Consider the following 122,392-nt stretch of genomic DNA (forward strand, 5'->3'; position numbering starts at 1 on the left):
CAAATGGGGTCTGACCAGAGCCTTATGTAGCCTCAGACGTACATCCCTGCTCTTGTATTCTAGCCCTCGCGACGTGAATGCTAACATTGCATTTGCCTTCCTTTTTTGTTATAAACATTTTATTGAGGTATTTATGGTTTTATAACAATAACAGAAGAGACAGTATAAATACAGTTATAAACATAGTGCAAAAGCCATCTTCCTCCCTCACAGGTCCCACCTTTTCTAGCCTCCTACTTTACACTAAACTACCCACCCCCCCTCTCCCCCCCCCCTCCCGCTTCTGCTGATGGTTAATTTTCCCTAAAGAAGTTGACAAACGGCTGCCACCTCCGGGGGAACCCTAACATTGACCCTCTCAAGGCGAACTTGATTTTCTCCAGACAGAGAAAGTTAGCCATGTCCGATAGCCAAGTCTCCGGCTCCGGGCTACCAGAGAGGCAAAGGCCAGAACGTCTGCCTCCTTCTCCTCCAGGGTTCCCGGATCTTCCGACACCCCGAAAATCACCACCTCTGGACTCGGCGCCACCCTTGTCTTCAATACTTTGGACATGGCATCCGCAAACCCCTGCCAGAATCTCCTAAGCTTCGGGCATGTCCAGAACATGTGAACATGGTTCGCTGATCCTCCCACACACCTTGCGCACCTGTCTTCCACCCCAAAGAACCTGCTCATCCGGGCCACTGTCATGTGAGCCCGGTGAACGACATTGAAGTGTATCAGGCTGAGCCTGGCACATGTTGTGGACGCATTGACCCTACTCAATGCATCCGTCCATAGACCATCCTCTAACTCTCCTCCTTACTCCTCTTCCCATTTGCGTTTCAGCTTCTCGGTCTGTGTTTCCTCTGACCCCATAAGCTCCTTATAAATGGCTGAAATCCTCCCTTCTCCCACCCACACTCTGGAAACTACCCTATCCTGTATCCCCCTTGGTGGTAGGAGCGGGAAGGTTGAGACCTACTTGCGTAGGAAGTCCCGCGCCTGCAGGTACCTAAACTCGTTCCCTCCCGTCAGTTCAAATTTCACCTCCAGTTCCCTCAAGCTGGGAAAGCTCCCTCTATGTACATATCGCCCATCCTCTCGATCCCTGCTCTCTGCCACCTCCGGAACCCTCCATCTAACCTCCCTGGGGCAAACCGGTGATTATTACAGATTGGAGACCACACCGATGCTCCCTCCGCTCCCACATGTCTCTTCCATTGCCCCCAGACTCTCAGGGCCGCAACCACCCCCCCCCCTATCTACTTCCTAATCTTGGCTATATTCGCGGCCCAGTAATAATTACTAAAGTTCGGGAGTGCCAGCCCATCCTCTTCCCCCGGCTGCGCTCCAACATCCCCATTTTAACTCGCAGGGTCTTACCCGCCCATACAAAGCCTGAGATCACCTTGTTGACCCGTTTAAAAAACGACCAAGGAATAAAGATGGGGAGGCACTGAAACACAAACTGGAATCTCGGGAGAACCGTCATTTTCACTGCCTGTACCCTCCCAGCCAGTGACAGCGGGAACACATCCCACCTCCGAAAATCCTCCTTCATTTGGTCTACGCGTCGGGCCAGATTAAGCTTGTGCAGCCGTTCCCATTCCCGCGCCACCTGGATGTCTCGGTCCCGAAAGCTTCCCCCTACCACTCTAAACGGCAGCTCCCACAATCGCCTCTCCTGTCCCCTTGCCTGGATCGCGAGCATCTCGCTTTTCCCCATATTCAATTTATAACCCAAAACCCGACCCAAATCCTCCAGAATCCCCATGATTTCTTCCATCCCTTCCAATGGGTCCGGCACATATAAAAGCAGATTGTCCGCGTATAGCGAGACTCTGTGTTCCACCCATCAGTAAAGCCCTGTTCATGATAAAAAGTCAATCCGGGAGTACACTTTATGCACGTGCGAGTAGAAGGAAACCTCCGTCACTATCGGCCGCCCAAATCTCCATGGGTCCACCCCCCCATCTGCTCCATAAACCCCTTTAGCTCCTTTGCCATTGCTGGCACCCTGCCTGTCCTTGAGCTAGATCGGTGTAGCCCTGGGTAAATAACTGTGTTGAAGTCCCCCCCCCATAACCAGCTTATGCAAATCCAGGTCCGGGATCTTCCCCAACATCCTCCTTATGAACTCCACATCATCCCAATTCGGCGCGTACACATTTACGAGTACCACCGGCTGCCCCTCCAGCTTTCCACTGACCATTATGGACCGACCCCGCACGTCCGCAACTATTATTCCCACTTCGAATGACACCCGCTTATTAATCAGGATCGCAACCCCTCTCGTCTCAGAGTCCAGCCCCGAGTGGAAAACCTGTCCGACACATCCCTTCCTTAGTCTGACCTGGTCAGTTACTCTAAGGTGCGTCTCCTGCAACATTGCCACGTCCGCCTTCAGTCCCCTCAAATGCATGAATACGCATGCCCTCTTGTCCGGCCCATTTAGCCCTCTTACATTCCATGTGATCAACCTGGTTGGGGGGATTCTCGCCCACCCCCCCTTTCCCCCCCCCCCTCCCCCCACCGATCAGCCATCACTTTTCTTGGTCCAGTCTCCAGCCCACGCCCCACGCCCCACGCATCTGCAGGCCCGTCCCCAGGCAGCCTCCGTCCCCGACCTCCTTATTGTTCCACAGCAAAAATCCCTCCCCGTCAGCAGAACATTTCCCCCCCTAGTGACAGCTCTATACACACAGCCCCGTCAAACAAGCATACCATCTGCTCACCCCTCACTGCGCTTCCATGAGCTAGCCCGCCCAGCTAGCTTGGTGGCCCCTGCCCATGGCGCTAGACATTTTCCCACCTATTGTTCCCTCCCCCGCCTCCTCCCCGCTCGGACACACATATGCAAATGTAAACAATCCCAACCCAATTGCCCAAAAGAAACACACAAAGAAAATCAAGAAGAGGATCAAGCATCTAACATTCACACCTCCATCCCTCATCAGTGCAAATGCAAATTTTAACTCAAGCAGCTCGTCCGCAGACCCCAACTCAATACAAAAGGCATTACAAGTAACATCCATAAACAAAAACTTTTCTTTTTTTTAAAAACAACAACTGAAGAGAAGAGAAAAAAAAAACGATACATGAGCACTGTAGCAAAGTTCAGTCCAAACACCTCAGTCCGCTACCAGCCCTTTCCTTATCGCGAAGTCCATCGCTTCCTCGGGCGACTCGAAGTAGAAATGTTGCTCTTCGTGCGTAACCCAAAGACGGGCCGGGTACAGTAGTCCAAACTTTACCTTCTTCCTAAAAAGGGTCGATTTTATCTGGTTGAACCCTGCTCTTCTCCTGGCCACATCCTCGTTCAGGTCCTGATATATACGCAGGACGCTGTTCTCCCATTTGCAGCTCCGTGTCTGCCTGGCCCATCGTAGAATACACTCCTTATCCAGGTATCTGTGGAATCTCACCATCATTGCTCTCGGGGGTCACCTACACCTGGCTTCCTCGCTAGCACTCTGTGGGCCCTATCCACCTCCAAGGGTTGGGAGAACATCCCCTCCCCCAGTAGTTTCTCAAACATAGCCACTATGTATGCCCCTGCGTCCGTTCCTTCAGATCCCTCCAGGAGACCCACCATTCTCAGGTTCTGCCGGCAGGACCTGTTCCCTAGATCCTCCACCTTCACCTGGAGCCTTTTCTGTTGGCCTCTCAGCATTCCCACCTCCAACTCCACTGCAGCCTGGTGCTCCTCCTGCTCAGTCAGTGCCTTCTCCACTTTCTGGATCGCCCGATCTTGAGCATCCAGTCTGAGTTCCAATCGTGCAATTGACTCCTTAATCGGGTCTAAGTAGTCCTTTTCTGCTTGGCGAAGCCCTCCTGTATAAACTGCATCAACTGCTCCATTCATCGCTGGGTCGTCGAGCCAGAACTCTGGTCCTCCGCCTGCTTTCTCCCATTATAGCCTCAGCCCAGCCTTCTCCGTTTGACTATTTCTTCCTTTGCGAGCACTCCTGGTCCACTTTTCCATGCACTGATGTAGGATTCCTTGTCACAGTTGTATCCAACATCAATTTTCCACTTCAGGTCCAACAAAAAAATCGGGGGAAAAGGTCCAAAGTTCCGATCCGAGCGGGAGCCACCAAATGTGCGACCTACTTCATAGCCACCACCGGAAGTCTACATTTGCCTTCCTAACTGACAACTGAACCTGCATGTTAACTTTAAGAGAATCCTGAAGTAGGACTCTGAAATCCCTTTGTGCTTCAGATTTCAAAAACCTTTCCCCATTTAGAAAATAGTCTATGCCTCTATTCTTCCTCATCTCTTTTTAAATCTCCGCTCTGACTCTCAGCTCCCAGTTTTTTTAAATCCCCACTCTGACTCTCAGCTTGCGCTCTTTTTAAATCTCTGCTCTGATTCTCACCTCCCACTCTTTTTAAATCTCCGCTCTGACTCTCAGCTTGCGCTCTTTTTAAACCTCCGCTCTGACTCTCACCTCCCACTCTTTTTAAATCTCCGCTCTGACTCTCACCTCCCACTCTTTTTAAATCTCCGCTCTGACTCTCAGCTTGCGCTCTTTTTAAACCTCCGCTCTGACTCTCACCTCCCACTCTTTTTAAATCTCCGCTCTGACTCTCACCTTCCGCTCTTTTTAAATCTCCGCTCTGACTCTCAGCTTGCGCTCTTTTTAAATCTCCGCTCTGACTCTCACCTCCCACTCTTTTTAAATCTCCGCTCTGACTCTCACCTTCCGCTCTTTTTAAATCTTAGCTCTGACTCTCAGCTTGCGCTCTTTTTAAATCTCCGCTCTGACTCTCACCTCCCACTCTTTTTAAATCTCCGCTCTGACTCTCACCTTCCGCTCTTTTTAAATCCCCGCTCTGACTCTCACCTCCCGCTCTTTTTAAATCTCCGCTCTGATTCTCACCTCCCACTCTTTTTAAATCTCCGCTCTGACTCTCAGCTCCCGCTCTTTTTAAATCTCCGCTCTGACTCTCACCTCCCGCTCTTTTTAAATCTCCGCTCTGACTCTCAGCTTCGCTCTTTTTAAATCTCCGCTCTGACTCTCACCTCCCGCTCTTTTTAAATCTACGCTCTGACTCTCAGCTTCCGCTCTTTTTAAATCTCCGCTCTGACTCTCACCTCCTGCTCTTTTTAAATCTCCGCTCTAACTCTCACCTCCCGCTCTTTTTAAATCTCCGCTCTGACTCTCAGCTCCCGCTCTTTTTAAACTTCCACTCTGACTCTCAGCTTCCACTCTTTTTAAATCTCCGCTCTGACTCTCAGCTCCCGCTCTTTTTAAATCTCCGCTCTAACTCTCACCTCCAGCTCTTTTTAAATCTCCGCTCTGACTCTCAGCTCCCGCTCTTTTTAAACCTCCACTCTGACTCTCAGCTTCCACTCTTTTTAAATCTCCGCTCTGACTCTCACCTCCCGCTCTTTTTAAATCTCCAAATGATAAAAGTAGCAAAGACTTACCATCCTTACCCACTACTTACCAATCTCCTTTCTCCCTTGTAGCCTCAACTTCTGCAGCAGGGCATTGAAGATTTAAAAAGTAACAAAGCAAGGAGAAAAAAACAAAAAGCGCCTTTTCGCACTCTGCACTGAGTTCCACTTTGTTTCGAGCTCCCGATAACCCCACTCATTCTGTGGTGTCTCACACCAAATGTGGTCTCTCCCACTGCTCGTGCACAAAGCTCAAGGCATTATATCATTGTAATAACACAACATGTGGGATAAAGGAGGTTTTGTTGGATGAGCTGACAGATGGGACTTCCGGTGGCGGCCAGAAGTGGAAGAGGCGGAGGTTGAGCACGTGGACCAGCTAACCGCGATGGCGGCGGAGATGAACTGATGGAGGATCACCAGAAAAGGCTGCAAGAGAAACTGGAGGATCTGGAGAACAGGTCGTGCAGCCAGAACCTGAGGATTGTTGGTCTCCCGGAGGGCAGCGAGTGATCGGACGCAGGGGCATATGTGCCGCGTATGTTTGAGAAGCTGCTGGGGGAAGGTGCGTTTACTCGGCCCTTGGAGGTGGACATGGTGCACGGAGTGCTTATGAGGAAGCCGCGGATGAATGAGCCGCTGAGGGCGATGGTGGTACGAATGCACCGGTTCCTGGACAAGGAACAGATCTTGAGGTGGGCCAGGCAGATGTGGAGCTGCAAGTGGGAAGATAACGAGCTGCACATTTACCAGGCCTTGGGTGCGGAACTGGCCAAAAGAAGGGCGAGCTTCAATAAAGTTAAATTGGCCCTGTTCAAGAAGAGGGTGAAGTTCGGCATGTTGTATCCAGCTCGTTTGTGGGTCGCTTACGAGGGCCAAGAACTTTATTTTGGATCGCTGGATGAGGCGATGAACTTCGTTAAGGACAGGGGACTGGCAGGTGATGGAGGACTTTGAATTTCGGGGCAAGTAATTCTATACCTATACTGCTAAATTTCTTTTCTCTTTGGGTTCTGTGTGTATTGTTTTTGTACCAATTTTTGGGCCGTTGCTCAGTTTTGTATATGGGTGACCTTTGTTCTGAATGGGGGATGGTGGGTGGAATTTTCTTCTTTGTGTTTGTTGGGGATTCTTATGTTTGCCATATGTATGTTCGAGCAGCGGGGAGGGAGGGCAGTGGGGGGTAGGCTGCTTGGCGCCATGGGCGGGGGCTACCAGGGTAACTGGGCGGGCTAGCTCATGGAAGCGCAGTGGGGGGCGAGCAGGTGATAAGTTTGTTGTGGGGGGTTGGGATTATTATTTTGTTATGGCGGGGGGGGGAGGGGGGAATTGTTCTGCCGACAGGGTAGGGACTGGCGCTTGGAGACAAATTAGGGGTCAATGGCGGTGTGCCCGAGGGTGGGCCTGAGGAGGCGCGGGACACGAGCTGGAGGCTGGCCTAAGAAGGGTGATGGGTGATCGGCCGGGGGGTTAAGCACGGGGTGCCCCCTGACCAGGCTGATCACATGGAACTCACGTGTTTGCGCATTTGAAGAGTTTGAAGGCAGACGTAGCAATGCTACAGGAGACACATCTGAGGGTATGGGTCAGACTAGGCTGAGGAAGGGGTGGGTTGGGCAGGTATTTCATTCAGGGCTAGACTCTAAAACTAGGGGGTAGTGACTTTGATCAATAAGCGGGTGTCATTTAAGGTAAGGAGTATAGTGGCGGATTTCGGGGGTAGATACGTGATGGTGAGTGAAAAGCTGGAGGGGATGCCGGTGGTATTAGTGAATATTTGCGCACCAAACTGGGATGATGCGGTGTTTATGAGGTGGGTGTTAGGGAAGATTCCGAACCTGGAATCGCATAGGTCGATCATGGGGGGGTCATTGATCCGCGGTTGGATCGGTCGAGTTCAAAGACAGGGAGGGTGCTAGCTGCGGCGAAGGAACTAAAAGGGTTTCATAGAATTTACAGTGCAGAAGGAGGGCATTTGGCCCATCAAGTTTGCACTGGCCCTAACAAAGAGCACCCTACTCAAGCCCACGTATCTACCCGATCCCCGTGACCCAATAACCCCCACTTAACCTTTTTGGACACTAAGGGTGATTTAGCATGGCCAATCCACCTAACCCGCACATCTTTGGACTGTGGGAGGAAACCGGAGCACCCGGTGGAAACCAACGCAGACACGGGGAGAACATGCAGACTCTGCACAGACAGTGACCCAGCCGGGAATCGAACCTGGGACCCTGGAGCTGTGAAGCAACTGTGTTAACCACTATGCTACCGTGCTGCCCATTTATCGAGCAGATGGGAGGGGTAGAACTGTGGAGGTTTGGACGGCCAAGAGCGAAGAAGTTTATTTTTTGCCCCATGTTCACAAAATGTACTCCCGGATCGATGTTTTCATTTTGAACAGGGCTTTGCTGGCGTGGGTGGAGATGCCGAGTATTGGCCGATTGTTGTGTTGGACCATGCTCCACACTGGGTGGATTTACGGGTGAGCAAGGAGGGGGGTCAGCGCCCGAAATGGAGATTGGATGCAGGACTGTTAGCGGATGAGGGGGGGTGCGGGTGGGTGAGGCAGGTCATCCAGAATTATTTGGAGATAAATGTCACAGGGAGGTTTCGGCAGCAATGGTATGGGAGGCACTGAAGGCAGTTGTTAGGGGGGAGCTGATTTTGACACGGGCTCATGGGGAGAAGGTGGAGCGAGCAGAGATGGATAGACTGGTTAGGGAGATACTCCAGGTGGACAGAAGGTATTCGGAAGCCCCGGAAGCGGTGGCTGTTGAAGGAACGGCAGAAGCTGCAGGTGGAGTTTGGTCTGATATCAACTGGAAAGGCAGTGGGACAGTTGAGGTAGGCGAGAGGGGCGATATATGAGTCTGGTGAGAAGGCCAGTAGGATGCTAGCACACCTGCTCAGGAAAAGGGAGGTGGCCAGGGAGATAGGAAGAGTGAAGTACAGAGGGGGAAACACAGTCTTGGCTGTATGAGTCGGAACCCTCAGCTGGTGTGGAGGGGATGAGGCAGGAGGAAGGGTTGGTGGAGGTGTTGGGAGCCCTGATCGGGATTGTAGAAGTAGTAGAGGGATTGGAGGCCATGCAATCGGGCAAGGCCCTGGGACAGGATGGCTACCCAGTGGAATTTTACAAGAAGGTCTCTGGGATGTTGGGCCCACTGCTGGTGAGGGCTTTTAATGAGGCAAGTGAGCTGGGTGTTCTTCCCCCAACAATGTCACAGGCTTCGATCTTTTTGATCCTGAAGCAGGAGAAGGACCCAGAGCAACACGGGTCATACAGACCAATCTCCCTACTGAATGTTGACTCCAAATTGCTGGCCAAAATTCTGGCCTCGAGGATAAAGGACTGTGTTCCGGGGATGATAGGGGAAATCCTGACGGGGTTTGTCAAAGGCAGGCAGTTAACGGCCAATGTTAGAAGGCTCTTGAATGTAATCATGGTGCCTTCCGAGGGGAGGGAGGCTGAGGTGGTGGTTGCTATGGACACGGAGAAGGCCTTTGACTGGGTGGTGTGGAATTACCTGTGGGAGGTGTTGGGACAGTTGGGGTTTGGGCAGGGCTTTATTGACAGGGTTCGGTTGCTGTACCAGGCAGCAGTGGCGGACGAACCGGGTGAGTTCAGACTACTTTAGACTGCACTGGGGAACAAGGCAGGGATGTTCCCTCTCCCCACTGTTGTTTGCTTTGGCTACAGAGCCATTGGCGTTGGCGCTGAGAGCGTCAAAGGACTGGAAGGGGCTAGTCCGAGGGGGGGGGCGGGGGGGGTGGAACACAAGGTCTCGATATGGAGACGACCTACTCCTGTATATTTCTGACCCGTTAGGGGGGTGGGGGAGATTATGCGGATCTAGAGAAATTTGCCCGGTTCTCGGGGCACAAATTGAATATGGGTAAGAGCGAGGTTTTTGTGATCCAGGCGAGGGGGCAGGAGAGGAGACTGGGGGAGTTGCTACTCGGGTATTCAGGTGGCATGGGTTGGGAGTAGCTACATAAATTAAATCTTGCTTGATTATTTGAGCAAATGAAGAAGGACTTCCGGAGGTGGGACATGCTCCCGTTGTCACAGGCAGGAAGGGTACAGACCGTAAAAATGACGGTTCTCACCAGATTTTTGTTTGTTTTCCAGTGCCTCTCTATTTTTATACCAACGGCCTTTTTTAAGCAGGTTAATGCGGTGATCTCTAGGTTTGCGTGGGCGGGTAAAACCCGCCCACACGTAAGGAAAGTGCTGTTGGAGCGGAGTCTGGGGGGGGGGGGGGGGGGGGGCGGGGGAGGGTTGGCCCTGGCGAACCTTAGGAATTACTACTGGGTGACAAATATAGCCATGATCAGGAAGTGGGTAGTGGGGAAGGTGTCGGTGTGGGAGCGGGTAGTGGTGACCCCATGTAAGGGCACAAGTTTAGGGGCATTGGTAACAGCTCCTCTGCCATTCTCGCCAGCCCAATACTCCACAAGCCCAGTGGTAGTGGCGGCCCAGAGAGTTTGGGGGCAGTGGCGGAAGCATATGGGAGTGGAGGGAGATCGGTGTGGGCTCCAATTTGTGGTAATCACCGGTTTGTCCCGGGGAGGATGGATGGGGGGTTTCAGAGGTGGCTAAAAGCAGGGATTGAGACACCGGCAGATCTGTTTATTGATGGGAGCTTTCCCTGTTTGGAGGATCTGGAAGAGGAGTTTGAATTGCCGGGTGGGAATGAATTTTGTTGGCTGCAGGTGAGGGATTTTGTGCGAAGGAAGATTTTGACCTTTCCGCTTCTACTGCCACAGGGGATACAGGACAAGGTAGTCTCTAGAACAGGAGTGGGGGAGGGGAAGGTATTGGAAATCTATAAAGAACTTATGGAGTGGGAGGAAACCGAGATAGGCGTGCTAAAGCTTAAATGGGAAGATGAGTTGGGAAAGGAGTTCGAGGCGGGTCTGTGGGAGGCTGCCCTGAGCAGAGTCAACGCGACCTCATCATGTGCCAGGCTCAGCCTGATGCAAGTCAAGGTGGTTCACCGGGCACACATGATGGTGGCCCGGATGAGCTGGTTATTTGGGGTGGAGGACGGGTGTGTGAGGTGTGCAGGAGGGCCCGCAAATCATGTCCACGTGTTTTGGGCATGCCCGAAGCTCAGGGGATTCTGGCAGGGATTTGCGGATGTCATGTCCACGGTACTAAAAACAAGGGTGGTGTCGAGTCCAGAGGTGGCGATTTTTGGAGTGTCGGAAGACCAGTGAGTCCAGGGGGCGAGAGAGGCCGACGTTTTGGCCTTTGCCTCCTTGGTAGCCCAGAGACGGATCTTGTTAGCACGGAGGGACCCCGGAGCCCCCAAAATCAGGGGTATGAGTCAGCGACATGGCTGGGTTTCTCAGGCTTGAGAAAATTCAGTTCGCCCTGAGAGGATCAATGTTAGAGTTTGTTCGGAGGTGGCAGCTGTTTATTGACTTCTTCGGGGAAAATTAAACTGTTAGCAGATTCAATTGGAGGGGGGGGGGGGGGGGGGGGGTGCGGTTAGGGAGTAAGGGGGGCAGGGGAAGTTAGATTATTTTTGTTTGGCTTCGGCGGGAACAGTGAGAGACGGAGGGGGGGCGTCATGCACTGAATTATGTTTACATTTGTATCCTTTGTTGTTATAAAACCATAAATGTCTTATCAAAATGTTTGTTCAAAAAAATTACAGATCAGCCATGATCTGATTGGATGTTGGATTGTGCTCAAAGGACAAAGTGGCCTATTCCTGTCCCTATGCTCCTAAACTATCCATTTCTGTTCACTTCCCAGTTATGGGCCACCATTTGTTTACCCAACTGCTCTCGTTTGGTTCCTTCATCACATCAGTCATCTGTGATTTTGAAAGATTATCAAATAAATCCAAGTCCCAAAACAAAATCATGGATGATCTTTCTCAATTTTGCATGCAAAGTTACTGTTGGCAGCTGAAATGAAGTGCGTCATGGTAACCATAGTTACTGTAGCAACTATGTTATTCTGCGTGATGTTGTTTTAAGATCTTTGGTTAAAAGAGATGGAGCCAAAGATAAATTGTTTTGTATTCCAAAATACAAGCGTCCCATCTGCATTAACATTCTATTTAACTCAATCAAGCCTACCTCATTTTTTGTTTTATATATTCTTTTCTAAATGGTGCAGACCAAAATACTTTGCAAGAAACTTAATGTCACAGTTGACTACATTGCTGACATTCAGTGTCATGGTTCACCAATAAAGAAAGAACTCTTGGTAGCAATACATGAAGATTGACATGTACCAGGTAAGAATCACTGTCTTCAAGAGATAAAGAGGAAAAAATGCTCCTTATTTGAAATTTATGCTTCGAATTTTTGTAGTTTAAAATGAGTGATATATCACATGGAAAATAAATTTAATTTTCATCATTTCTTTCTTTTCCCAATATATCTGCAACAGTGCTGAAAGTTACTTACTGTTAGCAAACACTCTATTATCAAAGCTAACAGAACGTCCTCATTTATTGCAAGGGAAATTGAATAGAAGACTACGGAGGTTATGCTTCAGATATACAGGGAATGGGGAGAGAAGTTCAGGTGATGCAAGCGTGGGAATTGCTGTGTTTCCATGAACTTTGGCACTATTCAGCCTATTATCCTCTCATTTATCATGCTCACACAGCTCGTGCTTAACTAATCTGGGAAGGAGAACTCCATACTATGCCCCTGGAAGATTTCTGGCTAAACGTTGGTGACAAAATGCTGAGAAATATTAAGAAACTTATCGACAAAAAAGAACAGTCAGAAGTAACTGGCGTGCAGCCGGCTCTCCAACATGGCGACTGAGTGAGCAAGCAGGCTCTCGATCCGACATTCTCAAAGGCATTACAACTGATGACTGCTAATATTATTGAGGTCATTGACGAGAAGCTCAGTCTGTTAGCACAAAATATCAGTGCTCATGCTATTGAGATCAGATTGTGGGTGAAAGGCAAAGCGGAGGAGAGAACAGTACTGTTAAAAATGCAACTTCCTTAGTAGAGGTCCACTTACAATCCTTGGAAAAGCAGGTGCGTGTTATGTCAGACTTTATTGATGACCTGGAAAACCGAGGCTGGAGGAAGAATGTCTGGATTGTCAGTGTGCTGAGGGTAAGCTCCCAGTTAAATTCTTTGAGAGCTGGTTACGACATCTTTATTTAGAAATGAAAGGTGGGCACATTAAATTAGAAAGGGCATATCGTATCCTGTCTCTGGGGCCTAGGGACAACCAATGACCCCGGTGCATAATTATCCATTTTCGCAACTTCAAGGATCACCAAAGGGTATTGGAGGCAGCTAGACATAATGGGGTCTTGCTCTATGAGACCCTTTTTTTTCAAGATTTCTCAGTGGTGATACATGTGAGAAGTTTAGGATTTGGTGAAGTTGGGAGATGCCTGAAGGCCTTTGGCGTGTAATATTCCCTATTATATTCTCCTACACTGAGGGTGACATCCAACAACTCTATAAAGACTTTCACCAATCCAGCTAAAGCCTTGGATTTTGTGAACTCCATGGAAGGCAATAATTTGGAGTAACAGACTGAAGATCACTGTTTAATCTAGTCTCTATCTCTTGTCATTATAATTCCTTCCTGATTTTGTGCCAGTATTTTTCATTCTGACAGGAGTGAATTACCAATTGAGCACAGCAATTGGCTTTTATCCTTCAGAGTGGCAGGGACATCCGTTTGTTTTTAATGAAAATTATTCCTCAGCAAGCTCCTTCGAGTTAAGAAATATGCTGTACTGGCTGTACAACACTAGGGCTATTAGAAGAATGTCCTTCTTCCTTTCTTTCATCCATATGCTTATTCAGGAGATATATGTTTTATTGTCTCCTTTTCCCTGATGATGATGGATATGAATAGTGCCACTGCTGGGAGGTGGCTGTGTGGATCAAGTCTGAACAACAAGGGTTAGAATGCAGAAAGGACATTCTGTATTTGTCCTTTCCGTGACATAGTCTATCTCCTCTCTTTTGAGGAGAAAGCCACCTTGGTGTGATTGTGGAAGGTTTGTCCGTATAGCCCGTATAGGTGTGGATAATCTCCTGGGAGATATTGGCTTTGGGTGTTTTCTTTTAACATTTGAGGGTTAAAGAATCATTAATTGGTTCCTGTCAGGGTACAGAAAGTCTCAAAGTCTTAGAAAAATACTTTGTAATGTGCCACTGGCGTTTCCAGTATGGTCGGAGATAGGGCGGGACTATGTTTTAGTTCACCCCCGAGCGGGGTGGGAAAATCTTTGGTTGGTCAGCATTTTTCTTTGTGTCAATAAGCTATACTGCTTTGACTGAATAAGCAATGATAGTAGCTACTTTGAAACTCTGCTCCTAGAATGTACGGGGGAAACATCATCCCAAATGTTATGTATTCGAGTAACACTATTTGCTCGGGAAATGTCATGTGATACTCAGTGACATCAGCGGAGCATTTCACAGGCTTTTGGGGTGGTTCATCACTGTACCCTGTAGCAGCAACATATCTTAATAAACCCTGTGTTTTGTTATGCTCTTGACGTAGCATAAGTTGCTTCCTTGATGTGCACTCTGACAAAGGAAGGTTCGGACATGGAGATAGCTTTAACACGTTTATTAAACTATTAACAATTCTCCTACTTGGATTCGTCTCTACTGTTAATCCTTCTATAGCTACTCAGACTGACTAACCAATCTGCTACAATCCACGTGGTGGGTATGATGCTCAATCAACCCTATGTCTGTACTCGCTGAGTGTCTCCACTGGAAAGAGACTGAGCATGTGTGATGTGTCCTTTTATATGGGTTGGTGTAATGCTCTCCTGTGGTAGTGTCACCTCTGTGTGTATCGTGACTGCCCATTGGTCGTGTCCTATCTTACTGACCTATTGGTTGACTGTCTGTGTGTCATGTCTCTGGTGTTCCCTCTAGTGTCTAGCTCGGTGTAGTGTATGTACATTAACCCTTTGTGTACTTACAGTGACTATATATCACCACACCCTGCACTATGTTTTTCGAACCTAAAGCGTGGCACCTCTACTTATTTTTCTCTTTGCAGCAACAACAAAAATAGGTAGCATTGTGGATAGCACAATTGCTTCACAGCTCCAGGGTCCCAGGTTCAATTCTGGCTTGGGTCACTGTCTGTGCGGAGTCTGCATGTTCTCCCCGTGTGAGCGTGGGTTTCCTCCGGGTGCTCCAGTTTCCTCCCACAGTCCAAAGATGTGCAGGTTAAGTGGATTGGCCATGATAAATTAGTGTCCAAAATTGCCCTTAGTGTTGGGTGGGATTACTGGGTTATGAGGATAGGGTGGATGTGTTGACGTTGGGTAGGGTGCTCTTTCCAAGAGCCGGTGCAGACTCGATGGGCCGAATGGCCTCCTTCTGCACTGTAAATTCTATGATAATCTATGATAACAGAAGAGAAAACTGGCAAAGAGGATTTGGGCCATAAACTGTTGTGTTCGGTGTTCATTGTCTCGCAAGGAATCCACAGAATTGCTGGTGACTTTTATTAAAGCACACATGGTAAGGTAACGATCAGATACAAAATTAGCCAAGTACTGTAAATGTGGTCAAACACTTGTTGATACACTTTGCATCAAATTGGTCCGTGGTCTTAGAAATGAAGCCAGCCAAAGGAAACTGTTGACTGAAGGTGCATTCACCCAGAAAACTGCTCTGGAAATCACTACATCTTTGGAACTTGCAGCAAAAGAGCTTTGTTGATTGGAGTCTGAGCATAAATTCATAAGATGGAGGCTGCGAGAAGCAGATCTGCACCATATTAAATCTGTTCTTATCACCCAACAACCAGCGGGTTGGTCGAACACTTTGTGCACCCACATAAACACATAGTAAAGGCATCAAGAGATCAAGGCTCTTTACCCATATGTGCTAACAACTTTTTAATATACAGAAATTCCGCACATTCAACAACGCAAAGCTCACTGATGCCTGGAAATTGAGGACACAATTTGACCTTTTGACACCACCTACAACTTTGGAAATTGTCAGGTGACAGCATCAAACACAAATTGTTAGAAGAGAGCAAAATTTGAAGAGTAGAGTCTATAACCATGGGTGTTAAAGCCCGAAATTATACCACGCGTGAAAAATGGATTCCAGCCGTCATGTGAGTCAGGACAGGTCCGATATCTTACACAGTTCAAGCAGCCAATGAATAGCGTCGGCATGCTGACTGTTTAGCACTGGGCTAAATCACTGGCTTTGAAAGCAGACCAAGGCAGGCCAGCAGCACGGTTCAATTCCCGTAACAGCCTCCCCGAACAGGTGCTGGAATGTGGCGACTAGGGGCTTTTCACAGTAACTTCACTTGAAGCCTACTTGTGACAATAAGTGATTTTCATTTCATTATTATCTTCAAAAAGTGGATATACGGAGGCTGCACCAGAAATGTTCACATCGGAGTGTATGGACCAGGGCTGAGGTCTACTGCAGAAATGACCGAGTCTGTCGCTACATCTCTTAATAAACCCTGCACTATGTTTTTACAAGCTTAACGCGTGGCACCTCTACTTATTTTTCTCTTTGCGGCAACACAAGTATATAACACTATAAAAAGAAAAAATATTTTGGCCTCAATTTAAAGGCCTCTCCGCACCCGGATTGGTGACATGACAAGGACGTTAAATCTCGTGAGAGGACTCTCGCAAGATTCGCGACACTTGAACATCACGCAAAATTTAATTTACACTATTTTATTCCAAATTTTCAACATTTTTACAATTTACAACAAACACAAAAGCACTCCCAACACATTGAGCCCTCCACACCCCTACCTCCCCCTCCCTTTCTCCCCCTCCCCCACCCCTCCCTCTGCAGTTAATGGTAACCATCTCTCCAAAATGCAAAATTAACAAACTCCAGCCATCACTCGTCCCCCTTAGAGCAAATTTCACTTTCTCCAGGGCCAAAACCTTCAGCCGCTCCACCCGCCACGCTGAGGCACGTGATGGGTGTAGCACAATCAATCACTCATGAGGCGAGAAGAGATTAAGTCAATCGATGGCTTTATTACGCAGACTTGTTCCCCAGCAGCTCGGTAACAGAATGCGGCTGCTGGGAAAACCCAGGTTCTTATACACCGCCTTACTGGGTGGAGCCAGCAGGCGGCAGATCCAATCAGGACCCAGTGTCTGTCGACCAATAACCTCTCGGCATCACTGGATACCATAATACCCCGAATACATACCACCACATTCACCCCTAGTTAAAAAAGAACCCGGCGGGGTGGTGGGTCGCATGGTGGTAGGGGTTTACAAGGTTGGTACTGGGATTTCATTAACACAGTGGCTCTGCATCGATATCAACTGTTAACCATTTACAATGCCGCTTTTACTAGGCTACTGAATTATTTGCAGATCTTGCTTTGTTACGCAGATTCAATGAGTCGAGTGGGTGCCCTGGTCATCCTTGCCGATCATCTCAGCTCCGGTGGTGGGTGCAGGCGCTGGCTCGAGCACTGTCGTCTCTGGAAGCAACGCAATGTTTGTTCCTGCTTCACTAATCCTGGGCGGGCACAGGAGGAGGACCGATCCACCCGGGAAGGGAGCGGCTGTGGGGTGCGCCGGCGGGAGGGAGGGGGTGATTGGTGTTGGGGGGGTGTGGGGAGCTCCGGAGGGTGCCAGGTCCCGCAGGGAGACCGTGTCCTGTCGGCCTTCGGGATATGCCACGTAGGCGTATTGAGGATTCGCATGGAGAAGATGAACCCTCTCGACCAACAGGTCCTGGAGCTGCCAGCCAGGTCGGAAGTGACGTTCCGGAGGAGGACTTCCACGGGAAGACAAGGAGGCGCTCGTGAGGTGTTTGATTAGTTGTGATACACAGCAGCGACTGGATGGAGTGGAGGGCATCTGGGAGGACTTCCTGCCAGCGGGAAACTGGGAGACTTCTGGACCGTAGGTCTTCCAGACTGTTCCGTTCTCCCTCTCTACCTGACCGTTCACCCATGGGTTGTAACTGGTCGTCCTGTTCGAGGCGATGCCCATGCTGAGCAGGAATTGACACAGTTCGTCGCTCATGAAGGAGGACCCCCTATCGCTATGGATGTAGGCGGGGAAACCGAACAGTGTAAAGATGGTGCAGAGGGCTTTAATGACTGTGGCCGCGGTCATGTCGGGGCAGGGGATGTCGAAAGGGAAACGGGAGTATTCGTCAACCAGGAAGTACGTGTTGTGATCGGTGGAGGGGAGGGGGCCTTTGAAGTCCAGACTGAGGCGCTCAAAGGGACGGTAAGCCTTTATCAGGTGCGCTCTATCTGGCCTGAAAAAGTGCGGCTTGCACTCAGCGCAGATTAGGCAGTTCCTGGTGGCTGTTCGGACCTCCTTGATGGAGTAGGGGAGGTTGCGGGTCTTCACGAAGTGGTAGAACCGGGTGGCAGAGGTCCTCGTGGAGGGCTTGGAGACGGTCCACTTGTGCGTTGGCACATGTGCCGCGGGATAGGGCATCGGATGCCTCGTTCAGTTTTCCGGGACGATACAAGATCTCATAATTATATGTGGAGAGTTCGATCCTCCACCGCAAGATCTTGTCGTTCTTGACCTTGCCCCGCTGCGCATTATCGAACATGAAGGCTACCGCCCGTTGGTCCGTGAGGAGAGTGAATCTCCTGCCGGCCAGGTAATGCCTCCAATGCCGCACAGCTTCTACTATGGCCTGGGCTTCCTTTTCCACTGAGGAGTGGCGGATCTCTGAAGCTTGGAGGGTACGGGAGAAAAAGGCCACGGGTCTGCCCGCTTGGTTGAGAGTGGCCGCCAGAGCTACGTCGGACGCGTCGCTCTCGACTTGGAAGGGGAGGGACTCGTCAATTGCGTGCATCGTGGCCTTTGCGATATCCGCTTTGATGCGGCTGAAGGCCTGGCGGGCCTCTGTCGACAGGGGAAAGACGGTGGACTGAATTAGCGGGTGGGCCTTGTCCGTGTAGTTGGGGACCCACTGGGCGTAATAAGAGAAAAAGCCCAGGCAGCGTTTCAGGGCTTTGGAACAGTGAGGGAGGGGGAACTAATCAGGGGGCGCATGCGTTCAGGGTCGGGACCTATCACTCCATTACACATTACGTAGCCAAGGATGGCTAGACGGTCGGTGCTAAACACGCATTTTTCCCTGATGTAGGTGAGGTTCAGGGCGTTAGCGGTCTGGAGAAATTTGCGGAGGTTGGCATCATGGTCCTGCTGGTTATGGCCGCAGATGGTGACGTTGTTGAGGTACGGGAACGTGGCCCGTAAACTGTGCTGGTCAACCATTAGGTCCATCTCCCATTGGAAGACTGAGACGCCGTTAGTGACGCCGAATGGAACCCTTAAAAAGTGGTAGAGCCGCCCGTCTGCTTCGAAGGCAGTGTACTTGCGGTCGCTCGGGCGGATGGGGAGCTGATGATATGCAGACTTAAGGTCCACGGTGGAAAAGACCTTGTACTGTGCAATCCGATTGACCATGTCGGATATGAGGGGGAGAGGGTACGCATCCAGCTGCATGTACCTATTGATGGTTTGACTATAGTCTACGACCATCCTCTGCTTCTGCCCGGTCTTTACAACTACCACCTGAGCTCGGTTACAGAATGCGGCTGCTGGGAGAACCCGGGTTCTTATACTCCGCCTTACTGGGTGGAGCCAGCAGGTGGCAGATCCAATCAGGACCCAGTGTCTGTCCACCAATAGCCTCTCGGCATCACTGGGTACCGTACTACCCCTAATACATACCACCACAGTGGGGAAGCTGACCTCCACCCTAACAAGACCCAACTCCGGGCAATCAGTGAGACGAAGGCTAAAACATCTTCCCCCTCACTGGCCTGCAGGTCTGGCTGATCCGACACCCTGAATATGGGCTCCAGGGGACCGGGCTCTGCGTCCACATGTAGAACTCCCGAAATAGTGATGAAAACACTCCTCCAAACCTTTCAGGCAGGTCCAAAACATGTGCACTTGATTCGCAGGGCCCCTCCCACATCGCTCACAGACATCCTCCAACCCTTCGCACAGTCGGCTCATCCTGGACTTTGTAATGTACTTTGTAGTGAGATCAGCCCATCCTCGTGCACAAAGTCGAGGTGTTTATGCTCCGCAGCACCTCACACTACAATCCCTCCTCCACCCCCAGCTCTTCCTCACACTTCGCATTAACCCCCTCCATGGACACCCTACCCTCTTCAAAATTCTGAAAATCGCTGAAGTGATCCCTGTAATGTGAGAGTACCTTTAAGACATGGGTGTTTAAGCAATGTACTTTTCAGAAAACAGTGATGTCAGAGAGTGGGTGGAGCTGAGCAGTTCAGCCATTTTGAAGTATCAGTTTGGAGGAAAAGAGCTTGGGGAGCGTCTGTGTTTGCAGTGAGCTGGATTTGCTGCGATCTCTGCCATGAAAGACTATCTCTGGATCATTTGGCTGAGTTAAACTCATAATAGTAAAGCCTTTAACCTGATGTGATTCTGTTTAAAGGTGTTAAGTCTCTTGGAAGTTTGAAAGAACATTTTGAGGAATTATTTACTGTTGCAAAATTTTCGGAGATATCTTTGAAGTAAGGGCTGTTAAGAGATCCAATGTTTATTTAAGATGTTAAGTTGAGTTCATGGAATAAACCTTGTTTTGTGTTTAAAAACCCACGTGTCCATAATTGTAATATCACACCCAAGGAACAGGACGTGTGCCAGGAAAAGCAACAAATACATTAAAGGGGGAGGTTGGTTGAACTCCATGATACATTTTGGGGTTCTGAAAATGCCTCGCCCATAACAATTGGGGGCTCAAGGGGGATAAAAGTCTATCTATTGGATTGGCTTTTGTGAACTTAAAGACAGTGAAGGATTGTTGCTTTTCCGGTGTGGTATTTTAGTTTAAGTGGGTAGTGTGTTGTGGACAATGGCTCTTTCAGAGGCTCACAGGTTTTTGGCGGTGGAGACTGTCACACGCAGTACTTTATGGACAGAGACGAAAAGCAGACTGTTGAGTTTGGCAAAAAACATTGCAGTTAACATTACCTGACAAAATGAGAAAAGATAAGGTAATTCTGGTGGTGGTTAAGCATTTAAAGTTGGCTGAGATAGAATTTGACTCATGGGAAATGGCAGAAATTCAGTTGCAAATTAAACAAATGGAACATGAGAAAGATTTAAAGCGGCTTGAATACAAACGAATGAATGGACATCGCGCGACAATCACCAGGCAGGAATGTTCCCTTCCAGTCGGGGAACACTTCAGCAGTCAAGGGCATTCAGCCTCTGATCTCCGGGTAAGCGTTCTCCAAGGCGGCCTTCAGGACGCGCGACAACGCAGAATCGCCGAGCAGAAACTTATAGCCAAGTTCCGCACACATGAGTGCGGCCTCAACCGGGACCTGGGATTCATGTCGCATTACATTCATCCCCCACCATCTGGCCTGCAAAATCCTACCAACTGTCCTGGCTTGACACAATTCACACCTCTTTAACCTGGGGTTACCCCATCTCTGGATCTGTAAAGATTTAATCACCTGCTAATGGTCGCATTCCAAGCATTGTTTGGCATCTTTGAATTTGTCTATATATATGTTTCTGGAACATACCTCTTCATTCACCTGAGGAAGGAGCAGCGCTCCGAAAGCTAGTGACATCGAAACAAACCTGTTGGACTTTAACCTGGTGTTGTAAGACTTCGTACTGTGCTCACCCCAGTCCAACGCCGGCATCTCCACATCTTGAATACAAAAGAGAGAGAGCGGAAAAAGAAAGAGAAAGAGAGAGAGAGGAAAAAGAAAAGGAGAGAGAAGAAAGAAACAAAGAAAGAGATAGAGAGGAAAGGGAAAAAGAGAGAGAGTTTGAACTTCGGAAAATGGCTCTGAAACATGAAAATCAGTTAAAATTGGCAGACGCAAAGGGACACGTACAGTTGGAGGAGATGGATGAGGATAATGAGACAGAGCGTCATAGTCGAAGACGTGGTGGGGAACTATTTAAATATGTCCAAGCATTGCCAAGGTTTGACAAGAAGGTGGTAAAAGCCTTTTTCATTTCATTTGAGAAGGTAGCTAAACAAATGAAATGGCCACAGGACATGTGGGTATTACTGATTCAAACAAAGCTAGTAGGTAGGGCTAGTGAAGTGTTTGCATCACTACCGGAGGAGGTATCTGGAACGTATGAGGAGGTGAAGAAATCCATCTTAAGTGCAGATAAGCTAGTGCCTGAAGCTTACAGACAAAGGTTTAGAAATTTAAGGAAAGAATTTGGTCAAACATACATGGAATTTGAAAGGCTCAAACAGAGTAATTTTGATAGGTGGATAAGGGCTTTGAAAATAGACCAAACGTTTGAAGCTCTCAGAGAAATTATGCTTTTGGAGGAGTTTAAAAATTCAATTCCTGATGTTGTGAGAACATTAAAGACAATGTTGAGGGCGTATTGTCAAGATTATTCAGAGGATTGGGATAAAGGAATTCCATTCGTATTGTTTGCAATTAGGGATGCACCTAATGAGTCTACCAAATGTAGTCCTTTTGAACTAATTTTTGGTCATGAGGTAAGAGGACCACTTAAATCGATTAAGGAAAAATTGGTGGGTGAGAAATCGGAAATTACACTATTGGATTACATGTCAAATTTTAGGGAATGATTAAATAGACCAGGTGAATTGGCTAGACAACATTTGAAAGTTGCACAAAATGTGATAAAACGGGTAGCGGACAAGAAATCCAAAGTTCGTAGTTTTGCCAGTGGGGATAAAGTTTTAGTGTTGTTACCAGTGGTAGGTGAGCCTTTAAAAGCTAGGTTTTGTGGACCGTATCAGATTGAAAGGAAATTAAGTGAGGTGAATTATGTGGTAAAAACACCAGATAGAAGGAAGACTCACCAAGTGTGTCATGTGAATATGCTTAAAAGGTACTTTGAAAGGGAAGGAGAGAAAAAGGAGGAGGTTTTAATGATTCTAACTCAAAGTGATGAACCAAATCCAGATGACTGTGAATTTGACACACTTCAAATTAAATTGGAAAATGAGGATGTTCTTATAAATTGGGATGAATTGTTAAGTTCCTTCCAGAGGAAAAATGAACTGACCTGAAAGAGTTATTAATATCACATGGGCAAGTTTGTAGAGATAAATTGGTAAGTACTAAAATGGCGATACATGACATAGATGTGGGAAATGCTGTTCCTTTCAAACAACATCCATATAGACTTAATCCTTTAAAATTGGCACAGGTTAACAGAGAGATTGAGAGTATGCTTAAAAATGGCATAATTGAAGTGGGTTGCAGCCAATGGAGCTCACCCATAGTGATGGTACCTAAACCAGACGGCACCCAACGGTTGTGTGTGGACTATCGAAAAGTGAATGCAGTTACAAGAACGAACTCTTATCCTATCCCACGTTTGAAGGATTGCATTGAGAAAGTGGGACAATCTGCTTTTATTTCCAACTTCCAGACATGGAAAGAACATTTAAAACATCGTATGGAGTTCTTCGATCGACTTCAGGAGGCGGGCTTGGTGATGAACCTAGCCGAAAGCGAATTTGGGGAAGCCCGAATCACTTTCCTTGCGGAGTTTCCGATACCCTCAAGACAAAGGGAAATAATGCGATTTCTTAGCATGAGTGGATTTGATCGAACAGCTGTGCAAATGTTTTGTGGCGTGATTACTCCACTGATGGAATTGCTGAAGAAACTTTTAAAAATTCAATGGACAGCGGACTTTCAACAGGTATTTGACTGTCTGAAAGCTGTGATCAGCAATGTTCCTGTATTGGAGAATTGCAAGGGTCTCTGTGGTCAGATTGAACTAAAGTGTCTGATTCTAAAGAGAATTGCTGAGGAGTAGAGGAATGGATGGACCGTGCAGAGACTTTGTTCAAAGAGACTGTCAATCGAGAAGGATTTCAGTTGGAGGAAGAAGAACGAAGAAAAATGGACTATATTATTATCCCTGTTTGAGTGTGTTATTTTCTTTAAATGAAAATGTATATTTACTGTGTGCATTTCTTAGTGGATGGTGCAAAAGTGAAAAATGAAACCATCTTGAAGTTGATGGGTTTTTTTTTCTTGGGGGGGGAGGTGTCATGTGAGAGTACCTTTACGACATGGATGTTTAAGCAATGTACCTTTAAGAAAACAGTGATGTCAGAGAGAGGGTGGAGCTGAGCAGTTCAGCCATTTTGAAGTTTCAGTTTGGAGGAAAAGAGTTTGGGGAGTGTCTGTGTTTGCAGTGAGCTGGATTTGCTGTGATCTCTGCCATGAAAGACTATCTCTGGATCATTTGGGTGATTTAAACGCATAATAGTAAAGCCTTTAACCTGATGTGATTCTGTTTAAAGGTGTTAAATCTCTTGGAAGTTTGAAGGAACAGTTTAAGGAGTTATTTACTGTTGTAAAATTTTCGGAGATATCTTTGAAGTAAGGGGTGTTAAGAGATCCAATGTTTATTTAAGATGTTAAGTTGAGTTCATGGAATAAACCTTGTTTTGTGTTTAAAAACTCACGTGTCCATAATTGTAATATCACACCTAGGGAACAAGCCGTGTGCTAGGAAAAGCAACAAATACATTAAAGGGGGAGGTTGGTTGAACTCCATGATACATTTTGGGGTTCTGAAAACGCCTCGCCCATAACATCCCCCTTTCCAACCCTCCTGCTGACAGCACCACCTCCAACAACGAGGAGGCAGGTGCTTTTGGGAAGGTCGGGAAGATCTTCCTCGCTAAACCCCGCACCTGCATATACCTGAAATTATCATTCTGCGCCAACCCAAACGTCTCACTCATCTCTTCCAAACTCGCAAACCGCCCTCCCAGAAACAGATTTATCATCTCCATAATCCCTTCTCTTCCGATCCCCAGAACATTCCATCCATCCTCCCCGGCTCAAACACATGATTCCCCTAATCGGCATTCTCCCGATCCTGCTCCCAACCTTAAATGCTACCAAAACTGCCTCCAAATCTACAGCATGGCCATTACCACTGGACTCACCGAGTACATCTCTGGGACCATTGGGAGTGGCGCTGTTGTTATCCACTGCGGTCGTGGCTGACAAACCGCTACAATGACGCCCATGCAGCAACCAGGGTGTGAACAAGCAATCCTTCAGCCTCCTGAAGATGCAGTTCAGGTGCCTACACCTCTATGGAAGGGAACTCCAGTATGACATTGGGAGGGTCACCTGCACTGTGGCGGCCTGCTGCATCCTCCACAACATCGCACAGCAGAGGGGCAATGTGCTGGAGGAGGAGGATGGACACCAGTCCTGGTTCGATGAGCAGGATGTGGGAGAGGGCAAGGATGGGCAGGCATGGGGCCCAGACAGGCACAGGAGGCTGCATGACGTGTGCGCCAGGACCAACGCGCATGGGAGGCTCTGATCGCCACCAGGTTCACCAAGCTGGAGGAGGGGGGGGAAGGACTGGCCAGGGACACACAGGGGCATGGATACAGCACCCCACCACCACCGACCCACCTCCCTCCAGCGGGACCACCAATACGTGCCTCCAACCCACTCCGTAAATCAACCTGCCGTGCTATGGGGGTGGATGCCCTGGGTTGGCAGTCACAGCGGTCTGCCCCATGGGATGAAGGATGATGACAACCCGCTCTGTGATGATCTCTGGTGCTCCGCATCGTTTGACAACTCTGATCACTTCCAGGTTCACCAAATGGGGGGGGGGGTAGTGACTGGCCAAGTGCACAGTCACAGCATCCCATACGCGCATCCTCTGACTCTCCCCCCCCCTCCCCCGCCAGTGTCCACCCCCACCCGCCTGCAACCCCCTCCGTGATACATACTTGACGCACAACGGGATGGGGGCCCTGGGTTGACAGCAGCAGCGGGTATGGTCCATGGGATGGAGGATGATGACAACCCACTCTGTGATGAGCTCTGATGCTTCACATTGTACGCCAATGTCTGACTCCTGCCCATGGTAGCACTTTCTACCCTCCACCTTGGTGACCCTTGCATGCGAGCTGGCCATTCCATCACATGGTCCCACCGAATCCCTGCCGTGGCAGAGGTGGAGATGGTGGTGGGGCTGCGGGTGGGGAGGGGGGTGGGGGGGTTGGGGGGGGGGGATGGAGCCGTGACACCGGAGGGGTGCGCGCTGGCTGAAGTGTGATCCCGGAGCCAAGTCCACCCCCGACGTCTGCCCATTGCCCACAAACCCCCCCACCCCCCCACCCTCTCTGCCCACCAGATATGCCATGGACAGAAGGGGGGTGTTCGAGGTGCTCGATGTTTTGGCACCTCCCCTGCGGGAGCCACCGGCACAGGCCCCATCACCTCCTCATCTCTCAGGGCGCCCGATGGCCCCCGGGCTACTCCATGGGACGTGGATGTGGGTGGCGCCAAACCCTGAGGCTCCCCAACGCCTAGTGCTGCCAGTCCCGGAGGCCCCCTGCATTCTTGCGCCCATGGAGCACAGGGAGTGGACCACCTCCATCTGGGACAGCCCCACTTCACCCATTGACTGAGCCACCTCCATCTGGGTCTGTGACACATCAGACAGTGACTGGGCAATGCCGCTGACATTCTCAGCCATGGCACGCTGTGACTGGGCCACGCTCAGGAGCGCCGCTGCAAAACGGCCAGGTGGTTCTGTCACATGGCTGCCTGTGAGGGGGCAGCCCTTCCTGGGCTTTGGCCACCGCCTGCATAGAATGCCCCAGGCCTTGGACATGCTGATCCATAGCCGCAACCCTCGCCCCCAAGGCCTCCACTGCAGATGCCACCTGTCCGGTGTTGGCCAGGGTGACACACATGACCGTTACCACCTGATGTACCAGAGCAAGTGTGCGGTGAGCACCAGAGACTGTCCCAGGAGCCTCTTCACTAAAGTGCCCAACTGAGGTGTTTGTCTCCGGGATGGTGGAAGGTGTTGGAGACAGCTGTGATGGGAAATCAGTGTCAACATTGGACTTGAGCTCTGGGGTGTCCAGGGTTTCAGGTATATGTGTCAACTCCGTGTCAGTGCCGTCGTCACTGCTGAGCTCCCAGGGCTCTGACTCTGGAAGTGGCTGGGGGTGGGGGATACCAGAGTGGCCCTCCTCATCACCAGCATATCCTGCAAGACACAAGACAAGACGCATTATTAGACCGCAGGCCGGGGCTAGTGGGGGTAGTGGGGGTGTGGTGTGGTGTGGAGGTGGTGCAACGGTGGTGTGGGGGTGAAGGTGGTGGGGGCGAGGGTGGTGTGGGTGAGGGTGGTGTTGGGGGGTGTTGGGACAAGGGTGGTGTGGGGCTGAGGGTGGTGTTGGGGGGTGTTGACATAATGGCATGGGAACCGCAACTCTGCAGAGTCTCACCTCTTCGCCCGACGCCGATCTCCATCCCGGCAACTGCCCTTTCCTCAAGCCCGCTGACCACGTCCAGGCCCACTAGTCTGCCACGGTGAGAGGCCCCAAGTCCGGCGGTCCCCATCCAGTCTTCTCCTGCTCCCTGCGGATATGAACTGCCTTCTCCTGGTGGTGATGGTGGTGGGGAGGGGGTCCTGGTGGCAGCCGGGGGAGGGGGGAGACACAAAATTCACAGTGTTAGACTGGTAGGCGGTCCGACGCCACGCAGCCCAGGGGGTAGGTAGTTGGTGGCTTCAGTGGCCAGGGCACCGGCCAGGGTGGCCAGTATGGGTGCCGGAATGTGGTGCGGGGTGGGGGTGGGGGGGTGGGGGGGGGGGTTGTAGGGGTTACGGGTGTGTGGGACGGAGTTTGTGTCAGGGGCACAGTGCTTCCTCCTCACTCTGGCAGCCCTGAGGAGGTTGTGCAGTTTTGTATAACATTACAGGCCAGTCCGGATGGTGTTGCCCATGGCCTCTGCCACCTGCGCCCAGGCACAGGGAACAGCAGCGACTGCCAGCATTTTTCCCAGGCCGATGTACAAGACGGCTCGCCTCTCCTCCACGGCTTCCAGGAGGGTCTCAATCTCGGTATCGGTGAATCGTGGGACCGCGCTTCTTCTGCCATCTTGTTGACTGGGATGGTGTGTGTGTGGAGAGTGAAGTGTGTATATGTGGCTGCAGCTTATCAGCCTCCTGAATGTCAATTGTGAATCCGGCACCGTTTCTCATTGTAATCGATTGTGTTCCACTTGGCGCGGTGACAGCCCCTTAACAGTCGCTGAATTGGTCCAGGTGTGGTGCCAGTTTTGCTGTTGTGGCAGTCCCCGAATCCTGCCCCGGCGGCAACACTTAGTCTCAGGAACAGAGAATCCCGCCACTTGATAATCTGTTCTTGTCTCGAACCCAAACTATCCCCCTCTCCGCGGCCTCCCTACGGAGCTCACCTGCCAACATTCTCCCTGCCTTCTCCCCATACTCATAGACAGACCCCTCACTCTTCTCAACTGACGCATCGCTTGTCCGTGGACAATCAGTCGAATCTCGCCTACAACTCTTTTCTCTTTGTCAGAAGCCGCGGATCCGGGTCCCCCTCATACCTCCCATCCATCTCCAAAATCTCTTCTACCATCTGTTGCCGTTCCCCCCTCTCCTCCGTATCCACCTTGGCCTTAAACGAGATCACCTCACCATCGCCTCTGAGCCTCCCAGATCACCGACAGTGAGACCTTCCCCGTTCAATTGAACCCCACATACTCCTCAATCACCTTCCCTATCTTAGTAAGAAGTATTACAACAACAGGTTTATTTGGAATCACTAGCTTTTGGAGTGTAGCTCCTTCATCAGATGAGTCATTCGCTTTAGGCTTCAGCCTGGGCGACCGATGTGTCCTGTCCAACTTGTAGTGGAAGGGTTCTTTCCCCTCCCCCATCAACTCTTCAAACATCTTTGCAAAATACTCAGTCAGCCTTGGGCCCTTCACTCACTCGGGCAGACCCACGATCCTCAGATTGTGCCTCCTCAACCTGTTCTCCAGGTCCCCCACCTTGTTTCAAAGCCCTTTGTTGACCTCCGCCACCCTCTGCAGCTCCTCACCAATCGAGGTGAACTGGTCGCTGTGACAGAGCCTCCTCCATCCCCTTCAACTTCTCTCCTTGATCCCGCACCTTGACCATCGTCTTCATCTCTGCCACCTTTATCGGGGCAAGCGCCTCCTCCATCCGTTCTTTAAGCGAAGCCATCATCTCCCTCCGAAGCACCTCCAAATGTTTGGCAAACAGCCTTTCAAACTCCACCAGCATCGTCTCGGTGAGAGTTTCAACCGTGAGGGGAGCAGCCTCACTGGCCGACCCAACACCCGCCATCTTTCTTCCTTCGGGACTCACAGCAGCACTCGACGGTGGACGTTCGCTCACCCCCTTCTTCCCAGGACCTTTCTTTTGGGACTTCGACATTCCCCAAACTCCTTATGACTTCCCATACCAGCTCATCCAAAAAGTGCCCCTGAGACTGGGCAAAAAACAGATACTGTAGCAGGGGCCACCTAATGAGGCTGGTTAGCACAGGGCTAAATCGCTGGCTTTGAAAGCAGACCAAGGCAGGCCAGCAGCACGGTTCGATTCCCGTAACAGCCTCCCCGAACAGGTGCCGGAATGTGGCGACTAGGGGCTTTTCACAGTAACTTCATTTGAAGCCTACTTGTGACAATAAACGATTTTCATTTTTCATTTCATGTGCGACCTCCACCTATATGCTGCCACCGGAAGTCACATCCCATGGGATTTAACAGAACCTTGCGATACTTCGCGAACTGGATCTTTCCGTCGCTGGGCAAGATCCAGATTAGCATATTTAAGTGAGCCATTAGGAATCTCCCGGCATCCAGGAACAAATGGCCGCACCTGGGAGACCTCGCCAGAGCACCGTTTCGCACTGGTTTCCACAAACGTGGACAACGCGTATCGGCACTTGGGGGGTCTCCTCGGCCATTAAGTACCCCTGGGTGGTTGGGCTCTGGGCAGGGTGGTACCCTGCCTCTCCCTCTGGCACCTGTGCACCTTGGCACTGCCAGTCTGCCACCCTTGCATTATCTGGATACGAGGTTGGCAGTGCCAAGGTGCCTGGGTGCCTAGTTGCCAATGCAAAGAATTGGGCCCCAGGGGTGCCTTGCCCTTAAAAGGTGGGATGAGGTGCGGCTCGAAGACCCCAGAAGAGGTAAGTTGGGAGCAGTGGAGGGAGTCTGGAGGCCGCAGTGGAGTGGCTGAGGGGGTTTGAACGATTGGGCGGCATTTAGAAATGGCATCCCGATCCACAAATACTGAGCTTGTCAGTGCAGGAAATGATGTAAGTGCAGCCTCAACACTGGGGGGAGGTTTCCCCACCAAGGGCAAAAACACGACACTGTGCAGTTAAATATCAGTGTCGTTGTCGCCATTGATTCAAGAAAAAATCCTCCCCATGATTATCTGGAATGATCAGACTGGGTTCAGAAAGGGCCGAAATTCATGTAACAATGTTAGAGTATTTAATATTATTCGGGTCTTTCAAAAGCTGGCAACAGCTTAGTGGTCCCATTAGATTCAGGGAAAGCTTTTGACTGGCTGGCGTGGAATTATTTGTTCTACACACTGCAGAACGTTGGGCTGCAGGGGAATTTGTTAAGTGGATACAAGCGTTTTACAAAAATCCTCTGGTGGCATTTCTTACTAACAGTTACAGATCTGTTCATTTCAGTCTTCAACGAGGGACTAGGTAGGGTTGCCCATTATTCCTGTTATTGTTTGCAATAGCTATTAAGCCCCAAGCGGAGGCAATTAGACAAAATCCTTTAGTGTTTGGGTTGTCCAGTGGTGGGAAGCAAATAAGATCACATTATACGTGGATGATGTGTTGCTATTTGTGTCGAAGCCAGATATCTCTGTTCTGCTATTATTAATATTGTGGGTAGGTTTGGCTCCTTCTCGGGTTATAAAATTAACTTTGCAAAATCTGATGCTATGCCTCTGAGAAGAATTAGGGGGAGGCCTCTTCCCCTTGCTCACTTCCCCTTTAAATAGCCCTCTTTGGGGTTTAAACTCCATCTGCCATTTCTGCGCCCAAGACTCCAACCAGTTTATATCCTGCTGTACCCTCTGACAATCCTCTTCACTGTCCGCAACTCCACCAATTTTTGTGGCTTCTGCGGACTTACTAATCAGACCAGCTATATTTTCTTCCAAATCATTTATATACACCATGAACAACAAAGGCCCCAGAACTGATCTCTGTGGAACGACGCTAGTCACATCCTTCCATTCAGAAAAGCACCCTTCTACTGCTACTCTCTGTCTTCTGTGCCCAAGCCAGTTCTGTATCCAACTTGCCAGCTCTCCTCTGATCCCATATGACTTCACCTTTTGTATCAGTCTACCATGAGGTACCTTGTCAAAGGCTTTACTGAAGTCCAAGTATACAACATCTACTGCCTTTCCCTCATTTATCATCTTTGTCACTTCCTCGAAAAACCCGATCAAATTAGTGAGGCATGACCTCCTCTTCACAAAACCATGTTGTCCATCATGAATAAGTCCATTTGTTTCCAAATGTGAGTAAATCCTATCTCTAAGAATCTTTTCCAGTAATTTCCCTACCACTGACGCATGGCTCACTGGCCTATAATTTCCTGGATTATCCCTGCTGCCCTTCTTAAACAATGGAACAACAATGACTACTCTCCAGTCCTCTGGAACTTCACCTGTAGCCAATGAGGATACAAAGATTACTGTCAAGGCCCCAGAAATGTCCTCCCTTGCCTCCCTCAGTATTCTGGGGTAGATCCCATCAGGCTCTGGAGACTTATCTACTTTATTACTTTTTAAGATGCCCAACACCTCCTCTTTATTAATATCAACATGACTCAGAATATCTACACACTCTACACTCATACTCCTCATCCACCAAGTCCTTCTCTTTGGTGAATACTGAGGCAAAGTATTCATTTAGTATCTCTCCCATTTCCTCTGGTTCCATACGTAGATTCCCTCCAATATCCTTCAATGGACCAACCCTTTCTCTGGCTACCCTCTTGCTCTTTACATATAGGATAGCATTGATTAAAATGAATATGTTGCCCAGGTTATTATATACTTTACAGGTGGTACCAATTTTTCTTTCTGCTAAGGTCTTAAAGGAAATTCCTTTTTATGGAATAGAAAGAGACCTCACGTAAAATTAGCCAAATTGCAGATTCATACTTCAAAGAGAGGTCTAGGGATGCCAAATATTAAGGTGGAACATAAAATATAGAATATGAAAATAGAATACCTACAGTGCAGAAGGAGGCCCTTCAGCCTGTCGAGTCTGCACCGACCCTCTAGAATACTCTCCCTAGGCCCACTCACCCACGCTATCACCGCAACTCCATCTAACCTGCACATCTTTAGGCACTCAGTGACAACTTTAGCATGGCCAATCCACCTAATCTACACATCTTTGGGCTGTGGAAGGAAACCGGAGCACCCGGAGGAAACCCACGCAGACACGGGGGAAAGTATGAACTCCAGACAGACAGTCACCCAAGGCTGGAATGGAACCCAGATCCCTGGTGCTGTGAAGCAGCAGTGCTAACCAATGTGCTACCATGCCGCCCATGTGTCGACTAGTCTCACATCTCAGATTTATACAAGAATGGGTAAGGGGGGACGACAGTTCCATTTGGCTTGATATTGAAGTAAGCAAGCCTGAATACTCCTTACAAACTCTGTCGTTTCTTAGGGATTTAGGACTGTGCAAAACAAGTGTGAGAATCCACTAATCATCTACACTCTGAGAGGGTGGAGGATGGACCGTGAGTTGGAAGGTAGATTTAGTTTAACTTCAGCTCTCTCTCCCATTCAGGAGAACCCTGATTTCCTACCAAGCCTTATCAACCAAGGTTTTGAGATTTGGCAGGTTAGGGGACTTATTAGGCTTGGGGACATGTTTCCTTGTTGTACTTGAGCAACTGTGTCAACCATATGATGTTCAAGGATGTTCCTCTTTCAAATATCTACAACTTTGAGATTTTATTCTTAATAGTACGTCTCTCCAACCTGATGCAAGTGCCTCCCCGGATGGAGAAAATCCTGTTAACTACAGAACCAAAGCAATTAATCAGCAGGTTTTATGATATATTATGTTCCAGATCTTGCATGAATGTGCTAGAGTCTTGGGGGAAAGATCTTGCAGTGAATATTTATGTGGAGACCTAGGACACTATCTGGGAAAATGTCAGTAGAACCTTAGCCTGCAATAGAACAAAGGAGAGCCAACTTAAAACATTGTATCATCTGCAGGTTACACCAAGCTTAAGACATACATGATAGACCCCGCTATATCCTCGCTGTGCCAAAAATGCAAACTAATGAGAAGAGACTATTGATCTGCTAATGCCAGTGGGATCATCCAGTCCTGCCGATGGCACAACCTTGCCAAGGGTTCCCTGGCGACATGGGGTGGATTCAATGTGAAACCCCATTGACAGTAGTGGGGCCAGAAAATCCTGCCATTGGCCAATGGCGGGCCACTTCCGGCGACCAAGAAACATGTCGCGGGGGGCCAGAGGATCTCTCGCCCTTTGTGTCTGGTCCTGTATCAAAATTAAATCCTCTATTCAAAATTGGCATGAAATTATTATGGAGTGCATCCCAATGGAATTTCTAACCTGTACACTCTGATCTAAATCGGATGCATTCAAAAATGTAAAGGGCTGCTATCTCAAATACTCAGGTTCCATAGTGTCTGAGTTACAGGTGTTTCTGTAGATTATGTAGTTCTGTCTCTATTATACCAGACGCAAGGGTGTGCACAATTTGCCATGTTTTCATGGCTTTAACCGTTTCCCCCCACACTATTATTTGTCTTCTCTACTTTTTTTGTTGTGGAAACGCCATGTTTGCTGAACCAACTGATATTGATCACGCTGTACTGTACCAGTTTTGAGGATGTGTTGTATCATTTGTAAAATTGAAAAAACTCTAATAAAAATGTATATTTTAATGAGATGTACAGGGCATTGGTGAAAATATCTAGAGTACACGCATTGGTCTCCTTATTTAACAAAATATGTAAATACAATAGAAACAATTCAAAGAAGGTTTACTTGACTAATACCAGGAATGGGCGGGTTGTCTTGTGAAGAGAGGTTGGACAGGCTAGGCTCATATTCGCTGGAGTTTAGAAGAGTAAGAGGTGACTTGATTAAGGAATATAAGGGGACCTGACAGGGTGGATGTGGAGAGGATGTTTCCTCTTGTGAGAGAATCTAGAACTCGGGGTCAGTGTTTAAAAATAATAGGTCGCCCATTTAAGGCAGAGATGAGGAAATTCTTTTTCTCTCAGGGGATTGAGACTTAGGAAGTCTCTTCCTCAAAAGGTGGTTGAGGCAGTCTTTGAACATCTTTAAGGCAGAAGTGGATCGATTCTTGATAAGCACGGGGTGAAAGGTTATCGGGGGTAGGCAGGAATGTGGAGTTAAGGTTAAAATCTGATCAGCCATGATCTTATTGAATGGTGGATCAGGCTCAGAGGACTGAGTGTCTTACTCCTGCTATTTATTCAGATGTTCATGGTTAAAAATGCACATTCTACTTAAATAAATATATCGGGCGCAATCCAACGGCCATGCACCACCAGAAAAGCAGCTCCCCGTGGCGCAGCATGGCTGATGAAAGCTGAGAGACCCCACTCCCGGGATCTACCCGGCTCACAATACCTCACGAGATCCAACGCGACCTCGCAGGACCGTGGGCGGCACGGTAGCATTGTGGATAGCACAAATGCTTCACAGCTCCAGGGTCCCAGGTTCGATTCCAGCTTGGGTCACTGTCTGTGCGGAGTCTGCACATCCTCCCCGTGTGTGCGTGGGTTTCCTCCGGGTACTCCGGTTTCCTCCCACAGTCCAAAGATGTGCAGGTTAGGTGGATTGGCCATGCTAAATTGCCCATAGTGTCCAAAAATTGCCCTTAGTGTTGGGTGGGGTTACTGGGTTACTGGGTTATGGGGTTAGGGTGGAGGTGTTGACCTTGGGTAGGGTGCTCTTTCCAAGAGCCGGTGCAGACTCGATGGGCCGAATGGCCTCCTTCTGCACTGTAAATTCTATGATTCTATGACATTGCGATGTAAATCCTATCCATTGTGGGCAGCGTCACTTTTTGGCAAATTTGCATATTCGAGCGAGACAGCTAGTCTGACTCTAATGTGGGCTATGGGCTCGGGATGGACGGGCACAGAACACCATTACCGCAGCCTGCAAGGCAGCCATGTGGCTGTTCATGCCGCTCACTGCCCACTGTGAACATAGGGCCACAGGTCATATGGGTGTCCCCCATGGGTACTCCAGCACCACCAGTGCCATAACATTGGCTGGGATGAATGTGTGTGGGGAGTGAAGTGTGTATATAAGGCTGCAGCTTGTCAGCCTCCTGTGTGTCAGTCATGGACCTTCCAATTCCTGCACCGGTTCTCATTGGAATCAATTGTGTTCCACATGGCATCGGGCTAGCCCCCAAACGGTCGCTGAATTGGCCTAGGTGGGGCATCAGTTTTGCTGTTGTGGAAGTCCGCCAATCCTGCCCCAGCGTCAACTTTTAGCCTCAGGAAGGGAGAATTCCCTGAATGTCTTTCAATCACATAGATTAATAATTTTCTCCATGCACTTCCCAACGCTACAGGAATGTATGGCATCCAGTTATGATCATACACTGTTGAGATAAGTTTAAGACTTGGTTTAAGTATTGCATAATATTTCAATGCAGGTTGAAGGCGCAGCTGGGATACTCTAGAAGTGTTGCAAAATCCAATCTGTAATTCTTCGGTTAAATTTTTCCCCAGATCCCTCCATTCAAGAAAGGAATGAGACTTGCCGAAGGAAATTGGAGCCCTGTTAATCTAAGGGTGCTAACAATGAAATGAAATTCAATTATTGTCACAAGTAGGCTTCAAATGAAGTTACTGTGAAAAGCCCTAGTCGCCACATTCCGGTGCCTGTTCGGGGAGGCTGGTACGGGAATTGAACCGTGCTGCTGGCCTGCCTTGGTAGCCAGCGATTTAGCCCTGTGCTAAACCAGCCCCTGACAGAGTAAATGCTTTTACCGTTCACCCAAAGAACGTAGAGGCCATAAGTTGTTAGCACAGATTAGAAACAATTCATCATTTCTGACAAATTGGCTGGAATTGTTTGAAGAGGTAACCTAAATGAGAGAGCAAAGGCCATCTGATGGATATCATTTATTTGAACTTTCAGCAGACATTTGATAGAGGTCTGCACTGCAAGATTAAGGTTTTACGGAGTTAATTGTAAATTTGTCAGCTGCGTTTCAAATTGATTTTTGGAGCAGGAAGCAGAAGTTGAGGATAAATGGAAAAGGTTCCATTTTGGGAACAGTAATTAGATATTATTAAGAAGAAAAAGCATAGAAACAGGCCATTTGAACTAACTGTTTTTTGCTGATGTTTAAGCTTCACACAACATTCTTTCCGTCCCCTAACCCTACCATCCTATCCTTTTGTTCTTTTCTTCATCATCCATTCATCTAAGTTCCCCTTAAATGCATCTACACTATTTGCCTCAACTATTCTTCTTGGGAGCAACTTTCAACCCCAAACACTTTCCGCAAACCCCTTTACAATTAGGGTATTTATGAGCAGATATTTTGCGTGCGTCTGTCTGTAACCTAGCTAGTTGCCAGTAATATAAAGAAGGGTATTTTTTACAATGAAAACAAAGTTGTTTATCATGTTTGCCAGGTCACCAGCGTAGAGCAGATAATATGAAATAGTTAAAATAACAAGATTAAATTCATGCAATATGATCAAGGAAATCACTTCTTTGCATTCAGAAGTTGGTTATTCTCTGACGAGCAACTCAACTCATGTCTCCCCAGAGCCTGTCAATCATTTACAAGCCACTAGTGGGAGGAGTGGAATACTCACCATGTGTCTAGATGAACACAGCTCCAACAACACTCAAAACACTTGACACACTCCAAGGCAAAGCAGTTTGCTTGATTGACACCCCATCCACAATCATAAACCTTCGCTCCTTCCACTACCGGGTCACCATGGCAGCAGAGGGTACGATAGAAAAGATGCATTGCGCAACTTCCAAATGGTTGATCTCTGTCACCTAAATGGACAAGGGCAGCAGGCTCTTGGGAACACCCCCACCTGTAAGTTCCTCTTACAGTCACCATTCTGAATTGGAAATATGTTGGTATTCCTTCACTGCCACTGGGTCAATATCCTGGACAACCAGACCATCAAGTCCTGGAATGCCCCTCAGAGGTATTTAATAAGAAACCCTGTGTCGTGTTGGGTGTTCCGATACACAAACGAACCAACACGGTTGTAGATGGTACAACTCTGTTTTATTATTCTGTACAATAACAACTGTTAACTTCTGGCTGTGGTTCGTACTTCACCAGTTAACCTGTGGACCCAGCCCTAGCACTATCTTAGAGAGGCACTCAGCACATGGTGTATGTCTGAGTGGCACGCTGTGAGCTCTGTGCTCTGAGCTATCTCCTGGTAGAATGAGCGGGAACTGTGATGTTCCCTGTTTTATAGTGCGTGTGCTCTCACTGGTGATTGGCTGTGATGTTGTGTGTGTGTTGATTGGTCCGTCTACCTGTCCATCAGTATGTGTGTGTGATTGCACCATGATATATTAATATGGATATCATGACACCATGTTCTATTCCATGGCAGCCCACTTATTTTAATAACAATAGTAGGTCAATAAATCCACCACTGTGTGGAAATGGGATTATGTTACATTGGGGATATGTTTCAAGGAAGGCTTCTCAATTCAGTCCAGCATAGTCCAACTCAAGCTGCTCACAAAAAATGCTGACAAATTATTGCACCTTACAGGGGCACTAAAACACCATTTCTACAATGTTTGTAAATCCATCAGATTCCTCAGAACTTGACAGTTTTATCCAACTAGAAATCAGCAAACTATACTTTACATTCAAAGCCGAACAGATGTTACATAGAACATAGAACAGTACAGCACAGTTCAGGCCCTTCGGCCCACGATGTTGTGCCGACCACTTTTCCTAATCTAAGATCAACTTATCCTACACCCCTTCAATTTCCTGCTGTCCATGTGTCTGTCCAAGAGTCGCTTAACTGTCCCTAATGACTCTGACTCCACCACCTCTGCTGGCAGTGCATCCCACCCACCCACCACTCTCATCCACAAGAGAAGACAAATTTGAAAAGGCCAAAGGCATTGAGAGAAGGATTCAAAGCATTTTTATTAATTTTACCAGATAAAAGAGAGAATTTGGACGGGATTTTCTGGTTGTTCACACTGGCGGGATCTTACACCCCCCCCGCGCCCCCCCCCCCCCCCGCCCACCGATGACACACGCCTGCCGTGGGTTTCCCAGTGGCAAGGGGTGGGTTCAGTGGGAATTCCCATTGACTATGGTGGGACCAGAGGATCCTGTGCCAGGCACTGACGACCCATCCTCCGATGTAACAAAAAATGCTGCGGAGGGGGAGGAAAGTCTCGTCTGTAATGAGAGAACATACTTACATTGATATAGTGGCGGAATCGTACCAGAATTTGGGAAAGTGTCAGGCTCAGACTTAAAGCTGACCTGTAGCTCTCCAGTTGCACGGATCAGTTTTCTCTCCAGATCTTGAGCCTCTTCAAAGAAAAAAAAAGTGGGCATGGTTTACGCTGTCACGCTGATGGGACGGGGCCTGATAGAGCTGGTATCCAGCTCTACAAAGATCGGGCACCATCTATAGAGGGTTGCCCGATCAGAACTGGCTCCCAGCCTGCACCACGGAGAGATCGGGGGTTCCCCATACCCCACAGACCTGAGAATCGTCCCAGTCCCCACTTCCTCTTCCCATGCCAGCAGGTCCCCCCCCCCCAGAACCTGTTACTCCCATCCACCGCACATTAATGGAAACCCCACGGGGTTCCCACAAGGCCCTACCACTAACACTGCCCCTTGGCAATGTCAACTGCCAGGTTGACATTACCAAGTTGTCACTGTGCCAACCTGTGCTGGGGGAAGTGCCAGGGCATTGCCTGGGCATATCTCTCTCCACTCGGGGGCTAATTTACCTTCGCACCCTGAAAGGATCCCTTCAATATCACATCGGTGAGGTATGAATATCTAGTGAGGGTGAATCATGTGGCAGGCAGGAACATTAATAATATTAAAATGTATTAAAATACATTTAAATGAGGTGTCCGGCCTCATGACATCATGACATCGCTGGCAGGAGCGGAGAAAATCAGGAAAGCCGCTCTCTCCGGAGAGAATCGTGTTTCCCAATTGTCTCCGGATTTTCTGCTCATGTCGCCGTTCTCTCTGACGCCGATCACGGGCTGAACATTTCCCCCAATATCTTCTACCTTTTCAGAATACCATCAAAGTGCTTTACAGCCAATGAAGGTTCTAAGGATTGAATTCACATGTGGGGGCCAGGATTGTACAGTCCCCATCCCCTTCCAGCCCCGAGGCAGGATGGCAGACGGAGAAGCCATAAAATTGGGCACCATGTCAGTAGCGCTGTTCCAATAGTCTACCTGCTCTCACCCACCTCTGCTGTGATTTTATCAGTGGCGGAGGGGGAATCAGGCAAGTCACCTGTCCATCAGCCAACTGAAGCCCTCATGTCACCAGTCAAGGGTCACTTAAGGACCTCTTACCACTGCCAGAGGGATTTTAGTCACAGCGGGAGTGGCAAATGCCTGCACCAGGTCACTAGGTAAAACATTATGCTGGGCGGGGGGATCACTCCTTGATAGGCATTATGTGTCCAGCAGAAGCCTCCCTCAAAGTGCGATCCACCCTCTAGGTTTCCCCTTTCCAACCATACCCCCACCCTCCTCACTGGAGCCTGCCACGAGTTCCAGCGAGACCCAGGCCCATCTTACGTCCTTGCATCCCAACTCCAACGTTGGACGCCTTTCTCTAGGCCTCACCGCATTCTCAGAACTGGGCACCACTCCCAGTTGTGCTGACGGGACATGAGAGCTGGCAGCCCTCCAAATAATCTCTGAGAGGAGACTTCCTCTTGATGAGGGGCACACATACCGCATGAAGCTAATTCAAAAGCTTTCGGCCATTTAATGGCTTCAGGGCAAACCAGCCAAGGGGAGGCTGACTTGCCCTGAATGTTTTACAAGGCAGCAATGGTAGGGGTGTTTGGGGAGTGGGGGGGAGGGGGGAGGGGGGGAGGAGAGTTGTGGAGGGGGGCTTGGGGGAAGGACCCTTCCTTGATAGTAAAATTCAACACACAATGTCCAGCAGTAGTTTGATCTGATACGTACGTGGAATGGGTTTCCAAATCTGGGGCGTCATTCTCTGACCCCCCGCCGGGTCGGAGAATCGCCGGGGGCTGGCGTGAATCCCGCCCCCGCCGGTTGCCGAAGTCTCCGGCACCGGAGATTCGGCGGGGGCGGGAATCGCGCCGCGCCGGTTGGCGGGCCCCCCCGCTCGATTCTCCGGCCCGGATGGGCCGAAGTCCCGCCGATAAATTGCCTGTCCCGCCGGCGTGGATTAAACCACCTTTTGAACGGCGGGACAAGGCGGCGTGGGCAGGCTCCGGGGTCCTGGGGGGGGGCGCGGGGCAATCTGGCCCCGGGGGGTGCCCCCACGGTGGCCTGGCCCACGATCGGGGCCCACCGATCCGGGGCGGGCCTGTGCCATGGGGGCACTCTTTCCCTTCCGCCTCCGCCACGGTCTCCACCATGGCGGAGGCGGAAGAGACTCCCTCCACTGCGCATGCGTGGGAAACTGTCAGCGGCCGCTGACGCTCCCGCGCATGCGCCGCCCGGGGATGTCATTTCCGCGCCAGCTGGCGGGGCACCAAAGGCCTTTTCCGCCAGCTGGCGGGGCGGAAATTCCTCCGGCGCCGACCTAGCCCCTCAATGTTGGGGCTCGGCCCCCAAAGATGCGGAGCATTCCGCACCTTTGGGGCGGCGCGATGCCCGTCTGATTAGCGCCGTTTTGGGCGCCAGTCGGCGGACATCGCGCCGTTTTGGGAGAATTTCGCCCCTGATTTTGATTGGACGAGATCCTGGAGATTTCTCACATAACCTCTCACCTCCTACTATCCTGCCCAGTCAAACAGCCCTTCTATCCCCATCGGCAATACTTTTATAATTGATTTTAAAAATCGTTCAAAGGAAAGAAGTAAAATAAAATAAATTTAATGTTGCCGCAATTTCACTCTCAATTTGGGCACAACATTGTCCAGTTGATGAATTTTTCATCTCTGCGGACTCCTGGCCAATCGTGGATGGTTGGCAACATAGAGAAGTAGCGGGATGTTCAACTAATGGCCTTCCAAATATTCTTTTGGATCTAGCATATAGAGATTCAATTGGGCTACTTTTAAATGAATGCTTGTCTCGTTAATCCCTGCATTATATATGAAGCTAGACTCTGTTTTCAAATGCATCTAAAATACTCTACTCATAAATATGAGCAATACATCTGGACTTACCCTATAAGGTCTGATAAAAGTTGGCTGCTTCAGAAATCTGCAATGCATTATTTATTTCCTGTCTACGCACATACTTCTACAGTAATTTTTTTCCAAGATGTTTCAGTCACATCACAAGTTCTAAAATGATTGGGATGTGCATAACGGAACATGTTTCCCGGAATCAATATGTTCCAATGCTGGTACAACAGAACTTTACTGGAAAACAAGAGATTTTGCATTATTACATTATTCCGAGCCACATTTCCCATCTTTTCCATATTCTTGTCGGAGATGTTAGACCTTTGAGAGTCTCATCAGCACAAAATGTTGCGCAGTCTGAAGCCTGGTCTCCTTGGGGTTTATTACACTTTCCACAGTTGGATTTTATGCTGTTGGCATTGTTTAGACTTAAAAGGTTGGATGAAAAGGGAAGTGTTTATTAGCACCCAGTTTTCAAAGATCTCAATTGCATACAACAGTAACAACTTGCATCTGTATCATGTCTTTAACATAGTAAGATGACCCAAGGCACTTCATCGGAGTATGAATGATGATTGACATTGAGTCACATAAGGAATTAGTTAGTCAAAGGTTTTAAGGAGTTACTTTTAATTCATTCATAGGATGTTGGCATCATTGGCAAGGCCAACATCCCTGACTTACCCACCCCTTTGAGAAGGTGGTGATTGGCTGCCTCCCTGAACTCCATGTGGTGGAGGTGCACCCCAGGGACTGTTAGGGAGGGAGTTCCAGGATTTTGACCCAGTCACAAAGAAGGAACAGCAATATATTTCCAAGTTAGGATGGTGAGTGACTTGGAGGAGAACTTTCCGGTGGTGGTATTCCCAAACATCCCCTTGTCCTTCTAGGTGGTAGAGGTCGTGGGTTTGTAAAGTGCTGTCGAAGGAGGCTCTGTGAGTTGCTACAATGCATCTTGTAGATGGTACACACTACTGCCACCATGTCGGTGAATAAGGGAGTGAATGGTTAACCTGGTGGATTGGTTGTCGATCTACTAGGCTGCTTCATCCTTGATGCTGTCAAATTTCTTGAGTGTTGTTGGAGATGCACTCACCCAAGCAAGAGGAGACTCCTGACTTGTGCCTGGTAGATGGTGGACAGGCTTTGGGGAGACAGAAGGTGAGTTACCTGCTGTAAAATTCCGGGCCTAGGATCTGCTCTTGTAGCCACAGTATTAATATGGCAGGTCTAGTTGAGTTTTTGATCAATGGTATCCCTTGGGATGTTGATAGTGGGGGATTCAGTGATGGTAATGCCACTGAATGTTAAGGGGAGATGGTTAGATTCTGTCTTAGAGATGGCCGTTGCCTGCCACCTGTGTTACTTGCCACTTATCAAAGCAAGCCTGAATGTTGTACAGGTCTTGCTGCCTATGGACATGGACTGGTGAGTGGTGAATGGTGCTGAACATTGTGCGGTCATCAACGAACATAACCACTTCTGACATTATGATGGAAGGAAGTCATTGATGAAGCAGCTGAAGATTGTTGGGCCTAGAACACTACCCTGAGGAACTCCTGCAGTGATGTCTTGAGGTTGAGATAGGTGTTCACCTATAACCACAACCATCTTTACTGTGCTAGTTATGACTCCAACCAATGGAATGTTCCCCCGAATCCCATTGAATTTAATTTTCGTGGGGCTTCTTGAAGCCACACTTGGTTAAATGCTGCCTTGTTGTCAAGGGCAGTCACTCTCACCTCACCTCTGGCATTGAGCTCTTTTGAACCAAGTTTGAACCAAGGTCGTAATGAGGTCAGGAGCTGAGTGACCTTGGCGGAACCCAAACTGAGCGTCCATGAGCAGATTATTTCTGAGTAACTTTCACTTGATAGCACTGTTGATGACTCCTTCCATCACTTTGCTGATGATCATAGAATCATAGAATTTACAGTGCAGAAGGAGGCCATTTGGCCCATTGAGTCTGCACTTGGCCCTTGGAAAGAGCAAACTACTTAAGCCCACGCCTCCACCCTTTCTCCGTAACCCAGTAACCCCACCTAGCCTTTTGGATACAAAGGGGCAATTTAGCATGGCCAATCCACCTAACCTGTACATCTTTGGACTGTTGGAGGAAACCGGAGCACCCGGAGGAAACTCACGCAGACACATGGAGAACGTGCAAACTCCACACAGTCACCCGAGGCCGGAATTGAACCCAGGTCCCTGTAGCTGTGAAGCAGCAGTGCCAACCACTGTGCCACTTTGCCATCCGTGCAGCAGGATGAGGCCGAGATAGATCACTCACTTGACACTTGTGACTGAAGACAGTTGAAAATTGCCTTGTCTTTTGCACTGATGTGTTCGGTTTCCCTGTCATTGACGATGGGGATGTATGTGGATCCTCCAGTTAGTTGTTTATTTGTCCACCCCCATTCATGACTGGATATGGCAGGATGGTGGAGCATTGATTATGAGATTACTTCTTTCCAATCGCATGCTGCTTCCGCTGTTGGGCATGCAAGGAGACCTGTTTCAAGTTGGATGGTGTACAATTTGTGTCCCATTCTATTCTTTTGTCTTATGTGGCAGTTTTGTTTTTAAATGGAAGAGCAGTGAGGACTGGACACGGTGATTTAGCCATGGAATTCCTTCCTGCAGTATATTCTCTTGCCGTTATGGCAATTTTTGTAATCTGCATGAGCCTAATATTTTAATTTGGACTGCCTTATGCATGGAACTTCACTAACATTCCTTACACCAGTAATTTTTGCCTTTATCTGTAACAACTCTAACTTCCCTTCTTATCTATAATGTGTAAGGGGCAATTTAGCATGGCCAATCCACTTAACTCGCACATCTTTGAACATCCTCAATACACTTGACAGAGTTAATTCTTAAGGGACAGTTTCCCCATTTGGTACCTCCTTGGTTGGATTTGAAGCCTGCCTTTATTATCAAAGAAGCTGGGAATGATTCATTCGAGAGGTTAACGTTTTTGTCTGGACACCAAGTTAGACTTCCTAAGTTTTCCTTAAGCAATGGGCGGGATTTTCTAACCACGCCTGCCTGGTGACCGGAAATTCCCGCCCGAGGTCAATGGACCGTTACATGGTCTGCGCCCCGCCCATGGCAATCTTGCGGCGAGTGGGGCGGAAGAACCGGCCCAATGTGTCCAAATAATGTCACTCTGGTGATACTAACAGTCCAACAGTAAGGCTCCTCTGACTGCCTAAGTGGTCAGGGAACAGTAATCAATGTAGAATCAGTGCAGAAGGAGGCCCTGCAGCCCATCGAGTCTGCACTAAACCTCCAAAACAGCACCCTCCCCTGCCCTATCCCCATAACCCCACCTAACCTTTTGAACACTAAGGGGCAATTTAGCATGGCCAATCCACCTAACCTGTACATATTTGGACTGTGGGAGGAAACCGGAGCACCCGGAGGAAACCCACGAAGACACGGGGAGAGCGTGCGAACTCCACACAGACAGTGACCCAAGGTTGAAGTCAAACCTGGGACCTTGGTATTATTGCAGGTGGATTATTTTCACATTCATGCCAATGAAGTTGCTTTCTTAAGAATACTTCAGTGTTAGGCGGGACGGTGGCATAGTGGTTAGCACTGCTGCCTCACGGTGCCGAGGACCCGGGTTCGGCCCCGGCCTCGGATCACAGTCTATGTGGAATTTAAACCCTATGTCTGCGTGGATCTCACCCCCACAACCCAAAAAGATGTGCAAGGGAGGTGGATTGCCTACGCTAAATTGCCCCTGAATTGGGAACATTTTTTAAAGTAAAAATAAGAATGATTCACCACTTTGCAATCTCGCAGATTTATTAAACAAGGGGGGATGATATAGCTCCTTGCTTTGCTGAAAAGACATCACACGATCCAGAATAGATTTGAATCCTGATCATTTTGGTTACAAGCATTGGCAAAAGTAATACGTTTCGAACTTTTTGTTTTTCATTTCCCCAGTCTCCCCTGCAGACAATGTTACTCACAACTCAGTCCCACAAATATCAAGGCAATAATAACCAGATCATCTGTTTTCTATTGCTGTTGATTAAGTGATAAATATTGGGTGAGGTTCAACTCTGTCTCTCCTCTTTGAATGTCAGGGCCTTAGGTTTGAGGCTGGCACAGGCGAGTGCATATTCCAAGCAGGCAACGGTTGGCAGGCGATGTACTGCCAGTCAGATAGGTGCCTCATTCCTGCGCAAAAACGACTAAATGTTGGATGATCTCTGACAGCCCTGGGACACCTCTCTTCATGTCTTGCAAATGCCACAACATTTCAGGTATCTTCCTCATATTCTGGTCTTCATCTTTATCTGAGGAGGAGAGCAGCTCCTCTATGTTCTCTCCCGGTCGCAAGGCCGCATTGTGCCAGGTACAGAAGGCCACAACAACCGGGATACCCTCTGTGGCATGAACAATTACGCTACACTGTACCAATCAAGGCAGCGAAAGCACATTTTCAGCAAGCCAATGGTCTGCTCCATGATTGCCTTTCCATGTGCTGAATGTTAATGCTCCTCTGTGGGATTATAGGGTTGCCAGTCTGGTGTCATAAGCCAGATTCTGAGGGAATAGCCCTGGTTACCCAGGATCCAACCTTGCACTTGTGCAGGGGCATTAAATTACTCTGGGAACTGAGAGTGGCATGAGACGTAAGAATCATGATAACCCCCAGGGAAACGAGCAGACATTTCTTCACTTAGAGTTTGATGAAACTATGGAATTCTCTACCACAGAAGGCGGTGGAGGCCAAATCACTGAATATATTTAAGAAGCAACTTGCTTCTAAAGGTATCAAGGGGTGTGGAGAGCACTGGAATATAGCGTTGAGATAAAGGATCAGCCATATTCATGTTGAATGGTGGTGCAGGTTCAACAGGCCGAATGATGGCCTACTTGTATTCCTAGTTTCTATGTACATTAAAGAAGTGAAACCTCTTGTGATTCATATATGCAACTGGTTATTCCCAGGGAGCTCTGATGCCACACGAATGGAGTTAATTATGCCTTGTGTTTCAATTGTGTAATGCACGATCAATTAAACTCAAAGACGAGGTTGTAACATAACTGAAGGCTTTAATAGACTAGATCTGTTCCCCAGCAGCTTCAGTACAGAATGAGGGCTGCTGGGATGGCACCGGTTCTTATACCCCACCTGTCAGGACGGAGCTACATACCAAACAGCCAAAGGTAAACTCCTAGGTTTACCCAATGGTCTACAGCCTCTCGGGTACTGCAATATCTGATAATACCACATTCACCCACTGTTAAAAAAGAGTCCAGCGGGGGTGGTGGCCAGTGGTTACAATTGCATTTAACATGGTATGATCAGATATGGAGGTACCGTGATACCTCCTTACAGGGTTGTCGAGAATATTTACAAGCGTGGAAGATATATACAGTCAGTGTTCATTTACAGTTACAGTTACAGTGAAGCAATCAGTCGGCCGGGTGGCCTGGTCGTCCTCCTGGATCGTCTGAGCCTCGGTGGTAATTCTGGTGGGGGTCCGGGTGTCTGCGACTCCGGGGGGGTGGCCTCGGCCTCCATGGCGGCTTCGTCACCCCTAGACGCCGTTGGTGGGGCAAACGGTTGACATGAGAGGGGGGCGCCTGTAGGGGGCGTCGGTGGGTGGGATGGCCTAGGTAGGAGCGGCAAGAGGACCGACCCTCGAGTGAGGTGCTGTGGCGGGGGGGTTAATGGTTCGGGTGCGCGTGGGGTTCCGGCGGGTGCCAGGTCCCGGAGGGAGACTGTATCTTGCCAGCCGTCAGGGAATGCCACGTAGGCGTACTGGGGGTTAGCGTGCAGCAGGTGGACGATCTCGACCAACGGGTCCGACTTGTGCGCCCGCACGTGCTTCCGAAGCAGGATGGGTCCGGGTATCGCTAGCCAGGTTGTGAGCGAGTTCCCGGAGGAGGACTTCCTGGGGAAGACAAGGAGACGTTCATGAGGTATCTGATTGGTAGTTGTACAGAGCAGCGACCGGATGGCGTGGAGGGTCTCCGGGAGGACTTCCTGCCAGCAGGAGACGGGGAGAGTCCTGGACCGTAGGGCCAGTAGAACAGTCTTCCAGACCGTTCCATTCTCCCTCTCTACCTACCCGTTTCCCCGGGGGTTGTAACTGGTCGTTCTCTCTGGCCGGTAGAAGTGGGTTGCACTCCGCGCAGATTTGGCAGTCCCTGGTGACTGTTCTGACCTCCTCGATGGAGTAGGGCAGGTTGCGGGTCTTAATGAAGTGGAAAAAACGAGTGACCTCCGGGTGGCAGAGGTCCTCGTGGAGGGCTCCGAGGCGGTCCACTTGTGCGGTAGCACACGTGCCGCGGGACAGGGCATCGGAAGGCTCGTTTAGCTTCCCAGGACGGTACAAGATCTCGTAGTTGTAGGTGGAGAGTTCTATCCTCCACCGTAAGATCTTGTTGTTTTTTATCTTGCCCCGCTGTGCATTATCAAACATGAACGCCACCGACCGTTGGTCCGTGAGGAGAGTGAATGTCCTGCCGGCCAGTTAATGCCGCCAATGTCGCACAGCTTCTACTATGGCTTGCGCCTCTTTTTCGACCGAGGAATGGCAAATTTCTGAAGCATGGAGGATGCGGGAGAAGAAGGCCACGGGTCTGCCCGCTTGGTTGAGGGTGGCGGCCAGTGCTACGTCGGATGCATCGCTCTCGACCTGGAAGGAGAGGGACTCGTCGATGCGCGCATCGTGGCCTTTGCAATGTCTGCTTTGATGCGGCAGAAGGCCTGGCGGGCCTCTGTCGACAGGGGGAAGGTTGCGGACTGGATTAGGAGTCGGGCTTTGTCTGCGTAGTTGGGGACCCACTGTGCGTAATAACTGAAAAACCCGAGGTCGATTTTGGTCCAGCGTCACCGAGGCCAGATGGAGCAGTTGCGGGTTGTGATTGGGCAGCGTGTAGTCGGCCGTGCTGGGGGCCTGGGGCCCCATCCCAGATGGCGTCTCCCATGGATCACACATGGTGGTCGGGGATGGACAAAATGGTGGCGGGGATGGACAAAATGGCGGCGCCCATCCGTCCAGCGTGGTGTCCGAGGGGCAAGGTGGCCACGCCCTTGGGTCGGACGTGGCCCTAGGATAGGGGGGTGGCGGTGAGTGCTGGCCGCCTGGGGCCCGAGGGAAAGGTTGCCGCGGCGTTCCGGAGTCACTGGAGATCGCGGCCACGGCTCGTGTCTGGTAGACCCCCACAAATGGCCCTTCTTGCTGCACCCTTTGCAGGTGGAGGTGCGGGCCGGGCAGAGCGTGCGGGGATGCTTCGCCTGCCCACAGAAGAAACAGCAGGGCTGGATGGACTTAGTGGGCCGTCTTACAGTGCAGGCCTGCGGGAACACGGGGAAGGTCAGTGGGGCTGCCGCTGCGGGATGCCACGCAGCCCAGGGGACCGCTGCGCAGTCGGAGGCAACATCCATGGACCCTGCCAGGGCCCCGTGCCTCTCTCAGTCCTAGGGTGTCCTTTTCTAAGAGTCTTTGGCGGATCTCTGAGGAGCTCATACCTGCTACAAAGGCATCCCGGATTAGAAGTTACGTGTGCTCACTGCCCGAAACTTGCGGGCAGCCACAGTTTCTGCCCAGCACCAGTAGCGCACGGTAGAAGTCCTCCAGCGATTTCCCGGGGTTTTACCATCTAGTTGCAAGCAGGTGACGTGCGTAGACCTGGTTTACAGGGCGTATATAATATCCTTTTAACAGTTTGATCGCAGCATCGTAGTCCTCCGCCTCCTCGATGAGGGTGAAGATTACAGGGCTTACTCTCGAGTACAGGAGATGCAGTTTCTGTTCTCCTGAGGGGGTGCCTCCGGCCGTCTCGAGGTAGCCTTTAAAACAGGCCAGCCAGTGCTTAAATATCGCCGCCGAGTTCTCCGCATGGGGGCTGAGTTGTAGACACTCCGGTTTGATTCGGAGATCCATTCTTTCAGCTTAAGAGTAGTCTATTAAATTGATGCACGATCAATTAAACTCAAAGACGAGGTTGTAACATAACTGAAGGCTTTAATAGACTAGATCTGTTCCCCAGCAGCTTCGGTACAGAATGAGGGCTGCTGGGACGGCACTGGTTCTTATACCCCGCCTGTCAGGGTGGAGCTACATACCAAACAGCCAATGGTAAACTCCTAGGTTTACCCAATGGTCTAACAGCCTCTCGGGTACTGCAATACCTGATAATACCACATTGTGTTAGAGCCCTGACATCTAATTTGCAATTATGAAATCATTGGCCCTTCAGAACAGGGTGGTGGTCACCTCCCTGCTGTATCTATGTGTCGCAGCTGCACATGTTCCCCCATGGGATCAGTAGGTAGCATAGAAATTCAGTGCTGTAGTTACATTAGATCAATTAGCGTAGGGTTTTCCTCTAAATCTACAAGGTCTTGTTGAAGTATCACATACAGATGAGTGACTGTCTCTCGTGAGTGCCTCACTTGTCTATAACATTACCTTTTAGACAACTGAAGTTAGTTGACGCACGTTCTGACATTTGTTGACGATAATGACAGTCCTAGTTGTCTTCCTTCTGACCAGCCTCCCCCTCTTTTCTGTTGATGATCTTGTGGCATGTGTTGTTGTTCAACCGTGGCCCTTCTCTGGGGAATTCTCCCCTCTTCCACCTGAGGTTGCAAGAAAACTGGATCTATGAGATCCATTGGCAGTTATCAAAATAAACTGTATGAAGAAGGTAGTGTTAGATATGAGCACTTCTGTACACATGACTTTCATTCCTAAAGCCAGTACAGTTCACCAATGGACATACCTGGCCCTCCCTTGGGCCACACCCAGAACTCAACCTATCCACAGAGGCCTTCTCCCACAAGAACCTGGGGCGAAATTCTCCGTTATCGGCGGAAACTCCGCCGATCGGCGCAAAAAACGGCGCAAATCCCACTTGCGTCACGTCATAAAAATGGGCCGATAGTCTGCGGCCCGAAATGGGCTAGCAGCGACGTAACGGGATCCGCGCTTGCGCAGTGGTTCACGCCGTGCAGCGTCATACGCGCTGCACGGCGTGACGGCTCATAAGGCCGCGCAGCTCCCCCCCACCCGACCGGAACAGCCGACCGCAACACCCGACTTGATGGCTGGCCGTCGCTCAGCCCCGAGGTTCGAGTCACGCGATGTGGAGGCGCTCCTGGATGCGGTGGAGCAGAGGAGGGACGCCCTGTATCCCGGGCACGGCCGCAGAGTTGCCCCACGCCACAGCCGGCGTCTGTGGAGGGAGGTGGCAGAGGCCGTCACCGCTGTGGCCCTAACACCACGGACAGGCACCCAGTGCCACAAGAAGGTGAACGACCTCGTCAGAGCAGGCAGGGTGAGCGTCCCCCATATCCCCCATATCCCCTCTCCCCCAAATCCCCCCCTCCCCCATATCCCCCCTCCCCCATATCCCCCCTCCCCCATATCCCCCATATCCCCCCTCCCCCATATCCCCCCCTCCCCCATATCCCCCATATCCCCCCCTCCCCCATATCCCCCTCCCCCATATCCCCCATATCCCCCCTCCCCCATATCCCCCTCCCCCATATCCCACCTCCCCCATATCCCCCCTCCCCCATATCCCCCCTCCCCCATATCCCCCATATCCCCCATATCCCCTCTCCCCCAAATCCCCCCCTCCCCCATATCCCACCCTCCCCCATATCCCCCCTCCCCCATATCCCCCATATCCCCCCTCCCCCATATCCCCCATATCCCCCCTCCCCCATATCCCACCCTCCCCCATATCCCCCCCTCCCCCATATCCCCCATATCCCCCTCCCCCATATCCCCCCTCCCCCATATCCCCCCTCCCCCATATCCCCCCTCCCCCATATCCCCCTCCCCCATATCCCCCATAACCCCCTCCCCCATATCCCCCTCCCCCATATCCCCCATATCCCCCATATCCCCCCTCCCCCATATCCCCCATATTCCCCCTCCCCCATATCCCCCCTCCCCCATATCCCCCCTCCCCCATATCCCCCATCTCCCCCATATCCCCCATATCCCCCCTCCCCCATATCCCCCATATTCCCCCTCCCCCATATCCCCCCTCCCCCATATCCCCCATATCCCCCCTCCCCCATATCCCCCATATCCCCCCTCCCCCATATCCCCCATATCCCCCATATCCCCCCTCCCCCATATCCCCCCTCCCCCATATCCCCCATATCCCCCCTCCCCCAAATCCCCCCCTCCCCCATATCCCACCCTCCCCCATATCCCCCCCTCCCCCATATCCCCCATATCCCCCCTCCCCCATATCCCCCATATCCCCCCTCCCCCATATCCCCCCTCCCCCATATCCCCCCCTCCCCCATATCCCCCTCCCCCATATCCCCCCTCCCCCATATCCCCCCTCCCCCATATCCCCCATATCCCCCATATCCCCCCTCCCCCATATCCCCCATATTCCCCCTCCCCCATATCCCCCCTCCCCCATATCCCCCATATCCCCCCCTCCCCCATATCCCCCATATCCCCCCTCCCCCAAATCCCCCCTCCACCATATCCCCCATATTCCCCCCTCCCCCATATCCCCCATATCCCCCCTCCCCCATATCCCCCATATCCCCCATATCCCCTCTCCCCCAAATCCCCCCTCCCCATATCCCACCCTCCCCCATATCCCCCCCTCCCCCATATCCCCCATATCCCCCATATCCCCCCTCCCCCATATCCCCCATATCCCCCCTCCCCCATATCCCCCCCTCCCCCATATCCCCCCCTCCCCCATATCCCCCTCCCCATATCCCCCCTCCCCCATATCCCCCCTCCCCCATATCCCCCTCCCCCATATCCCCCATAACCCCCTCCCCCATATCCCCCTCCCCCATATCCCCCCTCCCCCATATCCCCCATATCCCCCCTCCCCCATATCCCCCATATCCCCAAGTGAATCCAGCCCTAACCTTAACCTCTGCAATGCACGCGCAACCGATGGCGTGCATTCATATACCTGCCTAACACTGTTGCCTTTTACCCCTGCCACCCCCCCCCCCCCAGGAGAAGCGCGCACACAACAATAGGGAGCATGTGAGGACTGGAGGAGGGCCCGCTGATGAGAGGCCACTGACCGTACACGAGGAAAGGGCCCTGGAACTGGCTGGCGGACCTGAGGACCGGGAGGTTGCTGATGCAGAGGTCGGGGCCCCACGAGCAAGTGAGCCACCAACAGCCCGTCCCCATATCCCCCCTCCCCTATATCCCCCTCTCCCGTATCACCTGATCACTGCCTGATGTCTAACCATGCATGCTTCATTGTGTATCGCAGGACCAAACGTCCAGGCACCCATCCCCGCAGATGCAGACCGCCCGCAGGATGCCCCTCGGAGACCACGGGAGACGGAGAGACCCGCACCCTCCAGCATGCGACGCCCGCAGGATGCCCCTCGGAGACCACGGGAGACGGAGAGACCCGAACCCTCCAGCATGCGACGCCCGCAGGATGCCCCTCGGAGACCACGGGAGACGGAGAGACCCGAACCCTCCAGCATGCGACGCCCGCAGGATGCCCCTCGGAGACCACGGGAGACGGAGAGACCCGAACCCTCCAGCATGCGACGCCCGCAGGATGCCCCTCGGAGACCACGGGAGACGGAGAGACCCGAACCCTCCAGCATGCGACGCCCGCAGGATGCCCCTCGGAGACCACGGGAGACGGAGAGACCTGGAGCAACAGGGAGACGACACCCCCGTCACGTGCGGGAGCGACCACCCAGCGATGAGGGGGGCAGCCACAGGCCCCCGTCACATCCGAGCCAGGACACCACTACCCAGGACACCACTATCCAGGACACCCCTACCCGGGACACCACTACCCGGGACACCCCTACCCGGGACACCACTACCCGGGACACCACTACCCGGGACACCCCTACCCGGGAAGACGAAATACCGGACAGTGACTCAGAGTGGATGGGTGGAGACGAACCCCCACCCCAAAGTGCCATGGACTCAGAGTGGGACGAAGAGCACGACACAACGCCACTGCTGTCACCAACACCCTCCACCATCGCAGAAACACTCACCACGGTTGGGCACTTTAGTGATGAGGCGTCTGGTACACTCACTGGTGCGCACAACACAGCCGTCCCGGTACAGCAGGTGGAGGTAGGAGCAGCAGAGGGACCGGGCGGTCGGAGGGCAGCCCAGGCCAAGCGAACATCTGCCGCCCAGATGGATCCCGGGTTCCTGCAGTTACCACACCCACACATAGATCCGATGCAACCACCGACACGGAGACGAGCGAATAGGGTGACGGGTGGCTTGCGGCGGCTGCGGTCGCAGGTGGAGGAGTCCACCCGCGTCCAGGAGCTGGGAGTGGTCCCGGTCATGCGTGCCACCCAGGCTGACACCGCACGGGTGGCGTCCGCGGTGGAGGCAATGGGTGCGACGGTGTCAGACATGGGGAACGGTTTGCGAGGCCTGGGGCCTTCCGTGCAGGCGGCGTCTGTGGCCCAGGAAATGGCTGCCCTCTCACAGGAGGCCATGAGCCAGTGCCAGCGCCAGATGGCAGAGGCGCTCAACGCCATAGCCCAGTCTCAGCAGGCCATGGCCCAGTCTCAGCAGGCCATAGCCCAGTCTCAGCAGGCCATAGCCCAGTCTCTGCAGGCCATGGCCCAGTCTCTGCAGGCCATGGCCCAGTCTCAGCAGGCCATCGCTGAGGGCATCGGCGCCAGTGGCCATGTGCGAGCTGGCGTCGCACTGTCGCAGACAGGGTTCGACAACCCCCTGGGCTCCATGGCTGCAAACCTGCAGACCCCTGTCGATACCAGCACGGGCCTCCAGGACTGGCAGCGCCAGATGTCGGGGGCGCGTCGGATGGCCAGTCCGTTCGCATCCCCCACCCATGTAGAGGCCTGGGGGCCATCGGGCACCCCGAGGGAGGAGGAGGTGGTGTGGTCCGTCCCGGCTCCCTCTGTAGGGGAGGTCCCGGTACACCGCGACACCTCGGACTCCCCCCCTTCCGTCCCAGGTGCATCGGGTGGGCAACGGGCAGGACAGGCTGGCAGCTCGCCATCCCAGTCGCCCGGGCCGCAGCCTGGCCCATCTAGGTCAGGACGCCCCAGGAAACGGCCGCCAAAGGGATCCAGTGTCAGAGGGCAGGAATCACAGGAGTCCACCTCCAGTTCTGCTGTACCGTCTGGGGAACCACGTAGACGTAGTCAAAGGGCCCGTAAGGCCAAACAATTAGACACTGAGTAAGTTGGCACGGGTGCAGGGCACAGATGAGTTTTAGGCGCTAGGGCACGTGCATGAACTCCTTTGGTTATTAAAGTCAATGTTACACCTACCGAAGCTGCCTTTGTGCTCTGTCCAAAGTGTGCGGGGGTGTCATGTACGTTGAGCGCAAGTGTGTGTGTGAGGGGTGGTCTTACCTCAGCCCCAGGTGAGTCTGCCCCCTTCCCCCTGGGCCGCCATCAACATCCCCCGGGCAGAGGACGGGACCGTGCGCTGCAGTGTCATAGCCGCATGCAGGGATGGTCCGGGTGGATGGTGGTACTGTGGCCATGGGTCAGACATAGTCCAACGATGTAGAGCCAGGAGCTCATCGGAGGCGGGTTGTCATCATTCTCCATGGCCTGCGATAGACACGCGTCCACCCGCAACTGGGTGAGCCCGGCCCGTTGTGCCGCCGGTGGATCGGCAATTGGGAGTGGGGGGGTGGTGTGCATGCGGGTGGGGTGTGTGGGGTTGGGGAGGGGGGTGAGGGTGCTGGGTGGGTGGATGGGTGGGGGGTGTGGGTGGTCGGCTGTTGTCATGGTGTGCGGTCTGTGGCCATACTACCCGATTCCCACGCCCATCTAGTCAGTGAAGCGGGCGTCTATCAGTCTGTCCCGTGCCCGCTGGGCCAGCCGGTAACGGTGGACAGCCACCCGTCTGTGTCTACCCCGTCTGCCCTGACCATTGCCCCCATCCCCCTCATCTGGGGAGGACTGGGCCTCTTCCTGCTGCTCCTCCACTCCGCCCTCCTCTGCCTGCGGCACATCGCCCCTCTGCTGGGCTATGTTGTGCAGGACGCAGCACACCACAATGATGCGGCCGACCCTATCTGACCGATACTGGAGGGCGCCCCCAGAGAGGTCCAGGCACCTGAAACGCATCTTCAGCACGCCAAAGCACCTCTCGATCACTCCCCTTGTCGCTACATGGGCATCATTGTAGCGGTTCTCCGCCTCATTGCGTGGCCTCCGTATAGGCGTCATCAGCCACGATCGCAATGGGTAGCCCCTGTCGCCCAGCAACCAGCCCCTCAGCCGGGGATGGCGTCCCTCGTACATGCCGGGGATGGATGACCGCGACAACACGAATGAGTCGTGTACACTGCCTGGGTGACGGGCGCAGACGTGCAGGATCATCATGCGGTGGTCGCAGACCACCTGTACGTTCATCGAATAGGTCCCTTTCCTATTAGTGAACACGGCCCTGTTATCTGCAGGTGGCCGCACGGCGACGTGCATCCCATCGATCGCGCCCTGGACCATGGGGAACCCGGCAACGGCAGAGAAGCCCACGGCCCGGGCATCTTGGCTGGCCCGGTCCACGGGGAAGCGGATGTAGCGGTGCGCCATGGCATAAAGGGCATCTGTCACTGCCCGGATGCACCGATGCACCGATGTCTGCGATATGCCGGACAGGTCCCCACTCGGTGCCTGGAATGACCCCGTTGCATAAAAGTTCAGGGCCACCGTAACCTTGACGGACACGGGGAGAGGGTGTCCCCCGCCAGTGCCACGCGGTGACAGGTGTGCCAGCAGGTGGCAGATGTGTGCCACGGTTTCCCGGCTCATCCGGAGTCTCCTCCTGCATTCCCGGTCCGTGAGGTCCTGGTATGACTGCCGGGGCCGGTACACACGGGGCGCCCTCGGGTGCCTCCGTTGCCGTGGGGCCGCGACGTCCTCCTCCCCCTCCTCGTCCTGTCGGTCAGGTGTCCCTGCAGCCTGGGCGGCTGCCGCCTGCCCCTCTGCGGCAGCCTGCGCCGCCTCTCTGGCACGCTCCTCCTCCTCCTCCTCCTCATCCAGGGCAACATAGACATGAGCGGCTGCCACCACGGCGGCCAACATCGCTGGATGGTCTGAAAACATGACGGCCTGGTGGGGGGGAGGGGAACGACGACATGTCATCATTGCCCATATCCCCTCCTCCCCCCAGCCAGGTGGCATGGACCGCATGGGTCCAACTGTTGGAGGCTGGCACCTGGCCAGGTGGACCAACTCATTTGCCCTCCCATCACCCACCCCGGCACGGACCCCCCCCCCCCCCCCCCCAACCTCCACCCCGGCACGGACCCCCTCCCCAACCCCCAACCTCCACCCCAGCACGGACCCCCCCCCCAACCTCCACCCCGGCACGGACCCCCCCCCAACCTCCACCCCGGCACGGACCCCCTCCACAACCCCCAACCTCCACCCCAGCACGGACCCCCCCCCAACCCCCAACCTCCACCCCGGCACGGACCCCCTCCCCAACCCCCAACCTCCACCCCAGCACGGACCCCGCCCCCAACCTCCACCCCGGCACGGACCCCCTCCACAACCCCCAACCTCCACCCCGGCACGGACCCCCCCCCCCAACCTCCACCCCGGCACGGACCCCCTCCACAACCCCCAACCTCCACCCCAGCACGGACCCCCCCCCAACCCCCAACCTCCACCCCGGCACGGACCCCCTCCCCAACCCCCAACCTCCACCCCGGCACGGACCCCCTCCCCAACACCCACCCCAGCACGGACCCCCCCCCCAACCCCCAACCTCCACCCCGGCACGGACCCCCTCCACAACCCCCAACCTCCACCCCGGCACGGACCCCCTCCCCAACACCCACCCCAGCACGGACCCCCCCCAACCTCCACCCCGGCACGGACCCCCCCCCCAACCCCCAACCTCCACCCCGGCACGGACCCCCCCCCAACCTCCACCCCGGCACGGACCCCCTCCACAACCCCCAACCTCCACCCCGGCACGGACCCCCCCCCAACCTCCACCCCGGCACGGACCCCCTCCACAACCCCCAACCTCCACCCCAGCACGGACCCCCCCCCCAACCCCCAACCTCCACCCCGGCACGGACCCCCTCCCCAACCCCCAACCTCCACCCCAGCACGGACCCCCCCCCCAACCTCCACCCCGGCACGGACCCCCTCCACAACCCCCAACCTCCACCCCAGCACGGACCCCCCCCCAACCCCCAACCTCCACCCCGGCACGGACCCCCTCCCCAACCCCCAACCTCCACCCCGGCACGGACCCCCTCCCCAACACCCACCCCAGCACGGACCCCCCCCAACCTCCACCCCGGCACGGACCCCCCCCCCAACCCCCAACCTCCACCCCGGCACGGACCCCCCCCCAACCTCCACCCCGGCACGGACCCCCTCCACAACCCCCAACCTCCACCCCAGCACGGACCCCCCCCCCAACCTCCACCCCGGCACGGACCCCCTCCACAACCCCCAACCTCCACCCCGGCACGGACCCCCTCCCCAACACCCACCCCAGCACGGACCCCCCCCAACCTCCACCCCGGCACGGACCCCCCCCCCCCCAACCCCCAACCTCCACCCCGGCACGGACCCCCTCCACAACCCCCAACCTCCACCCCGGCACGGACCCCCTCCCGGCACTCCCCCGGAGCCCAGCCTACTCTAACCACCCCCCCCCCCCCCCCGCCGCACACACACACAAGCCGAGACACACCTCTCCTCAGGCAATCAGTCTGCGGCCACGCCATTTCCTGCCCAGAGCCAACCCCCCAGGCCGTCACTCACCTCCTCGCTGGTCGGCGTGAGCCTGGAGCACCGGGTCACGCCGATGAAAAGGAGGTTTGATTCACGTCGACGTGAACGGTCATCACGTCGACGGGACTTCGGCCCATCCGGAAGGGAGAATATCGGCAGGCCGAAAATCGGCTGCCTTGCGCAGACCCGTGACATTCTCCGCGGCAGCGGCGCCATTAACGCCCCGCCGACTTTTCTTCCTTCGGAGACTTCGGCGGGGGCGGGATTCACGGCGGCCAACGGCCATTCTCCGACCCGGCGGGGGGTCGGAGAATGACGCCCCTGGCCTTCTGATAGCTCAACCTGGGGATGTCCATGAACCTGTTCAGTGTGGCCCTGGGCATCCACCTCCACCTTCACTCCTTGGGTTTCTGCGAATTGCCTTTGACCTTCCCAACATCACCCAGCACCTTCTCTCAATCATCCTCTAACCTCCCACCATCACCCTTGACCCAATGTCATTGACCCTCGACCTGCCATCGTTAACCTCACCCCTCTGTTCCCTCAGCCCTGACCTGTCTGCTGTGAGCTTGGAGTCTCCCTCCATCTCCTTGAACTGCCCTGGGTGGCCCCCGACTCACCCACCGACACCCCTGACCTCCTCTCCCACATGTTTGATATCCCCGCTGTGAATGTGGACTTTCTTTGTGTGCCTCCGTTCGACCCAATCTCAGGAAGAACAGACCCAACCCCATAGGCAAGGGCTGTGCTGTAGTCAAACAATTACCCACCACGCCCCCGTCATCCCCCAACATGCCAGAGTCTTCCTGTACTACCGTAAATGTGCAACCACTGACCTCACCCTAACCCCCATTACAAGATAGTTGCTCCGTTTTCTGCCTCAACACCCCCACCTCCTTACATACCTGACAGGGGTGCCGTTTGATGGCTGAGCATCCCAACCACCCACCTCTTCACCCTTGCCACAACCAGACTTTGCGGCTACGAGAAGCTTCTCCTGCTTCGTTCCCCTGTGCCGGCTGAGTTTAGTCAACAGTTCACATGAAACGGTCAACTTGGCCTGGTGCACATCAGCTTTATACAGTCGTGGAACTAGAGAAGCAAGTTTCCCATGCCCAGCAGACTTCAGCTTGAAGAATTATAGAATCCCTTCAGTGCAGAAGGAGGCCATTCGGTCCGTCGCGTCTGCACCAACCCTTTTGAATGACCACACTACCTAGGCCCAATCCCTCATCCTATTCCTGAAACCCCACACTAAGGGGCAATTTAACATGGCCAATCCACCTAAGCTGCACATCTTTGGACTGTGGGAGGAAACCGGAGCACCCGAAGGAAATCCATGCAGACACGGGGAGAATGTACAAACTCCACACAGACAGTCAACCGAGGTTGGGATCAAACCCTGGTCCCTGGCGCTGTGAGGTAGCAGTGCTAACCACAGTGCCACCGTGCCGCCTCCAAGATCGGACTTAACTTGGAAGCATTTTGATTTGCTGAGTGTTCAAAAGCAAAATACTGTGGGGGTGCTGGAAATCGGAAACATTGTTTGTTTTTATATGGAAAAGAGGCTCCCGCCATCAGATGCCATGAGGCCCGGTCTGCCACTGAAACACCACCAACTTCATTTCAAAACCTCAACCAAAAACCTAACATTCGGCTCCCCCCGAATCGAGTCCCCCCACATCTTGAGCCTCTTTACCCACTCGAAGAAGACCCCATTAAATTCTACCCCCTTAGTCAGAAGGTTGTGCGTTCCAATGCCACTTTTGTGACTCGGGCACCTAATTTAGAGTGATGCTCCGGTGCAGGACTGAGGGAGCGATGAGCTGTGCTTTGGGAGAGAGGTTAAACTGAGACCCAAATGCCATCTTAGTTTAACCTAGAAGATGTCACAGCACAGTCGGCACTTCAGGGAAGTCCCCAGTGCTCTGGCCAACGTTTATTACTCAGCCGACAGCTCAAACAGATGATCTGGTCATTCACTTACTTGCTGTTTGTGGGAGCTTGTTATGCAGGGAATTGTCTGCCATGTTTTTTGCATTACAACAGTGACAATGTTTCCATTGGGTGTAAAGTGATTTGGGACAACCAGAGGTCATCGAAGAAATTCAGCTTCTTACTTCCTTCATGCTGTTTGATTCATTGTCTGGATGATACATAAAAGATTTTTCTTTGTTTCCTCATGACATGGGGAAAAATTGAATCACAAATGCTTTCCATCTCCATACAAGTTGTGCTGTGATGGTTTGGCATATCTAACCTTTGACTAGCTGTGAACAACTGGAACAGATGTTCAGTTGCACTGGGACATGTTTACTCAGCGTTTCTGAGAACATATAAATTGGGACTTTGTAGAGGAGCTGGAGTGGTGATAAAGAGCATTGAAAATATATAATATAATTTACATATACAAGGTTGAAGACACACTTGCACCAAGCAAAACTCACAAAGAACCCACAGATTGAATGAAGCGGTTTATTAAAGATTCCTGGCTTCGCTGCTGACAAACAAACAAATATCCTACACATGGTTAGCAAAAGAAACCCAAAGTTAATATTGACAGGATGTGGTAGAATATACCAACACCTCATTCCTTGTGTCAATGGTTTAGAACAGTTTTCCTAAACAAACTGAGCTTCCAGTAAACTGAGAGATGGCTATTCATCCTCTACTAGCTTCAAGGAGCATAACCCAGCTCCAGCATTGGAGTTAATGTGGTGCTCACTGACCCAGATCTTCTAATCCCCAGAGGTACCCTGCCCCCCAAAAGGCACGCTGGATGGCCCCTCAGTGGTGCCAACGCTCAGACTACATGGGAATTGCCCGGGAAGTTTGAACTACCAATAAGAAATTCCCTCCATCTGGAATCCTTAAAAATTCTAAGATAGAATCTGAGACTCCAGATGGTTCGAACTTACCTGCCAAAATAGTTACCCAGGAAAAATTAGAAGGATTAAAACCAGTTCTAACTCCTGAGTAACCAAACTACTGACAATTCTGTGATGGTATGTGAACTATCATCGATGTATATAATATAATAACCAAACCATATGTAAACATTAGTGCCTGTCTGTATAGGTTAGTATTCTAGCATCCGACCACAGGTGGCATGGATGACAGGAGAAGGTTACTGGAAGATGGCTGCATGGTGAGACAGGATGCATTCTAGCATCCGGCCACTGGTGGTGAAGCGACAGGAGAAGGTCACTGGAAGACTGAAGCACGATCAATTGCACAAAGACTAAAGTTGGGTACAACTGTAGCTTTATTACAGTCAGATGCGAGGCCTCCTGCTGCAGCTGGCGAAATGGCAGGGCACTGGAGGTCATGCATATTTATACAGTTCTCCCTGGGCGGAGCCAGCCGGCAGGCGCTACCGGCGAACCTGTAGTGCAGGTCCTACCTTACATCTCCTATTACAGTGGATCACCACATTCACCCCCTGTTAAAAATGAGTCCGGCGGGGGTGGCGTGAAACTATCTACAATTAGTGCAATTATGTACAGTGGTAGGGAAAGAACAGTCCATGTTGACGGTCCGGAGTCCGTCAAAGGTTCAGCCGGTCCGGTGCTTTGGTGCTTCGTTGGGATTGGCGTAACGGTGGTGGCGAAGTCGGTGCTGGCGGTGGTGGAGGTGGCGCCGATGGCGGTGGTGGCGGTGCTGATGCTGGCCAATCATCGGGGAACTCCGGGAGCGTGCAGAAGTCCTCTTCGTCCTCTTGTGCGGAAAAGGGGAGTGGGGGTGGTCTGGTGGGGTCAATATTGGCGGAGCGGTGGGAGGTGGGGGGGGCGTATTGGAGGAGGCGGGGGGGTGGGTGTTGAGGTGGAACCTGACGATGCCAGGTCCCTGAGTGAGACAGTATCTTGGCGGCCGTCGGGGAACTCAACGTAGGCATATTGAGGGTTGGCATGGAGCAGGTGAACCCTGTCCACCAAGGTGTCCGCCTTGTGGAATCGGACATGCCTACGGAGAAGGACCGGTCCTGGAGCAGCGAGCCAAGTCGGGAGCGACACACCGGATGTGGACTTCCTGGGGAAGGTAAAAACACGATCATGGGGTGTGTTATTAGTGCCGGTGCACAATAGTGACTGGATGGAGTGCAGAGCGTCAGGGAGGACCTCCTGCCAGTGAGAGGCTGGGAGGTTCCTGGACCGTAGGGCCAGCTGGACGGCTCTCCAAACCGTCCCATTCTCCCATTCTACTTGCCCGTTTCCCCGGGGGTTGTAGCTGGTTGTCCTGCTGGAGGCTATACCACTGCTGAGCAGGAACTGACACAGCTCATCGCTCATGAATGAGGATCCCGTCACTGCGGATGGAGGCGGGGAAACCGAACAGAGCGAAGATGGTGCTGAGGGCCTTGATGACGGTGGCAGACGTCTTATCGGGGCATGGGATGGCGAAGGGGAATCTGCAGTACTCACAACCACACTGAGAATATATGTGTTACAGTCGGTGGAGGGGAGGGGCCCTTTGAAATCCACGCTGAGGCGTTCAAAGGAGTGGTAAGCCTTCACCAGGCGCGCACGGTCTGGCCGGTAGAAGTGCGGCTTACACTCCGCACAGACCTGGCAGTCCCTGGTGACTGTCCTTAGTTCCTCGACGGAGTAGGGCAGATTGCGAGCTTTGACCAGATGGTGACCCCCAGGTGACAAAGGCTGTCGTGTAGGGTCCGGAGTTGGTCCACTTGTGCGCTCGCACATGTATCTCAGGAGAGGGCGTCTGGGGGCTCGTTGAGTTTACCGGGGCGATACAAGATCTCGTAATTATAGGTGGAGAGTTCAATTCTCCACCGCAAGATTTTATCACTTTTGATCTTGCCCCGCTTTGTGTTATTGAACATGAAGGCTACCGACCGTTGGTCCGTAAGGAGAGTGAATCTCTTACCGGCCAGGTAATGCCTCCAATGCCGCACAGCTTCAACGATAGCTTGGGCCTCCTTCTCGACGGATGAGTGTCGAATTTCAGAGGCATGAAGGGTCCGGGAAAAGAATGCCACGGGTCTGCCTGCCTGGTTTAGAGTGGCGGCAAGGGCAACGTCTGAAGCGTCGCTTTCTACTTGGAAAGGCAGTGACTCGTCCACTGCGGCATCCCGACCTTGGCGATGTCTGTTCTGATGCGGGCGAAAGCGTGTTGCGCCTCGGCCGCGAGGGGGAATTGGGTGGACTGAATGAGTGGGCGGACCTTGTCCGCATAGTTTGGGGCCCACTGAGCGTAGTAGGAAAAGAACCCCAGGCAGCGTTTGAGGGCCTTGGGGCAGTGGGGGAGGGGATGTTCCATGAGGGGGCACATGCGCTCGGGGTCGGGCCCGAGAAGACCATTTTGGACTACATAGCCGAGAATGGCTAACCGGGTCATGCTGAACACACACTTCTCTTTGTTGTAGGTCAGGTTGAGAAGGGTGGCAGTGCGGAGGAATTTATCGAGGTTGGCATCGTGGTCCTGCTGGTCATGGCCGCAGATGGTGACATTATCTAAGTACGGAAAGGTGGTCCGCAAACCGTACTGGTCGACCATTCGGTCCATCTCTCTTTGGAAGACCAAGACCCCATTTGTGACACCAAAAGGGACCCTAAGGAAGTGGTAGAGGCGACCGTCCGCCTCGAAGGCAGTGTATGGCCGGTCCACTTCCGGATGGGGAGCTGGTGGTAGGCGGATTTCAGGTCAATTGTTGAGAAGACCCGGTACTGCGCAATCTGATTGACCATATCAGATATGCGTGGGTGGGGGTACGCGTCGAGCTGCGTGTACCGATTGATGATCTGGCTGTAGTCCACGACCATCCTGTGTTTCTCCCCAGTTTTAACCACTACCACTTGGGCTCTCCAGGGGCTGTTGCTGGCCTCGATAATACCCTCCTTAAGCAACTGCTGGTCTTCGGACCTGATGAAGGTCTTGTCCTGGGTGCTGTACCGTCTGCTCCTAGTGGCAATGGGCTTGCAATCTGCAGTTAGATTTGCAAAAAGGGAGGGGGGATCGACCTTGAGGGTCGCGAGGCCGCAAACGGTAAGGGGGGGTGTAAGGGCCCGCCGAATTTGAGGGTGAGGCTCTGGAGGTTGCACTGGAAGTCCAGGCCCAACAGGAGTGCAGCGCAGAGATTAGGAAGGACATAGAGGCGGAAGTTACTAAATTCTACGCCCTGGACCATGAGGGTGACTGTACAAAAGCCTCGGATCGGGACGGAATGGGATCCGGAGGCTGGGAGAGCCTTTGATTGGTCGGGTGGACCGCGAGGGAGCAGCGCCTTACCATATCTGGATGAACGAAGCTTTCGGTGCTCCTGGAGTCCAGCAGGCACAAGGTCGCGTGGCCGTTGATTTTAACCGTCGTCGATGCGGTGGCCAGGTTGTGCGGGCGAGATTGGTCCAGCGTCATCGAAGCGAGCTGCAGGTAGCCATCGGATGCTTCGGGTGGTGAGCGGGTGCGGTTCCGATGTCGAGATGTCCGGGGACCCTGTGGGGAACAAGATGGCGGCGCCCATGGTGCGCACATTGCGGGGTCGGGAGAAGATGGCGGCGCCCATGGTGCGTACATTGTGTGGTCGGGACAGGATGGCCGTGCCCATTGGTCGCACATGGACCCGGGAGGAGAAGATGGCGGCGCCCATGGTGCGCACATTGCGGGGTCGGGACAGGATGGCGGTGCCCATTGGTCGCACATGGACCCGGGAGGAGAAGATGGCGGCTCCCATTGTGCATCTGGCGTTGGGGAGGGGACGATATTGGGCGCGATCGCAGCGACTGCGCGGGCCTGGCACACAGCCGTGAAGTGGCCCTTTTTACTGCAGGCTTTAAAAACTGCAGTGCGGGCTGGGTAGTGTTGGCGGGGGTACTTCTGCTGACCGCAGAAGTAGCAGCGGGGACCCCGGGATGCGCGGATCGGCGTGCGGCGCAGGCGTAATGCACAGGCAGGGCCCCAGCTGAGGAGGTCGGTGGCGGGGTCCAGGAGGGGTAGGAAGGGGTAGAAGGGTGGGCAGCGCAGCGGGAGAGGTACGATTGTACGTTACGGGATGTGACCGTCATGGAGAGCGCCAAGGTTTTCGTCTCCGCCAGTTCGAGCGTGGCCCCTTCCAGCAATCGTTCTCGGATGCGGTCCGACGCAATCACGAAGGCATCGCGCACGAGGAGATTTGTGTGTTCGGCGGCCGTGACGGCCTGACAGTCACAGTCCCGGACGAGGGGAATTAGGGCCCGCCAGAAGTCTTCGATGGACTCACCAGGTTGTTGCGAGCGGGTGACAAGTACATGCCTGGCGAAGAGCGTGTTCGCCTTCTGTGTGTAGTGTTCTTTGAGGAGTTCCATCGCTTTTGTGTAAGTCGTGGCGTCTTGGATCAATGGGAATACACTAGAGCTCAGTCTGGAGTACAGGACGTTTATCTTCTGAGCCTCCGTTAGCGCGGGGTCCGCCGCGTTGATGTAAGCCTCAAAACATGCTAGCCAGTGAGTAAAGTCTTTCCTGGCGTCGGGCGAGTGAGGATCCAGCTGCAGGCGATCTGTCTTAATTAGAATATCAATTCTGTGGAAAATCTGACTGTAATAAATTGAAGCACGATCAATTGCACAAAGACTAACGTTGGGTACAACTGTGGCTTTATTACAGTCAGATACGTGGCCTCCTGCTGCAGCTGGCGAAATGGCAGGGCACTGGAGGTCATGCACATTTATACAGTTCTCCGTGTAGCGGAGCCAGCCGGCAGGAGCTACCGGCGAACCTGTAGTGCAGGTCCTACCTTACATCTCCTATTACAGTGGTTCACCACAAAGACACCTACATGGGGGAGACAGAACCTGGACAGCACAGAGACAAGCTGGACAGCAAGCACAGACTGCAGTCACAGATCGAGCAACTCCTGAGTCAACAATAGTTAATTGTATTTAGCCGTCGTATCCAACTGTAATCTTAATAGACATCATAGAAACCCTTTAGTATTTTAGTTAATTAATAAACAGTTTTGTTCATTTACAAAGCCGTATGTTCTCTGATCACTTCAACTACAAAGACCTCGCCAGCCGTGCATACAGGGAACATTACAAATCCCATGACCCTTCCCCCCCTAATTCCCTACTGGACCTCTGGACTATCCCCACTGACAACCCGACTATCCCAACTCTACCATCTAACCCTGACCCCGTAAGTAATCCCTGATGCCTTCCTGGCTACCCTCTCGACCCCCTGACTAATCCTCGACTACCTGACTACACCCCCAACCACCGAACGTTCCCAACCCCATCACGCCCCCCCCCCCACCCTATACCTCATCCACCCACCTGCCACCTGACACCCTCACCCACATAGCTTCCACCTGACTTCCTAATCCACCCATCTGCCACTCCACCCCTTCACCCACTTAACTCTCACCCTAACCCCTCGCCTACCTACCTGGACCCTACCCACCTATCTGTCAGCCTATCCCCTTGCCTACTTACCTGCACTCTACCACCTCACCAACTTACCTGCTACCCCCTTCATACACTTAGCTGCTACCCTACCCCCCAACCATTCACTTGTCACTCTACCCCCATCCCCACTTACCTGTCACTCTACCCCCTTGCCTACCTACCTGCACCATACCCCCTCACCCACTTACCAGTCACCCTCTTCACCCATTTACCTGTCACCCTCTTCACCCATTTACCTGTCACCCTATGTGTTGATACACCACTGTACTTCCCTACCATTGTACATAGTATATAATAGTTGTGTGTAACGTGGCCCTGTAATACTGTGTATTGTACTGTAGCTCTGTAGAGGTTCGGTCACCGGTAGGTAACCCGACCTGGCCACGGAGAGCTCCGCCTTAGCCACTCCCCCGGGAGTTACGTATAAGAACCCTCTTCTGGGACCGGCCCCATTCTGTCTGGTGTCGTCTGTGTCAGGTAAGCCTCCCATGTAGTATATTAAAGCCTTAGTTAAAGTCTCACATGTCTTTGTGGTTCTTGACGCTTAGTGCATCAATTTAATATACTACATGGGAGGCTTACCCGACACAGACGACCCCAGACAGAATGGGGCCGGTCCCAGAAGAGGGTTCTTATACGTAACTGCCGGGGGAGTGGCTAAGGCGGAGCTCTCCGTGGCCAGGTCGGGTTACCTACCAGTGACCGAACGTCTGCAGAGCTACAGTACAGTACACAGTATTACAGGGCCACGTTACGCACAACTATTATATACTATGTACAATGGTAGGGAAGTACAGTGGTGTATCACCACACCCTACCTCCTCACCTACTTCTCTTTCACACTCACCTTCCCTCCATAGTTTCTGAAAATGGCTTTGGGTCCTTTAAACCTACTGAAAATGACAGCTGGTGCCGTAAAAAGGAGGCGTGGCTTGGGTTCTGTGTTACAAAGAAGGACTCCAAGAACAAGCATTCTCTACATTTCTGAGGGGGCCTGGGTCGTAATTCCAAGCAAGCAACATGGAACTCCAGTGTAAGGTAGGAAAACAGGATCTAAGTGCCAATCCAATGGTGATTGGATTCATTATGTTTTGCTTGATGTTCACTTCTTGTAATAACAATAGACACAAAGGGGTCGGAAAAACAATAAAGGAAAATGGAAAATGTGATGGGTGTGTTGGATAGGAGGGAAAAGAGCAAATGTAGTCACAATCACAATAATGAGCATGAAATAGATCCACCCATTACTTGTCTAGAGTGTACTTTCACTATAATTATAGAGATATTTAGTATAACTTCCAACAAGAGCTCTAGTGAGGCCTTTTGGCTAAATACAGTACTACAACTGTTTACATGTTGTTTGTGTCAATAAATAATCAGACTCCTAGCAACCATCCCCTAGAAAAAGGGAAAAAAGATAAATTTGGCAACTGCTTGAGAAATCTCATTGAAGCACCCTTAAGCTCTGGACCCCATTGGTTACTTACTGGAGGCAACCACTGGTATTTATCAGCAGATGTTCCTATGCCTTGAATAAGTGCCTCTTTGCGGAGAGCCAGGGATATATCGTATGGAAAAATAACACATCAAGTTATAAATATTGGAGACGAGTGCCAGTTCCTGTTCAAGTACAGCTGGTCACTTTCAAAGCCATTGTTCAACTTGCATGTTCATCCTGTCCTTGAACAGCAAGTTAAACGACAGACATTTCACAGATGATGTGTGACAATTGTGAAGACTAGAGGAATAATTTTAAAAACAAAAATGTTTGATCTCCAGAGTTAAAGGAATGCAGAGCTTTAGGCTGTATTGAAGGACTGAAGGAGCTTAACAGGGAAAGGAGGGGCGAGTCTCTGGAGAGATTTGATTGCAAAGGTGAACATATTCTACTTCTATGACTGAATTAATAGCAGATTTTACATTCCTGTTTATTGTTGCCCTCTTGGACTAGGGTCACAACTGACACATCATACAAACCACTCTCACCGGTATTCTTGAATCAAGTTTACTTTATTCGGAGCAAATGTGTTACACAGACTCTTATGCAGTTAATTATCTGTGTCACACAGATAATACTTAACCTTTAATAAAACCACCACACAGATTTTAACTCAATAACTGATAACTGTTACTCAACAAATGAATCGAACTCAAACCTCACCCTAATCAGAACAGCTGGTCAAGCTTTTTCGAAGGATGTGTTACTGTTCACAAAGCCTTTGATTCGGGTTAATCTTCTGTGATGGTTGGTTCCAAGGTTTTCACTGATGAACCTTCTAACCCCTGCTTCTTTATGCAATTTTTTCCCAGCTTTTCGAAGGAGTGAAGATGTCAGTTTTACTACCCTTCGGCTGCTGAGATTGTGTTTCACAGATCCAATAAACAAGACCCATTTGTTCAGACAGATTCCAGCAAATATGGATGTTTGGTCAAACCATAGCAACTTCTAATGTTTTACGGCCTGCAATTCTTCACACTTGTTTATCTCTCATCCTGCCTCTGCCTTTTTCCCAGACCTTATTCTTCTAGTTCCTTGAGCAGATAATGATTTTCTTTTGAGGCTAGGGGCCTCTTGCTATCCTGCATCCTGCCGTTGAAACTGCATTTTCAGAAAACCTCTGTGATTTCTTTAGTATCATTGATACTTGGCCACATTTCCCATCAGGTTTCAGTGTCTTGTAACTTGGCCATATATCCCAGTAAGCTTATGGCCAGGGCTACATTATTCAGACAGAAGGACAAAGAACCTCTGCAAGGCCCGAAGCCTGGTTGCACTTGTGGTTTGCGGTCAATTCTAGAAATGTGTGGATCGTTTACATAAGGTTGGATTTGCCGCCCACTGCCGGTGCCGTGGAGAATTCAGTGTTGGAGAAAAAAACGGGATCGCGCCTATCCTATTTTGATGCTCTGGTCCCCCATTGGCGGCGGCATCGAAGTACAGGCCCCGCACGAGGGGGAGAAGGCAAATGGATCAAATTAACAGGCTGGGCACGGGATTTTCCAAGCCATCGAAGGGTCACCTTCCCCCCCCCCACACCCCCACAATGCAAATCCTGCCTGCCCCCCCCCCAGAAACCCCCACAAAAGAGACCCCACATCAGAAACCACCACTTCAGAGAACCCCCCCCCCAGAGACCTCCAACAATGATACTCCGACCAGAAAACCCCCATTACAGAGACCCCTGCCAGAGACTCCCCCAGAATCAGACTATTGCATTGTGAAGAAATCACCTGCTTTCAGCAGCCTTCCATTTTTTAAAAGAGCAGCAATAGGGAACTGCAGCAATGCACTGCAGACTCCTGGACCATCAACTGGAAAATAGGGGCACTAAGGGAGAAGAAGGATAGAACAGCTGGCAAAGGAAAGGACTCCTTGCTTTAGTGAAGACACCTTGGATGCACTCGGCAGCGAGCTGGAAGCCAGGAAGGAGACCATGTATCCGTTGGCGGTGGTGGGGAAGGTGGTTTTCAAGGTTGAACTTCCGCAGGGAGAGCATGTAGCCAGGCTGATTAATGCCTGGAGTATGGCTGCCAGGACATGGCAGCCATGCTGGGAAAGGATTAGTGACCACACTCAGGTTGCTGAGTGAATGCATCTGCACCAGTATATTTCACACCACCATCTCTCCTAGTGCTCAATACATCACACCCCCCATCGCTCATTCAGCTGCCCACCCCGACACACAGGACTTGCTCCTAACATCCTTATATGTCACCTCACAAATACACACCTTCCAATCATACCAAGGAAGAGGAGTAATATATTTCAAAGAGAATGGTGGTTGATTTTGTTTTAGGTTTCTGACTCAGGACTTGTGCTCCCCCGCGGTCCACGGCTCACCACTCGTCTGAGGTACCATGCAACATAGGAAGGTGCTGCCGCAGCACCCTTCCTGAACCCCACACATCAGTGCTGCATTGGAAGCTCATGATGGAGGTCGTGCAGTCCCTTTCTCATGTCTGCCAGACAGAGACAGCTGCCAGCTGTCTCATTGCTCCAGAGGTCATGCAAGCGCTGCCACCACTGGAGTAACACTGCGCAGGAGCACTGGTACAGGCAGGGGCACCAGCAAGACTAGCATTTTTCCAACAAACTCACCACAGTGTATCCACAAACGCTGCCAGAGCACAAGCAAGTCAAAAGTACCTCAGCTGCAACTTCTTGAGAGGCCCTTTAAATAAATCTAGCTTACTTCATCATGCTTGTTGTTTCCAGAGTGAATAAGGAAGACACTGCCTGCTCATTCATTGGTATCCTGAAATTGCATTTGCCCATTCATTTGAATGACTTTCGCCATCTTTGAGTGTACACACCTGAGTGTTCCATCGAGTGTAAACACCTGAGTGTTCCATCGAGTGTACACACCTGAGTGTTCCATCGAGTGTAAACACCTGAGTGTTCCATCGAGTGTACACACCTGAGTGTACCATCAAGTTTACACATCTGAGTGTACCATCATGTGCACATGCCTGAGAGTACTATCAAGTGTACACACCTGAGTGTACCATTGAGTGTACACACCTGAGTGTACCATCGAGTGTAAACACCTGAGTATACCATCGAGTGTACACACTTGAGTGTACACACCTGAGTGTTCCATCGAGTGTAAACAACTGAGTGTACCATCGAGTGTACACACCTGAGTGTACCATCAAGTTTACACATCTGAGTGTACCATCATGTGGACATGCCTGAGAGTACTATCAAGTGTACACACCTGAGTGTACCATTGAGTGTACACACCTGAGTGTACCATCGAATGTAAACACCTGAGTATACCATCAAGTGTACACACTTGAGTGTACACACCTGAGTGTTCCATCGAGTGTACACACCTGAGTGTACCATCGAGTGTACACACCTGAGTGTACACACCTGAGTGTACCATCGAGTACCATCGAGTGTACACACCTGAGTGTACCTTCGAGTGTAAACACCTGAGTATACCATCGAGTGTACACACTTGAGTGTACACACCTGAGTGTACCATTGAGTGTACACACCTGAGTGTTCCATCGAGTGTAAACACCTGAGCGTACCATCGAGTGTACACACCTGAGTGTACACACCTGAGTGTACCATCGAGTACCATCGAGTGTACACACCTGAGTGTACCATCGAGTGTAAACACCTGAGTATACCATCGAGTGTACACACTTGAGTGTACACACCTGAATGTACCATTGAGTGTACACACCTGAGTGTTCCATCGAGTGTAAACACCTGAGCGTACCATCGAGTGTACACACTTGGGTGTACCATCAAGTTTACACATCTGAGTGTACCATCATGTGCACATGCCTGAGAGTACTATCAAGTGTACACACCTGAGTGTACCATTGAGTGTACACACCTGAGTGTACCATCGAGTGTAAACATCTGAGTATACCATCGAGTGTACACACTTGAGTGTACACACCTGAGTGTTCCATCGAGTGTAAACAACTGAGTGTACCATCGAGTGTACACACCTGAGTGTACCATCAAGTTTACACATCTGAGTGTACCATCATGTGGACATGCCTGAGAGTACTATCAAGTGTACACACCTGAGTGTACCATTGAGTGTACACACCTGAGTGTACCATCGAATGTAAACACCTGAGTATACCATCGAGTGTACACACTTGAGTGTACACACCTGAGTGTTCCATCGAGTGTACACACCTGAGTGTACCATCGAGTGTACACACCTGAGTGTACACACCTGAGTGTACCATCGAGTACCATCGAGTGTACACACCTGAGTGTACCATCGAGTGTAAACACCTGAGTATACCATCGAGTGTACACACTTGAGTGTACACACCTGAGTGTACCATTGAGTGTACACACCTGAGTGTTCCATCGAGTGTAAACACCTGAGCGTACCATCGAGTGTACACACCTGGGTGTACCATCAAGTTTACACATCTGAGTGTACCATCATGTGCACATGCCTGAGAGGACTATCAAGTGTACACACCTGAGTGTACCATCATGTGTGCCCGCCTGAGGGTACACACCTGAATGTACCATCGAGTGTACACGCCTACGTCTGAGTGTACCATTGGAGTGTACACACCTGAGTGTACCATCACGTTTACACACCTGAGTGTACCATCGGGTGTACACGCCCGAGTGTACCAATCAGTGTACACACTCTTATGTTCTTGTACAGAGACTATTACTGAATTGGCATACTAAAGAACATCTCGTTCAAGACTAGTTAATTTTATTATAGTATAATAAACTGTGGGTAGGAAAGTAATGCTGTAAAACTGGAACTAATACAAACACGACTGACCACGATGGTTTCTCCTCAAGACTCCCCCCAGGCTACAGTGTCATGTACTACTACTTGCCTGACACCTACTGGTCGGAGGCTATACATATTTACACGTATACTTGTTAATGCATATCACTACATATCATTTCCTTGAGATTTTGAAGAAAACATATAACTTATTATTTCAGTAAATATTACATATGATATGTAATATTTACTGTATCAATGTAATGGGAACCGGGAATAGAACCTGGGACCCTGGCCGGTGAAGCAACTGTGCTAACCACTGTGCTACCGTGCTGCCTGAGTTACATTGATACAATATAGGACCTTGGACCTGTTTTCTACAATACTTTAGCATGTTTTGACCAGCCATCAGGATCCTCCACTCTCACCATGCCATTTGGTTTCAAATGTTTCAGACTCCTGGTAGACTTGTCATAATATTCCTTTTGTTTCTTTTTCAGAGATTCCATTTGACTTCTTATCTTCTCATTCAGCCTTTGCTTGGTATGGCATGGCAGAGTTGTTCGTAGTTTCCGATTCATCAACATTGCTGCTGGTGATAAACCACAACTTAATGGAGATGTTCGATAACTTAACAGTGCTAAATATGGATCACCTTTACTGTCCATCACCTGTCATGATATTCAGGTAAACATCATGGTACAAACATACATAATACTGATTGACAGATCAACGGACCAATCAACACACACACAACACCACAGTCAATCACAGGCAAGAGCATACACAGTACAAAACAGGGAACACAACACTTCCCGGGCATTCCAGCAGGAGACAGCTCAGGACACAGAGCTCATAGCAAGCCACTCAGACATCCACCATGTGCTGAGTGCCACTCCAAGACAGTATTAGGAATAGGTCCACAGATTCTGGGGTTATGATCGAACCTCAGGAACCAGTTTACCACTGTAAATAAATGTTAGTAATAAAACTGAGTTGTACCATTCGCAACCGTGTTGGTTCATCTGTGTAGCAGAGTACCCAACACATCATCACCTTCTTCAGTAACTGCTTGACTATCTGAACTCCTTTTTCTGCTTTGTCATTTGATTGGGGGTATAATGGACTTGACATTACATGCTTACAATCATATTGCTGTGCAAATACCTGCTATTTTTTTTACTATTAAAGCATGGTCCATTATCACTCATTACTAACTCAGTTATTCCGTGTCGTGCAAACGTTGCTTTTGTGTGCATGATTATACAATTTGCTGATGAGCTAGATAATTGTGTTATCTCTGGATAATTTGGGTAATAATCTACCACTACCAAATATTCTTGACCACCAAGGTAGAATAAGTCTATCCCAACCTTTTTCCAAGTGACTGGCACAAGTTCACACCCTGAATGCCTCCAACAATATGTCCCATCGCTCTGTGGAATATTTCTGACGTTGAGATTATAATAATAATGATAATCTTTTATTGTCACAAGTAAGAAGTTACTGTGCAAAGCCCCTAGTCGCCACATTCCGGCGCCTGTTCGGGTAAGCTGAACCCGCGCTGCTGGCCTTGTTCTGAATCACAAGCCAACTGTCTAGCCCACTGAGCTAAACCAGCCCCGATTTTGCCAAAGGGCCTACAAAGAAAGCAATATCTGCCAAATGGAGTATTGAATGTACAGCGCTTGGCACTTTCCTCATCTAGCTTGAGGTGCCAGAATCCTTGCGAAGCATTATGTTTGCTGAAATATTTTGCGCCAGACATCTAACTTGTGATCTTTTAGGTATCGGATAGTGTTCCTTTTTATATTCGCATTTAAATCTTTGGAATCCATACATTTTCAAAGATTATTGTTTCCTTTTTTTTACACATACCTTAGAATTGACCCAATCTGTCGGCTCTTTAATCTTTTTTATAATGCCAAGAAGTGTCATCCTGCCAAATTCTGCCTTTAGACGGTCATGTAATGGTGCTGGAATTCATTTCAGAGCATGTATCACCGGCTGAGCATCCTTTTTTAATTGTATCTTGTAAGTGAAAGGTAAAACATCAAAACCCTGGAATATTTCTGAAAAAGCCTACACAATGGACTCCACTCATCCACCGTGTGTGCCCAGTGTATAGTGAGTGCTATGTGCTCTTCACACCAGCTCCAGTGCTTCACATCGCTCAAAAATGTCATTCTTTTTCGGCGTGCAATGCTCATCAAATTTTCTAATGATGGCATCAAAGCTTTTACTATCGTCCTCTTGTTCATATACGAGTTTTAAAACTCAATCGCTTGTGGGCCTGCTACCGTTAGCAACAACACCATCTTTCTTTCATCTGGCTGCGCCTGCAATCCTAAATCTGCTACATACATTGTAAACTGTTGATTAAATACCCGCCAATTGCCATCAACATTACTGATTACTAGAAGTTGTTCTGGAGTCTTTAAACTATCCATCTTCTTCTTGCACTGGTGTTGTGTTTTCAGAGATTTTCTTTCGACGAAATTGTTATTATAGCACTGTTTCACCAAATTTGAAGACTGTGTCCTTCAAATCTTCACACTTCAGATCTTTTAGTTTTTGATCACCGCTCCTGGTACCATGTTATGTTCTTGTACAGAGACAATTACTGAGTCGGCGTACGAAAGAACATCTTGTTCAAGACTAGTTAATTTTATTATAGTATAATAAACTGGGGGTAGGAAAATAATGCTATAAAACTGGAACTAATACAAACTAATACAAACACGACTGACCACGATGGTTTCTCCTCAAGACTCCCCCCAGACTACAGTGTCACATGCTACTATTTGCCTGGCACTTACTGGTCGGAGGTTATACATTTTTAATGTATATCACTACACACACCTGAGTGTACCATTGAGTCTACATGCCTGAGTGTACCATCGAACATACACACCTGACTGTACAATCGAGTGTACACGCCTGACTGTACCATTGAGTGTACATGTCTGACTGTACCATTCAGTGTACATGCCTGAGTGTATCATCAAGTGTATACACCTCAGTGTACCATCAAGTACACACTTGAGTGTACCAATCCAGTTCATTAACATCACATGGAGTTTGGCAAGCAGCATTTCATTTGCTTGAAAACAACAATCAGCCCTTTGTAGTGCCACACAAGTGAATTTCACATCCCTAATGTCTATATTAAAATTAAAAAGAGCCTTTCAGCTAGAAATTTAATTAAGAACATGATGATTTATTAGATCTGGAACATCTCGACTGTCGCCTTGTAAAAACTGAATTTGCTGCTAGGTTGTTCCCAGTACATTCAACAGGGCATGAGTTCAAATTAGGCAACCATTTTGAATAGAGTCAGGACTATCTTTTTGAAAGATCCGGACTAATTGGCATCAAGCAGAATTGGTCCTGTGATGGACTGTAATGTCTTGCTGCAATGCTCACATGAGTGGGCTCCTCATCAGGGTTTTCTGTGCAGACAGAATAAAGATGCCTGGCAAAGCATTTATCCAAACCTCATTGGATCTCCCCAAATTAAAGGAGAGTCTACCTTGAGAGACAAATACCAAGACCTCAAGTGAAGGAAATTGTTACCCCCATGTGGAAAACAAAGTGCTCAAGGCTACAGACAATGGCTTGGAAAGAAATTAATTAATTTTCAATGGTGGCAGTAACTCCTCTCAGGAACATTCCTGTTGTTTTCTAGGAAAGTAAACAACAAGATAATCAATATTGGAGGTGATGGATCAACAAATTACTACAATGAATCAACAAGATATTGGGTAGGTTCATAAGGGACAGAAAGTTCAAACAGAACTCAACCAGAAATCAATGGTAGATATTTAAGATGGAGGGTCTTTTAGTGCATCTCTCCCACAAAAAGCAGTTGATTCTAGTTTAATTAATTACTTTAAATCTAAAATTAATAGATTTTTGCGAGCCAAATGTATCAAGAGATATAAAGCCAAGACATGTGGATGGAGTTAGAAAATAAATTAGAGGTGATTTCATTGAATGGTGGAACAAACTCGAGGGGCTGACTAGGCGTATTTCTGTTCCCAGGCTCCTATGTCTGAGAAATAAAACTGAAGTTAAGAAATCAGAGATAACAATTGTCAGAAAGAAAGACTTGCATTTATTACCATTCACAACCACCTAAAGTGTTTCACAGAAGTACTTTTTTGAAGTGTTATAGTGCAGGAAATATGGCAGCCAATTTGGACAAGGTCATACAAAGAACACAGAACAAAGAAAATTACAGCAAAGGAACAGGCCCTTCGGCCCTCCCAGCCTGCGCCGATCCAGATCCTTTATCTAAATCGGTCACCTATTTTCCAAGGATCCCTCTGTTCCCCGCCCGTTCATATATCTGTCTTGATGCATCTTAATTGATGCTATTGTGCCCGCCGCTACCACCTCCGCTGGCAAAGCGTTCCAGGCACCCACCGCCCTCTGCGTAAAAAACTTTCCACGCACATCTCTCTTAAACATTCCCCCTCTCACCTTGAAATCGTGACCTCTTGTAATTGATACCCTCACTCTTGGAAAAAGCTTGTTGCTAGCCACCCTGTCCATACCTCTCATAATTTTGTAGACCTCAATCAGGTCCCCGCTCAACCTCCGTCTTTCCAACGAAAACAATCCTAATCTACTCATCCTTTCTTCATAGCTAGCACCCTCCATACCAGGCAACATCCTGGTGAACCTCCTCTGCACCCTCGCTAAAGCATCCACATCCTTCTGGTAATGTGGCGACCAGAACTGCACACAGTATTCCAAATGTGGCCTCACCAAAGTCCTATGCAACTGTAACATGACCTGCCGACTCTTGTACTCAATACCCTGTCCGATGAAGGCAAGCATGCTGTATGCCTTCTTGACCACTCTATCGACCTGCATTGCCACCTTCAGGGTACAATGGACCTGAACTCCCAGATCTTTCTGTGCATCAAATTTCTCCAGGACTCTTCCATTGACCGTATAATCAGCTCTTGAATTAGATCTTCCAAAATGCATCACCTCGCATTTGCCTGGATTGAACTGCATCTGCCATTTCTCTGCCCAACCCTCCAATCTATTTATATTTTGCTGTATTCTCTGACAGTCCTCCTCGCTATCTGCAACTCCACCAATCTTAGTATCATCTGCAAACTTGCTAATCAGACCACCTATACCTTCGTCCAGATCATTTATGTCTATCACAAACAACAGTGGTCCGAGCACGGATCCCTGTGGAACACCACTAGTCACCTTTCTCCATTTTGAGACACTCCCTTCCACCACTACTCTCTGTCTCCTGTTGCCCAGCCAGTTCATTATCCATCTAGCTAGTACACCCTGAAGCTCATACGACTTCACTTTTTCCACCAACCTGCCATGGGAAACTTTATCAAACGCAAATGGTCATGTGTTAATGATCAAATTTATTTCAAACAATGTTGGTTAAAGGATAAATATTGACCAGGAGAATGAGGGGTGGCCCGGTGGCACAACTGATGCCTCACAGCAGCAGAGACCCAGGTTCAGTTCCGGCCTCAGGTGACTGTCTGTGTGGAGTTTGCACTTTCTCCCCGTGTGCGCGTGGGGTTCCTCCGGGTGCTTCGGTTTCTTCCCACAGTCCAAAGATGTGCAGGTTAGGTGGATTGGCCATGATAAATTGCCCCTTAGTATCTAGGAATGTGCTGGTTAGGTTAAGGGGTTATTGGGTTACAGTGGGGAAGTGCGTTGGGGTGGAGTGCTCTGACAGAGGTTCAGTACTCGATGGGTCGAATGGCCTCCTGCACTAGAGATTCTAGGATTCTATGATTCTAACTCCCCTGCTCGTCTCCGAATAATGCCACAGGATCTTATATCCAGCTGAGAGTGCAGTTGGGACCTTACTTTAGTATCCCATCTGAAAGATGACACCTCTGACAATACTCTGTTGGAATGTCAACATGGACTTTGTGTTCATTTTGTATTTGGGGAATCTGCAATCTTCCAACTTAGAGAAGAGAGTGTTAGTGACTGAGTCATTGTCGACAATCCAGTAGCCGAAAAGGTAATAGCAAACCAAAGAAAAACAGATTAGAGCAGCAAAATATTGATGATGCTGGAAATGTGAAATAAAAACAGAAAATGCTGAAAAACCAAGCTGGTGTGACAGCATTTGTGAAGGGGAGCAGGAGATGCACGAGAACCTGGTGATCTGGTAGCAACAAGGAGAAGAGGGGAATGGAGGTAGATTTTATTGGTGGCTGGGTCCTCAATTAATGGTTGGGCTGGCAAGAGGATGGTGGTGGTTGGGTCCTCAGACTGTAGTGCAACTAACTATTGTCCTGTGTGGGGAAAGGTGAGGGGGAGGAGATGTCAAAAAGGTGCCAGGCTCTGACCTATAGGGCAGCATCCATCATTGCAGCTGTCTGGTCCTGTGCCCAAGGAGGTCAGCTGTACCGCATGATGCGCAATCAATTACTCTCGAGACAACGCAAGTCACAACTAATAGGCTTTAATCAGCTAGAACTGTTCCAAGCAGCTTCGATACAGAAAGTGCAGGCTGCTGTGATGGCATTGGTTCTTAGCTCCGCCCTGAGAGGCGGAGTATATGTACATTAGCCAATGGTAGACTCCTGGGTCTAGCCAATGGTCATCCACCTCTCAGGTACTGCAATACCTGGTATTACCACATTCACCCCCTGTTAAAAAGAACCCGGCGGGGTGATGGCCAGCGTTAATGTCGCCTTTCGCATGGTAGGACCAGGTATGGAGGTACCGTGATGTCGAGGGTAACAGAAAAGTGTTCATGGTGCAGCAATCAGTCGATCGGGTGGCCTGGTCGTCCTTCTGGAGTGTCTGAGCTTCGGCGATGATCCTGGTGGGGGCCCTGGCGGTTGCGACTCCAGGAACGTGGTGTCTTCCTCCCAGGCAGCTTCGTCACCACTAGGCGGCGCTGTTGGGGCGAAAAGTGGGCAGGGGGGAGGGGCGCCTGTAGTGGGCAGGGGGGAGGGGCGTTGGTGCTTGTTCGGCGCTGGGTAGGGGCGACGGCAGTACTGACCCTCCGGTCGGTTGCTGCGGGGAGGGTGGGGGTGGGGGCAATGGTGCGGGTGCGCGTGGGGCTCCGGTGGGCGCCAGGTCCCGAAGGGAGACCGTGTCTTGGCGGCCGTCGGGGAACGCTGCGTAGGCGTACTGGGGGTTGGCATGCAGCAGGTGGACCCTCTCGATCAATGGGTCCGACTTGTGCGCCCTCACATGTCTCCGAAGCAGGACGGGTCCGGGTGTCGCTAGCCAGGTTGGGAGCGAGGTCCCAGAGGAGGATTTCCTAGGGAAAACAAGGAGACGTTCGTGAGGTGTCTGGTTTGTGGTAGTACAGAGCAGCGACCAGATGGAGTGAAGGGCCACCGGGAGGACTTCTTGCCAGCGGGAGACTGGGAGATTCCTGGACCGTAGGGCCAGCAGGACAGTCTTCCAGACCGTTCCGTTCTCCCTTTCTACCTGCCCGTTTCCCCGGGGGTTGTAACTGGCCGCCCTGCTGGAGGCGATGCCTTTGCTGAGCAGGAATTGACGCAGTTCGTCGCTCATAAAGGAGGACCCCCTATCACTGTGAATGTATGCGGGGAAACCGAACAGTGTAAAGATCCCCTGGAGGGCCTTGATGACGGTGGTTGTGGTCATGTCTGGGCAGGGGATGGCGAATGGGAAACGGGAGTATTCGTCAAACGCGTTCAGGAAGTACGTGTTGCGGTCGGTGGAGGGGAGGGGGCCTTTGAAATCCATGATGAGGCATTCAAAGGGGCGGGAAGCCTTTATTAGGTGCGCCCTATCTGGCCGGTAGAAGTGCGGCTTGCAGTCCCTGGTGACAGTCCTGACCTTATCGATGGAGTAGGGCAGGTTGCGGGTCTTGATGAAATTAAAGAAACGAGTGACCCCCGGGTGGCAGAGGTCCTCGTGGAGGGCTCGGAGGCGGTCCACTTGTGCGGTGGCACAAGTGCCGCGGGACAGGGCATCAGGAGTCTTGTTCAGCTTCCCGGGACGGTACAAGATCTCGTAATTGTAGGTGGAGAGTTCTATCCTCCACTGCAAGATCTTGTCATTCTTAATCTTGCCCCGCTGTGCGTTCTCGAAAATGAAAGGTCCGTGAGGAGAGTGAATCTCCTGCCGGCCAGGTAATGCCTCCAGTGTCGCACAGCTTCTACTATGGCCTGGGCCTCCTTTTCGACCGAGGAGTGGCGAATTTCGGAAGCATGGAGGGTGCGGGAGAAGAAAGCCACGGGCCTGCCCGCTTGGTTGAGGGTGGCGGCCAGAGCGACGTCGGACGCATCGCTCTCGATCTGGAAGGGGAGGGACTCATCGATGGCGCGCATCGTGGCTTTTGCGATGTCTGCTTTGATGCGGCAGAAGGCCTGGCGGGCCTCCGTCGACAGGGGGAAGGTTGTGGACTGGATCAGTGGTCGAGCTTTGTCTGCGTAATTGGGGACCCACTGTGCATAATAACTGAAGAAGCCGAGGCAGCGCTTTAGGGCCTTGGGGCAGTGAGGGAGGGGGAACTCCATGAGGGGGCGCATGCGTTCAGGGTCGGGGCCTATGACTCCACTTCGCACTACGTAGCCTAGGATGGCTAGACTTGTCGGTGCTAAACACGCATTTATCCTTATTGTAGGTCAGATTAAGGATATTTGCGGTCTGGAGAAATTTTCAGAGGTTGGTGTCGTGGTCCTGCTGGTCATGGCCGCAGATGGTGACGTTATCAAGATACGGGAACGTTGCGCGTAAGCCGTATCGGTCAACCATTCGGTCCATCTCACGTTGGAAGACCGAGACCCCGTTCGTGACACCGAAGGGAACCCTTAAAAAGTGATAGAGCCGCCCATCTGCTTCGAAGGCAGTGCACTGGCGGTCACCATTGCGGAGGGGTAGCTGGGACGGCATTGGTTCTTATACTCCGCCTCTCAGGGCGGAGCTATGTACATTAGCCAATGGTAGACTCCTGGGTCTAGCAAATGGTCATCCACCTCTCAGGTACTGCAATACCTGGTATTACCACACCGCACATGCCAGGTCAACAGTCAGGGAAGGGATAACAAGTTTTAAGCAAGGTAGGTCCAGTTGGAGGGAGAGCAGATCAAGGGTCTCTGAGAGATCAAGGGATACCAAGAGCAGGTCAAGGAGGGAGGTTTGAGGATGATAGCAGGAAGGTCGAGGGTGGGTGTGATCGGTCGAGGATGAGGAAATGCAAGGCTCACTAGCTCTGGGTCAAAGGTGATAGCTGGAGGCTCCAGGATCATTGGGTAAAGGAGCAGTGTGATGTTGGGCAAGTCAAGAACAATGGAAGGAAGCTCGAAGATGACAGTGGGAGGGATGGGCCGCGGCTGCATGATCACACTCTTTGTGTCCATCGGCTTGGCTGTTAAGAAAGCTTAAGCTCCCAGGAGATCTACTTGTTGTGGGAGGAGGCCACTGTGGGATGGGGGGTTCTGGGTATGGTCCATGGGAGCATCGACATTGGTCAAGTGCAGAGGCTCTAGAAATGGAGGCCATGTAAACAGAAATGCTCTTATCCTTGTCTGCTTTCTTCACAGTTTACTTAGGATGGGCATCAAATAACTGTGGCAGCTGGGAGTTGCGAAAAATGCATGAGTCATGAGAGCTCTGTGGAAAACAAGCACACCTGCAGATTTATTTTCCAGTGTTCACCGAGTAATTGAACTTTTAAGGGAATGAACCTCCTTTACAGTTTACTTTGTGTATTAACTATGGATCTCATACACCCAATGTTGGGCAAGTTTGGGCAGTGGAGGGAATTTGCCAGAGTGGGGGGGGGGCCAAGGTCATAGAACAACATTGGCCCAAGGCCATCATTGGCATCAGCAAGGGGGAGGTGGTCAGGGAGAACTAGGGCTGTCATCGTCAACGGAAAGCATTGTTGCTTCAGCAGCTGATCAGGATGCATAGCAACTATCTCCAGATGTCTGAGAGGCAATGCCTGAGATAACTGGGATTATCCTGGGAGACAGTTTCTTTAACAAGACCTGCAGACCCACGGTTTTGGTGGGAACGTGGTGCCAATGCCCTGAAGGTGCCTGCTGCTCTAAGTGTCTATGCCAGTGAATAATACCGGGACTCCACGGGCTCCATGTGTAATATCTCCCAGGCTGCAACACATAGGTGCATATGGGAGGTGACGATGGCATTGTTCAGATAGGCCAATGATTCACAACAAATGTTGCCAAGCTGCTAGAGCAGTTGGCTTCAGGGCGATTGCATGGTTCCCACGGGTATAGGGTATAATCGACGGCACCCACTGGCTTTTCGGGATTCCTGCAGATAATCAGTACAGTGGGCTAAATAGCTGGCTTTTTAAGCAGACCCAGGCAGGCCAGCAGTGCGGGTTCAATTCCCGTACCAACCTCCCCGAACAGGCGCCGGAATGTGGCGACTAGGGGCTTTTCACAGTAACTTCATTGAAGTCTACTTGTGACAATAAGCGATTTTCATTTCATTTCATTTGTAAATCAGAAGGGGTTTCACTTCCTCAAAACTTCAACTATGTGAACACAGGAAAATAAATACGCAGGTGTGTGCTTGTTTTCCACGGAGCTCTCACGGCTCGTGCATTTTACACAACACCCAGCTGCCACAATTATTTGATGCCCCTGGCTAAGTACAGGGTTCAATCCTGGGTGACAAGGGCTCTCCCCTCAGGACATGGTTCATGATCACCAGTATGCCTTCCATGGTCCCATGGTGGAGTGTTACAATAAAGCACACAGGTTAACCATAACAATCATAGAGCAGACTACTGGTTGCTGAAAATTTTGCAGCAATGCCTTGACTGGTTCAGTGAAGCACATACAGGGGGTGCCCGAGAATGTCATAGACTGCCATGAATGAAGAAGAGCACAGAGATATTGCAGCTCCTCTCCAAGATGCCAGGGCAATGAAGACAGCACGGTAACATAGTGGTTACCACAATTGCTTCACAGCTCCAGGGTCCCAGGTTCGATTCCCGGCTTGGGTCACTGTCTGTGCGGAGTCTGCATGTTCTCCCCGTGTGTGCGTGGGTTTCCTCCGGGTGCTCCGGTTTCCTCCCACACTCCAAAGATGTGCAGGTTAGGTGGATTGGCCATGCTAAATTGCCCTTCGTGTCCAAAATTGCCCTTAGTGTTGGGTGGGGTCACTGGGTTATGGGGATAGGATGGAGGTGTGGGCTTGGGTAGGGTGCTCTTTCAATGAGCCTGTGCAGACTTAATGGGCCGAATGGACTTTTTCTGCACTGTAAATTCTATGATAAGACATACCAGGACTGTCAGAGACAACCTCAACTTCAAATGCTGTGCCGAGGAATGAGACACCTACCTGACCATCAGCGCACCATCTGCAAACATGGAAGGCCAAGGGGAGAGGACCCTTATTCTGCAAGATGAAAAGAGATGATTGCCCCAGAGGATACAGGTTTTGCACTGACACATAAGTTACTGAAGCTATTTTGAACCATCTTCTGTTCCTTACTCACAGTGGCAAGGCCATGAGTGCAGGAATGAGTACTTCTCATGATCCGAAGTAACCTCGACCAGTCTCCTTGGCATGTCACCAATAGAAAGACCATAATTGCGCTGCGGGAAGGTGAGGGAGGGGCAGATGATGGTGCATCCTCTGGGTATTCTTGGTCTTCACCACTAGGGGTGGTGTCTTTATTTTCCTTGGGCTTGAGCCTCTCAGCCTATGGTGACGACCTGCAATGGAGAACAACTCAAATGGAAAGAAACCAAAGTTTCACAGAAGCCTGCAGTGCACCCATGTCTCAACACCAGGTTGGAGGCATTCCCATTCTGCTGCCTGGCTAATCCAGCATCACTGTCTGCAGTGGACTGGTCGCTCTGCGCTCCTGAAATTTTCTTCGCTTCCTCCTCACATGGTGTTTGAACTGACAGGTCGGCCCTTCCTCCTCCAGTCTTGGCCCTCTCCCAATGCTGTTGAAGGTTTCTGTCGCCTGCATGACAAAGTGGACATGCTGGCATGTCACGAGACACTTAACTCCCTTCTCCCCATATATCCCCATCCCATATACTGGCTGGTACCCAATTGCCTTGTCGTGCACAACTGTCACACGGTCTGGCCTTTTATTCCACGTGGTTCTGATGATGACCGCACAATTTTCACCCCGGCCATTCCCAACACTTGCAAACTCCCACTGCTTGATACCCGCTTGAGGCTTTGATGCAACATAATTTACCCTGGGCTTTTTGGAGGGTCCCGACCATCCTTTTGTGAAACTGCACACTTAATAAGCAATTCAGTTGCGCATGTTCACGGGCGTTGCAAGCATCTCCTGTCAATTTGTAAATTGGCTACATTTGTGAGAGAGTTCTTCACTGCTTATTGAGAAGGTTGTGTTAATGGGTGGATGTCCCTTTAAGTGAAGTTTCCATACCAGATTAGTTTTGATAAAAGTTTGATTAAAGAATAGGCCCATCAGTCATCAGCTGACATGGAAACTTTCCTCCCGGAGTGGCCAGAGGTCATCACTGAGGGAAGCTTTTTCAAAAACAGGAAACATGCCACAAAGTGCGATTCTGCCAATGATTCAAAACATTTCAACAATCTCAACAATCTTTCCTGACCATTTATTTTACCCTTAATGATCGCGCCAAATAAAAACGCACAGCTAAACATAGCATTCTTCCTGCATTTACCCCTACTCAGAAAGTTAATTATACTGAAGGCATGTTTGACGAAGGTTTTAAAGATGCAATACCAGCAGGTTTTTTTTTTAGCTTATAAAATAAGGTTTCCTGTTTACCAGCGCTGCTTTGGATAATCGATGATACTGAGCGACACTCTTTCCTTTCAGCTTTACAATTACCACATTCTTGGAGTGTGCTGTATATTTGTCCAACACCCTTTCAGAACTTTTCTGGTTAGAACTGCCAACTCTGCTTGGACGTGTTCCTGCAGGCTTCATCACATGACCATGGCCTTGCACCACATCTCCACACTCCAATCATTAGTTGTCCAATATATCCATCTGTACAACAGCATCCAATTGCAAAGTGCCCAGGCTCATCGTTGGGATTGGCCATTTCTTGACTCGCCATGAAACAGCCATTTTCCCTTCTCCAGTATTTTTGTAGCTAATAAAGTGTTACATTAAGAACTGAAAAATAGATATTTTTTAAGAACAGAAGATGCTGGAAAAACACAGCGGATCTAGCAGCATGTATGGAGAGAGAAACAGAGTTAACGCTGTGTTGACAGACTCAAAATGTTTGTTATGTACAAATATGTGCTGAGGCAATGATTGAGTCGGCGTACGGAAGAGCATCTAGTTCTAGACTAGTTGAATCTATTCATATAATTTACAGGGCAGAAGGAGGTCATTCAGCCCATCGAGTGTGCACCAGCCCTTAGAAAGAGCACCCTACCTAAGCCCAGAACTCTACCCCATCCCTGCAACCCAGCAACTCCACCAATCTTTTTTGGACACTAAGGGCAATTTATCATGGTCAATCCACCTAACCAGCACATCTTTGGACTGTGGGAGGAAACCAGAGCACCCGGAGGAAACCCACACAGACACGGTGGGAACTTGCAGACTCCACACAGACAGTGACCCAAGCCGGGAATCGAACCTGGGACCCTGGAGCTGTGAAGCAACTGTGCTAACCACTGTGCTACCGTGCCGCCACAAACCCACAGTTTGTACAACAAACTGTGGGTTGGAAACTAATACTCACAAACTGGAACAATCGCGAACACAACTAACGATGACAGACTCCCCCTGGGTTACAGTGTCACATGGTATAACATGCCTGCCACCTAGTGGTCAAAGGTCAAACATGTTTACATGGACAATTGCTTATGCATATCACTACAACGTTAACTCCTGTTTCTCTCTCCACAGATGCTGCCAGACCTGCTTTGTTTTTCCAGCATTTTCTGTTTCTTATTTCAGATTTCCAGCATCCGTAGTATTTTGCTTTTATGTTTTAATAACTTTATGCTTTCTCTACCAGCCCTGGTTGTTCATGTCAGTGCCATGGAGATTCTTCTTGGATTCCAGGAAATGCCTGGATAACCCTGGAAGGTTGCCAAACTGACATCTGATGCAAAAATCATTCAGGCTCGTGTTCCTGACACCATTTTGGATTGTACACTATCCGCAATCACCTCTGTTCTTGTAGCCACCTGTGCTCCCAATCTTTGCACTGGGATGGCAACAAAACCCTTCAAAGCGTTGGCACATTTTTTTTCATGTATAGAGAGAACTTTGTGAACACTTCTTTGCGAAGTTTGGCATAAAAGGCATATTGTTTCATCATTTTTATTGATACTACTGAATACTGTGTATGTGAGCCAACAAAAGAAATAAAGTGCTGAGAGGTCATTGTCCTCTTGAATGTTTCGACACTTGGGGCTCTTTTGTTACACTTCTGTAGTATGTTTTGATATACTCCTGAATGTAATATATGTTACTCAATCCTGTTGCTGATGAGGTTTTCTGAATCTTGATGAAAAATACTCGAATTCGTCCAGTAGTAACAAAAGGTTTATTGAGTAGCTAGAACAATAATTGCGTGAGTTATTTACTTTAATATTAATACTAGTAGAAAGGTTAACTAGATCTAAATACAGTAACTATGTTTAACTACACTAATCACTCTGAGCTAATCTATACTCCTGTCCTGGTCACAGTACACCCAAAAGAGAGGGAGGAGCAGAATGAGCTTGCCTTTTATATCCCTGTTTGTACTGCCCTCTAGTGATCATCTGGTTCTACTGATTACACATTAACTTATGTACATGCACATACAGAGATCACTACAGGGGCTAATTAAAATATCTTCCCTTCTGAACCCCCTTACTTATAAAGAAACAACATGATGCTCTAAGTAGACTAAAGATTCATCCGGGCTCTGTTTCAGGGCAGAGTAACCTTTATTGAATTTTACTAACCTTTTCGAGCATGATTTAGGCTGATGCAAGACTGGACCTCCATCCATTCCTTTCTTCTTCAGAGCTTTCTTGGATAATTCCCGATGCTTCTGTAATTTGAGATGCATTGAATAAGGTAGCAATCCATATTATGGGATGTAAAAGTGTTTCCCACCACTTCAAGATTATGCAGAATTTAAGATATTCCTTTTCTTGTAATTTTCATGCTCTGATATGTAATTTACACTGTTAAGGAAAGAAAGGCAGGTATTTTTATAGCATTTTTCACATTAGTGTAATAGAAGGATTTGGTATCTAAAGGGTTAACATGGGACTGAATATAGTACCGCTTATACGGCTAAGTAAGAAGGCACAAGGTCTAGAGCTAAGGCCAATCTAGAGTTAGATAGCATCATGTAAGGATCTAGTATGCAGCCCTCTCCATACCATTACACTCGACTGTAAATATGTACATAATTCAGTAATGTTAATAAAGACTTTTGTAACTTCAACAAGACTGCATCATGGTGTCCAAGCAACACATCACAGGTAACGATTACAAAACAGATCAATTCAGACATCTGAAAGTACCTTACAGCGAATTAGGTACTTTTTAAAGCGCAGTAACTGCTGTAATGAAGGAAAATAACAGCTAACTTGTCCACTAACAGATGACCACATCTACCTGTTTTTAAAAATTAATATTGGTTGAGGGATAAATATTAACCAGGACCCTGGCAAGAATGATCCTGTTCTTCTTCGAATACTGCCATGACTCTTTTGCATTTATCCAACAAGAAAAACAATGGGCGGAATTCTCCCCCCCCCCCCCCCCCACGCTGGGTGGGAGAATCGCCTGGGCGCCGCGCGAGTCCCACCACGCCGCCCCGGCACCCGCAAGCGATTCTCCCCCCCCACCAAACCGGCGCGGCGAGAATCACGGCTGGTCGCTGGGAGAATCACCGCTCGCCGTTTATAACGGGCGAGCAACGATTCTCTGGCCCGGATGGGCCGAGCGGCCTGCCCAACACGACAGGTTCCCGCCGGCGCTGTCCACACTTGGTCGCTGCCGGCGGGAACAGCGCGGGAACGCTGTGGGGCGGCCTGTGTGTGTGGGGGCGGGGGGGGGGGGAGGGGGGGGGTTGCTGCACCGGGGGGGGGCCTCAAAAGGGGTCTGGCCCACGATCGGTGCCCACCAATCGGCGGGCCGGCCTCTCTGAAGGAGGACCTCCTTTCCTCTGCCGCCCCGCAAGATCCATCCGATATCTCCTTGCGGGGTGGCCGCGTGGAGGACGGCAACCCCGCGGGGCGGACGTCATTTACGCGACGACGCTTTTACGTGGCACCAAGGCCCAGCGCACGTAAATGACGTGGTGCCGCTCCTAGCCCCCCAGGGGCAGGAGAATAGGGGGCTGGGAGCAGCCTCCGCGCCGGAGTGAAACACTCCGGTTTTCACTCCGACGTCGGGACTTAGTCTGACAATGGGAGAATTGCGCCCAATAGCTCTGTTTAATATCGCATCTGAATTGTTGAACCTCTGACAACGCAGCACTCTCTCAGTACTGCACTATGGGGTGTCAGCCTAGATCCTGCGCTTAAAGCCTCTGGAGTGGGGAACTTGAACCCACAACTTTCTGACACCATGGTGAATGCACTGTTAACTGAGCCACAGCAAACACCAGAAAGGCAGTATAATCCTGCATAGAAGTCCCAATGATGAGTGTTGGCATAGTTCATAGCATCGTGCCACATGCACAAAATCATAAAACCTTTTCATAGTATCTTTCACAGACAAGTGAATATCTACAGACTGAAACATGTACCATTGCAAGTGCTCACGAATGACATAAATATGGTATAGTCAAAGGGTTCAGATTCAATGTTTTATATTGTTTAAATGTTATAAACAAGAAAGTGGTTTAAGGATGCCTTAAAAAGTTGTAGACTTTTATTAAATCTCCGTGATCTAAAAGCATTTTCTTGTGACACAGACTATGGTGCCAGTAATATGAAATTCCAATCTTCTTCTTGCACCAAGGCATATATTCGCCTGTTTCCAGCAGTAATTCCAGGAACAGGTTGCTAGTCTGTCGCCAGAGGTGTATAAAGTTTGGGGCCCATCACTCCGCATCAAGCCTGGCTTACCAGGAGTCTCTCCTGCTCTTACCACAAGCCATTAGTGTGCTGGAAGGATTTGCAGGCTGCCACTCAATCTGTTCCTTGGCCATCAGGTCCTGGGGTGGACTTGAGCCCAGAGCTTCTGGCTCAGAGACAGTGGCTTTACCCACTGTGCCACAAGACCAGTAACATAAAAACAATGATGATGATTGTTGAAGCAGAGACGAAGTGGCATTGTAGCTTATGGGAAGATGTTGGAGGGCCATCATTGCAGTTTAACCCTGCCATATAAACATGGGCATACCAATAATGACAGGTAGGAAAAGACCTTCTCGTCTATCCAGCCTGTTTAACACAAATATGATGCCATATGTGTCACAATGTATGTGCTTGCTATGCCATCAGAAATACATCCAGGGAGGAACAAAAATACGAGCCAATTAGTGTGGGAAAAAATCTGGACATTTCCTCTTTGGCCATTGTAGGCAACCAAATCTAATTTAGTTTAACTCTGGTCCTGCAGTTAACTACCTTTTATACAAAGTTATCCCACCTCAAACAGAAATAGGTGCAGTTCTCACTTAAAGGAACTCAGTAAATCTCCATTCACTGAACAAGTTGATAGCTTGCTCCATGGGAAAACCCACCTCCCAACTTCTAACCTAGTTATGGCCTTCCGAAACTTGAGGCTGTAATCCCTGTAATTATCAGGAGAGAATACTGAAGATACTATTTTGGAGTTTGAAACCGTATACCGCATATTGGACACCAGAGTATATATCTCTGTATTTGAGTACATTATCTGAAATAATGGTCTGGTGGATCATTATAGAATATAAAGTTCCTGGTCGGTTTATGCTTCATTGATTTCATTCATAGAATTACAGTGCAGAAGGAGGCCATTCAGCCCATCAAGTCAGCACTGACCCTTGGAAAGAGCACCCTACTCAAGCCCACATCCCCATAACCCAGTAACCCTACCTAACCTTTAATTTTTGGACACAAAGGGCAATTTATCATGGCCAATCCACCTTACGCGCACATCTTTGGACTGTGGGAGGAAACCTGAGCACCCGGAGGAAACCCACGCACACACGGGGAGGATGTGCAGACTCCGCACAGACAGTGACCCAAGCCGGGAATTGAACCTGGGACCCTGGCGCTGTGAAGCAACAGCGCTACCCACTGTGCTACCGTGCCACCCACCCACGGTAGCACGGTAACAGAGTGTACATATGTAGCACCAATTTAGAATTGCATATGTAATGAAGATTGGTGGTAATGGTGGACTTAGATAAACTCAACAACCTCAAAAAAAGACTTGTGTTATCCTAATACCTCATATATGTTGCCCTACTGAACATCCTAATTCATATCTCGCTGTCTCAAACCAGTAAATCAATTTGTTTACCTAAAAATAAAGCATTCAACAAAAATAGATATTACCCAGGCCCATTCGCATTTTTCTATTTGGATGCTCTACAAGAGAGTGGGTGAGTTCTTCATCACTGAATCATTGTTGCTTTATTTTTTCCCCAGAAGAACAAAGCGTGCATTTTATTGGGGGTGTATTTTCTTTGGCTTCCTATCAAATTTCCAGCAAAGTTACAGTGGCAGAGTGGGAGAAGCCCGCAGAACATTCACTAGATGTGAATCTATAAAGCTATTTATGCCAAAATATCGCTGATTATTGCGACGGTTGGCTTGTAAAGTGCTGCACTTGGGCTTTACCAGTCCTGGGGGCGCGATTCTCCAGCCTCCTTACGCTCTTGCTCAAGCGAAACGAGGCCAGTGAAAAGAAGGAGAAGCCGAAAACAGTTTGCATTGCAACCGGCCCACTCCTGTGGGCAAAATCGGGATCTCGCCGTCGTGCGGCAAGAAACCAATTTCCATACAATTAATCAGAGCCACTCCATGTCCAACTCCAGTCGTTCAGCGGCCTCCCAGCAAGTGGTCACACTAGCGCAGGTTAGTACTCCCTTTGAAAAACACGAACCTGGCGGAAGGGCTTCTGTGGGGAGCCGAGGAGGTGAGTAGCCATCTTTGCTCACAGGCAAAGGGCCCGGGGACGCTGGGCTTGCCACCCCAGTGCTCAGCGGGGGGGTTGGGGACCCTTGGCTGGGGTGGGGGTCCCTCTGCAGGGGTGGGCTGCCATGGGAGGTGCAGTGATCTGTACATCTGTACATACACCAGGGACTGCAGACAGATGTAACAGCCACTAGAGGGCATCAGAGATGGGTATAAAGGGTCCAGCCCAAGGTAGGATCCGCCTCTTTCAGAAGCACAGGGCTAGTGAGCAGCAGCAGACAGAGACAGCTCAGCATAGGCAGCTTACCTTAGCTTCACTGGTCATACGTCTTGACTGTATTACATCTAGTTAAGCTCTGGAAACAGAACGGACCTACTGAATAAAGTATTTGTATTAACTGGAAGTCTACAATCTTTATTTAGACTTAGAGAATAATATATGATATCAGGAGTGATTTCAGAAAGCTAGCTAGACACCAGCAAGAGAAGAAAAACTTAAACCGGATATTCGACTGTGGGAGACTTCGCAGCAAATGGTTCCTCGACGACTAACTGATTCGATGGAACTTGTTAGAACTCCATGGAGGCTGGAAACAAGGAGGGTGGGGGGACAGGGCAGCATGGCTGTGCATGTGCCGCTGGGGGCAACTCCTGACCATGCCCGTCTGCCCCACCGACCATTCATTACCCCCACAGAGGCCTCTAGCTATGCGTTTGAAGGCTATCGCTAATAGGGAATTTGCAATCGTGGTTGAGTACTTCACACAACCCAAATGGATTCCCGTGTGTGGGCGGGTCATTTGCATGTGGGAGTCATTGCCTCGCATCCCAATTAAACCATGTTGCCTGGACACTGTGCTTGAACCCTGCGGGAGGCAACACCACACATGCAGCAGCCAACATCCGAGCACCCAGGGGATGGGGCACAGCTCCGGGGACATGTCCATGGTCGGAGGGTGGGTGAGTGCTGTGGGGGCTGGGGGGTGGGGGGGGGGGGGGGGGGGGGTGGTTGTTGCCTGGAGAGGTTGATCCTCCTGGTCGGTGCCCATAGGATGGAGAGGCAGCTGATTCAAACCCCAGCTGCCCCTGCATCATCTGGCTTTTCCAACCCTGGCCTTCCCAGTGGTCTGCACCATTGTGTCGAAGCCCTCAGCAATGCTCCTCAGTGACTCAGCCACGTTTTGCAGCACCTCGGCAATGCTACCTGCGACTGGGACAAACTCCACAGAGCCTTAGCCGTTCCCATCTGAGAGCGAGCATGTCCCACAGAACCTCATCAAGGTCAGCCTAGTACTGGGTCACATTCCTCAGTGAGTCGGAAATTCTGCCTAGACCCTCAGCCATGGCCATCACCGACTGCGAGACGCCTTGGACACCTTCACTAATGGTGCCGATGTCATTCACCAGGCTCTCCACTGCGGTCGCCCAAGCAGTGTTGGTCTCGGTGCCACGCATTGCTGGTGACATCTCCAGTGCCCATAGTCTCTGGGACTCCTCCAAGGGGCAATGGGTCTGCTGGAGTGAAGCTGACATCTCCCTCTGAATGTCCTGACTGCTCCCTAACATCTCCATCAGCTCTGGGGTGACCTCTTCCACAGGCTCAGCTCCTGGCTAGTACCCAGCTGGGTCCTGGGATCCAGCAGACCTCTGACTGCTGTCTCACCTGGGGGTTCCTGCCTCCACCTGACATATATCATCAGCAGTGCGGTGCTCAGCAGATTGTGCCCTAGGAGCCTGCCAACTAACATTTCCCACCGAGGTGTGTGTAACTGCGCTGGTGGAGGATGGGATGACAGCTCTGCTGTGACTATAATGGTGGCACCCTCGAAGCTCTCTTCCGAGGTGGTCTCATGGGAGGCTGGAGAGGGGGCCCCCCGGGATGGACCGGCACCATCGGCTGAAGGACCTGCAGGAGAATGGACATGTGGTCAGTGGGAGGGATGGGTCAGTCAGTAAGGGAATAGCAACTCACGTTTGACGGGTCCACCGGTGTAACCCAATGGTTCCTCACCTCTGTGGCATCCGCCAGCCTCCACGTGGTGACTGCCATGTCCTCGGCCACACCAATCACCTCCAGGACATGCTCCTCGGGGGAACAGGACATCTCTCCTGGCCTCCACTGCATCTAGGAGCCTCCCCACAGCTGCGTCCCCGAATCTTGGGGCTGGTGTCCTGGACGGCATTGTTGCGAGCTGGCTGGCTCAGTAAGCGCTGCTTAAGTGCCGCTCGACCTTGTTAGTGGGGGGCTGGCAAGCACGGTGCCGGCGAATCGGCTCGCAAGCCTTAATTTGTGTCAAGAAGCACGCGAGGCCCCGTTAAGTGGGCCAATTAACATACATTAGTGTTGCCGGCCTCGTTGGGCCGAGTGCCGGGAAGCTCGCTGCAGTTTCCACTCGCTACAAAACTGAGAAATCTTTCCGGAGAATCGCGCCCCTGATCATGAAGGGTAAAATACTGCTGTTAGGTTTTTACTGCATGTTTCATCGTGTACCAGGCAATTAACGTCCTAACCACTCGAGATTGCTCCAACAATAACCTGCAATCATACTTGGGAGATGTTTTGTGGTGTCATTTTCCTGATGGCCCCATGACAATGCTGCAGCTTATTGTCGGGCCACCGGACTTCACTCCTCTCCTTAGTTCTATTATCGATGGCTTGGCTCACGGAGATGCCAGATTTCCCACCCACCTTCGGCGTGGTAAACTGCCAGGCACTCACGTAACTATGATAAAGTCTGAACCTGAGACTGGTTTGGGCCTGCCGATACTGGCTTTGTGTCTTGTGGTAGTATGCATTAGGGGTCATGTGGGACTGTGAAGCCATGATGTCATTGGCTGACAGATCCCGGGTCCTGGTTGGACGTTGACCTCTAGCTCCGCCCTGAAGGCGGAGTATAAGTACCTGGAGTCCTCCCCCGCAGGCAGTCTACTACCGAACTGCGGGGGAAACAGTCACGCTTAATAAAGCCTCATCGACTTCACTCTATTCGTCTCTCGGAGTCTTTGTGCGCTACAATTTATTAAGCGTGACTAAAGGACTATGGAGCTCAGGATCATCCCGGAATGCCTGAGGATCAGCCCCCACGCAGTGAACGCGGCAGCAGCTTTCAAGCACTGGCAGACTTGTTTTGAGGCCTACCTCAGAACGGCCACCGGCCGGGTCACAGAAGACCAAAAACTACAGGTCCTGCACTCGAGGTTAAGCACGGAGATTTTCTCTTTCATCGAAGACGCAGAGGATTTCCAGACGGCGTTCGCAGCACTAAAAAGTCTCTATGTCCGCCCAGTAAACCAGATCTACGCTCGCTATCAACTCGCAACGAGACGGCAAAGTCCCGGAGAATCGATAGATGAATTCTACGCCGCGCTACTAATTTTGGGACGAGCCTGCAGCTGCCCGTCGGTGAACGCAAATGAACACACGGACATGTTAATGCGCGATGCTTTTGTGGCAGGTATGAACTCCTCCCAAATCTTCTAAAAGACTTCTAGAAAAAGAGTCGCTAGGACTCTGAGGCACGGGCCCTAGCAGCCTCCCTAGACGTGGCCACGCGAAATACCCGCGCCTACGGCCCCGACCGCGCGGCAGCCCATTGGGCTCCGTACGTACCCGTCGCGACAAACCCACCCCCCGCCGGACACCCCACATGCTTGCGCGGTCCAAACACCAAGTGGCACCGGGGGCGCCCGCTGCTATTTCTGCGGCCAGGCGAAACACCCCCGGCAGCGCTGCCCGGCCCGTGCAGCGATCTGCAAGAGCTGCGGGAAAAAGGGCCATTTCGCGGTTGTGTGCCGGTCCCGCGAGGTCGCCGCTGTCCCGGGAGAACAGGGAGCCCTGCACGCCGCTTACGCTCCCCAACCCCCCCTGTGCCCCATGTACGACCCGCAGGCGCAGCCACTCTGGGTCCCGACCACCGCGGTCCCGGGAGAACAGGGAGCCCTGCACGCCGCTTACGCTTCCCAACTCCCCCTCCCGCGCCCCATGTATGACCCGCCGGCGCAGCCACTTTGGGTCCCGACCACCGCTCTCCCCGGAGAAGAGGGAGTTCTGCGCGGCTCTAACGCCCCCCAAACCCCCCCCCCCGCGCCCCACGTATGACCCGCCGGCGCTACCAATTTGGGTCCTGACCACCGCTGTCCCCAGAGATGAGGGAGCCCTGCGCGTTCCTAACGCTCCCCAACCCCCCCAGCGCCCCATGTGCGACCCGCAGGCGCAGCCATTTTGGGTCCCGGCCACCACAAGGGGAGGAAGGGCGCTGCCATCTTGGACCACCCCAGACCTGTACGACGCATGGGGGCGGCCATTTTGTCCACCCCCACCGCCATCTTGTGACCCCCCAGCCATGTGCGATGCATGGGGGCAGCCATTTTGTTCAACCCCGACGCCATCTTGGACGGCAACAACGGACCCCAGTGTCGACGCCTCCACGGGGTTCAAAGAAGACGCTCAACTACTACAACCACGTCTCGCTTCAATAACGCTGGACCAAGCTCGGCCCCGGACACTCCAGACGACGACGACAACGGTGCTGATAAACGGGCACGAGACACCATGCCTAGTCGACTCCGGGAGCACGGAGAGCTTTATCCACCCCGACACAGTAAGACGCTGTTCTTTGACCACCCATCCCAGCGCACAAAAGATTTCCCTAGCTGCAGGATCCCACTCCGTACAGATCAAAGGCTTCTACATAGTTACCCTAACGGTGCAGGGGAGGGAGTTCAAAAACTACAGGCTCTACGTCCTTCCCCAACTCTGCGCCCCCACATTACTGGGATTAGACTTCCAGTGCAATCTACAGAGCCTTACCTTCAAATTCGGCGGCCCAATACCCCCACTCACTATCTGCGGCCTCGCAACCCTCAAGGTGCAACCCCCGTCCTTGTTTGCAAACCTCACCCCGGATTGCAAACCCGTCGCCACTAGGAGCAGACGGTACAGCGCCCAGGACCGGACCTTCATTCGGTCCGAAGTCCAGCGGCTACTAAAGGAAGGCATAATCCAGGCCAGCAATAGTCCCTGGAGAGCACAGGTGGTAGTAGTAAAGACAGGGGAGAAGCAAAGGATGGTCATAGACTATAGCCAGACCATCAACAGGTACACACAACTAGACACGTACCCTCTCCCCCGCATATCCGACATGGTCAATCGGATTGCCCAATATAAAGTCTTCTCCACCGTGGACCTCAAGTCCGCCTACCATCAGCTCCCCATCCGCCCAAGTGACCGCAAGTACACAGCCTTCGAGGCAGACGGGCGATTATACCATTTCCTAAGGGTCCCATTTGGCGTCACAAACGGGGTCTCGGTCTTCCAACGAGAGATGGACCGAATGGTTGATCAACATGGGTTGCGGGCCACGTTCCCGTATCTCGACAATGTAACCATCTGCGGCCACGATCAGCAGGACCACGACGCCAACCTCCAAAAATTCCTCCAGACCGCTAAAGCCTTGAACCTCACGTACAACGAGGACAAGTGCGTGTTTAGCACCAAGCGGCTAGCCATCCTGGGCTACGTAGTGCGCAATGGGATAATAGGCCCCGACCCCGAACGTATGCGCGCCCTCATGGAATTTCCCCTCCCGCACTGCTCAAAAGCCCTGAAACGCTGCCTGGGGTTTTTTTCATACTACGCCCAGTGGGTCCCCCAGTACGCAGACAAGGCCCGCCCCCTAATACAGACCACGACCTTCCCTCTGTCGACAGAGGCTTGCCAGGCCTTCAGCCGCATCAAAGCGGATATCGCAAAGGCCACGATGCGCGCCATCGACGAGTCCCTTCCCTTCCAGGTTGAGAGCGACGCCTCCGACGTAGCTCTAGCGGCCACCCTTAACCAAGCGGGCAGACCCGTGGCCTTTTTCTCCCGAACCCTCCACGCTTCAGAAATCCGCCACTCCTCAGTGGAAAAGGAAGCCCAAGCCATAGTGGAAGCTGTGCGACATTGGAGGCATTACCTGGCCGGCAGGAGATTCACTCTCCTCACGGACCAACGGTCGGTAGCCTTCATGTTCGATAATGCACAGAGGGGCAAAATCAAAAACGACAAGATCTTAAGGTGGAGGATCGAGCTCTCCACCTTCAACTACGAGATCTTGTATCGTCCCGGAAAGCTGAACGAGCCGTCCGATGCCCTATCCCGCGGCACATGTGCCAACGCACAAATTAACCGCCTCCAAACCCTCCACGAGGACCTCTGCCACCCGGGGGTCACTCGGTTTTACCACTTTATCAAGTCCCGCAACCTCCCATACTCCTTAGAGGAGGTCCGTACAGTCACAAGGAACTGCCACATCTGCGCAGAGTGCAAACCGCATTTTTTCAGGCCGGATGGTGCGCACCTGACTAAGGCTTCCCGCCCCTTTGAACGCCTTAGTCTGGATTTCAAAGGACCCCTCCCCTCCACCGACCACAACATATACTTCCTTAATGTGGTGGACGAGTACTCCCCCTTCCCATTCGCCATCCCCTGTTCTGACATGACCGCGGCCACAGTCATTAAAGCCCTGAACACCATATTCACACTGTTCGGTTGCCCCGCATACGTCCACAGCGACAGGGGGTCCTCCTTCATGAGTGACGAGCTGCGCCAGTTCCTGCTCAGCAACGGGATAGCCTCGAGCAGGACGACCAGCTACAACCCCCGGGGGAACGGGCAAGTAGAGAGGGAGAACGGCACGGTCTGGACGACCGTCCTACTGGCCCTACGGTCCAGGGACCTCCCAGTTTCACGGTGGCAGGAGGTCCTTCCGGACGCTCTCCACTCCATCCGGTCACTACTGTGTACTAGCACGAACCAAACGCCTCATGAGCGCCTCCTTGTCTTCCCCAGGAAGTCCTCCTCTGGAACGTCGCTGCCGACCTGGCTGGCGGCCCCAGGACCCATCTTGCTCTGAAAGCACGTGCGGGCGCACAAGTCGGACCCGTTGGTCGAAAGGGTTCACCTCCTTCATGCGAACCCGCAGTATGCTTACGTGGAGTACCCCGACGGCCGACAGGACACGGTCTCTCTGCGAGATCTGGCGCCCGCCGGCAACACACACACCCCCCCGACACCAATCACCCAACCCCCCCCTTCCTGCCACCGCCGCACCCCGCGACCGCCCCCTTCCCAGGAGGATCAGTCCTCCTCCCAGGCCCGACCAGGAATGAAGCCCAAGCTGAAACCGTAAGGCTCCCGGAGAAGACAACACCGAAACAAGCACCACCACCACCACCGGGGCCGAGGCGATCGACACGGACGACCAGACCGCCCGACCGACTCGTGGCGTCGATCTAACAGTACAATGTGGACTTTGTCGACTTTTAACGAGAACATTTTGTCTTTTCCTGACGACTACTGTAAATAGTTTGAAACAAAAAAAACCTTGTACATACTGTTATAACATGTGAAAGTTTTCCTCCCAGGACCAGCCTTGTAAACCCTTACCACCATGCGAAGCATCACCCCGCCGGGTTCATTTTTAACAAGGGGTGAATGTGGTAGTATGCATTGGGGGTCATGTGGGACTGTGAAGCCATGATGTCATTGGCTGACAGATCCCGGGTCCTGGTTGGACGTTGACCGCTAGCTCCGCCCTGAAGGCGGAGTATAAGTACCTGGAGTCCTCCCCCGCAGGCAGTCTACTACCGAACTGCGGGGGAAACAGTCACGCTTAATAAAGCCTCATCGACTTCACTCTATTCATCTCTCGGAGTCTTTGTGCGCTACATGCCTCTCGATACTGGCATGAGGCAGGCCTTGAGGCTATTCCACTGACTTCTCGCATGTTTCGGTTCATGGTGAAGATCACCACCCCCATGTCCTCAGTAAAAACATAAAGGCCTTTTATAACAGCGCTTTATCTTTTCTCTTCACTTACAGTCAATACATTCAAATGCAGTAACTGTCATCATGCCGGCAAATGGAGCAGCCATTTTGTAGACTAGATGATCCCACAAACAGGAATGAGAAAAATAACCAGTTAATTCACTTCCGGTGGTATTGATTAAATGAGGAATGCAATCCAGGACCAGTCACTGTTTTTGCTATGAAGGAGCACAACAGGCAGATAAGACTTCATCTGAACCCCCTAACACTGGACTGAGGCCCAGAGTAGGGTTACCAACCCTCTACAATAGTCCTGAAATTTCGAGGCAGTAAAGATTAATCTCCTATACATTGCTGCAAGCAACACAGAAGAAACATCTCTGCAGGCATTAAAGAATTGTTTTTTTTTTTTATAAATCGTTTTCTTCAATCCCTTTTGTTTCTTACCGACAGAAGCATTGGGGTTGGATATGAAATGTTGCTAGACGGGGCAGGGCACTTGAAGGAGGACATTTATCTGATTAAACCTCAGAAATGCATCCAATCACCGTTGGCAACTGCTATGCATAACTAATCCACATGCTTGGGTCCGTGGAATGGAGTTTTAACCTGACAATCTTTGCTTCCCAGAGCGAGCGAGTGACCAACTGAGCCAAGTTGACCCAAATTACTATGCTGCACAATGTAAATATAACTATCAGACCTCAACCCAAGGATACTGCCAGTACCGCAACTTAATTGTGATATATATGCGAAATAAATAGTGTAATGGATGTCAATGTCTTGGTGTGGAAGCGAGTTATTGGAATGATGGAAGAGATGAAGGACTTTGATTATGCGGAGAGACTAGAGGAGTTGGGATTGTTCTCCTTTGAGAAGAGACGGGCTTAATAGAAGTGCTCAAAATTCTGAAGGGGGAATAAAGAAGGAGAAATTGTTTTTTCTTGGTAGTACAGAATTTGAGTATTGGTGAAAAAAGAGACATGCTGAGGAAGCTTTTCATTTTACACTCAGCAGGACAAATGCAAGAACACCAAATTTCAAAGGGAGCAACAATTTATATGCATGAGAAAAGGGTGCTGATTGATTAGCAAGTTGACTCTGATTGGTTGAGGCATTGCCATAGATAATGCACCAGGGAACTAGTGTAGGGGGTCTGCTACGAGAGTCTGCGTTCCCACAGCTTATTTCTAGCCCGTGGGACACCCTGAACATTTTGAGGCGCGCCTACCCCTGGTTCTGTACTCAAGACTTATTAGCAGAGTGTGAGTAAAAAGGCAGGCAAGGCTTCTGATGAAAGGTCAAAAATGTATTTCAAACAAGATGAACAAACTAACACTACAATAATACAAACTGGGTGAGGGAGAAAGAAGGGAATATGCAAATACAATATATCATAAGCAAAAAAAAAACCCAACACCAGCCTCCTGCTTCCCTATCCTGACTGACTAGATTGGGGCTTGGGGTGTCAGGATCTATGCTCACCACTGTGATCTGGGCAGATGCTTCCAAAATGCGGTTTTGGTTCCCCCTTGGCTTTGCTGGTTGGAGGTACCGTATCCCAGACGTCGTTGGAGCCCTCGACTGCGTTCCAGGTCAGTTGGGATGTGTTCCGCTGGTGTTTCTCTGGTGAGGTTTCCGTTGCTGATGTCGGCTCCTTGTTTATCAGGCCCGATCTCGATGCACCTGGGTAACAAAGCTTGAATCTTCCTGGACTGCTGGAACTGGACTTCACCTCTTTCTTTCCTTAAAAAACAAAACTGAATTCTTGTCTTCCTCCACCCATAATATGGTTGCTAGGATGGCTTATTTGCCCAATCTTGACTTGGTTTTGTCTTGCACTATGTGGTAACTGCTTCCGGGATGACCTGAATTGGTGTTGAGTGCTTGGCCCATTGTCCTGATGTTGTGGGTAAGCTATGTCGATGGTTTGATGGGACTGTCTGTTACTAGGCCTTTGTTGGGATGGAGGCGGTAATGGGGTTTGTGGACTATCCCCACACTGAATCTGGAGTTGGCTCCACTGTGGGGGATTCTGGAGAGGCTATGCTTGAACTCAGTCTCAGGCTATTGTTTAAATGTTAATATCTCTTGGGGTGTGATTCACAGACAGGCTGCTATTCCAAGACTATTTGGGTTTTTTTCCCATTCTGTAACTGTTCCAAAGTGCAAACTCATAAACCATTAACTCAAGGGGATTTTTGAACATTCCACACTAGTGTCTCCCACACTTGTTTAATTCAAAAATGGTGCAATGCCTGGGTGTATTCCTTTTTCATGCAGAGGACACATTCCTGTGTATGAACATACGTAGCTTCTCGTAAGTATAAATAAGTTATATTATGAGCTCATCTGACAATCTTAAGTTGGTTGTTAGTGTAGCTCTCAGCATGCTCGGGGTTGTTCAGCAAGTGCTTCCAATCACGGAATCACACCTAACCTTAGACATTATGTTCTGAGTTTTGAAATGGCTGGTTGAGTACAATCAGCAATCTGCCTAGTGTGAACAGTTGAAGCGACGTACTATTTGATAGGCCTGTGGCCTATGGACCTAGCATTACACTCGCGCTGAAATTCATATACCACATACCGACCAATCAGTACCCTTTTCTCTTGCCATGAAAATTGTTGCTCCCTTTGAAATTTGGCATACTTGTGTCTGTCATGATGAATTCAAGGCAAAAAGCTTCAGCAGAATGTCTCTTCTTTCAGGAATACTAGAAAAATTGTTTCGGCTGTCAGTAAGGTCAGGAACCAGAGGACAGAAATTAAAATAATTGGCCAAAAAAAACAGGTGGGAGATGAGGAGAATTCTTTGTCAGCGTGCAGAATGATCCGGAATGCATTGCCTGAAAGGGTGGTTGAAGGAGCTACATACAATCACACCTTTCAAAAGTGAACTGAGTGCGTACTTGACAGTGAGTAGTTAGAAAGCGTTCTCAAAGCTGCCAATTGCCGTTGGGCTGAATTGGCCCCTTCAGTGCTTTTGTGATTCTGTACAAAAAGCTGCTTTAAGTAAGTGAGATTCTCATTCTTGTGAATCCAATAACAGCTGAGATTTTGAGGAAATTCCTTGCTGACAAGTAGAAATTTGGGCCGGCACATAGGTCATAAAGTAAGCATTGTAGTCCAGAGTAACAACAACTTCACACAGCCAAGCCTATAAAACAGCAAGGCAATAGTTTACACAGAAGCCTAGCGGTGACAGAGTTTTAATTAAACACTGAGCTGAATTTTACGAGGGGGCTGGTGGGGGAGGGCAGCATATTACTCGCCCCTTCCTCACCCAGCAGGAAAGTCAGTGCCTCACTGACCAATGGTCAACAAGCCCACCCTGCAGTAATAACCTACTGCCGGTGGCCTTCATTCAGCAGGTGAAGGTCAGACCTCTGCCCCTCAATGGGGCAAATTTGATTGGCTGGCAGCTCTAGCAGTCCCAGCAGCGCCAGAGCTTAAAAGTGGGCACTGCTGGGCATGCAAGCAGGCCCACAAGGAAGGCCGATAGCACCTGGGGCCAGGCAAGTCCTAAGCTTTTTGGGCGAGAATAGATTGGACAACCTAGGAGTGGGGTAAGGGCATGGAGGGGTTGGTTTTGGAGACAAGGCAGAAAGGAACTGATGGGTGGGGGGAGGGATGACATCTTGGATGCAGCTGGTACCCCGATCCACGCAGGACATCCTCCAAAGGACATGCCCCCACTCTGCAAACATTCAGTGCAGAGGTCCAGAAAATCCAGCCCTCTGTTACCACTGTCAGCCCACAGAGTTATTTGTTTACACCTGGCCTCATTGCCACATTTCTTTTTTATATTTTGTATTTGAACAGTGAATCAGTTTGCACCACACAACACAGTCAGTTCAGTGTGTTCAGCAGTGGCTGGACCTTTTTAAGTAGCTCAATCAATGCTAATAGAGGGAAGCTAAATAAGTGCATGAGGGAGAAATGCATAGACAGATATAGACATAGACTTAGAATTTACAGTGCAGAAAGAGGCCATTCGACCCATTGAGTCTGCACCAGCCTATGGAAAGGTCACCTACCTAAGCCTACACCTCCACCCTATCCCCATAATCCAGTAACCCCATCTAACCTTTTTGGACACTAAGGGCAATTTTAACATGGCGGTCCTTAATCTTGGACCCAATAATTTGACAGGCTTCGATCACTGCCTTCGATTTTGGCCAATAAAGGGGCGGGTGCCTTGGTGGCTGGGCGAGTCCTCAGCGGTCATTGACCTTGGCAGTTGGACTCTCTGAGTAAAGGGGGTGGCGCCGATCTGTCTGTGTCAGTATCGGTTACTTGAGTACAGTCCTATTGTTCCGGGGAAATGGGTCATTATAATGCAAACGAGCGGGGGTTTCGATCAGGTCTAGCTACCTGTGTTTCAAATACAAAGAAGCTCTGTATCTGTCTGAGTCCTGGGTTGGCCATAATTCCCATGGTCCTTTGCAGGTGGCCATCTCCGATGGCTACAGCTCGCTCAGCCAGCCCGTTCAAGGAAAGATGATATGGGACAGTGCGAATCTGCTACACCCCATTCGCCTTCAGAGAGCGTTCAAACTCGACACTGGTGAACCAGAAAACCCTATAGTTGATGGCCATTACCACTACTCTAGCTCTCTTGGACCTGGGGAAGCGGTTGAATTTCAGTTCTACCTCTGGCTGCAGGGCCCATCCAAGCCAGTGATATGGTGGGAGAATGGAAACCTATAAAAAATACACGTGGGTGCAGGTTATGTTAAATCCCAGGTGGAAGTGAGGGAGGTGAGGGGAAAAGACGAGGAAATTTGTTTCCAATTCCCAATGTTGTGTTATTATGGGATTCAAAATTTAAAATACTATGCAGTCCTCACGGGGTTAAATACACAAAGGCGTGGTTTATGGTCTTGGTCCTCATCAAAGTCTTGTTTCTTCAGGTTTGAACATGTTCATTAATTCAACAGAATTTTATTTTATATAACACACAACCGTTGCTGATCCTGGTTTCAATCACAATTATCTTCAGATAATGATGACTCAGCATCTATTTATGTGAGAATACTTCACAAATGACTTACTTTGAAATTGTTGAGGTGATAAAAACTTTTATTGTGTCACTTGGAATACAAACTGTTAAAACACAAAGTAGTAAATCAGTTTAATGTTGCTTTCCCCAACAGATCACAGTACAATGGATTGTAAGATCAAAGACCAGACGCAAAGGACTTAGAAAAGGGGCTGCTTACACATGCATTCCTATTAACATAAACAGAGCTGTAAGTTTTGCCTGAGATTTATGTGACCCTTGCGACGCTTTGAACTGAGGAAATGCTCTGCGGTTATTTACAATTGGTATATAGAATGTATACAGAGGTATACATTCAAAGAAAATTACTACTAATGTTGCGCAACAGAAAATATGCATACTTAGGGAGCTGGAAAGGTCATTCTGTGCCCACAGGATCAGACACTGTTTAAGTACTTAATTGACGGGTGCTTGAGTTTTCAAAAGCATTTCAATGATAAGTGAGGAATACTAACTTTGGTCTTATTCAGTGACTGTATTGCGGCTTCTTGAAGCTGGATCCATCTATATTTCAGGCTTCAGTTACATCAGATATAAGTCAAAGAAACTGCTAAAGGCCATTCTTCCAATGGCATTACAGGTTACCTTTAAAGTGATTCAAGTTATCTCAGTGACTTGTGAGAGAATAAGTATAATTCAGTTAAATCATAAAGCCGAAATAGAAAGAAAGGCTGAAACAAAGCAATATAAGTGGTACGTACCTACAGTTAGGTATATTTCAGATAGGTCAATGTCATTTCATACCTTTAAAATTGAACAAGAGCATGGAAAAGGGGTCATCTCAGTAGTACAATAGAATGGACTCAATTTGGGGATTCTGCCCCAGTGTCCACTTGCACCCTTCCGTTCTGGTTTCCGAAAAGTCTTTCTTTTGAAATGTTGTCTGGTCTATTTGTCATCAGATTAAACAAAAGATTTGCATTCATACAGCACCTTTAATGATTCCAGGATGTCCCAAAGCATGGTACAGCTAATGAACATTATGGTCACAGTTGTAATGAAGCATGGTGGCACAGTGGTTAGCACTGCTGTCTCACAGCACTAGGAACCGGGGTTCGAATTCGGCCTTGGGTCATTGTCTTTTTGGAGTTTGCACGCTCTCCCCGTGACTGCGTGGGGTTTCTTCCACGTGCTCCAGTTTCCTCCCATAGTCCTAAGATGTTCAGGTAAGGTGGATTGGCCATGTTAAATTGTCCCTTTGTGTCCAAAGATGTGAAGGTCAAGTGGTGTTACAGGGATAGGGCCGAGATGGAGAATCCCACCCAAGATCTCCAACTGCAGCCCCCTCCCCCTCAGTATAGAAAATGAGCACCTTATGACAAGTTATGGTGCGACATTCTGAGAGGGAAATACATTGACATGTTAATGGTCAATCTAACCAACATTCATTGTTAGTATTTTCCTTTGGTGTTTGTAATTCATCTGGTTGAAACAAGAGAAGCTTTGACTAAAACTGTTCATCCCCAGCTCCTTATTCCATAATTCAGCACTGTCTAAAAGCTGTATAATCCAATCTTCTCTAATGGATATATTAAAGCAAAAATTATCTAAATCAGTTAAAATCTCACTGCCAATGAGAAGGTATGTATTCTTCTTTTTAGAAATTATTTCAAATGTCTCAATTTTTGGAGATCGTTAAAGAATGAATGAGAGTTTCAGAGGTACTGTACTGCAAGAATTCACCAAGTTTCTTTCAACAGCACCTTCCAAACCCCCAACCTCTGCCACCTAGAATGACGAGGGCAGCAGATGCATAGGAACACCACCACCTGCAAGTTCCGCTCCAAGCCACACACCATCCGGACCTGGAAATATATCATGGACCTTTCACAGTTGCTGGATCTCCCTGCAACTCCCTTCTAAACAGCGCTGTAGGTGCATCTACAGTTCTACAAGACATGGACTGCAGTGGCTCAAAAGGTGACTCACCACCACTTTTCCAATGGCAGCCAGGGATGGTTAACAAATGCTGGCTTTGCCAATGATGCTCACATCTCAGGAATGAATAATAAAAATAAAGCACAGAGAGGCTGCACTGTTGGAGGTGTTGCCATTCAGATGGGATATTACACCAAGACATCACCTGCACACTCTAGATGTAAAATGTCCCATGGAACTATTTTGACCCAGTGCCCAGGTGAACATATATCACTCAGTCAACATCACTAAAACAGATTATCTGGTCATTTACACCATTTCTCTTTGTGGTACCTTGCTGTGTGCATATTGAATGCAGTGATAGTGCCTCAAAGATAACTTGGCTGGAAAGTGCTTTGGGCCAGCCAGAGGTCATGAAAGCTGCTATATAAATGCAAGTTCTCTCTTCCAAATCTAGTTCTTCTTCATATCAAGAAAGATTGGGATTGGAGAGAGAGCCGGAGTGAGTCTCAGACCCAGATCTTTGCTACTGGGTTGGGTGCGGTGAGACGGGAGAACTTTAAAATGGTGAGCTGCAGTTTCAATTTTCCTTCTGGGAGCCAGGCTGGATTTAAAGTCAGACTCACCATCCCTGAAACGAGTGTGGAAGCTGCTGGGTGTGGAAGCAGGCTGCGTGGAAGGCCCATCTCTGTGCTCCTGCACTTTGTGGAATTCAATAAAAAAATATTAAAGCAAAAAACAGCCATCACCCCTCACCCCCCCACACAAACTCTCCATGTCCCATCCATGCCATCTTGTGCCCCCACCCATCCCCATGGCCCCTCGTATCCCATATGACCCCAACATCCTCTAGCGCTATCATCCCGGTTGCCAACTTAGTACCAACTCATGTCAACGCATACCCCCTCACCCACCATCGGTTGCCCTTTCCTCTTTCATGACAACTCACCTAGTATCCACCATGGGCAAACCTCAGGAGCCATGCTGACATAAGCATAGGTGTCTATTGATGATGCCACTGTTTTAAACAAAAAAACACAAAAACACTCTCGTAGATTAAAAAAACATCAAATACATAGAAATTCCATCAACTAATCTTTTATGAAAACAAATATTTCTATTCTACAAGCAATTAGAGCTGTTAATCAAACTGCTCACTGAAAGGGAACCCCATTGTGCGAATTTAGTAAAATCAATCTTTGCTGCACAAATCCTGTAATGATAACCCTCAAACTTATGTCAACAAACAGAATGAAATATTAAGCACTGATTTTTTTTGAAACTCCAGATTTATTTTTAAATTTAAAGCCCTGCAGACTTAAAGTCATTGATATTTTTGACAGTTCCAATAGGTTTTGGCTTTTCCAATGAGTTTTGACAGTTCCTTGACAATACTTTGACAGCTCTTTGACAGCTTCCTAATTCTTTGACAGTGCTTTGACAGATTTGACTGTTCCAATGAGTTAATGCAATTTTTACACACAATCAAGTTTACTTTTAACAATCCCAAAAGGTATCTTCCCTGTCTTAAAGGATGTCTTGTCTCTCTCAAAAGTGTCCTGGGGCCATATCTGGAGAGGCCTATTACCTTTACACAGGGGTACCCTGGCTATCCAAATGAATCCACTAAGTTCTGACCAGTTTTTACCTGGTCTAATCTCCACACATCAGGTTTCACACCCCTTACCTACCAAAATTCCACTTCAACGGAGGCAGCTGGTGATTTAAATTAAAAATGAATTTAAAATTACTGATCTGCCTCTGCAAAACGCGCATATGTGAACCCCTGGCATGACTCAAGTCCCACCCCTACGAAAATAGGAAATGGCATGTTTGTGAGTGGGAGTTAGCATTTTCAGCCATTTTGGCCACGACAGGATTTCCATTGTGGTAAAACTCTGGGCATAAGCTTTTTTCACTTGTCCATGGGATGTGGGTATTGCTAGTGTCATGCGAGAGTACCTTTATGAAATGGGTGTTTAAGAAATGTACCTTTAAAAAATGGAGCTGCTCATGTTACTGGAGTGATGTCAGAGTGTGGGTGGAGCTGAGCTCTACTTCTGGCTTTTTAGTTTCAGTTTGAGAAAAGCTTGGGCCTGTCTGTGTTTTTCAGTGAGCTGCATCTGAAGTTAAAACAAAGAGCTGTACTGTTGATCTCTGCAATTGGAAGACTATCTATGGATCATTTGGTGAACCCAGAATTGTAAAAGGTCTCAGTATTGAATGTAAACCTAATGTGGTCCTGTTTGAAGGTTTGTTAAGTCTTTTGGATGTTAAAAGGACAGCATACAGGGTTACTTAGGGTTGTAGTCTTTGGGGTTGTATTTGAATTAATGGTAGCTTAGATGTTCACTGTTTGTTTTAAAAAAGGTTAACTTGCATTCATTGAATAAACATTGTTTTGTTTTTAAAAATACTTGTCCTTTTCTGCTGTACCACACCTGTAGAGTGGGTGTGTGCTCCTCATACCACAATCTATTAAAAGCTGTGGGTCAGATGAACTCCATGATACACGTTGGGGTTCTCTAAACCCTGACGCATAATACTAGCAAGGCCAAATTGTCTTTATCATGTAGGTACACCCATAGTGCTGTTTGGGTGCAGAAGTTCCGTTGAGAACATTAATGAGCTTTGGAAGTATCTTCAAATGGTCAGATCAGGAAGACATTGTAAATGCAGTTTTTAGCCAAATAGATGAACATTTCTAAACGTTCTGATCTGATTCACCGATCTTACTTCAACAGTGATCAACATCCAGCAGGGTGTGCTAGTCCTCATGTAATGGTGGGCCTGGTAAGAGTGTGATGACACTTGCGTCCAAGTAACAACAGCTAGTGGAAGATAAAGCAGAAATCTGAAATATAGCAGATTGAACATCTGCAATGCATGAAGATTTTTTTAAAAATTCAAAACACATGCTTGGTGCATCAATTGCCAAAGCTGCTGTTGTCCCTTTTGTTCTCGAGCATAATTTTACTGTGCTAAAATAAAGTTTACATTCTGGTGTGAAAAAGGAATCAGAATTGCCAAAGTCAATAATCAAAACTTGGCTTGTCCCCTAGAACTGAGGTTTTCAAGTTGTTTCTTTGCTTTAGATGCAAACCATTTGAAATTATTACTGACACGGGTGAAAGATAACAATTCCTCAAGAGTCCCCTCAAGCCTCAAAACGAGTAGAAGGTAAATAATATTGACTAACACGCGTGCCGATAGTTGTTGACTGAGCTCAGTTTCTGTTATGAGGCTAAAATGTTGTGTCGCTTGGCATCAACTTGTTCTTCACAATTTAAAACGCCATGAGAAGATTCCACATAGCTTACGCAGAGTGAGTGTTTAGTCTGGTTTGAGACTATTGGGACTTTGTATTCATTACCTTATTCTCTAACCACATCAGGAACCTCCCCTCCCCTCCCCAAAATAATATCAGTCTGAACAACCTATCGTATTTAGGTTTTATGACCAGACACATCATCTTTTTCTGTTTCTTTGTTCCTACTGGAGTTCTGTAAGTTAACAGCTGTGAGAAACATGTTGTCACAAGCCAATGCAGTCCACTACATTAACCTCTAACCACACTGGGATGCTGTTAATGGCATTCCTGATTAGGATTGAATAGAAGCTGAGTTATAGACACCATTGTTGATGTATAATCTCAATGCAGTACGCATTTTAGTGTTTTTGTTGGTTACTTCCTTGGTTACTGAATGGTGGTATTACATAGAAGTTCTGGCACAGAAACAGGTCATCCAAGACAATTCGTCTGAATGCGCCAGTATTTATGCTTTATTCAAGGTTTCTGCCACCCGACTGCATCCAATCTTATCAGCATTTCCATCTATTCCTTTCTCCTTCCTGCATTTAACCAGTGTTCCCTTAAATGCATCAATACTATTTGCCTAAACTACTCCATGTGGCAGCAATTTCCACTCTTTGGGTAAAGAAGTTTCTTCTCAATTCTTTATTTAATTTATGGTTAAGGCAAAGAAAAAACTGAGGTGACATGAGTAAACTTTTGTTTTAAAACACAGCGTGTTGTTGTGATCCGCAATGCACGGTCTGAAAGGATAGCGAAAGCAGATTTGCTGGTACAATTCAAGAAGGATCAGATACTGGAAGGGATATTTTGGAAATACAGGATCATGGGGAAGGAGCCAGAAAATGGGATTAATTGGACTTCTCCACCAAAGTGCCCTGAATGGCCTACTTCTGTGCCTTATCATTCTAGGATTCTATAACAAGTAGTAATACCATGATGCCAAACATCGAACGCATGCTGGAAATCATAAAATGCCTTCTGAAAACCAACATTCTGCAGATCTGTCACATCTATTCTAGGGGTGAACAATCTGGTAACGAACAGGAGGAGGTTCCATGAATATTCCATCATCAATGATACCGCCAAGCACATAAAAACTGAAGTATTTAGTTACCTTAAGCTAAAAATGCCAAGTGGATAATTAGATTTCTCAGCCTCTTCAGGTTTCCCCCATTGTCAATATCAATGATCAAGTTAATATCACTGCCATATCAGAAACATAACCACTTTTGGCCACTTTGTTCATCGTGTTCCCTCGATCATAACGCTTTGAGTGGGGCAGTTTCAGTTCCATTCTTATGTCCTCCAATCATGAATCAGCCTGTTCCAGCCGACAGCAGACTTGGACAGCATTCAGGCTTGGGCTGTTAAATGTCAGGTAATGGTCCTACAGAGCACCATTATTTCTGAGTTACCCACCATCGACATCTTTGGGGTCATCCTGACTGGATGCTTAATTGGACTATCCATATCAACATCACAGCTTCAAGACCAAGGGCCATGGCTGGGTATCCTTTGACAAGTGTTGTACCTCCACTGAACCATCTACAAGTCTCTATTCAAGATTGTGATTAAATATTCACCTGCATGGATGCAGCCACAGCACCACTCAAGAAGCTTGATATCCAGGATAATGCAATTGGTTGATCTGCATCTCCGACCATTAGACTGGTACCTACCACTAGGGGGATCAAACCCCTCCACTACTGGTTGCACTGTTGCTGTGGTACTTCCAAAATGACTTGCAGGAACTCACCAAAGTTGATTTGTAGTAGTGCTGGCGCCCATGGTTTTTGCCACCAAGGAGAGGCACAGCAGCAATATTATATAAACATCACTCCAAACTTCCCCTCTAAGTCACACACCATCTTGATATAGCATATAGTACCAATCCTTCTGGGTACCATTACCCAAATCGCTACCCTGAACTATTGCACTATCCTTTCTCTTTTAGTTTCCAAATCACCACTCATTTAAACTCTAGCCCCAGCCCACCTACCAACCCCCACCACCCCATCCCCACTATTTAGCTCAAAGACCTACAGCCCTAGTTATATAAGTCACCAGGACAGTAGCCCCAGCATAGTTTGAGTGAAGACTTTCCAGATGGTACAGCACCCACTTACCCTAATAGGAGGTGCCTGGCCCCATGCATCAGAACCCTTTTCTCCAACACAAACCTTTAAGCCATGCATTCAACTCTCTGATCTTATTTACCATATGTTAATATTCTCTTGTCCTGGCAGTACAATGCAGAGATTATTACCTTTCTGCTTCTGACTTTTCATTTAACCCCAAGCTGCTCATATTCCCTCAGCAGAACCTTATGTTGGCAGTACCCACGTGGACCATGACAACTGGATCTTTCCTCTCACTTCACGTTCATCCCCAGCCGGGAGGAGGTGTCTGTAATGATAAGACAGTAGATAATGTTACATATATTCAGCGGTGTGATCTCCGACCACAGTTGGCATCAGATATCAGTCAGGTAAAATCCGGCGAGCAGCAGAAGGTTATAAGATGTACACGAGAACAGTCGCATATAAGGGTAGTTCCAGGAGAGTCTAAAGTAACTCTGTAATAACTTGATCTGTATAAGATTCTGATCGTTACCTTACCACATGTACATTAATAAATCATCGTTCTGGCTAAGTCACCAGCAGTTCTGTAGAATCATTGCAAGACAAGATCACAGAACACAACATGGTACCAGAAGTGCTGAAGTTTTGAGGGTAACGTCAGAAAAAGCGAAGTTAAATCGGCTGAAGAACCGACCTGGTGGACTGTGACCATTGGTAGCTCAACACAGTAAAAGTCACTGAATTTTGTGATGGAAAGTTTAAAGGCACCCCACCAGCTTCAAGTATCGGGTAATGTAGACAGAAGTATGTGCCTTTTCAAACAGCAGTTTAAACTCTATGTATCAGCCCTTGGCCTGCAGACACAGCCTGTCGAAAGGCGAATTGCATTGCTGCTCAGGGTGGCGGGTCCACAAGCAATTAAAATATATAATACTTTTGCTTTTGATAGTGAGGAAGAGAGCAAGAGATACAATGAAGTCATTGGGTATTTTGATCGGCATTGCTCCCACAAAAAGCATGAAACATTTGAGAGATACATTTTTCATTCGTGTATCCAGAAACCAGGCAAATCTTTTGCCAGTTTTGTCATGGACTTGATGCTGAATGCCGAGACTTGCAATTTCAGAAGTCTGAAATCTTCAATGATCCGCGATCAAATTGTGTTTGGTCTATCAAATGATAAGCTCTGTGAGAGGTTGCTGCGGGAAGAAGATTTGATACTGGAACAAGCAATAAAGATTTGCCATGCGAGTGAGTTAGCTGCACAGCAAATCAGCACACTCAGCTCAAAGCATTTTGCCAGCAACATAGAGGAAGACACCAGTGCCATTATTGCTGTGACGCACGTCATAAAGAAACGTGATCTGAGTGCGGGTCGCCATTTTAAGTGGTCGATAGGAGCCACCATCTTGTGCCAGAAATGTGGCAATCGACATGGCCCACAGCAGTATCCAGTCTTTGGAAAAGTCTGTTCTAGGTGCGGCCGCCGTGTTGGTCATTTTGCGAAACAGTGTTTTTCGCGACCTATAATGGGCTAAATCAGATCAGTCGATGCGGTTGATGAGATGTCTCTGGACAAACAGTTCTTCATCAATCTCAATGAAACCAAGAACCAGAAGAGTCCGACCCAGAAAGATAAGGATGTAATCTCAAAAAATAACGAAGTTAGTAAGAACAAACTGGATGCCATCAAAACCAGATGGGAAATGACGGTGTTCTTGAATGACTCGTTACTACATTGCGATCTTGACATTGGAATGAGGACTAACCTCCTCTGTAACCTCCAGCTTTGCACAAGCTGAACATGCAGCCGAAAGTCGTTGATCGACTGGGACCGCCCACAGGCCGCGGTAAGAAAAAGATTGAGATGTTGGAACTATGTGAGCTTGAGCTGGGCGTCCATGGCACAACGTACATGCTACAACGTACATGAGCTTTGACAAAGGGTCATCTGGACTCGAAATATTAGCTCTTTTCTCTCCCTACAGATGCTGCCAGACCTGCTGAGTTTTTCCAGCATTTTCTCTCTTTGAGTACATGCTACGGTTTTGTATTGTGGGCATGAAAATCAACTCCATCATAGGATCGGATGCATGTGAATCCCTGAACCTAATTGAGCGGCTGTCCATTCCAGAAGATGGATGGCCAGCCGAATACGACAAATCCCTACAAGATATGATAGTGCAGTCATTCGATGAGGATTCAGCAGATACCCAGGTGGAGGACGACAAATAAGACAAAGAGACGGAAGAGCCGAAAAGCATTCCAGGTTTCTGGTTAACAGTCACAAAAAGGTATATGTGCTCAGTGGCATGATACAGGAGCAGGATGAGCCCATATTGAAGCATCTACAAGATGCAAATGTTTAATGTTCAGAGCGAGAAAAGCCGAGGAGCTTCACTCTGGAGTTTAAGTTCAAGTCTAATGAGAACTTTACAAATTAGGTAATTATGAAAGTCTACCAGTTGCAACTGCAGCCTGACAAGCTTGAATCTTCATTCTTTGACGAACTAGAAATAACGGGATGCACAGGTTGCCAGATCGACTGGAAGAAAGGAACAAATGTCACATTGCAAACCATTAAAAAGATGGCAAAGCATAAGAGTCGGAGTACTCGCAAAACAGTTATGAAAACTGTACCAAATGACTCATTCTTCAATTTCTTCAGTCCTCCTGAAGTTCCACGGCATAGAATGCCAAATAAAAATTCGGCAGCAAAACTTGGTGCTGACTTTGAAATTGGCTGCCTCCTGCACGAGCATATAATTCCGTGTGTGCGATGTTGTATTTTACAAGGGAAATTATTGCAGAAGATACTGACTCTGATGATGAATATTGCAAAGATATATGTGACGATTACGAAGATGATGCGGAACGTAAAGACGTGGAGGTGAGCCAGATGAAGACGAATAGGAAATGTTCGTAAATCTATTTCGCAGCAGTAATGGAGAGCTCGATGAAGCAGCCTGTGAGGTGCTGCTCCGGTGGTTTGTCGGGAATGTTGAGGTGGTCACAAGGGACGCCCAGACTGCGCTGGACATGGAGAAGTGCAAGAGCTCTGAGATGGCATACTCCGAAATGAGAAGTGAGATTGCAGTGGCTGACGCCTTGGAAGAACTGCTCTCGACTAAGCTGGTAACAGCAGACATCATTCCAATTTTAGAGAAGCTTGCCCCAGAGGCACATGGTGAATTGTCTCAGGCCTCTGAAATGGTTCCTGTAGTCAACTCCCTGATCCTCGAGGATATTCTGCCAGCAAATGAATTGGGGGAGCTGATGACTATATCACCATGTAGCTCAATGGATCACACACACACACAGACACACTAGAGTAAGTCCAGGATGACGCATCGCCTGAATCGGCAGGGCCAGAGAATGTTCGTATCATAATTTCCAGTTGTTCCAAAAAGCCATAAAGAGACAGCACCTGATGCTATAGATGTGACTTCCACCCAGGCATCAGAGAGTGAGGCTCTTCAACCTCCAGTTGAGGGCACAGAATTGGGCGTGGCTGCACAATTCCTTGAAAGCACACCATCTCCACAGGTCCCAACTAAAGATCCGCACACTTCTATGCACAAGGTGCAGTCCAGCACCAAAGCCTAGGTTACCAACCCCAAACGTAAAAAGAAAAGTGCTCGCCAGATGATCATTCAAACAAAAATGTGGAAGAGAAGAGTGGGAGAGCTAGCACATCCCATTGATGAAAACAAAAGAGACGATGTCGAGGTTATGACTGACAAGCAAGAGACAGAGGACATGCAACGAAGCAGCAAACAGCATCGTGGGAAGAAGCGAAAAAATAAATATCTGGTGCCGCATGTGCGGCCATCAAGGATGCATGCCTTCAAGAGGCATTGTGTTAAAATATGAAACAAGAGACCAGCATGCCATCCAGTCTTCAGAAAGGCTGGCAACAGCCCAAGTGATCATAAGGATGATCCTGTGAAGGAGGCACAATTAGCTGTGCACAGGGGACATACACTGTACAGACGTATCATGTCTATGGACACACTAGTTAAATCTGCTCATATTGTTTACCAAATGTGTAAAGATATTGATCATGTTTGTACATAAACATTAATATCTGCTAAGGAAGGGGGATGTGGTAATATGCTATAGATGATGTTACATGTATTCAGCAGTGTGATCTCCCACCAGCAGGTGGCATCGAATATCAGTCAGGTGACATCCGGCAAGCAGCAGAAAGTTGTAAGGCGTACATGAGGACAGTTGCACATAAAGGTAGTTCCAGGAGAATCTAAAGTAACTCTGTAATAACTTGCTCTGTACAAGATTTTGACTATTACCTTACCACGTGTACATTAATAAATCATTGTTCTGCCTAAGTCAACGGCAGTTCTGTAGAATCATTGCAAGACAAGGTCATAGAACACAACAGTGTCCTTGGCACCAGGCAGGCAACACAACCTTTGGGACTCGCATCCCCGGTTTTCAACAATCATTTCTACTCCCTAACCATACTGTCCCCGACTAAAACTATTTTCATTTTTACTCTCACCGCCCCCCTCCCCAATTGAATGACTGTGTGCCCTGGTGGTGTGGTTAGTTTGCTCATCCACCCTGCGCTCCCTGTTCCCATTCACGCAAAATACAAGAACTCTGAACCCAAGGGCTACAGCTTCTCCATTGCTACCGAATCTGGAAACTCCTACCTGCCTCACTCGCTGTCGCACAAGGTACACTGAAAATAATCTTCCTGCTCTCCCTCACATGCTGCTCCATGACCTCCGCTCTCCTTATCTCCGTAATCTCCTCCAGCACCACATCCCTACAAGATACCTGCGCTCCTCTAATTCTGGCATCTTGTGCATCCCCAATTTAAATCGATCCACCGTTGCTGCACCATCAGTTGCCTTAGTCTTAAACTCCGGGATATCCTTCCTACTCCTCTCTGCTTCTCTGACTTGCTTTCCTCCTTAAAGACACTCTTTAAAATGTTTTACCAAGCTTTCGGTCATTTGACTTAAGATCTCCTTATGTAGCTCAGTGCAACACTTTGTTTTATAATGCTCCTATGAAGCAGCTTGGGATATTTTATTGTATTAAAGGTGCTAGATAAACATAAACAGTTGTTGTATAGTGCCATGGGATCTTTTATGTTTACTAGAGGGGGAAAATGTGGCTTTGCTCTCGTGTCCCATCCAAATGATTGCACCTCTGACAGCGCACCACTCAGACGGTGTAAACCATGTCTAGAGAGGGGTTGCATCATGTGAACTGGTTCCCTTAGTTTACAGTCATATCTCTTCATTCTCTCTTCCTGATGGTGTAAAGAACTTCTCACCATCTAACACAAATTTAAAAGCCCAAGCATTTTTTATAGATTTTGAGAACACCAATTCCAAGCCTCTCTTTTTACCTTAATGACTTCAATCCAGCTAACCTCATGGAGAGCCTTATGTTCTTGGATACCCATAAAGAACAAACATAGACCCAAATTTTCCTAATAATCTCACCAACATTTTATAGATCATCAGGTAACAATGCCCTGTACTTGATGCTCCCTATGAACACTTTTTGCCTTTGTAATTGGGCCTTAAAATCATTATCCATTTAACTAATATTCACAAATAGTTTTAATCCCATGGCATGTAGACAAAAAAAGGGTATCATCTTATGATGTTCTTTGACCTGGAAGCAATGCAGTAAGGAAAATTTACAATGGCTTTAAAATAGCTGTGGCATCTGTAAGTGGATTTGGAATGTTAGAAAAGGACTTTTGAAAGTTTGCATCAATTGTAAAGAGACCTATTTTAATTTTTTTGAATAATAGGAAATACTGGTCCATGTGGCCCGGTGACGCTTGACCTTAAATACTAGCCGGAAGTTAACATATGAAAGCTATGCAACACACAAAGGAGGGTTGAAACAAAGGGGAGAACAGGGAAGGTGCATTTGTGTGTCAAACTCTCCACAGCATCTGTGGAGAGGACGAACGGAACTGACAAGAGTCATCCAGACTCAAAATGTTAGCTCCGTTCTCTCTCCACAGATGCTGTCAGACTTGCTGAGATTGTCCAGCTGTATCTGTTTCAGATTACAGTACCCGCAGTCATTGGCTTTTAATCAGACTTTTTAAACAGAGCTTATTAAAGGATTAAGTTAAAGGAATCACTGGGGGAATCCGTGCCATCAATACCCAAATTAACTTAGATACGAAGCAGTGTGCTGTTCGAGTCCCCAGGGATCTCAAGATTGAATATGGCTGCCAGTGAAAGTGATTCAAGGGCCCAATTGATGGAGTGGGAAAGAGAGAACTTTGGAACTGCACACGGTGCATGTCAGCAAGGTGCCTGTCAGTAGGGAGTGATGTGGGTGCTCATGGTTGTATAAGATTGTTGTGTGGACTATTTAAAATGTAATTTGCTTGTTAATTCATGTTAATATGAAAATTACAAAAAGTGAAATCCTGTTGGTAATTTGGGGGTTGTTTGGTAAATTCCTTTACGGTTCCCCCCACTGAAATCAGAATTTATATAATTAGGAAATTATACATAATCCAAAGAGGGCCATAGCCATCGCCCCATTCGATAGAGAGAGAGAATTGGTTATATAGAGTTTGAGGATCACTTTGCACAAGTGGGACAGGGCGAGGAGACAGGACTCCATGAACTACCAGTGCTGGGAGGGGATTGAGCCTATGCCATTGGTGTCATTCTGCATCATTTTCTTGCCATCTGAGCTGAGAACCCACTTATGTAACTTAAAAGCATTGCATATGGCATGCTGTACATCAGGCGGAATGTTCCCTCTGCAGGTCCCACCCATCAGAGGGAGAACCATTGGGAAAGCCACGTGCCTTCCATTGGAGAGGCCTCACCCAATTAGGACTCTGGAGGTAGAAATTTTGTCTCCCAAGACATACTGGTCAATTAGAGGCCAGCAACTCTCCATCGTCAGCAGCAGCACCATGAGAAATGATTGCTCCTGGTAATGCTCTAGGGAGCAGCACCATCAGGAGAAATGGTTGCTCTTGGTAATGCTCTAGGGACTTCACCAGGCATCTTCGTTAGGCCCCAGGATTTGAGTGAGGGCGAGATAAGAATTGCACAGTAAAGATTGTGGGAGAGGGGTGGGGTATCAGAGGAAAGGACAGGGGGTGGCTGTCAGCAGCTCCCCCCCCCCTTCCTTGGGCGTACTGAGAGAGTGTAACATGAATGTAGAAATTCAGCTAGGACTAGTTGAATGGCAGCAGTGTTTTCTTTAAATTTAGCGTACCCAATTCATTTTTTCCAATTAAGGGGCAATTTAGCATGGCCAATCCACCTAGCCTGCACATCTTTGGGTTGTGGGGGCAAAACCCACACAAATTCGGGGAGAATGTGCAAACTGCACACAGTGACCCAGAGCCAGGATCGAACCTGGGACCTTGGCACCGTGAGGCAGCAGTGCTAACCACGGTGCCACTGTGCTGCCCAGAATGGCAGCAGTATTGTGGGTCCGAATGGCCTTCTCCCATGTTCTTTTCCAGTGTTGGGTCTCCTCAATTGGACAGCGTCCTTGAGAAGGAGAGAACCCACCTGGTAAGCCACTAGCAAAGGCAACAGCGTTTGCCAGCTGACTTTCAGGAGGCATAGGACAGCTATGCCACCACTCCTATTTAATCCCCATTAATGAGCCTAATTAACAACCTGCCAGATTGTAACGTGGCTTCACCCACAGTTCAGTGCATTTGGCCAACATTTTTCCCCACAACGACCTGGATTAAATCCCACCCATTAAGTCTGTATGATGGCACATTTTAGCTATTTGTAGAAGCAAAAATCTGGGATTGAAGTCAATGGGAATAAAAGGAGAGAGTTGTAAACATGCTGCTGACTTGCTACCATCTGATTTACACTATCACACAAGAATCAGCATCTATCTCATTATCAGCAACTCATATTTCTAAGGAACCTTAACATAGTATCAAGTCACAAGAGAATTTAGCAAATACAATTTGACACCTACCCTACAAGGAGATCAGTGCATTAGGACAGTCACCAGCCAGAGGTAGGTTTTAAGAAGTAGATTAAAGAAGCAGCGAGAGGTGGAACAGTGAGGTTTAGAGAAGGCATTCCAGAGCTCAGGGCGTTCTCAACTGAAGGTGCAGCCCTGATCATGCTGCCACTGAGATGCTGATTACAGACTGGGCATTTTGAAACGAGAGAGCTGTACTGTAACATATCCATTTAAAAGGAGTCATGAGAGTGTCCCTTTAAGAAAGGTTTGGTCTTACCACGTGGCCTGTAGCACGGGTTGGAACTGAACCAGAAACTCTTGGAAAGAACCAGTCCCATTCTAGGGAGATTACAGTGGGCTGGGCCACATGCTTAAAAGAGGTTTTGGTTTATTGGATTTTGTTATTGATTTGGAACAGCCAAGGGGGATTCTTCAAGGGTTATATACATAGATTACTGTAGCTGTTGTGTTTTCTTTATGTTTGTAATTGATAAATTCTTGCTGCGTTTTTATATATATTTACCGACATTCTTCTAAAAATTGTGTTTTGAGAAAAGTGCCTAGGATGTCAAATGAATCACACCCGAAGTGAAGGTTCTTGTGCTCACCATAGCCAAATTCAAGTTATGGGTCAGGTGAACTTCATAACACACTTTGGAGCTTCCAAGCCCTGGCCCATAACAAAGGTCAGTTTTTGAGAAACATTAACAGTGTCCTCAAAGCTGATTTCCAAATAATTGTGCATGGTACAGATGACAAAGAGGGAGGACATGACATCATGGAGAAACATAAATTAAGCCTAAATAACCCATTCCACAAACACTCTGAAGGGATTAAAGCATACAAGGCAGAAATGATGCATCTTGATGACATTTTGTGGGTCTGGTGGATTCTTTAATTTTTCTCTTGTTGGACTGACTGGCTCTGCAATTCCACAGACTCATTTTCAGATTTCCAAAATTCCTCTCATCGCTTCAACATAAACAATAGCGAAACAAGAATATTCCAGAGTAACCCAGTTTACCTCCTGAAGACCATTTTTTGGGAAATATTCACAAAGGCTTGGGAGGAAATTTCCCATCAATGTGCATTTTACCTGTCCACTATTCCCTGTTCAGGGAAAACATTGCTGCGAGTGAATGTTACCTTTCTCAGTAAATTAACAGCAGGAATTTGAATCACCACCCATTCCTGACTTTGGGATTATGTGTATCTAAATGATACAAATAGAGGAAAGGCACCTTAAACCTTCTGCCCTTCACTGGCCAATGGATGAATCTTTTCCCTACTTTATAATTTTGAGCATCTCTATCAGATCATCTCTTTAGCCTCCATTCTAATAAAAACCACAGTTTCACAGGTCTTTTTATAAGACGCCCACCTCCCACCCTTCCCCAACCACCCAGTATCATCTGTATCTTCTACAACCCTTCTGTGGCTTTGATATCTTTCCTAAAGTCCACGCACAAAATTCTTAGTATTCATACTGTGGCCATACCAATGATTTGTATAGGTTTAAGGTTACCACTCTTCATTTGTACTCTGATCCTCTTCTTAAAAAAAACAACGAAAAGCTGCTAGTAAACTTGGAGACCAAAAAATAATTCGGCTGACCAAGATCAGGAAGAGACAGTTGGAATTTCTTGGGCATATAATAAGTAACAATGATTTAGAAAGTCTGATGTCAATGTGAAAGGTTGTTGGTAAAAGAGATCAAGGTAGACAACCGATTTTAAAAAACCAAAAAAAAAATCATGCAAGCCGCAGTAATGTACAACTGAAGGAGATTCCCGCCTCTACAGCAAGATTAACATGGAGGTCCATGGTAACCAATGCCCTCTTAGGAAAACAGTAAGAAGTCCAACACCAGGTTAAAGTCCAACAGGTTTGTTTCAAACACTAGCTTTCGGAGCACTGCTCCTTCCTCAGGTGAATGAAGAGGTATGTTCCAGAAACATATATATAGACAAATTCAAAGATGCAAGACAATGGTTAGAATGCGAGCATTAGCAGGTAATTAAGTCTTTACAGATCCAGAGATAGGGGTAACCCCAGGTTAAAGAGGTGTGAATTGTCTCAAGCATTTGCTCGCATTCTAAGCATGGTCTTACACCTTTGAATTTGTCTATATATATGTTTCTGGAACATACGTCTTCATCCACCCGAGGCAGGAGCAGTGCTCCGAAAGCTAGTGTTTGAAACAAACCGGTTGGACTTTAACCTGGTGTTGCTCACCCCAGACCAACGCCGGCATCTCCACCTCTTAGGAAAAGAGAGTGAGGATCCCCATTGGTTTTTCTTGGAACTTATGAACTTATCTCCCACATTTTAAGGCACATCTAGACCGCAAAGTTTCTACTATTTAATGTATTTCATTCTAACCAAAATGTTATTCTTCCTCAAATTTTCTGCATCAAATTTCATTTATCACCTATATCCCTAATTTAGTAACACATCCACTCAAATCACATAAAGTCCTCCTTACATTTAAGTGATTCCAGATCACACATTACTTAAAACAAGAAACACCGAGAAGGGCAATAGCTCCAACTGAGAGCCACCTCTGTTCTCTTAATCCAAAAAGACTATTAATCACTGCTCTCCATCGTTAATCAACTTCCTATCCATACTAATACTTTCCACACAAGCTGCCTTAATTTGTGCTGAGCTATGGCTGTCAAGGATAGGGGATAAAGCTGGGGATGCAGGCTTTCACAGAGTGCTGGTCAACTGCTTATTCTCGAGGTAATGCTACAGGAAACTCTAAAATAAATTCTGCTTTTCAAAGTGAAGAGTTATATTTAACTTTATTATTCACCTGAAAATATTTGCATGCGGAGGCAAACTTTTAAGGTTGAATGCACCACCTCTGCTTTAACATCAGTAATGATTTGCTCGCAAAAAACATTCATAAAATAGGCTACATAAAAGAACAATGGAGATCTCCTTTGTCAATCATTCAAATGAACTGAGGTTTGCGTCATAGAGCAGATTCCTCTGCTGAATTCAAAATATCAGAAAGTGACTCATTGAAGCTTGAACATCTCTTACCAACAATGACCACCGCCACAAAATACATAGTTTTATAATTCACATTAACTCATTGCGTACTTAGAATTGATCTATTCCACCTTTCTTTTCAAGACTGGTGAAATAAAGTGGCATTATAGTTAAAAAGCACAGAGATTGATCCTACAATCTTAATCAAGGATAAAAATGCACTTTGGAAGAGGATTAACAGTT

At 49.3% G+C, this 122,392-nt stretch overlaps 1 long non-coding RNA gene across 1 annotated transcript; it reads left to right on the forward strand.

Annotated features, from left to right (window-relative positions):
* Positions 1-11,446: 11,446 nt before the first annotated feature.
* On the forward strand, positions 11,447-105,746 carry LOC140425466 (uncharacterized). The gene is made up of 3 exons (XR_011947872.1): positions 11,447-11,649; positions 104,004-104,099; positions 105,610-105,746. It is a non-coding gene; the product is annotated as an uncharacterized lncRNA (long non-coding RNA).
* The last annotated feature ends 16,646 nt before the right edge of the window (positions 105,747-122,392 follow it).

The sequence above is a fragment of the Scyliorhinus torazame genome, chromosome 6 (genome assembly GCF_047496885.1).
Source record: "Scyliorhinus torazame isolate Kashiwa2021f chromosome 6, sScyTor2.1, whole genome shotgun sequence".
In the NCBI taxonomy this organism is placed as follows: domain Eukaryota; kingdom Metazoa; phylum Chordata; class Chondrichthyes; order Carcharhiniformes; family Scyliorhinidae; genus Scyliorhinus; species Scyliorhinus torazame.